This window comes from Leptodactylus fuscus, chromosome 2 (genome assembly GCF_031893055.1).
Source record: "Leptodactylus fuscus isolate aLepFus1 chromosome 2, aLepFus1.hap2, whole genome shotgun sequence".
Taxonomy (NCBI): Eukaryota; Metazoa; Chordata; class Amphibia; order Anura; family Leptodactylidae; genus Leptodactylus; species Leptodactylus fuscus.
Window position 1 is genome coordinate 89,840,925 of NC_134266.1, and position 144,179 is coordinate 89,985,103.

Below are 144,179 nucleotides of genomic sequence, written 5' to 3' on the forward strand. Positions count from 1 at the left end.
GTCTGGGATACTAATACTCACTACACCCCCTGATAAATTCTTTGAGGGGTGCAGTTTTCAAAATGGGGTCACTCCTTTGGGGAATCCACCTTTCTGGTACCTTACAGGCTCTACAAACATGACATGGCGTCCAGATACCAAACATCAAAATCTGTACTCCAAAAGCCGCATCGCGCTCCTTCGCTTCTGCGCCCTGCTGTGCGCCCAAACTGCAGTTTATGACACATGTATGACACTGGTGTACCCGTTATATCGGACGTAATGTCATATGTGGGTATAAACTGATATTAGGGCACAGCTGGACGCAAAAGGGAAGAAGGGTTATTGGGTTTTTGGAGCACAGACGGTTTGGTTTTTGGATGCCATGACACTTTTGTAGATCTGAAACGCCAGTAAAGTGGAATCCCCTGATATGTGACCTTATTTTGGAAACTACACCCCTGAAGGATTTCTCCAGGGGTACAGAGAGCATTTTTAACCCCCAAGTGTTGCTATAACTTATTATCCATAAATGAATACGAAGCTGATTGTGAGAGGTGAAAATGACAATTTTTCCAGGAATACGTCATTTCAGTGCGTAATATGTTGTGCCCGCCTTGTATCAGAGATGAACGCTCTAAAAGCTGTTGTGCCCGGGATACCACCCGCTTACCAGTTTTTGGAGTGTCTCTGCTGATATAAGTTGGGCACAACATATCGGGCACTAAAATGGCGAATCTCTGGAAATTTTTCATTTTTAACTTCTCATTATCAGCTGTGATTTCATTTCTGGAAACTAAATAAATGCAACACTCAAGGGTGAAAAATGCTCGCTACACCACTTGATAAATCCCATGAGTGGGCTAGTGTCCAAAATGGGGTGACATGTCTGCGGATTCCACTTTATTGGCAATTCAGGGGCTTTGCAAAAGTGGCATGACATCCAAAAAAGCAAACTGTGCCCCAAAAACCAAAATAGCACTCCTTCCCTTCTGTGCCCGGCTGTGCCCAAACAGCCATTTATACCCACATATGGCATTAAGTCCGTTATCCGGGGTACACCAGTGTCATACATGTGGGCATACACCGCTATTTGGGTACCCAGCAGGGCGCAGATGTGAAGGAGCGATATGTGCTTTTGGAGTGCAGATTTATATTCTTTGTTTTTGGACACCACGTCACATTTGCAGAGGCCCTAAAATTGTCCCTACAAAATGGGGTCACTTCTTGGTGAATTCCAGTTTACTGTCACCTGTGTAGTTTCTAAAATGGGGTCACAATGGGGGGTTTCCATTGTATTGATACTTTAGGGGCTCAGCTAATGCGACATGACACCTGAGAACTATTCCAGCCACATCTGCTTTCTAAAAGCCAAATAGCGCTCTTTCCATTCTGAGCCCCACCGTATACCCATACAGCAGATTATGGCCACATATGGGGTATTGCCGTGTTAAGAAGAAATTGTGTAACAAACTCTGGGGGGCTTTTAATTCCTCAGCTACTTGCAAAATTAAAAATATGGCGCTAAATGGACGATTATTGGAAAAAAAAAGTAATTTTTCATTTTTATGTCCAATTGTTAATAAAATCTGTGTATCAGCTGTGAGGCCAAAATGCTCACCAAACCCCTAGATAAATTCTATGAGGGGTGTAGTTTCCAAAATGGGGTCACTTTTAGGGGGTTTCCACTTTATTGGTACACTAGGGGCTCTGCAAATGCGACATGGCACCTGAAAAATATTCCAGCAAAATCTGCCCTTCAAAAGCCAAATAGCCCTCTTTCCATTCTGAGCCCCGCCATGTTCCCATACAGTAGATTATGACCACATATGGGGCATTTCTGTGTTCAGGAGAAATTGTGTAACGAACTTTAGGGAGCTTTTTTTCCTTTATCCTCTTGTGAAAATGAAAAATTTGGGGCTAAATTGACAGTTTGTTGGAAAAAAAGTAAATTTTCATTTTCATGTCCCAATGTTAATAAAATCTGTGAAACAGCTGTAGGGTCAAAATGCTCACTCTACCCTTTGATATGTTTTGTGGGGGGTGTAGTTTCCAAAATGGGGTCACTTTTAGGGGGTTTCCACTGTATTGGTCCTCTAGAGGCTCTGCAAATGCGACATGGCACCTAAAATTATTCCAGTAAAATCTGCCATCCAAAAGCAAAATAGCGCTCCTTCCATTCCAAGCCCCGCCATGTTCCCATACAGCATACTATGGCCACATATGGGGTATTGCCGTGTTCAGGATAAATTGTTTAACAAACTTTGGGGGGCTTTTACTCCTTTAACCCCTTGTGAAAATGAAAACTTTGGGGATAAAGTGACATTTTAGTAATTTTTCTTTTACACATTCCAATGTTAGTAAAATCTGTGAAACAACTGTACGGTCTAAATGCTCACTATACCCCTTGATGAATTCCGTGAGGGGTGTAGATTCTAAAATGGGGTCACTTTTGGGGGGTTTCCATTGTTTTGGTACGCTAAGGGCTCTGCAAATGTGACATGGTGCCTGAAAATTATTCCAGCAAAATATGCTGTTCAAACACCCAGTGTCACTCCTTCCCTTTCGTGCACTGCCGTGTGCCCAAAAATCAGTTTACACCCACATGTGGGGTATTTCTGTGCACGGGAGAAATTGCATAACAAAATGTGAGATGCATTTTCTCCTTTAACCCTTTGTGAATGTGTTAATTTTAGGTCTAAATGAATGTATTAGTGAAAAAAAATGAAATGTCTAAATTTGACCTCCATATTATTTTTATTCTTATGAAATGCTTAAAGGGTTAACAAACATCCCAAATGCTGTTTTGAATAATTTGAGGGGTGTAGTTTTGAAAATGGGGTGATTTATGGGGGTTTCTATTATATAGGCCTTTATAATTCCTTTCAGAACTGAAGTGTTCCCTAAAAAATTAGTTTGAGGAATTTTCTTGTAAATCTGGAAAATCGCTGTTACACTTGTAAGCCTTGTAACATCCAAAATGAATTAAAAGACGATCAAAAGATGATGCCGATATAAAGCAGAGATATGGGAGATAATATTTATTCATGTATTTGGATGGTATGACTATCTGCCTGAAAAGCAGAGAATTTCACATTTTGAAAATTGCAATTTTTTCCAAATTTCCATCAAATTTGCTAGTTTTTTTATAAATAAATACAAAAATATTGATTAGTGTTTACCACTAACATGAAGTATAATGTGTTATGAAAAAACAATTTCAAAATCACTTGTGTAAGTTAAAGCGTCTCAAAGTTATTGCCATTTAAAGTGACACATGTCAGTTTTGAAAAAAGAGGCCCGGTCCTTAATGTACTTCTGGGCCTGGTCCTTAACCGGTTAAACAAGAGTGAATGAGCTATCAGTTTAACCCCAGCTGCATTACCAGCTTGCAAATTATCTGTTTGGTTTATATACTGTATACTGTGACAAATCCTAATGTGTGCATCCCTTGTGTTGCCCAGTTCTGCCCAGTCTATGGCAAAATCACGGACGCAAAATAACGCGGCATATACGATCAATGGGAGCGTTTGCGGCACGCAAACTCTCACACGCCGTATACATGCCACATCACGCAGCACGTTACTCCGTGTGAACGCACCCTAAGGCTGCCTTCACACGGAGTAACGCCAGCTGCCATTCACAGCCATACACGCGAGCGCTGCGGAAGGCTCCCAAACACTTCCCATTCACTTCAATGGGAGCGCTCGTACCGCCGGCTTTACGAGCGCTCCCATTGAAGTGAATGGGAAGTGTTCGGGAGCCTTCCGCAGCGCTCACGTGTATGGCTGTGAATGAGGATTTTTACAAGCCCGGCGTTACTCTGTGTGAAGGCAGCCTTAGATAGGGTAAAAAAATTGTGAACCCCACTGAACGCGTACAACATGATGGAATGATGTTGATGTTATGAGACACTTTAATTATCAGTGCATTGAATTAATGAGATGTATGAAATATATTAAATCAGAATATACCAAACCACAACCACCCTTCTACCATGAAAGCTATTCTTGCCTGTAGTTGTTAGAAGAAGATGCTTTCTTGTCAGTGTCGTGACCCTCCCTGCTTTCTTGAACCCACCTGCTGAGTAATAGCCCCACAAGAACAGGAGGGTTTTATGCTCCATCTCCTGTTCCCCTACCAATTCATGTCCCGCCCATGGCCTGTTTCCTGAAGGAAGAGTTGGAGATGTGAACGATGTATTACAAATGCACAAACTGTCCTAGCATACAAAAAACTTCCTCCAATGAGGCTGGTATAAAAATATCAGCCTGACAGTACAAATAGTGTCCAGCTGGCAACCTCTCAGTGTGTATACATTGTGTGCCTAACACTATATAGAGAAATCCCATTTTTACTAACTTTTATGAGATTGTTTTCTGACTAAGCTCATGCTGGGTAACTGGTCACAGAGGATGAGCTGCCTGCCACATCTCCACTAATGACAACACCATTACTTAGTGTATTCTTCCACCCCCATATCCCCTCCTGTCATTCCCTCCTCCTACTCTCCATAGCACCCTGATTTCTCACATAGCAGTTCAGCTCCACGACTGCCATAGAATGACATAATGCATGTTATTGCCATGGGAACCCCTCCTACATCCTTAATGTCCCTTGAAACATTCCAAACTTGTGATGCATCATAGATGGCGCTGCCTCCTTGTACAAATTGGGCTTTACATATTAACTTTTGCAGTCATGTGCATAGTCACAGCAGCAAAGAGTCAGCAGGCAAATATATTTTTACTGAAACATCTATCATATATATTTCCTCATAGCAAAACTAACAAAGCTAGTTAGTTAGCTCAGGAGTTGCTTGAAAAGTAATGGAAAATATAAAGGAAGCTTTTAGACATTTTCCTATTATTTAATCCACTCCTGCAACAAAAAAGTGGGGCCTTAGCCTTAAAGGGGCTCTATCAGCAAAATCTAACTTTTTAAAGGCTATTTACGCATATGTGGGGCTCTATCAGCATGATTTTGCTGATAGAGCCCCTTTAAAGTGTAGCACTGACTGTGAGTGTACATTTTATATTGTTTGTTGAGGTAGGTTATTGCTTTCTGTACTTCACTACCTTATATGAATTGTTTCATAGTGACACTATATGGAAACATAAAAGAGCCATTTATATGTTTGCATATTCGTCATACAGACTTACACACGACCAAATGCTAGTTTACTATTGTATTTCTATTTAACAGTTTCGTCAATTTATTCTTATTACATTAACCCACATAGTTAGGGCCATATCTCTAGCTTTATATGGATTGTCCAGGCAAAAATGGTCACCAAAAATATTTTTTAAATTAGCCAAGGTGGGAATTAAACTTTTTTTTTTTTTTTTAAAAAAAACTATATTCGCCTTGCCCTAATACCTTCCAGTGCAGTTCGGTCATCCCGGTTTGCCGCACGTGACCCCTGAGGCCAATCAGCGGCTTCAGCTAAAGGAATCCGGGACATCACAGCTGGCGAGCAGTTTCACTTTGAGAAGACACCGAGCACTGGAGACAGTGATTTGATTTTTCTATATTTTTTTTAACTTCCCCAGCCTATTTTAAAAATATGTTTTTAGCCCAGGTAACCTCTTTAAAGCTGAGTTCACATGGAGTTTTTTGGTCTGGATTCTGACGCGGAATCCACCTCAGAATCCGGCTCCAAAAAAAGCCTCGCATTGACTTCAATGGCAGCCATTCACTTCTTTTCTCTGTGAGCAGTTATTTCCAACTCGCAGAAAAAAGAAGCAAGCTGCCCTATCTTGCCGTGGATTCCACGGCTGACTCAGCCGTGGGTGTCCGCGGTGCGACACTCCCTCTCGACTAGGCCCATTCATTTGGGCCTAATCCGGAGCGGAATGCCACGACTGGATGCCAGTGCACTGCATCGGCAGCTAGCCGCGCAGGTGTTGTTTGGAGCGGATTCCCACGTCAAAATTCGGACCAAAAAACTCAGTGTGAACTCAGCTTAAGGGTGCATTCACACTACGGAACGCCAGCGTGTATCACAGCCGTACACGCCGGCGTTACAGCAGGGCTGCCGGACACTTCCCATTCATTTCTATGGGAGCCGGCATGCGAGCGCTCCCCATAGAAATGAATGGAAAAAAGCAGTCCATTCATTTCTATGGGGAGCGCTCGCATGCCGGCTCCCATAGAAATGAATGGGAAGTGTCCGGCAGCCCTGCTGTAACGCCGGCGTGTACGGCTGTGATACACGCTGGCGTTCCGTAGTGTGAATGCACCCTCAGGCTAAAGCCCACATTGAGGAAACACAGCATTTATGACTGCTGCAGAAACACAGTGGAAAAAAACACTGTGTTCTAGAGTACTAGAAAAGTGAATGAGATTTCGGCTAATCCCATCCACACATTTCAGAACAAACAACTGCCGAAAAGTGGCTTTTTAAAAAAACAACAAAAAACACAGCATGTCAGTTTTAGAACAGAATAAAATACTTTATTGGTTCACACAAGAAATTCATTGTCCAGCAGCTCACAAGTTAGTACATTCCAAGACATAAGAAATGCATACAGAGATACATGTTGCTACAGCCCTATGAAAAAGTTTGGGCACCCCTATTAATCTTGTGTTTGCAACAGCCATTTCAGTTTGATATATCTAATAACTGATGGACACAGTAATATTTCTGACCATCCCAAAACGAAAAAATATTAAAATATAACTTTTATTGATATATTAAAATTGTCTTAAAATATTGTGTGATTCCCTATAAAAGAGAGCACCAATCCAAGAAGAACTCCACACTAGTGCTAACTGGTCAAGTAGATCAGTATTCATTTACACACTAAACCATATACGGCACTAGAGGGGTTAATACTGCTGCTATCAATACCTAGCAGCTTCTGAACACTTAAAGACAGCACACCTTAGTTCTGGAGAGATTGTTTCCTACTGTCATCTAGAAACACCTATCCCTGTCAGTAATAGCGCTGTCCCTAGGTTCAAAGGGCACCTGACCAATACACTGAATTACTGCCTAGATGATTAGCAGCAATTCACTCCTGTTAAAGCAAGAAGTCTAGTCTCTACGCGTTTCGTTTTCTTATAAAACTCATCAGGAGACTTCACTATCCCTGTCTATTAAGTTCAGGTTCAAATTTTACCACCCAGATATTGGTGTGCGGTCATAACCGCAGTTCACGGGACCCTTGTGGTGGGTGCCGCTACTTTCATAAGGTCTGACACTTCGTTACTAATACCCCGCTCATATATAGTCCCTGAGCGGAGTAAATGCCCGCCCCCCCACTGGAGCATCCAATCGCATGTTGCGAGGCGGCCCCTAACTGTCACGTGACTAGAGGGGAGTGTCCATGGGCGTACTCTCAGCACGGCTCAAAGGAGATCGCGTTCGTTCATCAGAGAAAGGCATCTAAATAGGTAAGTATAGTATACCTATCCAGGCTCACAGAATCATGAATATGCACCGAACCCCTCATCTACATAATGATACAAAAAGTATCGTTCATGTCCATCATCCATATGACATCATCTTCTCTATGTTAAAGCCAAAATGTGGGATCTTTGTAGGAGACTGTAAGCTCTACCTGCAGATGTATATAAACGCATGACGTGAATAGCCCACTATCCAGGCAATAACTACTAATGGGTATAGATAACGCAGGGTGTAAACTCATCTCCATGATACAAAGTAACACCCCCCCTATTTCCATACATCGTAAATACACTCAGGTAAGACATAAATCTAGATGTTCACAAAGATGTAATTCCATGTTTACAGTTACCCTACGATCCCAAGCCAAACCTTATCCTAATTAACGTGAATGATGATCAATGTCTCAATGATACCCGGTTTTAGTTCACATGAATGGTGATCAATGTCTGAACAATCATAACTTCTGTTGCTAATAGGTATACATAATAATGTGTTTTAAACACTAATTGAACCCTTTAAGGTTCACTCTGTGTCTATACCCCCCCCCACAAGATAGCGTACACCACCGTAAACAAAAATGCATGTACCCAAGTGTGGAGGACCTGCATAATAGACACAGAGAGACTAGACGAACGGGTTGTATTTGGCCAGTATGCAGAGACCTGGGCCCAGCATATTATGCTGTGGCTCAGATTTATAGATGACATCCTGATAGTGTGGCGAGGTACACCGACTGAGTTTGGTGAATTTGTGAATCAACTAAATGACAATGAATACAATCTACATTTTACATCCTATGTCCATCGGGACACAGTTGATTTCTTGGACATTCGGATTAGTCTAAATCCTGATGGAACATTCAGGTCGACCCTATTTCGTAAACCAACTGCTACGAATGCTCTCCTTGAGTGGGGTAGTCACCATCCAGCCCCACTCAAGCGAGGCATTCCGAAGGGGCAGTTCCTTCGGTTACGGAGGAACTGCTCTGACCTGAATGACTATGACCTTGAAAGTGAACGATTACTGGAAAGATTTGTGAATAGGGGATATCCACGAGCATTACTTAACTCGGCAAGGGCTTCGGCGAGACAGACTCCGAGAGAGTCTTTATTGACCCCCAGATGCAGGAACGAAGAAAAACAGTTAATCCGTTTGATTGGTCCGTTTGATAACTCTTCTCGGGAAATGGTTAATATCATAAAAGATTATTGGGGAATCCTCAAACAGGATCCAGATATACGGGAAGTTATCCCTGAACGGCCCTCAGTTACCTTTCGTAGAGGTAGAAACTTGGCCGACATGATAACACACAGCCACCTTTCCCCACTTAGAAGGGATAACACCTGGCTGGATAGAACAAATACGACTGGCACTTATAGATGTGGTTCGTGTAGGGCCTGTGCCTATATACAACGAGGCACGGATATTAGGGCCTGTGCCACAGGGAGAATTTATAAAATCAAAGACTTCTGTAATTGTAAGACTGAGGGGGTAGTTTATGTTATGACGTGTCCGTGCCCACTTAACTATGTGGGTAAGACCCGCAGGCAGCTGCGTAGGAGAGTTTTGGATCACGTTGGGGATGTAGTGAGGAGAACAGACACCCCAGTCTCAAGACACATCTGGGAACATCATGGAGGAGACCCATTTGCCCTAAAGTTTCAGGTTATCGAACGCATTCCTAGACATCATAGGGGGGGTGATTGGGATAACCACATTTTACGCCGTGAAGCCTTTTGGATATTCCAGTTTGCATCAGTCAAGCCTCGTGGTCTAAACGATAACATTTCCTTTTTGCCGTTCGTCTAGTCTCTCTGTGTCTATTATGCAGGTCCTCCACACTTGGGTACATGCATTTTTGTTTACGGTGGTGTACGCTATCTTGTGGGGGGGGTATAGACACAGAGTGAACCTTAAAGGGTTCAATTAGTGTTTAAAACACATTATTATGTATACCTATTAGCAACAGAAGTTATGATTGTTCAGACATTGATCACCATTCATGTGAACTAAAACCGGGTATCATTGAGACATTGATCATCATTCACGTTAATTAGGATAAGGTTTGGCTTGGGATCGTAGGGTAACTGTAAACATGGAATTACATCTTTGTGAACATCTAGATTTATGTCTTACCTGAGTGTATTTACGATGTATGGAAATAGGGGGGGTGTTACTTTGTATCATGGAGATCAGTTTACACCCTGCGTTATCTATACCCATTAGTAGTTATTGCCTGGATAGTGGGCTATTCACGTCATGCGTTTATATACATCTGCAGGTAGAGCTTACAGTCTCCTACAAAGATCCCACATTTTGGCTTTAACATAGAGAAGATGATGTCATATGGATGATGGACATGAACGATACTTTTTGTATCATTATGTAGATGAGGGGTTCGGTGCATATTCATGATTCTGTGAGCCTGGATAGGTATACTATACTTACCTATTTAGATGCCTTTCTCTGATGAACGAACGCGATCTCCTTTGAGCCGTGCTGAGAGTACGCCCATGGACACTCCCCTCTAGTCACGTGACAGTTAGGGGCCGCCTCGCAACATGCGATTGGATGCTCCAGTGGGGGGGCGGGCATTTACTCCGCTCAGGGACTATATATGAGCGGGGTATTAGTAACGAAGTGTCAGACCTTATGAAAGTAGCGGCACCCACCACAAGGGTCCCGTGAACTGCGGTTATGACCGCACACCAATATCTGGGTGGTAAAATTTGAACCTGAACTTAATAGACAGGGATAGTGAAGTCTCCTGATGAGTTTTATAAGAAAACGAAACGCGTAGAGACTAGACTTCTTGCTTTAACAGGAGTGAATTGCTGCTAATCATCTAGGCAGTAATTCAGTGTATTGGTCAGGTGCCCTTTGAACCTAGGGACAGCGCTATTACTGACAGGGATAGGTGTTTCTAGATGACAGTAGGAAACAATCTCTCCAGAACTAAGGTGTGCTGTCTTTAAGTGTTCAGAAGCTGCTAGGTATTGATAGCAGCAGTATTAACCCCTCTAGTGCCGTATATGGTTTAGTGTGTAAATGAATACTGATCTACTTGACCAGTTAGCACTAGTGTGGAGTTCTTCTTGGATTGGTGCTCTCTTTTATAGGGAATCACACAATATTTTAAGACAATTTTAATATATCAATAAAAGTTATATTTTAATATTTTTTCGTTTTGGGAGGGACACTATTTGGTTGGATATTTACTTTAGTCACCTCTGATCCTATAGAGTTAACAGTAATATTTCTGGATTGAAATGAGGTTTATTGTACTAACAGAAAATGTGCAATATGCATTAAACCAAAATTTGACCGGTGCAAAAGTATGGGCACCTCAACAGAAAAGTGACATTAGTATTTAGTAGATCCTCCTTTTGCAAAGATAACAGCCTCTAGTCGCTTCCTGTAGCTTTTAATCAGTTCCTGGATCCTGGATGAAGGTATTTTGGACCATTCCTCTTTACAAAACAATTCAAGTTCAGTTAAATTTTATGGTTGCCAAGCATGGACAGCCCGCTCTAAAATGATCTGAAAACAAAGATTGTTCAACATAGTTGTTCAGGGGAAGGATACGAAAAGTTGTCTCAGAGATTTAACCTGTCAGTTTCCACTGTGAGGAACATAGTAAGGAAATGGAAGACCACAGGGACAGTTCTTGTTAAGTCCAGAAGTGGCAGGCCAAGAAAAATATCAGAAAGGCAGAAAAGAAGAATGGTGAGAACAGTCAAGGACAATTACCAAAAACCACTCCAAAAAACGCCTCAAGGTCCAAAAAACGCTTCCTGATTAGGAAGCGTTTTTTTTCCAGACCAATTACGCCACACGTAATTCACGTGTGAACTTAGCCTAAGTCATGCTGTAAGTCAGTAGTGTAGACTAGAGATGAGCGAACAGTGTTCTATCGAACACATGTTCGATCGGATATCAGGGTGTTCGCCATGTTCGAATCGAATCGAACACCACGTGGTAAAGTGCGCCAAAATTCGATTCCCCTCCCACCTTCCCTGGCGCCTTTTTTGCACCAATAACAGCGCAGGGGAGGTGGGACAGGAACTACGACACTGGGGGCATTGAAAAAAATTGGAAAAAGTCATTGGCTGCCGAAATCAGGTGACCTCCATTTTAGACGAATAGTGGATTTCAAATCCGGGTCATATGAGAATGTGAACTTTGTGACTATGAGACAGGGATAGCTGTACAGGCAGGGATAGCTAGGGATAACCTTTATTTAGGGGGGAATGTTATTAAAAATAACTTTTTGGGGCTCTATCGGGTGTGTAATTGTGATTTTTGTGAGATAAACTTTTTCCCATAGGGATGCATTGGCCAGCGCTGATTGGCCGAATTCCGTACTCTGGCCAATCAGTGCTGGCCAATGCATTCTATTAGCTTGATGAAGCAGAGTGTGCACAAGGGTTCAAGCGCACCCTCGGCTCTGATGTAGCAGAGCCGAGGCTGCACAAGGGTTCAAGCGCACCCTCGGCTCTGATGTAGGAGAGCCGAGGGTGCACTTGAACCCTTGTGCACCCTCAGCTCTGCTACATCAGAGCCGAGGGTGCGCTTGAACCCTTGTGCACACTCTGCTTCATCAAGCTAATAGAATGCATTGGCCAGCGCTGATTGGCCAATGTATTCTATTAGCCTGATGAAGTAGAGCTGAATGTGTGTGCTAAGCACACACATTCAGCTCTACTTCATCGGGCTAATAGAATGCATTGGCCAGCGCTGATTGGCCAGAGTACGGAACTCGACCAATCAGCGCTGGCTCTGCTGGAGGAGGCGGAGTCTAAGATCGCTCCACACCAGTCTCCATTCAGGTCCGACCTTAGACTCCGCCTCCTCCGGCAGAGCCAGCGCTGATTGGCCGAAGGCTGGCCAATGCATTCCTATGCGAATGCAGAGACTTAGCAGTGCTGAGTCAGTTTTGCTCAACTACACATCTGATGCACACTCGGCACTGCTACATCAGATGTAGCAATCTGATGTAGCAGAGCCGAGGGTGCACTAGAACCCCTGTGCAAACTCAGTTCACGCTAATAGAATGCATTGGCCAGCGCTGATTGGCCAATGCATTCTATTAGCCCGATGAAGTAGAGCTGAATGTGTGTGCTAAGCACACACATTCAGCACTGCTTCATCACGCCAATACAATGCATTAGCCAGTGCTGATTGGCCAGAGTACGGAATTCGGCCAATCAGCGCTGGCTCTGCTGGAGGAGGCGGAGTCTAAGGTCGGACCTGAATGGAGACTGGTGTGGAGCGATCTTAGACTCCGCCTCCTCCAGCAGAGCCAGCGCTGATTGGTCGAGTTCCGTACTCTGGCCAATCAGCGCTGGCCAATGCATTCTATTAGCCCGATGAAGTAGAGCTGAATGTGTGTGCTTAGCACACACATTCAGCTCTACTTCATCAGGCTAATAGAATACATTGGCCAATCAGCACTGGCCAATGCATTCTATTAGCTTGATGAAGCAGAGTGTGCACAAGGGTTCAAGCGCACCCTCGGCTCTGATGTAGCAGAGCCGAGGCTGCACAAGGGTTCAAGTGCACCCTCGGCTCTCCTACATCAGAGCCGAGGGTGCGCTTGAACCCTTGTGCAGCCTCGGCTATGCTACATCAGAGCCGAGGGTGCGCTTGAACCCTTGTGCACACTCTGCTTCATCAAGCTAATAGAATGCATTGGCCAGCACTGATTGGCCAGAGTACGGAATTCGGCCAATCAGCGCTGGCCAATGCATTCTATTAGCCCGATGAAGTAGAGCTGAATGTGTGTGCTAAGCACACACATTCAGCACTGCTTCATCACGCCAATACAATGCATTAGCCAGTGCTGATTGGCCAGAGTACGGAATTCGGCCAATCAGCGCTGGCTCTGCTGGAGGAGGCGGAGTCTAAGATCGCTCCACACCAGTCTCCATTCAGGTCCGACCTTAGACTCCGCCTCCTCCAGCAGAGCCAGCGCTGATTGGCCGAATTCCGTACTCTGGCCAATCAGCACTGGCTAATGCATTGTATTGGCTTGATGAAGCAGTGCTGAATGTGTGTGCTTAGCACACACATTCAGCTCTACTTCATCGGGCTAATAGAATGCATTGGCCAATCAGCGCTGGCCAATGCATTCTATTAGCGTGAACTGAGTTTGCACAGGGGTTCTAGTGCACCCTCGGCTCTGCTACATCAGATTGCTACATCTGATGTAGCAGTGCCGAGTGTGCATCAGATGTGTAGTTGAGCAAAACTGACTCAGCACTGCTAAGTCTGCATTCGCATAGGAATGCATTGGCCAGCCTTCGGCCAATCAGCGCTGGCTCTGCCGGAGGAGGCGGAGTCTAAGGTCGGACCTGAATGGAGACTGGTGTGGAGCGATCTTAGACTCCGCCTCCTCCAGCAGAGCCAGCGCTGATTGGCCGAATTCCGTACTCTGGCCAATCAGCACTGGCTAATGCATTGTATTGGCTTGATGAAGCAGTGCTGAATGTGTGTGCTTAGCACACACATTCAGCTCTACTTCATCGGGCTAATAGAATGCATTGGCCAGCGCTGATTGGCCGAATTCCGTACTCTGGCCAATCAGCACTGGCTAATGCATTGTATTGGCTTGATGAAGCAGTGCTGAATGTGTGTGCTTAGCACACACATTCAGCTCTACTTCATCGGGCTAATAGAATGCATTGGCCAATCAGCGCTGGCCAATGCATTCTATTAGCGTGAACTGAGTTTGCACAGGGGTTCTAGTGCACCCTCGGCTCTGCTACATCAGATTGCTACATCTGATGTAGCAGTGCCGAGTGTGCATCAGATGTGTAGTTGAGCAAAACTGACTCAGCACTGCTAAGTCTGCATTCGCATAGGAATGCATTGGCCAGCCTTCGGCCAATCAGCGCTGGCTCTGCCGGAGGAGGCGGAGTCTAAGGTCGGACCTGAATGGAGACTGGTGTGGAGCTATCTTAGACTCCGCCTCCTCCAGCAGAGCCAGCGCTGATTGGTCGAGTTCCGTACTCTGGCCAATCAGCACTGGCCAATGCATTTCTATGGGGAAAAGTTAGCTTGCGAAAATCGCAAACTGACAGGGATTTCCATGAAATAAAGTGACTTTTATGCCCCCAGACATGCTTCCCCTGCTGTCCCAGTGTCATTCCAGGGTGTTGGTATCATTTCCTGGGGTGTCATAGTGGACTTGGTGACCCTCCAGACACGAATTTGGGTTTCCCCCTTAACGAGTTTATGTTCCCCATAGACTATAATGGGGTTCGAAACCCATTCGAACACTCGAACAGTGAGCGGCTGTTCGAATCGAATTTCGAACCTCGAACATTTTAGTGTTCGCTCATCTCTAGACCTTACACATTCATCCACTTCAGCTTTTCGCCAAGAAGACTTGTGATGTTATTGAGCGTACTGCTGAAGATGAAGAACATCAGCCTGGTTAATGCTCCCTGACCCATTAGATGAGTATACAGTAAGGGGCATTATTCATAAAGGGGTTGTTGGGGACATTGTGAACATAAGAGGTTATTATAGGGCTTTGTGGATATAACTGGGGTCATTAATATAGGGAGGCATGAGGGGCAGTATTTACCTCAAGGGGCATCATATAAGGGGGCAATTGGGCAGTATTAAATTAAGAAGCACTTGGGCTTTGTTACAGAGGTTTTACAGATCTTTTTTTTTATTGATGATCAGCCCCCAACATAGATCATCAATAAGAGGTCAGAGGGGTTATGATGTTTGGAATCTCCACCAATCAGCTGTTTGAAGGGGCCATGGCGCTCGTACAGGCATGGTGACCCCTTCATGGTTTGCATGGTACGTGGTATGATGGTAATTTTATATAGGTAACTGTTCTGCAGTACATAAACCCATTTATTTGAGTATAAACTTGAAAAGTAAATTGTTATATTAAAAGAGAGACACGAAAGCAATATAACAATGTACTTTTCAGGTTTATACTCACGTAAATGGGTTTCTGTACTTCAGAACAGTTACTCATATAAAATTACCACCATAACACTTAGTTATTGAGACTTGGGAGCATATTTTTGCCAATTGATACACATTGTGATATTGGTTTAAAGAGTATGAGAGATCTTCTCATTCACAAGAGATTTTCCATTATAAGGTAAACCTAATCTGGTGTGGGCTTTTTCTCACTATTGGGTTATTGTGTCAGCCCACACTACCAAATTGGAGTCTCAATTGTGGACCCTTCTTAGTATCTTGGATTCATTGCTAGCAATTTAAATATTTACTCTCTATCTTACCTTTAGTAATTTCTCAATAAATATCAAGTTTTAAAACATTTCATCAATGGGAAACGTTAGGTAGTAATTTTGCTAATGGGCACAAAGGTTTTTCAATTAAATATTTATGGTCTACCATTGATGAGGGTCTTTTAGGCCTCTTGGAACAGAGAGGTGGTTCAAAGGCATCATCATTCATCGGGGAGGCTGTCTTGGAGTCCTTGCCAGGAGTCATAACAAATGTTGTCCCAGGCTTCAGTGTGCACCTCATGTGGTTCAGGAGAGAAGGGAAGGACAGGGCCACAGGTCATCAGGACTCTTCATGGGCACGCTAAGGTAGCCGAGGGCAGGGGGACTGATGGGGTCAGAGAGTTTATAGTAGCCATAACTTGGGAGTAATGCCAGTGTGGGAAATGGAGAAAAAACAGGGGAGACTCGGAGCTGTTGCAGAAAACCTCTTCAAACTTTCCGTGAAAAGTTCTGTGGGAAAAACTATCGTGCGTTTCCACTGCATTTTGTCCCGCAGCACTTTTCCACTGCTTCAGTCTTAGCTTAAAGGTGCATTTTAGGCTGATTGTGATGCTCAACCACATGAACAGAAACAAAACTGTAGCACTCCAGCACAACTAATAAACAGCAAACAGTCAGAGATTATCTCCTTTATATTTTCTGGTGCCAGGGACTGTCTGGAACAGCTGATCAATGTGGGTTCTAGTTGCCGGGCCCTCAAAAATGACTCCCATTCCTGAAAACCTGTTTCTTATTAAAAGGAGTTGTCCAGGCGTTGTTGTTTTTTTTTTTCTTAGTCTGAACGGCACAAACCCTTTTTCCCAAAAGAAGTGAAACTCACTGCACTCCTCCTAGCTACTTCTGTTCTGACATTACAGTGGCCCCATAGCTATTGGGTGTCTGCGAAAACCTGGTGGCAAAGCCCACAATCATCTTTTGGGCATTTAACCCATTTTTATACCTCAGTAAATTGTGACTGAGGCATCAAAGTGTCGTGGTTCTTGGGCACCGTTATGTTGAAAGACAATGCAATCCTATGTAGGATCATCAGGAGTGGCAATCCATTGCTATGACAGCCTATCATTAGTATAGATCTATTACACGCTGCTAGAGGGATTGCACAGCATACTGTATTACATTAGTATTGTAATATATTGTATGGGTAATCAGACACCCTAGAGTTCGAATTCTCCCTGGTGGGTGTATAAATAAAAAACAAAACAAAAAAACGAAGAAAACAAAGTTTTAAAAATGTTAAAAACCTTCCATAGAGTAAATGTAAAATAAATAATTAATAAAAGCATACACTAGGTATCTCCATGACTGATAGTGCCCAACCAAACTATAAAAATATTTAACCTGTATAGTGAGCACAATAGTGGGGAAAACAAAGAAAAAGCTAAATTGCTGGGGGGTTTTTCACTGCTTTGTCTCCTCTCAAACATTTTACAAAATGTGGCATTCTTCAAACTGGTATGAATAAAAATTACATCTACCCATAAAAGGACTTAAAACTCCAGGAAAATAGAATTCTAAAAAGCTACTGGTGTTAGAATATGGTATTACATAACAAAATTATACACAGGTAACATGTCACTTTTATTGCACAGTGAATGCTGTAAAAAAATATAATAATAATAATAATTAATTTCTTTTCTAATTCCACACAATTCAGATTTTTTTTCCTGCCTCCCTGTATATAATACAGAATAAACATCTGTTGCCACTATAATGAAATGAAAAAAATAAAGTTATGGCTTTTGTATGGTAGGGAATTAAAAAGAAAATGCAGAACAGAATACCTAGATTTTCCTATAAAAAAAATAATTATTTTTTTTTAGGAAATTAAGATACTGAATTGTCACATCTCAGGAGTCAGTTAAGAGGAATGACCTATTTCTTTGTATTTTTCAAGTGCTACAATGTTTTTCTTTTATTAGTCAAGTCCTTTTGGGCACCACTATATAGAGTACTGCTTATTTCACTTGTTTATAGGTTTTCTATGGATATTTGAAGATTTCCTTGGTATTGACAGGTAACAACTGAAGTACAGAACTAAGGTAATTTGCAAGACTTCACAGTTTGGGTTCAATATAGAAAAATTAGTTTAACCTTTAGTAATCGATGTGCAGTCTCAGACTGTACCTTTTTCAATTTACCATGGTGGTTTGTGCTACCCCTTGTCCTGAAGGACAGTTAATCTGGGCCCCTCATATAGTATAGTAATTGCTGATGGGGTTAAGATATTTCTTACCTAATCTCTATTCCAAATGGTGCTTCTTCTGGCCCACCACTTCAGGATTCAGTGGCTGCACAGATGCTGGTGACATCACTAGCTTTGTTCCGTAGCTCCATCCACCACTAGACTGTGCTGACTAGTTACAGATATTAGCACACGCTACTGTTTCCCGATATTGCCACTATAAAGACGTAATACTTTAAAGGGAGTCTATCAGCAAGGAAATCTAAAATTCACACTACAGTATCTTGTAAGACTGCTTCTCCACTTTCCAAAGATGCCTTTCATATTCTGAATTGCAGCTCCATTTTCAGTATTTTCTTCTTATGTAAATCAGATTCAGTCAATAAAATATTCTGTACATCAGTGCATTTTTAAGCAAATGGTAGGAATGGTAGTCATGTTAACATGTATATTATTGATGTTCTATATACAGCACAGCTTTATTTGCTCAATAGTATTTTCTCATTATATATTTATGCATAGACCCTTGGGTGCTATCACCAGTGCTTGGCGAGCCGTTTTTTTTTTTTTTTTTTTTTTTTAATAGATATTTCACATTTTGCCAATAAAGAACTTTAACTGCTCGGGATTTTGGAGATGTTTAATAATGAGTTTATTCTTTGTTGTTAATTTTGTAATGTCAAACAGTGTGCCAAGCTTTTTTCCTACATATAAGAGAGCCCACTGCAAAGGTTTAATAAGTGGGCCTCCCTATCACCATCACTTCAACATAACTGTCCCACACATGTTCTAATGCCCCTTCAATGGCCCCCAATTAGTATAATGCACCTTAATTGCCCTCACACAGTATAATTCCCCTGCAGTATTATCACACATTAACCTGAACCCCCAGGCATTAACCTTTCCCCTGCAGTGGCCCCTCAGACATTATATTATAATGTCCTCCTCCGCTTGCCCTCACAGTATAATGTTCTCCTCCAGTTGCTCCCACAGTATAAAGTCCCTCTCTTGTTGTGCCTACAGTATAAAGTCCTCCTACTACACCATTCCCCACTCCAGTTGCCCCACTGTTTCCCCTTTCAGGTTGCACACACAGTTAAATGTTCCCTTCCAGATTGTCCACCACTGTTTTATATCCCCCTCCTGTTTACCTGACTGTTTTATGTCCTCCTCCTGTTTGACCCTATACAGTATTAAATCCCATAGCAGAACTCCACATAGTATAATGTCCCATAGAGGCACACCGTTAAAACGTTGATTGGATCTCATGAGACAAGGTTTGCCCAACAAATACTATTAGTAGCTCTCCACTGTCAGAAGGGTGTTTCTGACAGTCAGTCAGGAACGCCCTTCCTCACAGCAGGGTCTATAGCGCTGTATTGTGTGAGAGGGCGTTGCTTACCCTCCATTGATGACGCTGAGCGGTGAGGAACGCCCCCCCCCCCTCCCAATCCAGTACTCGTCTATGGACGAGTACTATCAGGAGGGGGTTCCTCACTGCTCTCACAGTACAGCACTATAGACGCTGCTGTGAGGAAGGGCGTTCCTGACTGAATGTCAGAAACGCCCTTCTGATGGTGAAGAGCTACGGTACCGGCACCGATAGCTCTTCACCTGGGGCACAGAATGTGAAAGCCGATAGCGCGTTGAATTCATGTAGACCTACAGAAAAGCACCATATATAATAAATGGTCTGTTTCATTCTTCCATTACTCACATCGGTGAACAGATTGCATAGCTCCTGGTTTCTCAAGGATGAAAGGCCAAAAGCAAGCAGGTTGAAGCAGGCATTTTGACTGTCTAAAGCTCACAATATGTCTACCGGGAAATTATTGGAAAATAAACCAACTACTGCTATACACTGTAACGTTAAGTCTGATGAGCAGTTATCTGTTCTAAATGCTTTGCTTCAGTTCACCGATATGAGTTCTAGTCATGAAAGTGAAGAATAATTGACATTGATAATGATAAATGTACGCTAGTATACAATGCAGACTTCAGTATTTACACAGTAATTGGCGTAATTGTAACATACGGCGTACTTACTGTATGTCATATTACAATGCATATTTTCTATTCATGGTATCACCTGCAATTACGGTAAATTAATCCTTTAAGATTACTGTGTATTTTGGGCCTTCAGGTCAGGCTCGTTCACATCTGCGTCTGGGAGTCCGTTCTGCAGGTTTCCGTTTCCTGCTCAAAACTGGGCAGGAGACGGAAATCTGCTGGTATCTTTCAAACCCATTAATTTGAATGGGTTTGAAAGGTGTCCGGCCGTGAGCGCCAGTGAGTGTTTTATGCTCTCTGCGGCGAAACCGTTTTTTTAAAAAACCGCACACAGAGTCGGACATGCAGGACTCTGTGTCCGATTTAAAAAAAAAAGACCTTCACAAACCGCACTCTGCATGACAGGTTTCCCTCTTCTGCAGGGAACGAAGGACACTGGTTAACTTGAACATGAGATCCTGGAAATCCTTTTATAATATATTGCAATACTAATTTATTAGAATATGTTATGCCTGTCAATGTCATACTGTGAAATCATCTAGATTTCCAAAAATTGACATCATCTCTAATTTCAGCCATTAAAGCAAGATTTTTACTATAAGTTATTGCCTGTATGCATGGGTGATAGCAAAGGTCCAGCTTTGATACTTGCAGCATCATCAAGACATAATAGTACAGCGGTTTACAGTAATGACCCGCTTACTACAATGTGTTATTACATCTTAGGGAGGTAGATATAATGCAAGACTAAAGCACTATTCCATGAGTGTAATCCCTTCAGCCACACCCATTACTGTATGTCTATGGGTGCTGATATGATGAAGTCCCAAGGATTCCTCTTAACCTGTATATTCATGGTTCCTGGCTGGGAGGCTCTGATCATCTCAATTTATCCTACAAATTGGCATTCTTACCCTTCAAGATGGCTTGACAGCATGTCTTCCTTGTCTTAGGGCTGTAGCAATGATGTCAGGGTACTGGCTCTTAAAGGGAACCTTTTACCACTAAAAGTTGTTAGCATTTGTTAATAGGTGCCACTCCACTGACTCCAGCACAGTTGGAGTTTTTTGGTCTATCACCCACCATTCCTCAGTGACAAGCTAAGGTTAGGTTCACATCTGCGGAATTTGCAGTTGAGTCAGCCATGGAATCAATCCACAGCAAGATGGGGCAGCTCGCTTCTTGGATTTTGTCGCTGACTAGCTAGTGGAAAAAATAAGCGAGCGGCTCCCATTGAAGTCAATGGGAGCAGTTTTTGGAGGCGGATTCGCCTCCAAAAACTGCTCCCATTGACTTCAATGGGAGCCGCTCGCTTATTTTTTCCACTAGCTAGTAGCGAAAAAAAGAAGCGAGCTGCCCCATCTTGCTGTGGATTGATTCCATGGCTGACTCAACTGCAAATTCCGCCGTGTGAACATACCCTTAGATTATAATGGACCTGATGGGTGTCCGCCACTTTCAGTCCTCCATTCAGGACTTTTCTATTTGCTGATTTCTGGTGCTTTCTGAGGTGGAGTCTCTAACGGAGAATCTGGCGCAAACGGTAACTTAGGTTTAGGTGGTTTTGTTATCTGATGTGCTATTTAAGCTCTGTAACGTCAGAAGAACAGCGTCAGGCAGGTGTTGTGATTCAGATCTCTAATCTGAGGCAGCCAGTGTCAGAGCTCAGAATCACACTCCATTTCTTCTGCCTTACACCGCACTTCTGTCAAGAGAGAGTCTACTTAAATAGCATGTGAGACACCAAAACTAACAGCAATGATTGTTCAGGAATGGTGGAGGCTAGAGAAAAAATTCCACCTGTACCAGAATCAGTGGAGCAGCACCTATTAAATAGTGGAAAGAGCTGGACTTGTTGGATGTGGTGAAATGTCCTGCTAGAAGAGAATGGAAATAATATCAGTTGTGGTGATGTGAATCTGAAAATCACCATGGCATCTGGTCTGTCAGGCAGGTATAGATTTCTCCTGGAAGACGCCTAATCCTGTACCTGGGACTTCTCTGGTTATCACTATTTAAGGTGTGTTATTTGTATTTTGTACTGGACAGTTTTAAGGGGAAAAACATCTAGAAAAATAAGAGGCTCAAATGCAAAAGGTGTGGAGCTGATGCAGTAGCTTACCTAAGGTGGGCAGAAGCAGCTGTATAACAGGGTCACTTTGTCACATAAGAAGATATCAGTACAGGTAGTCTTCGACTTACGACGTTGATCAACGTGATTTAGTTTAGTGTGCAGTGGCTTGGAACTGAGGAAGACTATATCATATACAGTACAGTACAGTTTTCCTCGGTTCCGAGCCGCTGCACACTTAATCCCGTACTGTACAGGGAGAGCTGGCAGCTTGCATTTATGCTGGAGCTTACTTTTTCTCATAGGAATGCATTGGCCAGCGTTGCTTGGCCAGTGTACAGCATTCAGCCAATCAACGCTGGCCAGGGGGCGGAGTCTAATATCGGACCACAATGGAGACTGCTGTGGGCCGATCTTAAACTCGGCCTCCTCACAGACGAGCCTCCAGCAGAACCAGCGTTGATTGGCTGAATGCTGTACACTGGCCAATCAACGCTTGTCAATTCATTCTTATGAGAAAAAGTAAGCTCACTTGTAACAGCAAGCTACCAGCTCTCTTCCAACGAGCAAGGACGAGCCTGCTGCAGAACCAGCATTGATTTGCCACAGGCTTGTCCTTGCTAGTCGGGAATGCTGGCAGTTTTCTGTTACGAGGGAGCTTTACTTATTTAGCTCATCTCTAGTCGTAACCACGAAACATCGTAACCCGAGGACTACCTGTACTATAAATTCTTTTTTTCCACTGCATAGTAATAAATTGTGTATGATATAGTGATTTTACATTGTGGTGCAGGAGCTTCAAATTACATAGTAGTGATGGTTGTCAACAAATGGAGAAGGTAAACTATAAGTTTAGTGCACATTTAATAATCTTCCTATACATCATTTACTTATCTAAAATGTCTTTCTTACAACATTTGTGTCAGGAGCCGGGCTGAAACCTCTGTGGCGGTGCACGGAGGTTGCCGGCCCTCTCACCTTATGATCCCCGGCCTTCTTGTTTGTCAGCTCCACCCTTCGCTTTCCTGATGTCCTGCTGTCTGACTATCCGTTTTGCTCTTCTGACTACAATTCCTGCCTGCCAATTTTGTACCTCTGCTTTTGCCTGCTGCTGTGACCCTGCTTGCCTCCTAGACCACTTCTCCTTGACCTACGTTTCTGTATTGCGTGACCTCCAGTGACCTCCAGTGACCCGGCTTGTCTGACTACACTTAAGTCTCATCTTTCTGTACCACATGACCTCCAGTGATCGACCTGGCTGTCTGACTACGCTTACGCCTCATTCTTTGGTACTGCGTGACCTCCTGGTGCCAACCCGGCTAGTACGACAATTCTACTGTGCTTCTGGAGTACTCTTGCAACTGCACTCTTTTTGGCTGCCTGTTCCTTCTGCTTCCACACCTGTGTAGATGAGTGGTTTTCGGGTTTCTGGGTCCTGCTGTGACTTGTGGTGCACTGCGCATTTGGCGTTTTCTGGGCGTCTACACTTCTAGGTCTCAGAGTCAACCACGTCCATCTCCACCATCAGAAGCTCTAGTGAAGACCTCTGGGGCCTGGTCCCGCTTTGGTTTAGAGGGCGCTGGACGGTTAATGCTGTTTTGCCTCGGTGTGCAGGGGAATTTGGTTTCCCATGACTAACTATCTGTCTTGTACTGTATTTGGTTCATAACAATTAAATTTTTAGGCAGCATTTGTGATATTAATAAATATTATAATATATTTTATTAACAGATTTTGTTTTTGTTTGTCCTTTGTTTCTTTCATTGCTTCTCACTGGAGTACAGGGTTATGGGCTCTTGTGCACTGCCATAAAGCTGAGAACCCCCTGTGGGGGTTATTCATGCCAATCTTGAAATAATAAAGGGAGAGCTAAAAATCTCATCTTTCATGTATGACAAAAAAAAAACACTGTTATGTGTTTGATAATGTGTGAGACATAACTGTCTGACCCTCTCCCCCAGGCTCAGCTTCCCTGCATTACACAAGAGCCCACCCATCCCTATTCCTGATTTCAGTGGACAATATAGAGGAATAGGAGAAAGAATAAAGAATTTAAAATAAATGCAGAATTTCACAGAAAGGAGTAAAAATGCATTAACAAGGTACATTACAAGATTTATTAATGGCACAAATGCTTCCAGAAAACACATTATGATAATAAAGATTTCATTACAACTGGTCTAACCAGATGTGAAATAAAATTATAAGGCACTTGAAATGTTTTCTCATACATCTCTGAGTAGAGTTTATTCTTAGGATATTGTAAAAGAGTTCACTTGATTATCTCTGGTCATGTTAATAATAATGTCAGTTTTAGTATATGTTGCCACCATAGAGTGGTACAGATCTTATTAGGTGCTTATAGTACAGTTAAACCCAGGGAATCTTATTTGACTTCTTCCCCAATTCTAGATGTTCTTTATCTTTATCTTCATGCAACTCAGACAACCATGACTTTTCCTGATGATTGCAGAGTTTTCTACTTAGGGAGCCTTCACATGAAGTTTACGCTCGCTCATTCTGAACGTAAAACTCGTTCAGATTGAGCAGCGTAAAAAACAGATCCCATTAATTTGAATGGATGCCAGCATACGTGCGCTCCGCATTGAAATCAATGGGAGACTTTTTTACCTATTGCTTTCAATGTGATGTCTGCTCTCAGTAAATGCTGTGATATATCATCACTATACTGAGCTGTAGATGTATATCCTATTAATATTATAAATGTGAAAGTTTGTGAGTTTGGATGTTTGTGGGTTTGTTGTAGAAGTGGGTATATACAGGCGTGGGTAAGGTTTTCGTAGTGTGTATAAGGTATGGGATATGAAATGTAAGTTTGTATCTTGTTTTTTCTGTAATTCAGAGAATACGTGAGACTTTTGTGTTGAAGTTAATTTGTATTTGAGCTGCTATACGGTGTTGTGAGAAACTTTACATAGTGTCTTTGGGACAGAGGGATTTGAAGTTAACCCTTTCCTGCCGATGACATTTTTTGATTTTCGTTTTTGACTCCCCTCCTTCTAAACCCCATAACTTTTTTATTTCTCTGCTCCCAGAGCCATATGAGGTCTTAATTTTTGCGGGACAAATTTTTCTTTATGATGCCACCATTAATTATTCTATATAATGTACTGGGAAGCAGGGAAAAATTCAAAATGGGGTGGATTTCAAGAAAAAATGCATTTCTTACGGGCTTTGGTTTTACGGCGTTCACTGTGCAACCAAAATGACATGTCCCCTGTATTCTGTGTTTCGTTACGATTCCGGGGATACCAAATTTATATGGTTTTAGTTACATTTTGACCCCTTAAAAACAAATCCAAAACTGTTAAAAAATTTTTTTTTGAAAAGTCGCCATATTCCGACAGCCGTACCTTTTTTGTACGTGCATGTACGGGGATGTATATGGCGTCTTTTTTTGCGGGACTGGGTGTACTTTGTAGTTCTACCATTTTCAGGAAATGTTATTGCTTTGATCACTTTTTATTCAAATTTTTATCAGAATCAAAACAGTGAAAAAACGGCGGTTTGGCACTTTTGACCATTTTTCCCGCTACGGCGTTTACCGAACAGGAAAAATATTTGTATAGCGTTGTAGAGCGGGCGATTTTGGACGCGGGGATACCTAACATGTATGTGTTTCACAGTTTTTAACTACTTTTATATGTGTTCTAGGGAAAGGGGGTGATTTGAATTTTTAATTCTTTTTTTTTGTTTTTAATATTTTTTTTTTACTTTTTTTAAACTTTTTTTTTTTGCATTTATTAGACCGCCTAGGGGTATTAACATGGGTGGGCGGTGTCGCGGATTGGCAGAGCGGTGGGGGTTGGCAAACATGGCTGCTCCGGAGCGTTAAAGAGAGCCTCCTGGAGTATCGTTAAGGTGAGGGGCAAAGTGGTAAAGTCTATGTATATGAGATTGTGTGGGGTTAGGGGCGAGGTTGCAGAGGGCAATATGAATTTTGTGGCTTGCTATGGTCCAAAGTGTGTGAGATTGCAGAGATGGTGATGTGAGTTTGGGGTTTGTGGGGGTCCTGGGAAAAACGTATGTGTGCTATTGTGACGAAAAGTAGCCTATTGCGCAATGGGGTGTATTAACTATGTTTGTGGAAAATTTCAGCCAAATCGGTCGAGCGGGTTTTACGTGATTGACTAACAAACATCCGAACACACAAACCCACAAACATCCAAACTCACAAACTTTCACAAACTTATAATATTAATAGACCCCATTTTTTTGGCTTCAAATTTTTTTTCCCTATTTTCCTCTAAAACCTAGGTGCGTTTTAAGGTCTGGTGCGTCTTATAGTCTGAAAAATACGGTATATCATTCACTATAGTTTTTCAAAGATTTTTGAACATGCTATCCAGAAAAAGAATTTCAGTTGGCAACCCAGATTCTAGACTGTAACCTTTCTTATTTGTTATTGTTTTCCAATTTGACATAAAAAAATAATTCCTGTAAATGTAAAGTTCAGACATTCCAGCACTTGGGGAATTGTGCCGTTTAATCCAGTAACCATGTATGCTGTATGTCATGTAGTAAATAATAAGGTCTTCTAGCAATCTACTGCAGTTTGTCATAGAGAAATCTTATTAGTAAATAATAAGGTCTTCTAGCAATCTACTGCAGTTTGTCATAGAGAAATCTTAAATGTCTCAGGATCTGCTTAGTATCCATATTGTGGTCACACATGGCTAGTGAATGTCATTTATTGTAATTCTAGGGCTTGGAAACAATTGACTTACAATGAAATTGCCATTTTCACATGACTATCGTTCTCACAGATATCACTCAGACAACAATTGTAACAATAAATGGATAAACGCACGTATCACATTGAGGTCATATAGTGTGTGTGGGGGGGGGGCAAAAAAAGGGTTATATTTTGGGGGCTTTAAGAAAGGGGTCATATACTGTTGGAGTGGCATAAGAGAGGGGTCATATACTGTGGGAGACCACAAAAAGCAAAATCATATATTGTGGGGGGCCAAAAAGCGCACTGGCGCTCCATTCACACCGAGGCTTTTAGGGGATTTTTCGGTCCCCCATTCTCCCTACTGCTGTTCTATAGATAGTGGGTAAGTGTCCTTAACAGAACAACCCTTTTAAGCGTACCAGCCATGACAGGACAGCAAGAGGTCATATAATGCTATATAAAGAAGTTGTTTCTTATCTGCAATTCAGTTAAATAATGTATTTCATGTAACATTGTTTTATGTAAGTTTATATGTAATTTGTATTAATGCCTTATTAAATACTTTTGGTTATAGAAAGTAAGAAGTGTGAACAATGTTTTCTTGCTTTATTTTATTTTATCTAGAAGGGATAAAATAAGGGACAGAGAACCTACTTACATTTGTAGTGTAATATTTTAGCCAGCTGCTGACCTGCTGACCGGGAACCTTCACAAAGACCTGTAGTGTAGTGAAGAAAACAGACACTCCTAAATACCACAACTGAACTGTACTAATGTTGATTGTAGATAGCAAGACAGGTTACTAACACACAGGGGAAAGCACAGTTTTGGCAAGTAAAGTCTGTAATCTGGAGTTTACACACACAAGCCTGTGAGCATCACTAATGTTCCCACACGCGACTCTACTGCAATCATGGGCTAGCATCTGGGTCCACGTGAATAATAATGGCAGTCTGACCAACTGAACAGACTTATCTAATAGGTGTGAAGGCTCTCCCTATTTTTAATAAGCTCATGCTCTGGTGCAACCAAATGTCCCATCACAGCTAGTGCGAGGTCATTCAACAAGACACATCCAAGTAGTTCCTCACAGGGTTAAACAACTAGACACAACCAACAGTCTCCATCTCCCCAATGCATCTGCAAAGGAAATATACAAAGTGCATCACCAACACACAGTGGTGTAACTAAAGTCTTGTGGACCCAAATGTAAATTTGTCCAGGGCTCCCTTCCTACAGCGTATTCATGCAAGGGATACTATAGTCCGCACATCTGCAGTTATCAAGAATACGTTGATTGCGCAGTGCCCACCATATACACAATACTGGTAGCTGTGTGCTGTAGCGCAAACAGCTGATCTGCATGGTCATAACAGTCTAAGAGATCAGTAGGGTGATTATGGCTTATCTTTAGACTGTCTATTCTAAGTTCATACCACCTTTTACTTGGCTTTCTTTGGATTAGAAAATTAAAAAACACTCTCTTGCCGTGTTTTTGGCAGATATAAGCCATGCCCATTCTTTCTGAGCACCCACATGTTTAGCACATCAAAAATTTAGTCCACTCTTGATGTGTCATGTTTACAACAGTGTCTAGTTGCAACCACAATAGTAAATCTGGGCCATTGTTTCTGGCCATTGCCAGTCACCCACCCAAGTTTGCGTAGCTGTAATGTACAGACTTTACCACTAGTTACTAACAGTTCCAATGTATGTTCCCAGTGACTTTAGTATAACTAGATATAGGAATAAGGAAAATGTTGTTTTTGTACCATGTTAGCCAGTGGGTAAAAAAAACCCAAAAACTTGATAGTTTTCAGTAGCTGATACCTTTTTTAATGGCTAACTCATAATGATGACAGATTATAACGTTTCGAAGCTCCCGGCTTCTTCTTCAGATATAACTAAAAACAATTTCTGAAGGCTGAGGAAGATATATGAATAGCTGTAGCAGTAATGGTGAACAGTTTAGTAATATAATGCATAAGATATAAATGCATAATTTGGTGTAGTAACTATATGGAAGGTGAGTAGGTCCACAGATACCTCTACATTCCTCCCAAACAAATCGGTACAAACAGGTACTCTCTGATTTCTTTCAGTCTCAACGGTCTCCAATTTGTTTTTGGTCAAGCATGTTCGAACCAGACCTGCCTGAAATTATTACTCTGGGGCCTCTTCACTGAGGGTATGGTGAGTACAATTTTTTTTTTTTTTCCACCTCCCTTGGGCCTCCACCTATCACACTCTTTGGTCTGAAGAGATCCCAGATTATAATAATTTACCACAATGCATATTGCAGCGGCCATTTTACTTAATCCAAGACAAATCCCCAATTGTTTGGTTTTATTAAAAACAGAACAATTCTGGATATTTGGGTCAAACCTGGTTCATGACGAAGCGATTCACCCACCTCTATCGACACTAGATTTCTCCAACCTTCTGGTTTATCAGTGGAACTAGATTTGCTTTAGACCTAAGGATTAAAAATCTGTTCATCAGATCACCATGACCACTGGTAAAAGGGGATCAGGATTCGTAACGTCTAAGTTGTATATTTTGACTCCACCAGTGAACCTTGACTATGCAACTAACCCCTAGACTAGTCTACACTCTCACAGTAATGAGCAGCGGATGAAGTCTAGGGAGTAGGTGACTGTAATTCATCCCAACAGGGCCGGGTATATTATTTCAGCATTATATGATATTTTTGAACACTGTATGGCTCTATCATTTGAGTAATTTTGGAAAAGATCTGTATACTAATATTATTGTGGCACTTTATGGTATTGTTATTTAAGTATCGCAGGATTAATAATCCCTATTTGACACTAATATTTGAGATCTGTAAAACTTTACAATTTGGCCAAATCCTGATGGCCTCTTGATTTTGGGATCGATGTTTCTTTTTTGAGGGGAAAACATGATGACTTTATAACATGTAGCTCCACCAAGTGGTGTCTTATAGTGTATCGTACTACAGCCATCCCTTGGGGGGGCTACTCACGAACAAGGAGTTATTCTGCTCAGTGTAAACAATGTGAGGGGCTCAGCTCTGACTTTGCTATGGGGCCCTACTAAATGCAGTCACGCCCTGAATCCCATTGATAACCCCTCGCACTCTGCATTGAATCCTCCTCTCTAAAGCCTCTACAGCACCACCTTCTTGTGACAGCTCCCGCAACTCAACCCACCTTGAAATGGGCTCAGTTCCCGCCCCCATTCATAATTGGATAAACCACGTCAAGCGCTGCCTCGCTATTGGGCAGAAGCGGTGTCTGTCACTAGTGGAGGTTAGGTTGAGCACTGGTCACCCCAGGCTCTGCAGGGAGAAGTGCGGACGTAGGAGCCGGGGCCCCCGGGACCGGGAGCCGTAAGGGCCTGGGGGAAGATGAAGTAGACTTCCGGGCCTCTCCCGCCTTATACCCTATCCCGGCCTAGCCCGCAGTGTGCTGTGTCTGAGGACGGTGTGTGGCTGCAGCTTTGTGAACCGTCTGTGTGATGTGTGGATGCAGCAGAGCACATTGCATTGCACATTCTGGGAGCCGGGGTACTGTGCTGTAGACACGGGCCCTGTGGGTGACTGTAGCCTGAGCGTGTGAAGTTGTATGCTGTATTCCTGTGGATGACACCATTTCAGTCCCCAATGCTTGCTGTGACCTTCTCCCCTTCCTTTGTTGTAATTCTACCTGAACATTGCTGCCCTCCCTTATTTCATGGTGCCCTGCTCCACTGCTCCCCCCACCTACCCCTCTACCCTGTACCCTCTTTGGATACATGAAGCGCTGCCAGTCAGACGAGCTGCACCCTGAGGAGGTGGCTGCACAAGATGCTCTTTTGCCACCTACTGTCATGGAAGTGCGAGGTTCAGACAGCCCAGTACCTGGGGATTTGGGCTCTGCAGGAGCATCTGTTAGCCAGGCACCCCCTACCATCACAAGAAATAAACCTCCAGACCTCAAGGTAATATGATCCTGTGCATTCTTCATTTTCTAGAATCAGTTGTATCTCTGAGTCCACAGGATCTAATAAGGTACAGATAATACAGATGTACTGTAGCATGTGTATATACTGTAGCTTGTGTGCGTTCATGTGGCCTATGTGCATGTCTATAGAAGGGTACAGATACTGGAGAGAGAAACCTGCTGCGATCTTAAAATCTAAAGTATTAATAGTGACAAATCCAAATATAATAAATAGATGGAGGTGTCCTGGGATATAATACTCCACAATGTGTGCTGAGCATTGTGTATCTCCATAGTATAATATTTCAATAATCTCCATAGTATATTGGTGTCATACAAAGATATTCTCCATACCAACAGCGTTATTTGACAACTGAATTTGTATTATGATTGACAGAATGCCTATTTTGATATACTGTGGGTACTTTTGTCCAAAACATTAAGACCCCATTACATGCAGATGTATCGCCCTTCTTTTCACCTTAATGTACTCTCTGTACATTGTAGGCAGATGAGTTTATTCTCCACATACAGCATCAATATATAATGACCAGAGACCTGCTGTTCATAGATCTATTATTTCAAACATATCATAGACAGTTGTCAGCAAATGCATTCCTCTGCAGAGCATCGCAAGGTGGAGTGTGTTGAACTTATTTGGCTCTGTTGCTGTTTCCATAGAGACGCTGGAAAGAGAATAAAGTTTTGCTGGCTGTCTTTAGTATGAGAGCTGTGGAGTGGGCTGTTAGCAAGATGCATGTTATGGAAATGAAGTTATTGAATATCAGGCATTTTTCCTTGTAAGGTTGGGTTCAAGCCAACATTATTTAATGGCCGTCACAGGATGAGAGCAATGAATGTTAAATGACTGATACAGATGGAGCCACCTCTGTTGGGCGTCCATCTGCATTCACCTCAATGTGTATAACATTTTTCCTTTTCCGATGGAAGCAAATGGTGTGCATGCAGGACTTTTTATTGTTACAAAAGTAAACAAACATGATGGAAGACAATATTCATCATGTTTTTTACATTGAAGGGAAAGCAGATGGCTCTCATCCTACTGTTAATGTCTAGGTGACAGCACTGGACATTAATAAGCGTAGTGTGAAAATAGACTTATATACTGTCAGTATTTTACCAGGCAAATTTTTTTCTATGTAACTTTAGAATAATATTCCCCTTAAAATTTGCTCTTCATGAAAGCTGGCCATACATGTGAAGATACATCCATCTCTAACACTGTGTACTCTGGTTCTCAGGGCTTCCTTTGTGGTGTGGTAGTGCCTCTGGCACAGGTGCGGTCTGGTTTTTCTATTTTGGTGGTTGATGATAAGTCCTCATACACATTGCACTTGGTTTCAATAAACTAAAGTTAAGTTAGCTGATTATAATCATGCATTAAAAATAACCTGATGTAGCAGGGTGAAAAAACATCATTTTGGCCTGCATGCCAACTTTCATCAATTGATATCCAAAAAAAATTTCCAGGTATAGACATCTAAGAAAAATGACTTCTTAAATCATAGTGTACTGTTTATCAGGTTTGGAACCTTTTCAATGCCCCACTCTCCAATAACTTTAATTGGATGCAAAATCAAAGTATATGCTGGTTTTATATGCCTTACCACAAATACACATTTTAAATACTTAGAATTGTATACAGTATTGTGCAAAGTGTGTACAAGTGTGGAAAACTCTTCCATGGTAAGAATGCTTTCAAAAATAAAGTGTGAATATATTTTTTATTATGTCATTTAACAAAATGAATTGAATGAACAAAAAAAAAAAATCGAAATCGCCTCAATATTTGAAGTGACCACCCTTTGTATGAGGAGTCCTGAAAATGATTATATGTCCCCCACAGAACTCTGAGTGATGCATTGAAAACCCTGGAGAAGTGAAAATAATGCTTGTTCGTGGCAGCAATGCAGTACCAAAACCTGCCATTACAAATAGTACGCTTTGTAAACATTACCGGGAGTCGCGCTGTCTACAGGAGTCTTAGCTGTTAGACCCTCACATATCTAATATTGATGTCTGCTCTTAGTAAATGCTGGTGATATATCATCACTATACTGAGCTGTAAATGTATATTATTTATATATGTATTTCACATTGTACCTGCAGCTGCAGGAGTGGGGGTGACACAAACAGGGTGTCCCCGCAGCACAAACCCATTCCAGCTTCCACCATGCTATTACGGGGATGACAGGTCTGTAAAGTTGATGGCGGCTGTTCTGCTACAGAGTAATTACCATAGCTACCGGGTCTCTGCTGTAATATATATATCAGAGACCTGATCGTGGGCAGATCTGCAAACCCCACCAAACTGCCCCCGGGCCAGTGGGTACCTCTCAAGTTGCAGGCTAACTCCTGCGTGGCACGATCGCAGTAGCCAATCTGTTTCTGTGACAGTCGGAAGCCTTATGACCAGCTTCAATAGTAATGTATAAAATCTCCCATAGACAGCAATACAGTGTAAAATTATTGCAGCTTCAAGCCCCCTAGGGGGGAACTAATAAAATAGAAGTTTAAAAAAAAAATAAAAAAAAATATATAAACAAAAGTTCTAAATCACTCCCTTTCCCTAGAATACATAAAAAAGCTGAAAATTACTGTGAAACACACATACACATTACGTACCCCTGTGTCCGAAAATGCCCGGTCCACAAAACTTATAAAAATATTTTTCCCGTAGGGTGAACATCATAGTGGGAAAAAGAATCAAAAGTGCCGAACTGCCGTTTTCTTTCACTGTTTCGTCTCTGATTTGAAGAAAAAGTGATCAGAGCAATAGACATTCCCCAAAATGGTAGAACTAAAAAGTATACTTGGCCCCACGAAAAAGGATGCCATATGTATCCCCGTACAGCTGCAGGGTCACCTGTCAATGTGTAAAACTACAACTCCCATATATTAAATATTTTACCCCATTTTTTTGGCTTCAAATTTTTTTCCCTATCTTCCTCCTCTAAATACGGTATATCATTCACTATAGTTTTTCAAAGATGTTGGCCATCTGTGATTTTTGAACATGCTATCCAGAAAAAGAATTTCGGTTGGCAACCCTGATTCTAGACTGTAAAACATATTACTTGTAACCTTTCTTATTCATTATTGTTTTCCAATTTGACATAAAAAAAAAAAAAATTCCTGTAAATGTAAAGTTCAGACAGCCCAGCACTTGGGGAGTTGTGCCGTTTAATCCAGTAACCATATATGCTGTATGTCTGTAGTCATGTAGTAAATGATAAGGTCTCCTAGCAATCTACTGCAGTTTGTCATAGAGAAATCTTAAATGTCTCAGGATCTGCTTAGTATCCATATTGTGGTCACACATGGCTAGTGAATGTCATTTATTGTAATTCTAGGGCTTGGAAACAATTGACTTACAATGAAATTGCCATTTTCACAAGACTATCCTTCTCACGGATATCACTCAAACAACAATTGTAACAATAAATGGATAAACATTCCAGAAAACTGCTCTATGTAAACCTGGTTGTAGTTGTTCCTTTTTACACTATATTATGTAAATGTACAGTGGCCTAATAATAACGTTTGTCTCCTCATCTGTATTTGTTTGATTTCTTTTGACTTTCTCTTATTTGGTTTTCCAAAAGAAACAAGTAGTCATATCAAATAAGATAGATCTGTGTCTCCCTAAAGTAGCAGTAAAACATGGTAACTTATTTGGGGTGAGTAAAGCAGAAAAACAAATAGTAGGAAAGAGACTATTTAGGAAGGGACAGTGACCAGAACAGAATGAGGAAAAAGTTTTTTTTTTAATTTTTTTAAATAAGTTCTTTATTTATAACAAACAATATATAAACAAGAAGACCCACAAGACAAAAAGGGGTCCAAGACAGAAACAAAAATAGAACCAAATGTAGCAACCAGCAACATTACAGGGCAGAACAGTATACACATTCCAAGGAAAAACCACATCCAACCAGACAAAAAAGAGAATAGAAAAAAAGGGAGGGGGGAAGGGTATACTGAGGTCAATAAGCAGTCACGGCTCCAGACGTGGGAGCAAGGACACCTGTACGGCCTCAGCCCACCAGATCGAGGTAGGAACGAGTACCCTGGAAGTGGATCCAAGGAGTCCAAGTCTCCATAAAGGTGTCATGTGCTTCCTTCAAGGACGCCGTCAGGTCCTCCATGCACTGAATGTCGTCCGCCTTATGGACTCCGTGACAGAGGGAAGGCAGGCGAGAGGACAAGGGTTTCTTGTGTTATCTGTGTATGGGCAGAAGCGATCCAGGGGTACCAGAATTTTAGCAGCTCTCCTTTGTTCAGATTCGTCAGGGGACCCTAATGACAGAGATCAGGACTGCTAAAACAGCAGTCACACACATAGCCCAGCAGACTCCATTGACTGTAATGGGGTCTATCGGATTTCTACAATTTTGAAACTGAAAGCAATGCAGAAAAAAAAAGACCTCTATGCACGACTTTTTTTCTCTGCCGAACACAGATGTGAATCAAGCCTGAGTCTGTCTTTATTTAGACTGTCAAATTGGGATTTCACTTTGCAGAATGGGACAGAGAATTTCTTCCAAAAGTATGTGATAGTCTAAGGCCCCACGTAGCAAGCCACAGCCAAAAAGCGCTGTGGAGAAGACTGCGGTGGAAATGCATCATGTGTTTTTTTTTTTTTTTTTTTCTACAGCGCTTTTCACAGGAAGTTTGCAGAGGTTTCCTGTTTCTATTATATCTATACAGAAACCACCAGTGTTTTCATAGGTATAACTGGCATGTAACCATTCACAACAATGTAAACGTTTTTGAAATCACAGCATTTCCACTCTGGATTTTTTTCTGCATGTGTGGATAGGATTAGCCAAATTCCCATCCACTTTGTAGGTATTGTAATGGGCAGCATTTTTTGCTGCAACGTTTCTTCCGCAGCCAAAATGCAGCGTGTTTGCAATACCATAATCTGTTTTTTTTTGGCTAGGAACACCAGGGACAGGAGTCTGTATTAAATTGGCTCTGGCATAAATTGCTGTGTTTTACCTTACCTGCAATGTGGATGAAATTCTGGCTAATCTTATCCACACCTTGGAAAAACTCATCCACAGCGAAAATGCTGCAATTTCAATAACGCTTGCATTTTTGTAAATTGCAGCATTATGCCTTAGGAAACACTGGCATTCCATATAGGGATGATAGAGACAGAAAGTGCAGACTTCCACCATGGTCTTTCTGCAGCGTTTCTTTGACTGCAGCTCGCTGCATTATCCTAAGGACATTTGGATGGTCGTATGAAAAAAAACAAAAAAACCTCTGCCATTACTTTTTGTATTTTGTTTTTATGGCATTGACTTGGAAATAAAAATGACATCTATCTACCTATATACCATACATATTTATGTCTGTTTTATTCTGATGTCCATACCTTTTTTTTTACTTTTTCTGTGTGAGGGCTCTCTTTCCGTCGCGGTTACCTGGTTTTTGGATCGGAACCTGAGGCTACCTCCACCTCAGATTCTGATCCAAAAAACCCCATATGAACTTACCCAAAGGCAGTTAACTAGCCTCCTGACTGCCATAGCAGCCGCTGGAACTTCGCGACCTCCCCAATACTGTCCAGGTGCTGTGATTGATATTAATCATGGCATCTAACAGGTTAATCAACCAGTATTCTGACTCTGGCAGCTAGTCCTGGGTCCTGACTGTATAATACAGCCAGAAGTCATGTGGCTGCTAGAGTGTTAACTTATATGCTCAGTACACCATAATAGTATGGTGATGAGAGGGTTAGCACTGCAATCTTGTAGCACTGGAGTAATGGGTTCAAATCCTGCTAAGGGCAACATCTGCAAGGAGTTTGTATGTTCTCTCCATGTTTGCTTGGGTTTCCTCTGGATACTCCAGTTTCCTCCCATACTCCAAAGATATTCTGCATTCTGATAGGGAGTGTAGATTGTGAAGCCTATACGGGACAGTGACTGAGTATGTCTGTAAAGTGCTGCAGAATATGATGGCGCTATACAAGTAAGCATAATAAATATAATTAACAATTTTGTAGCGTTTTAAATATTTCCTCTAACCATCTTATGGAGGACAGTTTATTGTCTTGATAGATTGCCAGTGGATATGACCATGAATGCAGAAATTTTCTCTAATCTGACAATGGATACGTTAGATTCATAACTGCGCCTGGTTTTTCATTCTTGGGGTCCACTTGGGGACCCATAGAATGAAAACCTAATCCACTTAAAAAGCCGTTACCCGTGGAAACCCACAGACCCCATAGAGTATAATAGGGTCTCCTGGGTTTCCGCCTGAAAAATGTGGAAAGAAGAGTCCTGCTTGCAGGATTTTACCCACTGCCTTTTTTTAAGCAGATTTGGGGACTGAAACCTTGAATGTAGGTTGAACCTAGCCTTAGAAAACCAGCCATATTTGCCTAACCCCTCGTTCATATCTGCGTTGATATTCCGTCCAGGGGAGTCCGCATGGGGACCCCCCGAATGGAATACCAAACACAATTGCAGGCGCTGTGCAGTAAAAGCACACAGAACCCATAGACTATAATGGGGTCCGTTTGCTGGCCGCACGCTGCCCGCACAAATCATGTGGGCAGGAAAGTAGATCGTGAACTACTTTCCTGTCCGCATGATCCCTGTGGGGATCTTGCGGCAAGCACATGGACCCCATTATAATCTTTGGGGTCCATGTGCTTTCACTGGCACTCTGCTTGCAGTTCAGTTCCTCATGCGGATTCCCCTGGACGGAATACAAACGCAGATGTGAACCAACACCTAGGCTGAGTTCACACGTAGTTTTTTGGTCAGGATTTTGAGGCGGAATCTGAATCAATGGGAGCCGGACAGTTCTTTTTTTCTGGGAGCCGTTTGTTTCGGCTCCTGGAAAAAAGAACTGACATGCTCATTCTTCAGGCAGACTCGCCTCGCGAATCAACCTGAAGACACTCACTCCACCCGACTAGGCCCATTCATTTAGGCCTAATCCGGATCGGAGTGCTGTGACTGGATGCCGGTGCACTGCATTGGCATCCAGTCGTGGCTACCAGTATTTTGGATCGGGACCTGAGGTGGCCTCCGTGTCAAATTCCTGTCCAAAATACCCCGTCTGAACCGGGCCTTATTGTGGCCAGGTTATCTTCACATGCATGTAATTTCCCTGCCTGCATCTGGGTAAGGAAATAATGGTTGCGTTTCGGACAACTGTCAAACTATAGAAAGTCCATTCATAGACTGTCGCCACTTAGATGGTTAGAGAAAAATCTTTAAAACTTTCTGCCATTTTTTTTTATTTTTTTTTTTTTATTTTCATGGAACACACCCAGTTTACAGCAAAGAAGCATGGGCAGATAGAAGGGAATGATTGTGGAATATTAATGTATGCGCATATATATTTTATTATTTTTTAGGAATTATAGACATTGATGGTGACCTTTAAAACCTGAATGCTGGCGAGCATGGATCCTGCTTTCTTGACCAAGCCATCATGATGTGTTAATTATTTATGTGTGCTTGTCTGTGTTTTTTTTTTTTTTCTAGCTGTCACACAAGCCTATGTTCTTTTGTCATAGACTTAATCTCTTCTCTCACTTTCTCATCTTTTCTCACACACTCCTTCACACCTACTTTCTCAGCCTCAAGTGCTATATCTTCCCATCTTTCTTGCTTATATTCAGCTTTTTACACTAACGCTCTATTTCCCAGACTGTCACGCCTTGCCTTACATCCCTTTGCTGTCCTCTTATGTTGGCATCGCAGGTTAGCCTAGAGCTTAGACACCAGTCTGGGAACCTGATAGCTGATGTGGAGACTGTAAATTTTTCATGGATGTAATGTGACATTCTCCTGCTGACTCCGGCCAGCTGTAAACTCTCAGACTGCAGGATTTCAGGTCTGACAAGCTCCAGTGCGCATGGAGATTAAACGGTTAGCACACTGGTGGGATACTGTATTGCAAGAAATAGGCCTAGTCATCAGGGGAAGGGTATATACCTAAGCTTAACCCAAATTGAAAAGCACATTTTCTAGGAGTGATAGTTTATCAGGTGAGATGGTAAAGCATGTACGGATTATATGCAGGTCTAGCTTAATAGATTGAACAAGTGAGCAGCTAAACATCTCTTGGTAAAGGTCCTTTGTACTTGATGTAATGGCTGTTTAATATAAATATAACTGTGTTATTGCACGGATAGTTGGTATTGATTATTGTGTTATATAAATAGAATATTGGTTTTGGTTTGCTGTTTTAACAATGTATCTTTGATAAAACTGTCTAACCAAACATTTTTACCTACAGAAAATCCAGCAGCTTTCTGAAGGATCCATGTTTGGACACGGACTGAAGCACCTCTTCCATAGCCGTCGACGTTCTAGAGAGCGGGACCATCAGGCATCATCAGAACCCACTGCTTCTTGCTCAACCCCTGGACCCCAAACTCCACAAGCATCCATAACTGCTCCCCTGTCCTCTTCAGACCACGACTCTGCGGATGAAAAGGAGCGATCTCCAGAAATGCATCGAGTATCTTATGCTGTTTCTTTGCATGATTTACCAGCACGTCCAACTGCCTTTAACCGTGTACTGCAACAAATCCGTTCCCGGCCTTCTGTCAAAAGAGGCTCTGGTCAGCATGGGGGTGGTCGTCGGAGCAAGAGTGGACCCGGAGATACTGCTCACCATCATCACCATCATCAACAATTGTGTGGAGGAAGCCCTCATCTTCCTCGACGTCCCCCACCAATGGATGGTGGGTTGGCTGCAGTTTTACATCATCACCAAGGTCGACCTAGATCATCTTCTACCACTGATGCCGCAATGTTAGCTGGTGGGGATGCTGCTGGAGCTACAGGATTTTCACATGAAGATCAAGATAGAGCAACAGAAAAGGTATGGGGGTATCATTCTATAAAAAAGAATCCTGTCTTGTACCTATGTGTATAAAGCGTGTTTGGTGTATGTGCCTGGAAAGCACCCAGTATGCCTCTAAACTAGCAATGTTCTCTGTTCCTAATCTGACCCAAACCTATCTATCTTCGGGTTGATAATACTGGGTTACGCCTTTTGATAACTTGCATAGTAGGAATAGCAGAGGCTGGAAAGAGCCTCTGCATGTTCAGTAACTGCAGCCGCATTCAGTAGCTTGGATTTCTCAACTCCAGCATTCTGTATGCTGGTCTTGATAATATCTGCATGGTTGCAGAACTCGCCAGATTTATTACAAGGCATATACCTTTTCACAAATCAGATGCATCTTTCCATTGGCCGTGTTTCTGTGCAGAAATCTACTCTAGTAGAGATGAGCGAACAGTGTTCTATCGAACTCATGTTCGATCGGATATTAGGCTGTTCGGCATGTTCGAATCGAATCGAACACCGCGTGGTAAAGTGCGCCATTACTCGATTCCCCTCCCACCTTCCCTGGCGCCTTTTTTGCTCCAATAACAGCGCTGGGTAGGTGGGACAGGAACTACGACACCGGTGACGTTGAAAAAAGTAGGCAAAACCCATTGGCTGCCGAAAACATGTGACCTCTAATTTAAAAGAACAGCGACGCCCAGCTTCGCGTCATTCTGAGCTTGCAATTCACCGAGGACGGAGGTTTCCGTCCAGCTAGCTAGGGCTTAGATTCTGGGTAGGCAGGGACAGGCTAGGATAGGAAGGAGAAGACAACCAACAGCTCTTGTAAGAGCTAAATTCCAGGGAGAAGCTTGTCAGTGTAACGTGGCACTGACGGGCTCAATCGCCGCAACCCAGCTTTCCCAGGATCCTGAATGGAATACACTGTCAGTGTATTCCCGTATACCCGATATATACCCCGATACCCGTTCCAACGGTGTGCCCCCCCACCTTCACCCCAGAAATACCCTGCAAGTCCCCTAGCAATAGAATTGGGGCTATATACACCCACAATTTTTACTACTGGTATACAGTGCCATTGTCTGACTGGGAATTCAAAGAATATATTGGGAATACAAATACCCTCATTTCTTGCTACTGCCATATAGTGCCAGTTTCTGACTGGTAATTCAAAGAATATATTGGGGTTACGTGCACCCACAATTTTTACTACTGGTATACAGTGCCATTGTCTGACTGGGAATTCAAAGAGTATATTGGGAATACAAATACCCTCATTTCTTGCTACTGCCATATAGTGCCAGTGTCTGACTGGGAATTCAAAGAATATATTGGGGTTACGTGCACCCACAATTTTTACTACTGGTATACAGTGCCATTGTCTGACTGGGAATTCAAAGAGTATATTGGGAATACAAATACCCTCATTTCTTGCTACTGCCATATAGTGCCAGTGTCTGACTGGGAATTCAAAGAATATATTGGGGTTACGTGCACCCACAATTTTTACTACTGGTATACAGTGCCATTGTCTGACTGGGAATTCAAAGAGTATATTGGGAATACAAATACCCTCATTTCTTGCTACTGCCATATAGTGCCAGTTTCTGACTGGGAATTCAAAGAATATATTGGGGTTACGTGCACCCACAATTTTTACTACTGGTATACAGTGCCATTGTCTGACTGGGAATTCAAAGAGTATATTGGGAATACAAATACCCTCATTTCTTGCTACTGCCATATAGTGCCAGTGTCTGACTGGTAATTCAAAGAATATATTGGGGTTACGTGCACCCACAATTTTTACTACTGATATACAGTGCCATTGTCTGACTGGGAATTCAAAGAGTATATTGGGAATACAAATACCCTCATTTCTTGCTACTGCCATATAGTGCCAGTTTCTGACTGGGAATTCAAAGAATATATTGGGGTTACGTGCACCCACAATTTTTACTACTGGTATACAGTGCCATTGTCTGACTGGGAATTCAAAGAATATATTGGGGTTATAAATACCCTCATTTCTTGCTACTGCCATATAGTGCCAGTTTCTGACTGGTAATTCAAAGAATATATTGGGGTTACGTGCACCCACAATTTTTACTACTGGTATACAGTGCCATTGTCTGACTGGGAATTCAAAGAGTATATTGGGAATACAAATACCCTCATTTCTTGCTACTGCCATATAGTGCCAGTGTCTGACTGGGAATTCAAAGAATATATTGGGGTTACGTGCACCCACAATTTTTACTACTGGTATACAGTGCCATTGTCTGACTGGGAATTCAAAGAGTATATTGGGAATACAAATACCCTCATTTCTTGCTACTGCCATATAGTGCCAGTTTCTGACTGGGAATTCAAAGAATATATTGGGGTTACGTGCACCCACAATTTTTACTACTGGTATACAGTGCCATTGTCTGACTGGGAATTCAAAGAGTATATTGGGAATACAAATACCCTCATTTCTTGCTACTGCCATATAGTGCCAGTTTCTGACTGGGAATTCAAAGAATATATTGGGGTTACGTGCACCCACAATTTTTACTACTGGTATACAGTGCCATTGTCTGACTGGGAATTCAAAGAATATATTGGGGTTATAAATACCCTCATTTCTTGCTACTGCCATATAGTGCCAGTTTCTGACTGGTAATTCAAAGAATATATTGGGGTTACGTGCACCCACAATTTTTACTACTGGTATACAGTGCCATTGTCTGACTGGGAATTCAAAGAGTATATTGGGAATACAAATACCCTCATTTCTTGCTACTGCCATATAGTGCCAGTGTCTGACTGGGAATTCAAAGAATATATTGGGGTTACGTGCACCCACAATTTTTACTACTGGTATACAGTGCCATTGTCTGACTGGGAATTCAAAGAGTATATTGGGAATACAAATACCCTCATTTCTTGCTACTGCCATATAGTGCCAGTGTCTGACTGGGAATTCAAAGAATATATTGGGGTTACGTGCACCCACAATTTTTACTACTGGTATACAGTGCCATTGTCTGACTGGGAATTCAAAGAGTATATTGGGAATACAAATACCCTCATTTCTTGCTACTGCCATATAGTGCCAGTTTCTGACTGGGAATTCAAAGAATATATTGGGGTTACGTGCACCCACAATTTTTACTACTGGTATACAGTGCCATTGTCTGACTGGGAATTCAAAGAGTATATTGGGAATACAAATACCCTCATTTCTTGCTACTGCCATATAGTGCCAGTGTCTGACTGGGAATTCAAAGAATATATTGGGGTTACGTGCACCCACAATTTTTACTACTGGTATACAGTGCCATTGTCTGACTGGGAATTCAAAGAGTATATTGGGAATACAAATACCCTCATTTCTTGCTACTGCCATATAGTGCCAGTTTCTGACTGGGAATTCAAAGAATATATTGGGGTTACGTGCACCCACAATTTTTACTACTGGTATACAGTGCCATTGTCTGACTGGGAATTCAAAGAATATATTGGGGTTATAAATACCCTCATTTCTTGCTACTGCCATATAGTGCCAGTTTCTGACTGGGAATTCAAAGAATATATTGGGGTTACGTGCACCCACAATTTTTACTACTGGTATACAGTGCCATTGTCTGACTGGGAATTCAAAGAATATATTGGGGTTATAAATACCCTCATTTCTTGCTACTGCCATATAGTGCCAGTTTCTGACTGGTAATTCAAAGAATATATTGGGGTTACGTGCACCCACAATTTTTACTACTGGTATACAGTGCCATTGTCTGACTGGGAATTCAAAGAATATATTGGGAATACAAATACCCTCATTTCTTGCTACTGCCATATAGTGCCAGTGTCTGACTGGGAATTCAAAGAATATATTGGGGTTACGTGCACCCACAATTTTTACTACTGGTATACAGTGCCATTGTCTGACTGGGAATTCAAAGAGTATATTGGGAATACAAATACCCTCATTTCTTGCTACTGCCATATAGTGCCAGTTTCTGACTGGGAATTCAAAGAATATATTGGGGTTACGTGCACCCACAATTTTTACTACTGGTATACAGTGCCAATTTCTAACTAGGAATTCAAAATGCGCAAGGCTCCCGGAAAGGGACGTGGACGAGGCCGTGGGCGAGGTCGGGGGAATGGTTCTGGGGAGCAAGGTAGCAGTGAAGCCACAGGGCGTCCCGTGCCTACTCCTGTGGGGCAGCAAGCATTGCGCCACTCCACAGTGCCAGGGTTGCTTGCCACATTAACTAAACTGCAGGGTACAAACCTTAGTAGGCCCGAGAACCAGGAACAGGTCTTGCAATGGTTGTCAGAGAACGCTTACAGCACATTGTCCAGCAGCCAGTCAGACTCTGCCTCCTCTCCTCCTATTACCCAACAGTCTTGTCTTCCTTCCTCCCAAAATTCCGAAGCTTTACAGAACAATAACCCAAACTGTCCCTGCTCCCCAGAGCTGTTCTCCGCTCCTTTCATTGTCCCTCAACCTGCCTCTCCACGTCACGATTCCACGAACCTAACAGAGGAGCATCTGTATCCAGATGCTCAAACACTAGAGTCTCCTCCATCTCCGTTCGATTTGGTGGTGGATGACCAGCAACCCACCCTCATCGACGATGATGTGACGCAGTTGCCGTCAGGGCATCCAGTTGACCGGCGCATTGTGCGGGAGGAGGAGATGAGACAGGAGTTGGAAGAGGAAGTGGTGGATGATGAGGACACTGACCCGACCTGGACAGGGGGGATGTCAAGCGGGGAAAGTAGTGTGGATGTTGAGGCAGGTGCAGCACCAAAAAGGGTAGCTAGAGGCAGAGGCAGAGGTCAGCAGCTTAGGCGAAGCCAGGCCACACCCGGAATCTCCCAAGATGTTCCAGTTCGTACCCAGCCCCGAAAAACTCCCACCTCGAGGGCACGTTTCTCGAAGGTGTGGAGTTTTTTCAAGGAATGCGCCGAGGACAGATATAGTGTTGTCTGCACAATTTGCCTCTCGAAATTGATTAGGGGCTCTGAGAAGAGCAACCTGTCCACCACTTCAATGCGCCGTCATTTGGAATCCAAGCACTGGAATCAGTGGCAGGCAGCAACGGCAGGACAAAGGCCGACTGCCGTTCACGCCACTGCCACTGCCTCTGCCTCTGCCTCTGCCACTGCCACTGCTGACTGTGCTGGCGATGCACTCCAGAGGACGAGCCAGGACACCACTTCATCTGCCTCCGCCACTTTGTTGACTTCTACCTCATCCTCCCCTGGTCCTGTCTTATCTCCTTCTCCTGCACCATCAAAGGCACCATCAGGCGTTTCTTTACAACAACCCACCATCTCTCAGACATTGGAGCGGCGGCAGAAATACACTGCTAACCACCCACACGCGCAAGCCTTGAACGCCAACATCGCTAAACTGCTGGCCCAGGAGATGTTGGCGTTCCGGCTTGTTGAAACTCCCGCCTTCCTGGACCTGATGGCAACTGCGGCACCTCGCTATGCCGTCCCTAGCCGTCACTACTTCTCCCGGTGTGCCGTCCCCGCCTTGCACCAGCACGTGTCACTCAACATCAGGCGGGCCCTTAGTTCCGCGCTTTGCACAAAGGTCCACTTGACCACCGACGCGTGGACAAGTGCATGCGGACAGGGACGCTACATTTCACTGACGGCACACTGGGTGAATGTAGTTGAGGCTGGGACTGCTTCCCAAACTGGCCCGGTGTACCTCGTCTCCCCGCCTAACATTCCTGGCAGGGACACGAGAAGAACACCCCCCTCCTCCTCCTCCTCCTCTACCGCCTCCTCCTCCGCCACCGCCTCCTCCTCCGCCACCGCCTCCTCCTCCGCTGTTAGATTGACCCCAGCTACGAGTTGGAAACGTTGCAGCACTGGCGTTGGTAGACGTCAGCAGGCTGTGCTGAAGCTGATCAGCTTGGGGGACAGACAGCACACTGCCTCCGAGGTGAGGGATGCCCTCCTCGATGAGACGGCAATATGGTTTGAGCCGCTGCACCTGGGCCCAGGCATGGTCGTTTGTGATAACGGCCGGAACCTGGTAGCAGCTCTGGAGCTTGCCGGACTCCAACATGTTCCATGCCTGGCCCACGTCTTCAACCTAGTGGTGCAACGTTTCCTAAAGAGCTACCCCAATGTTCCAGAGCTACTGGTGAAAGTGCGGCGCATGTGCGCCCACTTTCGCAAGTCGACAGTAGCCGCTGCTAGCTTAAAATCTCTCCAGCAACGCCTGCATGTGCCACAACACCGGCTTTTGTGCGACGTCCCCACACGCTGGAACTCAACGTTTCAGATGTTGAATAGAGTGGTTGAGCAGCAGAGACCTTTGATGGAATACCAGCTACAAAACCCTAGGGTGCCACAAAGTCAGCTGCCTCAGTTTCACATCCATGAGTGGCCATGGATGAGAGACCTTTGTGACATCCTACGGGTCTTTGAGGAGTCCACAAGGAGGGTGAGCTCTGAGGATGCGATGGTGAGCCTTACAATCCCGCTCTTGTGTGTTCTGAGAGAATCCCTGATTGACATCAGGGATAACTCAGATCACACAGAGGAGTTAGGGATAGCATCCGATCCGTCACAGCTGGAGAGTAGGTCCACACATCTGTCCGCTTCACTGCGTTTAATGGAGGAGGAGGAGGAGGAGGAGGAGGAAGAAGAGTTGTCCGATGATGTGATGGTGATACAGGAGGCTTCCGGGCAACTTCGAATCGTCCCATTGTTGCAGCGCGGATGGGTAGACATGGAGGATGAGGAGGAAATGGAGATTGAACTTTCCGGTGGGGCCAGAGGAGTCATGCCAACTAACACTGTGGCAGACATGGCTGAGTTCATGTTGGGGTGCTTTACAACCGACAAGCGTATTGTCAAAATCATGGAGGACAACCAGTACTGGATCTTTGCTATCCTTGACCCCCGGTATAAAAACAACATCTCGTCTTTTATTCCGGTAGAGGGGAGGGCCAATCGCATCAATGCTTGCCACAGGCAATTGGTGCAGAATATGATGGAGATGTTTCCAGCATGTGACGTTGGCGGCAGGGAGGGCAGTTCCTCCAGTAGGCAACCAAGTTCTCACCGGTCCACACAAACGAGGGGCACACTGTCTAAGGTCTGGGACACCTTGATGGCACCCCCTCGCCAAAGTGCCGCCACGGAGGGTCCTAGTGTCACCAGGCGTGAGAAGTATAGGCGCATGTTGCGGGAATACCTTTCCGACCACAGCCCTGTCCTCTCCGACCCCTCTGCGCCCTACACGTATTGGGTGTCGAAGTTGGACCTGTGGCTTGAACTTGCCCTATATGCCTTGGAGGTGCTGTCCTGTCCTGCCGCCAGCGTCCTATCTGAGAGGGTGTTCAGTGCAGCCGGTGGCATCATCACTGACAAGCGCACCCGTCTGTCAGCTGAGAGTGCCGACCGGCTCACTTTGATAAAAATGAACCACCACTGGGTAGAGCCGTCATTTTTGTGCCCACCTGTGTAAAGCACCCCAACATGAAACTCCATGTCTGTACTCAACCTCTCCAATTCCTCCGCATCCTCATACTCATCCACCATAAGCGTTGCACAATTCTGCTAATACTAGGCTCCCTCCACCCTGATTTCCCCCAACTCTGCTGGTTAGAGGCTCCCTCCACCATGAATTTGCCCAAACTGGGCTGTTTAGAGGCTCCCTCCACCATGAATTGGTCCAAACTGGGGTGGTTAGAGGCTCCCTCCACCATGAATTGGTCCAAACTGGGGTGGTTAGAGGCTCCCTCCACCATTAATTGGTCCAAACTGGGCTGGTTAGAGGCTCCCTCCACAATTAATTGGTCCAAACTGGGCTAATTAGAGGCTCCCTCCACCATGAATTGGTCCAAACTGGGTTTTTTAGAGGCTCCCTCCACCATTAATTGGTCCAAACTGGGCTGGTTAGAGGCTCCCTCCACCATGAATTTCCCAAAACTTGGCTGTTTAGAGGCTCCCTCCACCATTAATTGGTCCAAACTGGGCTGGTTAGAGGCTCCCTCCACCATGAATTTGCCCAAACTGGGGTGGTTAGAGGCTCCCTCCACCATTAATTGGTCCAAACTGGGCTGGTTAGAGGCTCCCTCCACAATTAATTGGTCCAAACTGGGCTAATTAGAGGCTCCCTCCACCATGAATTGGTCCAAACTGGGTTTTTTAGAGGCTCCCTCCACCATGAATTTGCCCAAACTGGGCTGTTTAGAGGCTCCCTCCACCATGAATTGGTCCAAACTGGGCTGGTTAGAGGCTCCCTCCACCATGAATTTCCCAAAACTTGGCTGTTTAGAGGCTCCCTCCACCATTAATTGGTCCAAACTGGGCTGGTTAGAGGCTCCCTCCACCATTAATTGGTCCAAACTGGGCTGGTTAGAGGCTCCCTCCACCATTAATTGGTCCAAACTGGGCTGGTTAGAGGCTCCCTCCACCATTAATTGGTCCAAACTGGGCTGTTTAGAGGCTCCCTCCACCATTAATTGGTCCAAACTGGGCTGGTTAGAGGCTCCCTCCACCATGAATTTGCCCAAACTGGGCTGTTTAGAGGCTCCCTCCACCATGAATTGGTCCAAACTGGGCTGGTTAGAGGCTCCCTCCACCATGAATTTCCCAAAACTTGGCTGTTTAGAGGCTCCCTCCACCATTAATTGGTCCAAACTGGGCTGGTTAGAGGCTCCCTCCACCATGAATTGGTCCAAACTGGGGTTTTTAGAGGCTCCCTCCACCATGAATTGGTCCAAACTGGGGTTTTTAGAGTCTCCCTCCACCATGAATTGGTCCAAACTGGGGTTTTTAGAGTCTCCCTCCACCATGAATTGGTCCAAACTGGGGTTTTTAGAGGCTCCCTCCACCATGAATTTGCCCAAACTCTGCTGGTTAGAGGCTCAATCCACCCTGATTTTCAAAACAAATGTTGGTGCCAACCTCAACTTACTACAAGGGCCAAATTCACTGCTGGTGACAAGCTCTCCTCACTGCAAGTGCCAAATACACATGTTTCAAGGTGTTTTCCTACTGTCAGAGAGGTGGTATTGAGTGTGTAAAGTGTGTAGTTGTTAGGCTGTGATGTTGGGGTAATAGAGGGTCTTTGGTGTGTTAGATGCCCCCAGACATGCTTCCCCTGCTGTCCCAGTGTCATTCCAGAGGTGTTGGCATCATTTCCTGGGGTGTCATAGTGGACTTGGTGACCCTCCAGACACGGATTTGGGTTTCCCCCTTAACGAGTATCTGTTCCCCATAGACTATAATGGGGTTCGAAACCCGTTCGAACACACGAACATTGAGCGGCTGTTCGAATCGAATTTCGAACCTCGAACATTTTAGTGTTCGCTCATCTCTATACTCTAGCTTGTAGTTGGTGTAGATTTCAGGCATTATTTACTCCAAATGAGGATAACTTTGTTGGGGATGATGATCCCGTCCACAGTATTCTCTTGCATTAGTTTTTATCACAGGTGACGTTTAAAAAGTCACACACTCCTGGTTTTTAACCTATTTATGCCTTATATTGGCTTGGGGAATAATAAATCTCCCCCAATGTGTGTATAGGCCCTCCGTAGCAATGCTTAGTTACAACAATGCAAACTTCACAGGCAGTTTTCTCATTGAAATAGCCCACCCCTCTAAATAAAATTATATCAGAAAAATTTTGAATAACCTTTCTCCTAAAAAATTTAAACAGTTTTGCATGCTTTGCAAAGTGCATAATCCCTTTAGGCGTAAACGTCGTGGTTTGGATGCAGCAAAAAAACACAGCATTTTACAGTGACAGCAAAGTGCATAGGATTGTAGCAAATCCCATCCACACCTTGCAGAAAAATACGCAGACATGCTGTGATTATCAAAGCCGTTGTGGTTTTGGAAATCAAAGCATGTGAATTAGACCTATGGAAACGTTGGTGGTTTCCCTATAGGTATAATGGAAGCAGAAAGTACTTTCTGTGAAAAATGCTGCAGGAAAAACCGGGATGCCTTTCCGCCGTGGTTTTTCACATATCGTTTTTTTGCTGCTGCCTGCTGCATGGCGCCTTAGCTTTTAGTTGTTTACTCTGTTCCATCGATCTAAAAGATGCTGGCTGCCATTTCTGTCTCCACTGGGTAGTCACCCCCTTTTTCTCAGGCCCTAAATAACGTATAAATCTGCACTGTGACATAGAGTTTGCATTCAGATTTATATAGCAGTCAGGGTCTGTAGAAAAGTGTTAGTCTAAGACTCTGTTCATACCACAATTTTGTCCAAAATTTCCTTTAAATAAATGAAAAAAACAGGTGCAATTGCAGAGTGCAGACTTTTTAAACATATTTGTCAAGAAACGGGTACACAGGTAATACAGAATAAATAAACCTGGTACATATGTTGGTAATAGAAGCCACTGAATATGTTGTTGTATAAGTTTCAATATTTTCCTGTTTTCTATACAAATATAGGGCATAAATCAATGTGAACCCGAAAGACAAAAAATTAGCAATTAACAGCGTATTAGTTCTGTAGTTCTCATGTCAGCCAGGAGACTGATGGAAGAGGCGGAAACTTGTAATGTACTGTATGGCGTCTGCCGGTGTTCTGTATAGCTTATAAGATTACAGACGCAGGTGAAACAGTGTATTAATGCTGCTACCAGACTAATTCACAATGAATAATTCACTTGTGTATACTTGTCAAGCTGCTGCTGAAACGTTACATGTTTACAAGTGTGGAGGTGTTTCAGCTTTCCCTGTGTTAGCATTCATGGTTCAGTAAAAGTATTGGGTTCAAAGTAAGACCAATTTGGTTGGACTTACTAATACTAAGGCTGGGGCTCCACGTGGCGTAAACAAATTTCATCCGCACATTGCGTAAAAATACGTGCAACGGACACACTGATTTCCTAATGTGTTATGGTTTTGTATTTTGGAAATTGCAGCATATCAATTATACCTGTAATGGAAACAGAAAGTCAGTAGAGGAAGCCTCTGAGGCGTTGCCACCGTGGTTTTTCCTGCAGTTTTTTTTTTGCGGGCCTTAGGGGACATTCACATGGAGTAACGCCGGGCGTGTATCACAGCCGTACACGCCGGAGTTACGGCAGACTGCCGAACACATCCCATTCACTTCAATGGGAGCGCTCGGAAACGCCGCTGTTACGAGCGCTCCCATTGAAGTGAATGGGAAGTGTTCGGCAGTCTGCCATAACGCCGGCGTGTACGGCTGTGATACACGCCCGGCGTTACTCCGTGTGAATGCCCCCTTACCCTAAAAAGTAAGACCGTGCAAAGTTAAACTAGACAGTCTTAAACTTCCTCAGATTTATCCTAGTGTATTTTTAGACTGTCTAGTCTACATTTAGAACACCTTTTATTTGGCTTAGTTTTTGGTGAAAAATGTGGGACCTTAGCCTTATGTATAAAATATGCCTTATGTAGGTTTCTAAAACTCATTAAAGGGCAGAAAATGAAGAGGAATTTGAGGTGGAGCCCCCAGCTCCCCACTTCATCTTTCTGACACAGACCTATTCAGCGAGGAGACTTGATCCGTGGACTCTGTGACTGAAGCAGCAACAGAATCTGCCACAAGATCTAGCTGATCTACCATGAAAACAATGGGAGGCGGAATCTTCTGCTGATTATGGAATCCGCCTCAAAATCAGCCTTAAATTCTGCAATGTGTACACCTTAGAATATCAGAAAAAAACTTTTCTTGCAACCAATTTCCATCATAGTAAAAATATTTCACATCCCTACTTGGTTGGGCATAACTATCAGAGTGCTGGGGGATCGGATCAAACCTTCCTGTGGAATTAAACTTTACCTATTAGTCTTCATGTGAAGTACTAGAATGAAGGGGTTCTTGGTGTTCTTCTGAGATCCCCTGTCTAGTGTTGATGGATTGTCCTTTTATGTTTATAAAACAAGAATCTAAAGGAGTTTTCTGGGCAATTTTTTTTTTTTTAAAAAAAGGACTGTTAGTGCTATCAATGGGTTTAAGTGCATCCAAATACCTTTAGCAGTTTTTTGAGTGATTTCTGGCTTTCTCTGGGAGCTCCTGGTCTCCTCTGCATTTCTTTACTTGGATAGCTTCCTGCTGTCTGAGGCCAGGTTCACATCTGCGTTCAGTATTCCGTTCAGGGAGTCTGCTCGGGGACCCCCCGAAAGGAATACTGAATGCATTAAAAAGCGGTGAGCAATGAAAACATATGGACCCCATAGACTATAATGGGATTCGTGTGTTTTCCATGCGGTGTCCACATGGAACATGTAGAAAGAAAAGTACTTCAAGCAGTACTTTTGTCTCCACATGATATGTGCAGAAAACACACAGATACCATTATAGTCTATGGGGTCCGTGTGTTTTCATTGCTCACTGTTTTTTAATGCATTCGGTATTCAGTTCATGGGGTTCCCAAGTGAATTCCCTGAACAGAATACCGAACGCAAATGTGAACCAGGCCTTAGCCTGCAACTACCATAATGTATTTCAGTTCACTCAGCTCCCCTCCCTCTCATTTCCTCCCTCCCTAACCCCCCTAGCTAGCCCGTGGACTATTAACCCTATCTACCTACCTAGCTAACTATTTCAGTCCCCCAGCCCCCTCCCCATGCCATGATAGTTACCTATCTTCTCATCCTGGAGATGACTTTGAGATGCCGCTGTCCCCTCTTCTGCTCGCACTTTGGATCCAGAACAGGCGCCTGCGCAGTAGAACACTTTCCGAAGCCACGCATGCGCAATAGAGTGCTGCTTCTTTTTTCTTCTGCCAGCGTTCTCTTGCGCAGGCACAGGCCTTGGCTCCCTTGTAAAGGAATCAACGGCTAGAAGAAGAAGGGAGCGTTCATGAGTATGAGGGAGGGGGAGAGAGGAGTACTGGTGGCCTCCCATCTCCGGGAACACCAAAACGAAACGTCACCAGGAAATCAGAAAATGTGCCTGGGGTGGTCACATGACCATAAATACACATTTTTTTTAAAGGCAGTAAATTTGAACTTAGGTGGGGAAAGGGGTTTAGCTTAGGGGTAAAGTTTTAATTTTTCCCGGACAATCTCTTTAAGTCAATTAAAATAAGAAAAGTCATACAGTTCTTATCACAAGGAGACAGAAGCTGTGACTGCTCCTTTTCTAGATATCTTAGACTCTGTAAACTTTGGAATAAATGTACTGTAATTTCTGCAGTGAGTCCTGACAAATAAATAAAGAATAGAATTTGGGAAGGAGCTGAACATGAAGGCGTGTAGGAGTATAAAAGCCATTTGTTCCTTATTCGGCTGCCAAAAAGCAATCCTTGACTTTTGGAGGTATTATAGGAAGCCTGAGTACAGCATGCTCTGTTCACTGCAGCTTGTTATCCATTCCATAGACAATTGCTCCACCAGCTGGTTAGATGTAGTTACTACACCCATAATATTGTAAGAACCTGCAGCGAGGATACTGTTCTCTCTGCACTAATCCAGCCTTGGTGACCTGCCAGTCAATTCCCATGAGTCTACAGCGGGGATTAAAGGTTTCCAAGCTGGGTGTCTGTCTACGATGAGGAGACAGGATTGCGATGTGACTCTACATAGGGGGGTGACAGAGACAGAACCCGGTCCGGTCATTGTGGACAAGCAGACGATACTTTAGCTTAAAGTGGACCCAGAAGGAGTCTGAGCATGGTGCACATTCTGGTGAGTTTTTCACAAACATCCTATAAACATAAAATAATATTATATCTGGAGATTAGTACTGGAGGTAAACAATAGTTTCGGCTTCTTGTAGCCCAGGTATGTGTGGGGGCTTGTCTTGTATGTGGCTGGGTCTGTAGTCTGTTGTAGCACAGCTGTATTCTTGTGGACTACAAGGACTCTATGTAACAACTACATAACCTCATGTATAACGCTGTCCTCTGCTCCATCCTGCCATTTATGGATCGCCGGATGGATTAGTAGATCCATTACTCGTTTTATTAATAAAATTTCATTTAATACTGTTAATGACTGTCCATTTATATCCATCCACAACCTTCAGACAAACTTTAATATCCGTTGTTCTGATCCTCTAAAGAACCAGAATAATGGACAGGGTGAAGATAGCCTGAATAATATTATTAATATTTAAAATGGTAAAATGATATATTTTTATCTTGAATCTGTAGTTAGAATCGACTCCATTACTACGACTCTACAGCCGTGCTGCTGACATAGGCTAAGGGACAGAGATACTAGAACTGTCTTAGTTTCTCACAGTAACCAATCACATCGCAACATTTATTTTGTCTTCTGCTCCTGAAAATGAATGCTTAAAGGGGTTGTCCCATGAAAAACATCCTATCTATACTGCTAGTTTATGTGGATTTAAGACTTTTCCTAAATACATTGCTTTATCAAAACTGCTTTGTTTGGCCGCTATCTTAATTTATTCACTTCTTTATTTACATGCGTTTCTATGGCCATGGGCCCCGATCCACGGGCTTATCTGCTCAGTCCCCCAGACGTAGCTGCCTGCTCTCAGGGGGGAAAGGAAGGGGCTGAGTGCTGGGAGCAGCTCTGAGCTGTGTATGTCTCTTCCACAGACAGGTAACAGAGCTCCTCAGATAGGGGAGGGGGAAGGTGAGAGCTCCGGGATTTCTGAACTCTTTATCTTCGGCTCTTCCACTTATCAGCCGGTTTAATTGAATTTAGCTGATAAGGGCTGAGATAGGGAGTCCGGTACCTCTATATGTAATGCAAGCTGACTCAAATCCAGCTCAGTTACATCAGCTTCTACATCAGCTTCATACTGTGGTAAGTCATTTACAACCAATCCCTCATTACTAACTGCAAACATAGCAGATAGCAGAGAAAGTGAAACCCCGCCCACCAATGTGCCGAGAAAACCAGGAAGTGAAGAGAGCACACAGCATGCAAGTTGGTGAACAAGCGTTATGGGAGTACCCCTTTAAGGGTCCATTCACATGGAGGAAAATGGTGAGAAATTTGGTGTGGAATTTCAGCACTGAAAAAAAGCCTCCCTTTGACTTCAATGGGTTCCTTTTTCTGCTGGCAGAAAAAAAACAAAACAAAAAACTCGTACTGTGGAACGGAGTAAGTGCAGTTTTATATATACCATTTACAAGTGTGCTAGACACTCCCATTATCATAGCCCAGCAGTAAGTAGCAGCCTTGACCAATTCCACTTGGCTACCAAGCACAAATTCTACAGTATGTTAAACTTGGCATTTTCGTCTGCCCACACTATTTAACCGTCAAGTGTGAATGAGTACCATTGGCGACGTCTGGATTGCATGCATATCTGATACCATAGGGTATGTCACAACATATCTATGATTGACAGTGGAAAGTTTTTGGATAGCAAGATAGAGGGCTAAAAATAAAATGGCAATTAAATGTATTGGGTTTATGACAGGCCTCTGATGCCATGTCACTTTATAAGGGATCCAAACAGTGGCAATGTGTGGTTTTTATGACCTGATGTAAACCCCGGGCACAGCTTTTGTCATTTTAAAGTTACGGTATTTGAAGATTAGTTATTGTATTATTATTGTAAACCTGCGTCAGTCTGAACGTTTCCAGTAATCTCCCTTAGCTTGGTTATGGCTTGGAATGAGAGAGAATATTATTTGTAGAGATGGGATCCTACAGGGACCTATGCACGATGGCTCCAAAATGTTTCATTTTCCATATTGTAAATACAACACAGGAAACCCCAAAATAAACATATATACAAGAAACATAATGTGGACTTAGTACCATTCACCACACACCTGTACCAACATGAACGTTGTGGGGGCATCGGGGGCTATCTACGCTGTCATGAACTGCCCAGGAGACTGACTCTTGTGGCACATGATGTTACATCTTGGTTAGTTATGAATGGTGCAGATTTCAGCTAAGGCCTACTGAAGGATGGCAAGCATCAAAGTTAGAGTTGAGTTTATGCTTTCTGAGTTCACTGTCAGAATGACTCTCAATAAATCCAGAAAACACATGTTCCTCTTATTCACTCCCTCCTAACCACATTCTTATTATGAGTAGACACAGTATATTAATACCTTATGCGCTGCTTTGGATTTAATGACAACTGCAGGTGCTTACGAGGGGCCATAAGGAGTTATTGAACCTTTCACCTTGTTTTTTTTTTTTATTTTCTTAATTTAGAACTGTGATATGTATTTTGTACATTGGGGTCGATTTACTAATGAAAAGGAACCAGAATGCTAGCACAGTTTGAACCACATTTGTTAACTGTTTTCAAGGCTTTCTAGTCCTCGTTCCTCAAAGGAGTGGGGAAAGGGAATGAGAGCTACAATAAAGTGGAGCAAACACTGTAATGTTGGTCATTAGATAGAAGTTATCCAAACCCTCTGGCTATGGCAAGATTAGCAACAGTTAAATGTGCCTTAAAGGGGCTCTATCTTGGGAAAAGTCATTTTTAACAAAACATATACTTGCACACCTACCTTTTGTATGTAAATCACCTCAGTAGTTTTTGAATGAGCCAGTTTTTATTCATATGCTAATTATCCTCCAGTGAGCACAGGAAGTTCTCAGTAGCACTCCTCTCTCTACTGTGTGCTGTGTATGAGAGCAGGGAGATGAGTCATCAGCACCAGCCACCTGTGTACACATATAGCAGAGAAGAGTGCTCGATCAGACTTCATGTGCTCGCTGGAGGCTAATTAGCATATGAATAAAAACTTTCTCAATCAAAAACTACTGAGGCGATTAACATGCAAAAGGTAGGTGTGAAATAGCCTTTCTAAAGGTTATGTAAGTATGTGTTTAGTTAAAAATGACTTTTCCCAATGATAGAGCCCTTTATAAAGCAATAGAGTAATGTACCTCTTCTGACTGTACATTGATGGCAGAAGATGGGGGAAACAAGGAATGTGCATAATGGATTTGTACATGCCAAGTTATTTTTTATCGAGAAGTCGAGCTCTGTGAATGCTCTTTCCATTGAACTAGACATGCACGTTTGCTTGCTTTATTCTTCATCATTATTAAATGTTTGGAGGCTCACTATGTATCATTTGCTTAGTATTATTGTTATTGTTATTATTATTTTTACCCGTATGGTATGGTACACAGAGTTAGTCTCAAAAATATTTTTGAGAACTGAATATGACCCAGTCAGTCTTCTTACACTGCAGGCTGTCTCTTTTGTATAAAACTAAAAATAAGCTATTAGGAAATTTCTTTATTTCCTTTGTTGTTTTAAAGGGGTTGTCTCATCTCAAAGATCCTATTTATACTGGTAGCTTAAGTAAATTGAAGACTTTTCTTAAATATATTACTTTAGAAATGCTGCTTTGTTTGCCTGTTCTGAGAACTTATCCCTCCTTTTGTTTACACAGTGTTTCCATAACACTGAACCTGTGTGATAGGACTAGTGACAAAAACAAAAGGGGACACCGAGCCAACCGTAGTGTGATAACTTCTAGATAAGTAAATGTTCAAATGAGGAAAAAGGCTCACCTTGGAGGGTTGTGGATTATAACCACAACACTTTTTGTACATGCATATGTAAAATTCCTTCTCCTAGGTCGAGGCAGCAAAGTTCCTGACACCTCGCAGGTGTAATATTGTGTGGTATAAGGACCAATGGCTCAGATTTGTTCTGAATCCGAAACTGAGGAACTGCGCTCTCTTATTTAGTGGTTAAAAGTACACGATTTTATTGACTTCAGACAAACTTTCACACAACGCGTTTCGGGCGTTATACTACGCCCTTCCTCAGGTGTATTAGTTTCTACAATTAAAACACAACAACATACGTCTAAGCAATATGCGGTTGCAGCTCTCCAATAAATAGTTAAAACCAGCATCTCACTTTACATCAAATAAAACAAATGTAAATCATGTACACAATGTAAGCAATGGACCTCTTTAAAACTTAATTACAGAACATCTCATTGTTAGCACCCTAAATTGTGGGCAATGTTTCACACAGTGTTATCTACCTGCCCAGTATTATCTACATAGTGGGAAGTAAAATGGTAAACGACCACTGGAGGACCCAGTTTAAGAGTCATCTATCTATATTCTTCTCCTCAGAGTCCAAGTTTACCATGTTGCACCACATTGTCATTATCATTAGAGCTGCAAGAAAGAAAAAAAGCATGATCACTTACCCGTGACCGCTGGGCTGGTTGCTTGTCAGTCCAGCGGACGGCATAGTTATTTATACCATTGGTGGAAGTGGCATATTCGGAAGCTTCTGCTTCCCGCGCTGGCGCACGCGCACTCAAGTGCACGTGCATTGGTACAATTCACTTGCCGGCGTCCGGAAGATACTAACGGCGCGTGCGTCCACTACAACGCACTACTATTATGCGTGCGCAGAATATTGTAGTGGACGCACGCGCCGTTAGTATCTTCCGGACGCCGGCAAGTGAATTGTACCAATGCACGTGCACTTGAGTGCGCGTGCGCCAGCGCGGGAAGCAGAAGCTTCCGAATATGCCACTTCCACCAATGGTATAAATAACTATGCCGTCCGCTGGACTGACAAGCAACCAGCCCAGCGGTCACGGGTAAGTGATCATGCTTTTTTTCTTTCTTGCAGCTCTAATGATAATGACAATGTGGTGCAACATGGTAAACTTGGACTCTGAGGAGAAGAATATAGATAGATGACTCTTAAACTGGGTCCTCCAGTGGTCGTTTACCATTTTACTTCCCACTATGTAGATAATACTGGGCAGGTAGATAACACTGTGTGAAACATTGCCCACAATTTAGGGTGCTAACAATGAGATGTTCTGTAATTAAGTTTTAAAGAGGTCCATTGCTTACATTGTGTACATGATTTACATTTGTTTTATTTGATGTAAAGTGAGATGCTGGTTTTAACTATATTTATTGGAGAGCTGCAACCGCATATTGCTTAGACGTATGTTGTTGTGTTTTAATTGTAGAAACTAATACACCTGAGGAAGGGCGTAGTATAACGCCCGAAACGCGTTGTGTGAAAGTTTGTCTGAAGTCAATAAAATCGTGTACTTTTAACCACTAAATAAGAGAGCGCAGTTCCTCAGTTTCGGATTCAGAACAAATCTGAGCCATTGGTCCTTATACCACATAGGACTAGTGACGTCACACACAGCTCTGTTAGTAGGACAATCAACTCGGCTAATTGCAGTTTGCTGATAAAGCAAACTCTCTCCATGTAAACACACAGATAACACTGAGTCCTTCGTACTTGATACTTTAGTGTCCGTTTCAGCAAGAGGGGAGGGGGGGAATACAGGAAATGAGAAAAGGAGACTGCAGGCAAGCTGCTGAGACAGGGAGATGGGAAAACCCTTTTAAGCTACTATTTACTTTTTTTTTTCATTATTTTTTGAAAAATATTTTTCAAGTTTACAACCAACACAAGTAGATTACCAAACATCCCCAATCCCCCACCCCCAACAAATACATAGAACTGCATAACTGTACCATACAGTAATGAAAAGAACCCTACCTCGCCCAAAGTATACAATATAAGTCCATTAATCTCTCCAGTATATGGAGTAACATGTAGTCAAAGCCTCTCACCTCTCTGTTTTCCATATCAATTGGCGATCGCCTGTGGGTGGCATGGTCTGTGGGATCAGATTGGGGTCTCCACAGGGCCCAGACCTTTCCTCTCACTGTCCCCAAATCAAATAACATTTATATTCTACTTTCCTTTTGTAGTATATCCCTTTATAAAACCTTATAGTATTTTTCTGTTTGGTAACTTATTCAATGACTGTTGGCGGGGTAGCTAACAGTCAATGTTAGGCTTTCAATTTCCTAGAATCTCAGAATAGCCAAAACTCCCCTTTCCATTTTGTTCACATACTTTTGCCGCTCTTCTATAATTGGTGAAGTCTAATTTTTATACGCATTTGTTTGATTTTGTTTTCTGTATTTACTTTTAGGACTTTTGTGAAAATCTGATGTAGTTTTAGGTCACATTTATGTAGCATTAAAGAAAATTCTGAAGGGTTCACAAATGTTCAAGCAACACTGTATGTTGTGAATAAGAAATAAAAAGGGAAGATGAAAATGAAATATGGTATTGTATGCTTGGTATTGAGGGCCCCCTGCCAGCCACGGTGTACTAGAAAACATGGGCTCCACAAATGCATGCCCAGGAACAGTGTTCTTGTCTTCTTCGTTGGCAGTCATTTTGAAACTTTCGTGTGCAGAGAAGGGGGTGGCAGAACAGTATGAGCTGATGAGATATTAATATTTAATTAATAGTTATTGAAAAGTGAAAAAATAAAAGGATAATATCTAAGTTTCTTAGGTATTTTGATAACGTTGACAGCCTCTACCACCAGACATCAACCACTGTTAAAGAGAGTCTGTCACTACCTGGATAGACCCCTTTAAGAGCATTGGTCTTCTTTCTACATTGCTTTTTTCTGGCAAAGTTCTCTACACCTCCAAAGGTTACATGACTTCTTATTGCTGTTATGTTCTGCATTTGTGAAGGGAGGGGAAGCAATATGATGCCACTCTGTGTCTCTGAATCAGCAGTGCCACATCACTCAGATTGAAGTAAGCAGTATTTATTTAGCACATAGGTATGATGAGAGCGCTCATGGTTGTTGATAAAAAAAAAAAAAATCCCAGTACAAATGACATCAGTATGATTGGCTGAATGAATAGGAAATTTGTTTCTAGCCATTGCCCAGTGTAAAAATGCCAGCGACCACCTGACCAGCAGGCAAGCACTGATAGACAAAAAAATGGTTTTTGGCAGAACATCGCCCCATGTATTTGGGAATATGCTACTGACAAACAGAATGCCTAAGGGGATGAATGATTTCATCCAGTGGTCTCTCCAGTCACAAGCTCAGACTTTTTGCCAACATTGGACTAAATTGGGTCTTCATAACTTGAAACGACAAGCAACTTTTAGTGCCACAACATGTGGTAGTCTGAGACCAATGTATGTCAGGGCTCGTTCACATCTGCGCCCGGTCTCTGTTCTGCAGGTTTCTGTTTCCTGCACAAAACAGGCAGGAGACGGAAACCTGCAGAACTCTTTCAAACCCATTCATTTGAATGGGTTTGAAAGATGTCCGGCCGTGAGCGGTGGTGAGCTTCTTATGCTCTCCGCCGCGAAACCGTTTTTTAAAAATCTGACACAGAGTTGGACATGCAGTACTCTGTGAACGATTTAAAAAAAAAAAAAAAAAAACGGTTTTGTGGCAGAAAGCATAAAACGCTTACCGCTGGACCTGGCCTGACAGGTTTCTGTCTTCTGCATGCAGAAGACGGAAACCACAGAACGGACTGCCGAACGCTAGTGTGAACCTAGCGTCACTTGAAGATCCAGCCAGTCAGCGTGGATACATAACACCTGGAAACAGTTTTTGTTGCACGGACACACAGTCCTACATGCAGGATGTTGTGTCCGTGCAAAAAAAAAATCGATTTTCAGGCGGATCGGCCACATACAGACACTGACGGTCAGCTTTAAAAACCCATTCAAATGAAGGGGGTTTTAAAGCTGACCGCCAACAAGCTGTCCCCTGTCCAGTTTCCCTGGAGTTTACGACGGAAACCCAGGGGTGGACAGCAGTGGTTGTGTGAACCCAGCCTTAGTGCATAATATTTGGCTGTATCTATCCCTATCAGCTAGCGCTATAATACTTAAAGGGAGTCTATCACCAGGAAACACAATATTAAACATCTACAGCGCATCGTAGGGGACATTATGCTGAGAAATGAAGTAGAAAAAAGAATCCATGTTTATTTGAACCCATTAAAAACATAAAACCAACAAGTGCAAAAGTTCCAAGCCATACTATTGCTGGTCATACTAGCCATAAGCATGGATGCTTTATTGCTGATGTCGTGCTGGGCAACTCCTTCATTTGTCTGCCGGATATTACCTGCTATTGACAATGTGAAGTTTCCTGCGAATGTAAGAAGAATCTGGTAAAGCCCCGTTTACACTTTGTAAAGTTCCACTGACTTTGTGGCAGATTCAGTTCCAACATCAGCGGCAGATTCTGACCTTATTCAGCCTCCCATCGTTTTCAAGGGAATATGTTAAATAATGTCCCAGCACTCCCTAATACTTTTATTTGGGTTCCTGTAAAAAAAAACTTGTTGCAGTCAGTCAATAGCAGAGTAAAATTATCATGGCACTCTGTTCTTATGGTGCAAAAAGTAAAGCAGTTTTATTAACCAATGGCACCACAGAAATTCCAGTGTAAACATGAAGCACTTTCATCAGCTAATAACCTAGGGATAAAGCCCAGCAGAATGTTCTGATCCCGGCGTCCTCAGATCCCTGCTGTCCTTTGTCCTTATGATATTCACAGATGAAGGCGGATTACCCCAAACCATCCATTTTTGAATATCTTGTTCATTTGTATACTTATCAGGATTTCTGTACTGGATTTCTGTGATGTTAATAAAACTGCATCACTTTTTGTATCACAAGAACAGCATCCCGTGATAATGTTACTCCACTATCATTTTCAAGGGAGGCTGAGACCACAGCAGGGTGCCGAAAAAATAAACGTCCAGCTCAATTTTGCTGCAGATTTCACGACTGATTCAGTCGCAGAGTCCACAGCTCAAGACACCCCGCTGATAAGGCCATTCATCTGGGCCTAGAAAGCATCAGGAAGCCGCAACGCATTGCATGTGGGCAGCAGGAGGGTGGAAAATGAAGAGAAATCCGAGACGATGTTCAAACCTCTTTATTTTCAGATGTCTGAATGGGGCCTAATCAGAACATATTTCTTTTTCCTGACATTATGCGGAATCCTATAATATTTTTAGATATTCCTATAGATGTACCATTTCCTTGAAATAGCCATTCTTTTTAGAAAAAGGCAAATGAGGCTGAAGTGCAGTAGGGGCGTGCCAGAAACTTGGGTTTACAAATCGAAGGCCTTTGATATGGATTTTCTAGACGGCAACATTGGCACAAAATAATGTTGACTATGACACTAACGGGCCCGACAGCACCATAGAAGTGCTTTAGAAATGGTTTTGATCCCAATATTAGACCCTTATGATTAGTGGAGGCAAATAGATTTGTTTACTACTTCGCAAAAATCATCTTTTTTAGATTGTTTTTTTTCATCCATTAGATCAGATTTTTCAGAAAACTACTCTCTGCCTTTAATAGGATATGTTCACACAGAGTCTTTTGCAGGCGGATTATGATGCAGAATTCGCCTGCAAAAACGTCTCCCATTCATTTCAATGGGAGTCACTAGCTTTTTTTTTTTTTTTTTTTTTCCACTAGCAATATTTTTTTTTCCAGCTAGTAGGAAAAAGAAGCAACATGTCCTATCATTCATCCAGGCCTAGTCCGGAGTGGGATGCCACAACGGGATGCCAATTTACTAGCCGCGCGGAAAAGTCACACGGCAGAAAAGGTTTCCGCCATGTGAACTTACCCTTACATCTTCCATTCTTTTCTTTCCTTTTTTCTTTGCTGACACATTCATTCTTAGGTCTTATTCATGTGCTAATGGAACTATGATGTAAAGAATCCAGAAATGGCCTGTACACCAGTGTACTGAACTGCCATAAAGCTGTGAGACCATCGGTTAGGGTGCTCACTACATCATAACTCACTATGATCCAGAAAGGGGGCGTTCACACTACCGTCAGTGTCCGACAGGTAGTGTCCGCTGCTAATGTCCGTTCAAAATCTTGCAAGGACATTAGCAGTGGACACTAGCTGTGTCAGTGACATTTTTCATTCATTTAAATGGAGATCGGGTGCGTTGTTTTACACTCCGTGCCTGTCCTTAAGTGTCCGTTTGTAAAGATGTCCGACTTTTCAAGCGGACAGAAAAATCCGACATGTAGGTTTTTTCTGTCCGCTTGAAAAGCCGGACATCTTTAGGAACGGACAGTTAAGGACAGGCACGGAGTGCAAAACAACGCACCCGATCTCCATTTAAATGAATGAAAAATGTCATGGACACAGCTAGTGTCCACTGCTAATGTCCTTGCAAGATTTTGAACGGACATTAGCAGCGGACACTACCTGTCGGACACCGATGGTAGTGTGAACGCTCCCTAAGTTCCATTTACACATCTGTGGCCAGTATAGGAAACACAGCCCAATATGGACAAAATGTAGTTTTCTCCAATATAAAGTCATAGGATTTGGATTTATTCTTCTCAAGAGTCCAAGTATCCAATGATACTGAGATTTGCTGTAGACATACAGAATTGAGGGTAAGGCCCCACGTAGCAGGCCTCAGCAAAAAAGTGCTGTGGGGAAAAAAAAAGTAGTAGAAATGCAATGTGGTTTTCGCAGAAAGTCTAAAGGTTTTTCAGCTTTTTTTTTTGTTGCAGATTTTGCTGTGTTTTTTTTTCTTGAGCCAGAGCCAGAAGTGGATTTAACAGAAATATAAAAACTTACTATATATTTTCTTTTTTTTTGTAGCCATTTTTGGCTTTTGCTCAAAAAACTGCAGCAAATCTTAAAAAAAAAAAGTTGCATTTCCGCAGTGTGGGGCCTCAGCCTTTACTATAGATACTCGGTATCTCGGTACTACTTATTACAGTCCTGTTGACGGAGAGGTCGGAAAGCTGTATGGAATTTGATTTTCCTTATGTGATCCTGGCAGGTTTGGCCTGGCTTATGGTTGATCAGAAGTTCTGGATCATAGACTTTGCAAATATTAAATGAATATGTCTGGGAATTGCTATTTAATAAATGTATAAGTATTTTCATGATAGGTGCCGAGTATGAATAAAACATAGAATAGTCTTCACACCATTAAGCCCATCAGTTATACAAATTTAATAAAGAATTAAGGCCTACATATCTTAAGAAGAATCTGAAGCAATGAGGTGAAAGGTGGCTTGTGTCTGGATTCTACCTTTTCATGACACTGAGACGGGTGTTGAATGCGTTATATGAGGCAGTCAGGCATTGGCATGTGAGATATGGGATTGTATTACAAGCACTTGTCACCATTATACCAGCTGTTGCCTTCCCTCCTCTGGGCGAGGCTAAATGTGTTAGATGACCACTGATAGTGAGTTGATCTTTGCAAAACTGATCCGCAGCCTCCTAGCAGCCGGCTTTACCTGTGTGGATGATGTGAAGTTGTGGCGTTTTTCAACCAGTATCCTTCCATTCTTTAGGTGTTGGGCACATGCACTATTCTGGAAGTTGGGAGCATGGATTTGGTGGTGTCCTCCCTTACCTGTTGCATTTTTCTGATCTGTAATGTCTTTGTGTGCTCCTCTGGCCGTGGAGTGGGAGCCTTGTATGCCAAGATGCTGTTAGTAAGTTACCAGACTAATTGGTGGCATTTTATTAGATTTCCTTAGTCTACGTTTATTAATGCTGCTGAAATGAATACAATATTTCTGATCGGTTGGCTGAAGTGGTTTATGGAATGGTGTTTGTTGTTGTCTGAGTCTTGCCACATATTGAGTGGAATGTAATATCCTGTTTCATTGTTTCCATTACTCTGCAAAATTCTTGCTGTAAATTACTTCTGGACTGGTCACATTAGTGTGTTTACATAGCTTGTTTGTTCCTATCACTTTTCTTAATTAAATAATTTGGTATAGCTATTTAATATGTATAGAATATGACAGATTAAAAATACTATTTCTGTTATAACAGCAACAATAAGTATAAAAGGACAATCCACTTTGCAAATTCCCTTTTTGTTATAACCATAGCCATATGATGATCAAATCACAAAATGTCTCATGCTGAGGACCCCAGTGATCAAGTGTAATCTGTGGAGGAATCCACCAGTAAGTATGTAGTTCATTGGACTGCCTGTGTAATGTGCAGACTGTCCAAGTCCTCTCCATTCAGATCACAGGATGTCTTGCTGTTGAGATCCCCAGTGATCAGCTGTTGTCTGTAGAAGACTCCACAACAAGTGCGCAATTCATTAGGCTGTCCATGTAATGTACAGTGAGACCTGGTCCTCCACAACACGCTACTCTAGAAAATACACTCAACAGCATTGAAATATCAAGAAGCAACAGTCTGGGAATTATGGAAATCACAGGATTGATAGGCATGAACATGCCTTGGCAGGGTATTAATGGATATCTGATGAATGTTATGCCACGCTGAATGCATTTGGACATGCAAATCATCAAGAATGGCTGCCGGCAGCTCCCTTTGAAATTGTATATTAATGATGTCCTAGATGTGCTAAAAGGCAGACCAGTCCATAGTAGAGAAATAACAATACCACTGGTTCCACAACCAAAGCAATGTAATACTGAGCTGTTAGGTTTAAGTTCACAATGGGTTTTTTGGACCGGAACCTGAGGCAGAGGCCACCTCAGGTTCCAGGTCCAAAAAATGGGTAGCTGCAGTGCACGGGCATCCAGTCATGCACTCCGCTCCGGATTAGGTCCAAATGAATGGGTCTAGTTGGAGGGAGTGTTTTCTGGCGGATGTCGCAAGGCGAATCCGCCTGAAAGAATGAGCATGTCGCTTCTTTTTCTGGGAGCTGGAACAAACTGCTCCTGGAAAAAAGAACTGACCGGCTCCCTTTGATTTCAATGGGAGATGTCTTTTTGGTCATGATTTTGAGGCGGATACAGCTAGCAGAAAAAGGAACGCATTGAAGTCAATGGGAGGCTTTTTTTTCAGTGCTGAAATTCCTCACCATTTTCCTCTGTGTGAATGGACCCTTCAGGTCACATAAAATTTTTTCTAGGCAGACTTTGAGGCCAGGGGGGAGCCTTTTTATTGGGCAGGAGGGGAAGCACTTTTATGCCCTCTTTAGCACGACCGTATCCAGTCAGACCGCACCTTTAATGGGTTACTTATCTGCCTGAGACATAACTGCAAGTTGAGTTTTACATCAAGCTGAAAAATGGGTGTGTTATGTTCTTTTTTTGTCAGTGAGTGTATTTTGTCTCTAGAAAACTAATGTGAACAAATGGTTAAAGGACATAGCAATTTGTGGAAAAACATTGGTGAATTATTGTGACCTCGGCAGTTATTTTTTTTTTTACATTTTTTATGACATTCTTTGAAATGAAAGTAGATCTTGTAAGAGTTGTACACATACAATACAAACATACAATGTATACTTCAAAGAACTCCTTTACACTAACATCTTTTTCTATTCTGTTTTTCCAACCGTTTTTCCAATAGTTCTTTATTTGCAGGCAGCTTTTGTAAGTAAAGCTACGATGAGGATTTTTTTGGCTGACACAACATGGTATTTTTTTCTTTAAGGCAAATAAAGCAATAAAGCCTGACATTGAATTCTCTTAATAAATCATATCTGAGGATTGCATAAAGACGGGCTGCAGGGCTAATTTCAAGCTTCCGATGCATTGCTATTTACGCTTTTCACTGGCATATTAGTTAAGTGGCCTCGGAGCTTCCCTTTAAGTTGCCAGTAGTCTTCTCATGTTATATCTCTCCATGCTTGGCTGCAGTACCCTACACATGTATAAATGTACTTTCCCAGCAGCTAAATGGCAGGGCAGTGTTTTGAAATGTTGGCACCACTTGGCTTTTGTTTGTCCTGAAAACTCTGGCAGCGGATGTCCATGGTTCAGATCAATATGAGAGAACAGTTTTGTCCTTGTGTCCAAGTGTCCCCCGAAGGCTGACAAATCACTCATGCGATGACCATTGATTGGCAGTGAATGCTGGGAAATAACCATTTTGTGTTTACTGAGCTGTCCTGTCGGGCTAGGGACAAAATGCTAGAATGTGTTTCCTCTTGTGCGGTAATCTTCTCAGCTGGGTCCTCAGACAGAGGCCAGGATCTTATTAACATTTTACAATTAGTTTATTTCATTTTTGTCTGCAATCTTTGACATTATCATTAGCTCCAAACTCTGACTTATTTTTAGTTTATTTTTCTTTATCCATCTTTTACCTTCGGTTGTTCCTTAACTTGGGTGTCATCATGAGGGAGGGAGAAGAAGACTTACCATTTGTGGGAGTACTTGGACAGGCTCTGTGCACAAATCCTTTGGGTCTTCTGTTGCCAGAAATATTCCCAGCTGAGCCTGGACCTGCGAAGATGCAACTTGTGAATCCGCTCATTACAGCTGGTGTAAGTACGGTTGTATGGTGTATACTAAGCAAGTTCCTGTAAGTACGGTTGTATGGTTTATACCATACAAGGTCCTTATTTATGTAGAGAAGGAAATACAGTGTGTCAGTTAGTTTTGGTATCAGCTAACTATATATATTATATATATAATATATATATGGGTGAACCAAAATTTACATAAGCTGATAGGTTTCGGTGGCTCTTCTCAGTTGACTTATGCTTTTAGATCTAGTAAGTAGATTTAACATTATTACCATATTGAACTTGAGACGGTCTTTGTGATAGAAGTCAAAATCTTACAAGCCATGTAACTATGTTACCATATTTCTTGTGTTCTTGTTTATTCTCTAGAACAGGTTGCTTGAAAATTATACAAACTAGCCTTTTTATTAATTTTTACTAGATTACTAATTATTACTGCCTTTTTTTAGAATGAATTTTGTATGCTATGGTGTTCTAATCACTATTATCGAAGGAAACCTGATATAAAGACTAATGAAATAGAACAGAACCAGACCATATTTATTATCTTAGAGATCAACGATGTTATATTTTGTATACAGTATTTCATATTGTTGTAGATTTTATAACTTGGCTCTATACAGTGTAAGGTGTGTATACTAGGTACGGTATATTGATATGTTTACATACTGCCATTTACTCTAGGTTCACACTAGCACTGAGGTTTCCATTATTTGGGTCCGCTCGGGCACCGTCTATTACTATTGAGGTGGTGGTCTTTCAGACAATATAATAAAAAAAAATAACAATAATGTTGATTTTGTGGGCCAGTAGAAGTATGCAATGTTGCTCCAAGGTTCAGCTTTGTTCAGACAGATCTGTGTGGTGATAATTCTAATATGTTAGCGTGCCGGTATGCATGTTAGTACGTACATTATGGTTATTAATAATGACGATTAATATATATTTTAATGCACCATTATGCACAGTACGTAGAAAAATTTTCAAGTGCGTATTATGAGGACATATGAAGTCTAAAACATGTTCTTAAAGGCTTATTAGTTGATGATTTACCCTTTGGATAGGTTATCAATTGAATATCAGTGTGTGTATGTGTGGGGGGGCTAGGCCTTTGCAGAAACTGTAGTGTTCGGTGAGATCGGTGGCCTCTTCACAGAAATACAGTTATAGCCCCATGCTTTGTAGCAGCTCAGCCCATTGACTTCACAGGCCATGTGACCCATGAACAATACATCACATGGCCTGTGAATTAGAAGCGGTTCTCAGGGATGCTACTTCAAACAGGAGCATTGCGGGGGGCCCGGGTATTGGACCCTCACTGATCTTCAATTGATGATCTCTCCTAACTCGTAAGTTGACAAATACAGGAAAACCCCTTTATTAAATGATACAGGTATAGAATGGGAAACGACCATGCCCATGAGAGCTTACTCTCTACAACAGGTTGAAGACAACCCCTGTCCATATAGCCTATCAGGACTTGTGGATGTAAATGAGAGGACCTTCTGATTAAAACCACCCTCTATGTGCCTGTATGTGAGACTGCCGCTATGGTAGATTTGAGCTGCCCATACATCACATAGATGGCTATGTTATATAGTATATCATTTTGCCTGCCTGCAGTAGCTATTACTGGGATGACCTTGGATTCCTTGCAAAATCTGCTTCTTAAAGGGGAGGGTAGGATTGGGTTTTTAAGACGTTGGATGTTCTGTGATCCAGTAGATTTCCTATAGGCTGATATATTTTCCTCTGCGTTGTTTCTTATACGTAAATAAAAAGGGGATGTATACAGTCATGTACCCAGTTCATTTCCTGCCATCCAGATGACTGCAATAGTTCTCTCTCAGCTGATTCTTACTCAGCCTCTAACACCATCACAACTTTTCTGTATACATATGTCATAATCTGTGTATAGGACATGGGAAAGCAGCTCAATCAGGTACTGTCCTGTATGTGGTATTGTCCTGTACTCCTATTAGTATGAAATCCATTAACCCATTGTTCATAACTCGCATGTCTACTTACCTTTTAGAGATATTTTTTTCACTCTGATCTCTATATTCAGTGTTTCAGTCCCCGTTGACCAGGATATTCTCAGCTTTAAACTACAGTAAGATGAGGGAGCTGTGCTTTATTGTTGCCTGAATGAAATGAGGACAAGGCTGCGGGTGACAAGGTCAGAGTAGAATATGATGGGAGGGGGGAACAGGCAGAGGCAAGAGATTTACCAGACTGCTCAGGCAATTGCTATGATATTCCTGTTATTTTGTTTATTGCATTGTATTTAAACATTGTAGGCATTCTAATCTTATTATTGTTATTTTGTTCTAAAGGCAAACTACTACATGTACTAGAATGGTCTGAAATTATTGTTTGTCCATTGTAGACATATTATTACATCTGATTTCTTCTTATGCACCTCAGCAGCCTGACAAGGGTGATTTGAGTAGCCTGAGTCTCCCCCCAAGTGCACTTCATGGCGGTTCAGAGGGAAACATCAGCCTGGAAGTCCCTGAAGGGGCACCGGATCCACAGCGCACTAAAGCTGCAATGGACCATTTACATCAAAAGATCCTCAAGATTACGGAACAGATTAAGATTGAACAGGAGGCACGAGATGACAATGTTGCTGAATATCTAAAGTTGGCGAATAACGCAGACCGACAACAAGCTTCCCGCATCAAACAGGTTATTTAACTTCTTTATTAATGATATAGAAGAACAGATTAATAAAACACGTTCAATCTTTACAGGTGATCCTGTGATCACTATGTAGTACAGTGTAAAATGATCATAGATTTGAAGCCAACTTACACAGACTGAATGTTTGGGCATCCATTTGGCAAATAAACTTCAGTGTGGATAAATGTAAAGTCTAGGTAAAATCATTTGCATGCTATAGATGTCCTAGACCTAGGGGGAGTAAAGCTGGGGGAGTCACTGCTGGAGAATGACCTGGGTGTACTTGTAAATCATACCATCATTGCAATGTCAATCATCTGCTTCTAAAGCCAGCAGAATATTGTCATCATGTCGTCTTTACAAAGCATTGGTGTGGTCCTCTCTGGAATATGTAGTTCAGTGTTGGGTGTTAGTTCTTAGAAAGATGGCCTAGAATTGGAAAAGACAAAAAAGGGTCACAAAATTGATAAGGCAGCATGGAGGACTTCAGTTATGAAGACAGAATAAAAGAATTAGATTTTTGTTATTAGCGAGACATCTAAGGGTAAGTTCACATGGAGTAATGTGCCGCGTGATGTGGCACGTATACGCCGTGTGAGCTTTTGCGGGCCGTATACGCGTGGATCGTATACATGTGGATCGTAAACGCTGCGTTGTTATTTTGCGGCCGTGATTTTGCAGCCGCAGGATCACGGCCGCAAAATAGTGCCGCGTATACTATCCACGCTCCCATTGAAATCAATGAGCGCTCACACGGCGTATACATGCCACATCATGCGCACGTTACTCCGTGTGAACTTACCCTAAGGGGGTGTAATTAACCTGTATCAATATATAAATGGCCCATATGGAAATATTGAGGGAAGTTGTTCCATGTAAAATCTCCTCAAATGACAAAGGGACACTCCCTTAGGCCCCTTGCAGATGACTGTGGTGTGGGTTGTGTACTATCTATGTGTTTCACGGATAGCACACTGACTCATTTTTTCTATGGGCCTGCACACACGACCATGATTTTCACAGTGCGGGCTGACAATCCGGGCAGCATGGACAGTTCTTATTCCTGTCCTATTTTGTGGTCTGTTCTTCTGTGGTTCCTTTTCATTTAATGACTATAATGACTATAATGTGGCCCATGTGGTTAACGCATGAAAAATGCGGAGGGAAAAGTGCTGCATGCTGCGCTTTTCTCTGCGCATTTTTCATGCGGAGAGGGGAATGGAATCCCCGAACGCAGATGTGAACTGAGCCTTAGATGCATTGATGCTTATGGAAATATATAGAATGCATGTTTCCTTCACACTTTTAGTTCAGCCATGTTCTTTCTCACCACATGGTTGAACTTTATGGACTTGTGTTTTATTTATTTTTTTACTAACTGTGAATTGATTGTTCTAAAATCATCTCTGTAAAATAGAAGTGCTAAGAACTTTGTTTGTGTTCTCTATATTCCTATGTGTTATGGAAAGATGTAAGGTAAATGGTAATGGGACCATTCTGTACATATATCACTGTTCACATATGCAACTTTTCATAATTTCTTGTTCAAGCATCAGTTTTATATAATTTTTTTTAACAGAATTGCTCCTATTCAAGTGCTTCTTCTGTTTTTAAAGGGATATTCCCATTTTAATTAGCTATTCCCTATCAGTAAGATAGAGATGACTTCCGGATGTGTGGGGTCCATCTACTCAGATCAGGAGAAGGGGGAGTTTTGTCAGTGGGAGTGTCGGAGATAGCCAAAGTACTATTTCGACTATTTCTAGCACTCCGATTAAAATGAATGGAGTGGTGCACACGCTGGCCCGATCGCTACTCCATTCAGAAAGGAGGGAAAAAACGCCCGTTCTTCTGGTCGGTGTAGGTCTGAGCAGACGGACCCCCACCTATCTGCAAGTTCTTGCAAAACCTCTTGTGCCCTCAGATCAGAGAGTGAATTTAGTTATCTGTGACAGACTAGTTGCTAGGCACAAGCTGCCTAACAACTGGATGCAAAGGATTGTTACCAGGGATCCCTAGAACTGACAGTGCAAAATTGTGCTGACATTAGAGAAGGAAACCTATCTTCACTGCAGTCTGACATTATTTCTTATGTCCTTCATGTTTTTCTTTTAGAAATACAGTGCATTTGAAGCCCCTCTATTATACTGGGGCTGTATAGTGATATTGCACAATAATCAGTAAAACCCTGGGATGAACATTGCTTGCATGTCAACTTCAATTCTGATAGAAAGTTGCAGCCCCTTTTGTGACTATGGCAAATATTTAACCTTGTATCTAATAAAAGTATAGGGGTTAAACATTATGGACCTAATTTATAAAAATTTTCAGGCCTTTCTGCACCTAAACAGAAATTGACTTGCTACTCGCTAGTTGGGAATAGTAGAAGATTTACAACCGCCATTGCATAAGCTAATTAAGTAATTAATTAATTATTTAATTAATTAAAAATCTTGTTACATAATCCTGTTTTTATTGCACTTAAAAAGGTTTCTGTTTTCTGTTAAATGCAGAATTCGTCGTCTTTAATCCTTTGTCTTAATTCTCCAAAGGTTTTTGAGAAAAAGAATCAGAAATCTGCACAGACCATTGCTCAGTTGCACAAGAAGTTAGAACATTATCACAAGAAACTGAAGGAGATTGAACAAAATGGCATATCACGACAGCCAAAGGATGTCTTGAGGGACATGCAGCAAGGGCTAAAAGATGTGGGAGCAAATGTGCGAGCAGGTATCAGTGGCTTCGGGGGAGGAGTGGTAGAAGGTGTCAAGGGAGGCCTTTCTGGACTTTCTCAGGTGACCCATACTGCTGTGGTCTCAAAGCCTAGAGAGTTTGCCAGTCTTATCCGAAACAAATTTGGGAGTGCTGACAATATTCCTCACCTAAAAGATGGTATGGAAGAAGATGGGGAGGGTCAAGGAGGATCAAGAGTACTAAGTGGCAGTGCAACCTTGGCACCAAGCCCCAAATATGGGAGTGATGATGAGTGCTCCAGTGCTACCTCTGGGTCTGCTGGTGGAGGAAGTAACTCTGGAGCTGGACCTGCAGGACCTGGCAGCCCAAGGTCAAACACTCTAGATGGACATCATCATGGTCACCATGGAGGATTTGATGCTATTCTAGAGGAATTATGTGAAATCAAAGAAGGACAAAGCCACCTTGAAGATACAATGGAAGACTTGAAATCACAGCTACAGAGAGATTACAGCTATATGACACAATGTCTTCAAGAGGAACGTTACAGGTTAGTGCTAAAGTGAATATCTGTGCTTTTATTGATAAACATATTCATGTTTTATGGTGGACTTTTGCAAAATAAAGTTCCTAACATTGCATAATATTATATGATTAGAGTTGGTTGTCTCAGAATCCCATTTTATTACCTATCCACAGAATAGGTGATACGTGTCTGCTCACCACCAATCGCAAGAACAGGGATCCTGTAGCCAAATTTAAATGGGCTAACAGATGTTCACACATTCGCTTCTGATACATGCAATGTCTATGGAGCTGATGACGATAACTGTACTGTACTTTTGTTATCTCTAGAGCCTAAAACTTTGAAACCGTAGAAAACATATGACCATATAACCATATAACTGTGACTTCAAGTGAAAACTGCATTTCCCAGGGGTGTCTTGCTCTATGTGCTTCCTGTTGGGAAGGCACATGCATGGATATGTAGAACTGATATAACAGCTAAGAAAAAGAGAAACTAAGTCCATGTTTGTGTTTGTAGATGGACTACAGGATGTGCCCATGGGCAACAGTGCTCAAATCATAGTAGGAAAAGGAGGATTTCATTGAGCTTTTTCTAGTGACAAATTTAGAAAATAATAAAATCAGAGGCTCACAGCCCGCTGTAGCACATTTTATCTTGTGACGTGGCGTAAACGCTACAGAAAAAACCTCAGCATTTTACAGTCACTGCACGGTTACTAAAAAATACACACCGTGATTTCCATAACCGTCACAGTTTTGGAAATCGCATCATGTCAGTTATAATTATGGAAACTCAGCAGTATAATGGAAGTAGAAGGACTGCGGAGGAAACGTCTGCGGATTTCTGTGAAAAGCGCTGTGAGAAAAACCATGGTGCATGGGGGCTTAGCTTAAAGGGCGTTCTCCCACAAAATCCAACTCTCTATAGATAGAGAACATTCTTTTTTTATTAAAGTGATGCACCTTTGAAGAATTATGAATGCAAATAATTTGAATTATCATTCTGCTTATATGTCCCTTTATCACAGCGGTTCTCAACCTTTGAGTCGTGACCCCTTTGGGCGTCGAACGACTCTTTCACAGGGGTCGCCTAAGACCATCGGAAAACACATATTTCTGATGATGTTAGGAACTGAGACAACGCTCCTTTATCCGTCTCCAGGCGGGTCTGCCCACATGCAGATATGCTCACATACGAGTACCTGGCGTGATAAAATCATCTTCTCGCCAACCCCATTACATATACCTTGTACAAATACAGGTGTATGTGACAGGGTTGACGCCGTATTCTACTTACGTGGATCAGTCACACCTGTAGAGAGCGGCTATTGTCTTTAAAGCAGCAGTATTGGAGGTAAAACAACACTTCAGGAATTATAATTACCGGTAATGGGTAATTATGTTCAATTTATAATGACAATGAAAATACATTCATTCATAACAGTAACAAAATTACAAGTTATGAAGTAGCACCAAAAATAATTTTATGGTTTGGAGATTACCACAACATGAGGACCTGTATTAAAAGATTGCAGCATTAGTAAAGTTGGGAACCACTACTTTAGCAGGACCAGAATGCAGTTTGGATTTCTGCTGCGAATCCCCAAGATGTTCTTTTCTTATTTTGCATGCTCAACTATGTTCATCACTGTACAGGAGACGAGAACAGATTGTGCTGTGTCCCATGTACATAGATTCTGCTGCTAACTCCAGATTGCAGGCCTGTCTGTCCTTATATTTCGCTGGCAATGAGTATCTAGCTCAGCATTGGAAAGACGAGCGGCAGGAACAGATCGACAGGATAATAAACAGTCAGAGTATAGCTCCACACACATACAAATTGATATACCATAGTTTTGTATAGGTGTATATGTGGGAGTTGCAGGGGAGCGTGCACAGGAGCGCTCAGTAAATCATGTGACAGATGTAGCATTGGGTTGAGAAATTGTGAGACGGGAGCTCCATATCAGGCAAAACACCCGCAGATCTCCCACATTTTCAGCTTTGTTCTTTAGTAGAGATGAGCGAACACTGTTCGGATCAGCCGTTCCGAACAGCACGCTCCCATAGAAATGAATGTAAGCACCTGGCACGGCAACCGGCCACCGGCAAAGTGTACGTGCCAGGTGCTTCCATTCATTTCTATGGGAGCGTGCTGTTTGGAACGGCTGATCCGAACAGTGTTCGCTCATCTCTATTCTTTAGTATAGCTGCACTCTGGAGTGTGGTGAAATCAAAGGTTTTTTGTTTTTTTTTTAAATCCTACATTTGGTCCCATTTATAGCTATGTTATTTTGATTTGCACTTTTTAATAAATTGTACTCCAATGTACTTCAGTTCAAGACTGGCATGTAAAATGCTAGAATTAATAAATCTTCCTCAATGAACTCTGTGATAAAACATAATGCCTTATGCTCCTAAATATACCCCAGTGGCATCTATAGGCATTTATTTTTTAATCTTATAAAGAGGTTGATAGGCTATAGATATTTTTGGGGTCCAAAACCCAGCACCTCCCCGATCGGCTGTTCTCAGCAGCCACAGGTGATGAAACAAACACAGAGAACAATGCCGTAAGCACGACTCCATTCTCCGCATCTGTGCGGCGTTACTGTAGCGCAGCCACAATAGCACAGCCAATACAGAGAATATATTCTGTGTATTAGCTGATGAGAACAGATCATCTGTGGGGGTAACAGTGTCAGACTCCTACTGATCTGATCCTTTAGATTGGTCAACAATACGTGTAACCTGGAAAACCCCTTTAACTATTTATTATTCAGTAGATTTGGAGCTTTGTATCAGGGAAAATGGTATCTTGCTGCTATTAAAGGGGCTGGCCTCTTTCAGACCAATATTGACAAACAAATGTACAATAAAAAGATATACAATTTTCCAATATACTTTCTGTATCAATTCCTCACAGTTTTCTAGATCTCTGCTTGTTGTCATTCATTCTGTTACTTCTAGTGGATATAAGTGTGACTATGGTCATGTGATTTACTGTCCATGGTCATGTGATGAGTACACAGGTGCCGCTCGTTACAGTCACAGCCCAGTAATCAGACATCTGCCTGGTAATCAGCTGTGCACCTGTGTGCTCATCACATGACCATGGACCGTAAATCACATGACCATGGTCAGAGTTTTATCCTCTAGAAGTAACAGAATGAATGACAACAAGCAGAGATCTCGAAAACTGTGAGGAAATGATACAGAAAGTATATTGGAAAATTGTATAGCTTTTTATTGTACATTTCTTTGCCAATATTGGTCTGAAAGTGGCCAACCCCTCTAAGCTATATTAAGACATGAGCACAGAATATTAGAAATAAAAGCACCTTGCATTTATAGCATTTGCTATAAACTTTTTCTAGTAGCAACCAGCACAACCTTCAGTTCAGCTCCTGGCAATAACGCCTTCTGTAGTTTAGAATCATTATAGATACATTTATATGTTTTCCTTTTTTATTGGTTAGATCTATACAAGCATTACAATATCGTAGCTGGGGACTTGTAGGAAGGAAATGTTGGAGTGCAGGTGGAGTCACAGAAGCTCCACATATGGATATTATTAGATGATCTGAGATTTTCATACACTTTTGACATGAAACATTATAATTAGAGATGAGCAAGTAGTATTCGATCAAGTAGGTATTCGATGGAATACTACGGTATTTGAAATACTCGCTATCGAATACTACTCCTAATTGCAGTAAAGATTCGATTCAGAACCAGCGTTGATTGACCAAATGCTATACAGTGTACAGCATTCGGCCAATCAGTTCTGCCAGAGGCTCGTCTGTGACAAGGCTGAGTCTAAGATCAGACCACAATGGAGACTGCTGTGATCCGATCTTAGACTCCACCTCCTCACAGACAAGCCTCCAGCAGAACCAGCGTTGATTGCCTGAATGCTGTACACTGTATAGCATTCAGCCAATCAACGCTGGTCAATGCATTCCTATGAGAAAAAGTCAGCTCCTGCATGAACGCTGAAGAACCAGCGTTGATTTGCCAAATGCTATACACTGTATAGCATTCGGCCAATCAATGTTGATTCTGCAGGACGAGTAAGTTTACAATAGTGTTTGCCTCCCGTCCGGAAGGAGTCCGCAGGTGGACATCCCCGAATGGAATATCAGCGCAACTGCAAGCGCTGTGCAGTTAAAGCGCACGGACCTGTTATAGTCTATGGGGTCCATGTGCTTTAACTGCACAGCGCTCCTCCTAAACACTCTCCTTCTGCTCTTCGTGGACTTGGTGACTCTGCTTTAGTCGAATAGTGGTTTCCCCTGAAACGAGCATTTTTTCCCATAGACTATAATGGGATTCGATATTCGATCGAGTAGTCGAATATTGAGGCTCTACTCGAAACGAATCTCGAATCTCGAATATTTCACTACTCGCTCATCTCTAATTATAATCAAAGGATTTGAAAAACTGTCATTAAAGGTTTTACATGAATATAAACATCATATTTTTATTGGTGTGATCTACAACTGGGATCCCTGGCAAGTATACAGCTCTCCCATGTATGCTGCTGTGCTTGCTATTGCAGTTTGTTCCATTCATTTCTATTCAAGCTGATGGGACAATATGAAGCAGTGAAGTGTTTTCATATAAGATATTTATGTATATATACTGGTAATACTGGAAAGCTTTTAATACAATTTTATTTCCTGTAAAAGACAACATTGCCTGTTCCCTTCACTGTGGTTAAAGTGGAAACTGTAAATCATCTTTTGAAAACCAGAAATATCTCTTGTTTTATCATTTATTATTTTTTATTATCTATAGATATGAACGCTTGGAAGAACAGCTGAATGACCTGACCGAGCTGCATCAAAATGAAATGACTTTGCTTAAGCAGGAGCTGGCCAGCATGGAGGAGAAAGTAGCGTATCAGTCATATGAGCGAGCTAGGGACATTCAGGTACGAATATGTGACCCTGTATAACTTGGTGAGAAATTAATAACGTAGGGAAGCCTACCCAAAGGATAAACTCTACGAGAAGACCACCCTTTTATCTAGTTGCATCAGTATTTTTGTCCCTTAAATCATCAAAACTGATGCAAAAATGCATTAGTTGTCATCAAGCTTTATTTCTACTTCAAAACCATAAGTTGTCAAAAAATGGTCCATGAAAAGGTAGTACTGACCCCCTCCAGCACTCCTGTTTTCTATTCATTTTATTTTATTTAAAAAAAAAAAAAAAAGGTCATTGACAGAGTCCGATGAACCTGATGAAATGATCCTGGGAATTCGCAAAACAAATATCCTGCAGTAAGCCCTTTTATGGCAAAAAATATCTAAATCATCTGCTTTATGCTGTGGGTTTCCTGTGTGGCTAGCAATGGTTTCAACCTTTGCACAGGAAAGGTTGATATCTGCAGCAGAATATTCAGAAATAATGGATGTGTTGCATGTTCAAAACCTGCAGCGCTTGCTACTTGAGCTGTAAGCTGGACAAATACACCGTGGGAGTACAACACCCATTCTCAGGATCGATGGGGGTCTTAATGGTCAGACCACCACCGATCAGAAATGTATTCTCTATCCTGTAGGGAGTAGTAAAGCCATCAGTACTGTACCAGGTAAGTGTTACTGTATTGGTCTTGAAGCCTCTAGCCTTCTGTATGTGCAGCAGCCCGAACCCCACACTCTGTGCGTGTGCAGTTTGGACTGCAGCAACTACTGTAGCGACTGCTCGGGGCCGTTGAGGCCAATATAGCAGTCCCTGGCCATGTACAGTAGAGAAGACTGCTGTACATAGATGGACTGTGGAGGAGGGAGTTCAGGGCGTGGGATATAGAAAATGCCGGGACTTTATGCATACATCCGGTGCTGCATACATGTGCGTGTTACCATCTGACTTCCGCATGCTTATAAAAGATGATCTAAAAGACGTACATATGTGAACACACCCAAAAAGGTTTCCTTCTACTTTATTATCTTTTATCATGATGAAACAGTCACATGCGATGTGGAGTCAACTATTTTGTGAGGAAATGTGATAATGCTAGAAAATGGTTTCCACCGCACCATTCTCCACCATTCAGTAGGGTTGTGGTTAATTTTATGGAGTTGCACAGAGTAGATTTTACCTTATTTGATCTCCCGGCTCAAATAGTCTCTTTTTTTATTTCAGGAAGCCGTGGAATCTTGTCTTACTCGGATCACAAAGCTAGAATTACAGCAACAGCAGCAGCAGGTTGTCCAGCTGGAAGGTGTGGAAAATGCGAATGCTCGGGCTTTGCTGGGCAAGTTCATCAATGTGCTGCTAGCCCTCATGGCTGTTCTGCTAGTCTTTGTTTCTACAGCTGCCAGTTTTATAACTCCACTGGTTAAAACACGTCTACGCCTTTTGTCCTCCCTGCTCTTTCTACTCTCCTTACTCACGCTATGGAGACACTGGGATTGTGTTACTTACTGTCTGGAACATGTTCTGCTGCCCAGTTGATTTTTTTCGCCCTTTCTATATCTAACCTGCATCCCTGTCCCCTTTCTACACATCTGAGAGGGAGACTGACCTTGGCAGAAGATGATGCCCAGTTCCTTCTATACACATATTTATCTGGATGGATCTGTTTATGCATATATTGATATACCTATATAGAGCTTTTCTTTATACAGTGGGCAGCTATTTGCCACTTACACCACCCCCCCACACAAGGATGGAAGGATCACTGGAAAATGAGCTTAGTTATAGGCTGCAGCTTTGCTGGACTTGGAATACCACTGGTGAAAATAAGCAACAGCTTACTGATAGGCTGTCGCTGCCCAGAACATGGGGTACCTGTGGTGAATGTATGCGATAGGACGTGCATCTGTACAAGGTGTGGAGATAACGTGCTGCGTCACTACGACTTAGAAGATACGATAGCTAATGGATGACCACATATGATACAAGGCTCTGTATCATTTTACATAAGGATCTACTGTATGTGGTGTGAGGGAAAGTAATGGATGGCAATACAAATAAGGACAAATCATTTGTGTTATGGAAGCTGGGTACGCCTAGTAGAAGAGCCCTCTGTTGTGAGTGTGAGATATACTCCTCCATATTCCTTGAATTTGGATATGGAAGGTTTATATAGGTTCATTTCTATAACTATGTACCATACCAGTTGGACATAGACCGATAGGACGTGTGAGGAGCAGGGTGATTTATGATTTACCCTTCTATCTTTTTCTCCCCCAGGGTTCCCTCATTTTAAAGGAACCTTCTAGGGGGTGGGTGCTGTATGACCAGCATACAAACATCTATAGTAAACTGTTTACATAAAGACAGGAAGGAGGAGACTTGTTTTATTTCAAGAAGTATTCTAACTGTAACGCAATAACTTGACATGCCGGGCAGGTCACACATTGGGCAGTTCTATACTGGCTGACCTAGCCGGTTAGTGATTTAGTAGCCTGGCCATAACTCTTAGAATACAGTATTTCTGGAGAGGCCTATGGATTAGATTGCATTTCATATATTTATTTATCCCGGACTCAAATTTGCATTTATAAAGAATATTGTATATTTATTTATTTATTTATTACAGGTCAAAGTGTACTTACATCCTGTACGCAGTGGAGAGAGGCAGACTATAGACAGTGTTTATCCCTATACAATCGGGAGGAGTCTATAGGGGGTATACTGGTTCGGCATACAGTGGGCGCTTCCACTGTGACTAGATGCGTGGACATTTTTGAACAGCCTTTTATGACTATTTTTGAGATTTATTTGTGGGGTTTTTGTTGTTTATTATTTTCTTTTCTAGTTTTGCTGTAATGCATTAACAAATGCACAAGAGAAAAAACGTTTCAAACTTTTGAGATAGCCAAATAATTGCAAAACAACATAGACACTCCATGTCACATGTATGAAATTGTTTTATTTCACGTGTTTTAGATTGTTTTTTTTTTACCAGAAGTATTACATGTACATATTTAGAGGTCTTCCCCTTTAAGTTATGTGTACATATCATGAATCTCACGGTCTCTGGCAAGATGGAGACATTTTATTTGTGCGTTTTGGTAACATTTGGGACGAAAATTTTCATTTTTCCTTAGTCCCTTCTACTGTTTCATGTAACAGCGCTATCACAAGGCAAGGTTTGTGTGTTACATTATCTTGCTTCTGTGTGAAAATAAAATTTACACATTTATGAATGGTGTCTGAGTCTTAATAAAACATATAAATTATAAATTATGTAGAAATATGGCAATGACTTATTTCATGGGAGGCTATCAGAAATGTGAACTTAAATATATGAATTTATTGTATTGTATTCCAAGGGGCACCATGGATATGCAGATATAGCACGTCACAATCTCACAGTTTGTCGCTGATGTATACAATACTGTACTGACAATACTGTATTTTCTGACTGATACACAGATTGCTCTTTTTTAAGTAATCTTGAAACTTACCTGTCCTCAGATGGGTCAGAAGGGGTCAAGTGAAATATTTGAAACAATCTCAAGTTTTGAGGTTAGAGCTGCCTTTGTTCTATTAAAGGGGTATTCCCACGTCGCATACTCACCAGTCTTCGTTGCTGTAAATTCTTCTTTCTTCCGGCTTTGTTGCGTCATTGGTGGGCGGGGTTACATATGCAAAGCCAGCAGCGAGATGCCGCTGGCCCTGCGTGCACGCTCATAGCTAGTGAGACCAGTCTAGCCTTCACAGTGCGACTACAGACCTGGCATCCGCTGTAATAGAGAGGCAGATGCCGGGGAGTGTAGACGCCGGCACAGATGCCTCCTACATCGCTATGTGCCTGCCCTGCATGAAGCCAGCAGCGGCAGGAGCGATGCTGCTATTCCGCTCCTCCGGCCCCCCCCTCCCATCTGGAATAGCAGCATCGCTCCTGCCGCTGCTGGCTTCATGCAGGGCAGGCACATAGCGATGTTGCAGGCATCTGTGCCGGCGTCTACACTCCCCGGCATCCGCCTCTCTATTACAGCGGATGCCGGGGAGTGTAGACGCCGGCACAGTCTGTATTGGCGGTCCCTTCCCCCCAAAGGGTAAACTACCCCCCCCCCCCTCCAGGCTCGCTCCCGTGTACTTAGCTCCCCCCCCCCCCCCCCTCAGAGCAGCAGAGACATCACTTGACTTATGACCAGATAAGTCAAGGGATGTGTCAAAAAAAAATGAATAAAGTAAGATAGTGGACAAACAAAGCAGTTTTGCTGAAGCAGTGTATTTAGGAAAAGTCTTACATTCACATTATCAAGCAGTATAGATAGGATCCTTGTGATGGGACAACCCCTTTAAATCCCCACCATGTCGGTCCGTCAGGTAAGTTCCTATGTCACATACTCTATACTGTCTGTTTTTAGGGAGTTCTTGCTGTGCTCACTACTTTAACCTTCTGCCCTAATCTTGGGTTCATATAGAGTGTGTGGCAGATAAAACTGTAGCATGTTTTCTATCTTGCCTCTTTTATTAATATCCTCAGAGGTTTTTGAGGGAGTGAGAGTGATTTACGGAGAAGAATCCATTATTTCCAATTACTGGAGATATCATAACAACTAATCTAAACCGACTACCTCAGTGATGGAGCTGAAGGTGGTAGTAGTACAGAAGGGATGAAACTGGTGAAAAACTTCAGGATGAAAGTCATATAATGGCCATTAATAGAGTTATTCCCCTGCTCCCCTACCGTCCACCCTGTTGCCCTGCTAATTCACCTCTCCTCTTGTTTCTCCTCTGCCTTTCCCCCCGACAGTCCCTCCATTGACTACTCATTGCCCATTGAATTCAGTTTAAATATTAACTTTCACATACAAGACAGTCCACAACATGTCTTCTCCATATATCTCTGATCTAATCTCCCGAGTACCTTCTCACATGTAATCGCCTATCCTCAGAAGATCACTGCTCAATCCAACCGTCTCCAGGATTTATCACATGCATCCCTCATTCACTTGTTACCCCAGAACGTCAGTCTGTGCCCTACTATCACAATAAGAAAACCTACCCCTTTAGGAAAGCCTATACGTACGCCAAACCTGATCCAACTCCACTTCCACCTGAACAGCTCTTTTCTTTAAAGAATACTCAGTCCTCTCTCCCTATATATTACTTGATCTCTAAGTTCATGTGTGTTATACATTTTTTTAATATTCCTTTTCATATAGAGTATACAGTACTGTGGAGTTAATGGAACTTACACTCATGGCTGTAAGTGTTGGACCATTGAAATTTTTCCAGAAAATTATGTATTTCTCTTACAAAATTATGGCGGTTACACGTTTTCTATACATGTTTTTATTTCCTTTATTTGTATAGCAACAACACAAAAAAACATGAGAAAACCCCCCCAAAAATGATGTAATTTCACACAAAACTACAAAAATGGATTGGACTATATTACTGGCACCCTCATCTTAATATTTGGTTGCACACCCTTTGGAAAAAAAATCAATCTCTTCCTATAACCATCAACAAGCTTTTTGAACCTATCAACTGGAATTTTGGACCACTCTTCTTTTGTAAACTGCTCTAGGCCTCTCACATCTGAAGGGGGCCTTCTCCCAACAGAAATTTTAAAATATCTCCACAGGTGTTCAATGGGATTTAGATACAGACTAATAAGGGTCCATTCACATGGAGTTTTTTGGTGCTGATTTTGCCTCTTACTCTGCGTCAGAATCCACACAGAAAAAAACGCCTCCCGATAGAGTTATATTGGTTCCGCTCGCTTTATTTTTCCACTCACGGAATTTTTTCGGTAGCGGGAAAAAAAGCTTCCTTCAGGCGAATTCCGCCTGCAAAAACCAATGCAGTGAATGGGAGGCGGGAAATCCACTTTGCGGATTTGGGCGTGGAATTAGTAAAAAAAAAAAAAGTGCGGAAAAAACGCTAGCGGTTTTTTCAAGGTCCATACACTGTGCTGGAGGAAAAAAACAAAAACTAAAAAGCCTCAAAAAAGGCTCCAAAAATTGCTTCAAAAAACCATTTCCTAATTCCTGAAGTGGATTTTTTCCTCGCCAAAATCCTCGCCAAAATAATGTAAATGGACCCTTACTGGCCACTTTACAACTCTTCAGCGCTTTGTCTCCATTCATTGCTGGGTGCTTTTTGAATTAGGTTTGGGGTCATTGTCCTGCTGGAAGTTCCATGACTTAGGACGTAAATCCAGCATTCTGACACTGGGGTCTACATTGAGACCCCAAATCCTTTGGTAATCTTCAGATTTCATGATGTTTTGCACACAGTTAAGACACCCAGAGACAGGAGAACAGCCCCAAAACATTGTTGACCCTCCACCATATTTGACTTTTGGTACTGTTTTCTTTTTAGGCCTCATTCTGTTTTCGGTAAACAGTAGAATGATGTGCTTTACCAAAAAGCTCTATCTTGGTCTCAACTGTTCACAAATCATTTTCCCTGAAGGATTTTGGCTTATTCACGTACATTTTAGCAAGCTGTAGTCTAGTGTTTTTATGTCTCTGTGACAGCAGTGGGGTCCTCCTGGGTCTCCTGCCATAGCGTTTCATTCAGTTCAAAAGTCAACAGACACTTCATGGTGACCCTGATGCTCCCTGAGCCTGCAGGAGAGCTGGAAATTCTTTGGAACTTGATTGCGGATGTTTGTCCAGCATCCAGACTATCCTGCAACCTTCTATCAATTTTTCCCTTCCATCCACATCCAGGGACATTAGCTACAGTGCAATGGGTTGTAAACGTCTATGATTATGTCACCTAGCATGGACAATGGAAACCCAAGATCTCTGTAGATGGACTTTTAACCTCGAGATTGATATTTTTCCGCAATTTTTTTTTTCTGAAGTAACCCTCTTTGTGTTCTCTTAGTCTGACTCACACACAGACAAACAATGCAAACATTGAGACAACTTCTCTCCTTTTTCTGGTTTCAGGTGTGATTTTTCTATTGCCCACACCTGTTACTTGCCACAGGTGAGTTGGAAATGAGCATCACATGCTTGAAACACACGTGATGCATGTTATTTACCCACAATTTTGAAAAGGTGCCAACAATTTTATGTGGTCCGTTTTTTGAGTTTTGTGTGAAATTGTGTCCAATTTGCCTTTTTATTTTTTTTTTTATTTTTTCTAATGTTGTTTCAACACACACAAAGAAACTAAACATATATACAACAATAATTTTCAGGGAGAAATACAAGTACGGTACTTCATTTTCTGGAAAAAAATTCAGGGTTGCCAACACTGTATTTTAAGTTCACACTAGTATCGCCTCTTTGTTGTTTGGGTCCTGCAGGGGACCAAAACAACAGAGAGGTGACTGTTAAGCAGCGGTAACACACGGAGTCTGACCGACCTCATTGAGTATAATGGGATCCATTGTTTTTTAGAAAGAAACCGGCAGAGTTAGACTTTGTCCTCTGCCAACGTAGCATAAGCAACATTTTCTGATACAAACACCTACAAAATACATGTCAAATAACAAATGTATTGTATTGTATTGTACATATTTTCTAGCCCCAACAGGAGAATTACCCTTACACGTGTTTGTTATTTATTTCACAAGTTTTTTTGTTTTGTTTTTTAAATTAAGGCTAATTTTTATGGGTAAATAATTTCCTCTTTGATGCTGGAATTTTATCAATTTTGTCTTGAATCCTTAGGTTTTTCCGTGCATCAATTGGATTCTGAGTTACCAACATTGAAATATCGGGGTGAGCTGAGAAAAATATTTTGTTTGCAGGTGTACTTGAGTGTATTTAGGTGTGTACAATGGCCACTATATGGTCCAAAATATGCTATATTTTTCTGGTATTCAATAGGACAGGTGAAGATAAAGGAATAGAAGTCTACTGAAACTTCCCAAGGTAAAATAAATTTAAAAGAATAATATTCCAGATGAAAGACCTCCAGAAGAAGAAAACACATGGATGCCCCACATTTCAGTGAAATGGCACTGTAGTTCAAGATGTGGGGTTTTTTGTTTTGTTTTTTTTTGGAGGAGAGAATTTCTTTCATTTGGGATTGTCACTGGATCTGATGACCATTAAGATGTCTAATATATTATTATTGTATGAGCATTAAAGAGGCCAAACTCCTAATGTCTGACTGGTTTCTAAGCTTTATAGTACAAAAGCATTTTAATAAATTCAAGGCAGTCCATTTGTTGGTGTTACATATTGTATCATTTAGTTTTGGTTGGAACTATGATCTATGTGTTTTTACGCCAGTCTTTCTCAAAGTGGGCGATAACGCCCCCTTGTGGGCGCTGGAGGCCTATAGGGGGGCAGTAAAGGGCACAGAGAAGATTGGGGGGCGTTGAAGCGGTTTAGGGGGGCGATGGCTAATTTAAAGGGGTGGTATCATAACAATGATCCTATCTATACTGCTTGTTAATGTGGATGTAAGACTTTTCCTAAATACACTGCTTCAGCAAAACTGCTTTGTTTGTCCACTATCTTACTTTATTCACTTCATTATGGACACTAGCACCTGGCCCCCTGCTCATTGCTGAGGGAGCCACATGACGTAGCTCCCTGCTGTGTGGGGGCTGAGTGTACGGAGCCAGCCTGTGTCTGCACCACACATACACATCACCTAGCTCCCTGCTGTGCGATAGAGGGGGTGGGGGTGGAATAAGTGCTGCTTTCTTATATAAAGCAGTCTAAATCCTACTGGGCTAAAGGACCTGGTCTCTCTGTTCACTAGGATAAAGCTTTATTATATAGAGCAGGCTGCTAGTGGGCAGAGGAGCCAGGTCCTTTATGAAACTCCGTACAAGGTAAATCCAAGTCTACAGGACCTTTTGTTGACATCACAGGCCTTTCAGTCATCCCATAGGATCACGCTATGTGGTGGGCGGAGCTACACACTAATTTGGGGGGCGGGGCTAATTGACGCGAGCAAACAGGAAGAAATATTTTTAGGCAGCTTAGAAGGCAGATCAAGCTTCATGAGGCTACCCCTTTAAAATTGTTTTTTTGCTTTTAACACAAACTTTACCGCTCCTTTACGCTTAACGCGCGTTTCCTCATGTAACGCCATCTAGGGAACTAGACAGTAACTATTTCCTGTCCAAAAGTTGTCAAACTGTACCATAGATGGCGGTAAGCTCCAATATTAACATAATGACTGCGATTGTGATTCTTTTTTTTTTTTTAATTCAGAGGTTTTTATTGGTTTTTCAAAAAATTTTATGGGGGTACAGAAAAGAAAAAGGGAAGGGGAAGAGAACATTACAACAGAAATTCAAATCAGCACACATAGAGCCATCTCTAATATAGACGGTACATGGCTACAACTAAATGGGCCAAGAATGTCGGATGTCAAAATGTACCTAGGGACCAGAAACTAAATAAGGTTCATACCTAGTTAGTTTTACTGTACCAGTGTACAAGCAAATCGGCAGACACAAAAGAAAGAAGTGGTGAGGGGAGGTGGGGGGGGGGGGGGGTAGGTGTCTGTTCAAAGAAAGGCCAAAATAGCTGGGCGGACCTGTCAGAGAGGTCCATTCTGTCATTGCGTACAACTACTGGTAGCGCGTGTTGTATTCCAGTATTCAAGCCATGGCTTCCAGATCTTGACATATTTGTCATGATTCCTTCGAGACCAGCTGAGTAGTTCCTCCAACCTCGAGATCTCGTTAACAGTGTTCTCCCACAGTGATAAGGGGGGCGTGGCGGTTTGCAACCAGTACCTTGGAATCAGAAGTTTAGCTGCAGCAAGCAGTAGCATAACCAGCTTGTCTTTTTCAGGCTTATAAGTGGGGTTTGGATGAGCCAAGAACAGCGTCGCAGGTGTGAGGTCAAAGGGTGCTGCTGTGATGGTTCTAATACGCTCCGTCACCTCAGCCCAGAAATCTGCAATAGAAGGGCATGTCCACCACAAGTGTAAGTACGTGCCTACTTGCTGCGAGCATCTCCAGCAATGCGGGTTATCACTCAAACCACGTCTAGCCATCCATTCAGGTGTCTTATACCACCTCGAGAGAATTTTGAAGTGGTTTTCTTGCATGCGCACACATGAGGACGCGCCGTGTGAAAACTTCAGGATGTTAGCTATTTCTTCAGAGGAGAACTTGAGTTCTAGGTCCATCTCCCAGGAGGTAATGTAGGCCGGTTTGTAATCTGCAGGGGGTGCAACAAATCTGTGGAGCAAGGACGAAACTTTTCGCAACATCCTAGTGCGGGAGGTTAAGACTTTCTCAAAAGCGGACAGACGAAGTCTCAAGTCAGGAGTGTCTTTCAGTTGCGTAAGGAAGAATCTAATGTGCTCCTTGTGAAGGAAAGACAATTGTGACAGTTGTGGGAAGCGAGACGGGTCAGTGATCAATTCCTTTGCATCTTCATCCCATAGGTCTCTCAGTCGGAGATCCCCAAGGGCCGTCCACGCTGAGGCATACTGCCTGACCGGATCACCGTATAGGGCTGGAAGGAGGGCGACAGGGAGTAGTGGCGAAGGACCTGGGGCTAGTTCTGGTCCAATAGAACGCCAAGTTTCGATCGCACCTCTGAAGAGTGGATTGAGGGAGTTCGTGTGTGGTTTTTTCTTGTGAGGTAGCCAAAGATCTCTCAACAAGGAGGGGGGTAGGCAAACTGTGCTAGTGGAGATCGGGAACAGCAGATGCGACCACCAACCCAGTTGGATTGCCCGGTAATATAGTTGGACGTCCGGGAGACCAATCCCACCTTGCGCTTTCGGTTTCACCATCAGTGACCATGCTATTCTAGGTGCTTTGCAACGCCATATGAACTTCGTGAACATGGAGCGTATAGCAGTGAAAAAGTCTCTCGGGACATAGATAGGAAGCATAGACAGCTTGTAGACGATTTTCGGCAGTAGGTAAGTCTGTATAAGCGCTTTTCTGCCAAACCATGAAAGTGGTAGTTGCTGATAAGAATCGAGGTCAGCTTTGAGAGACTTAAGGAGGGCGATTGTGATTCTTAAGATGTAGTAAAGTAAAAAAATTTGGGGGGGGCGCTAGAAAATAATTAATTCTCGAAGTGGGCGGTAGACAAAATAAGTTTGAGAACCTCTGTTTTACGCCATCCACTCATCCTTCCATCTATCCTAAAAAATAAAAAAGAATTAAAAATTTTCTTTTTTTTTTTTTAATCATGTCCTACAACATTCCCTGTCTGGTCCAACAAATGTTTTTTTTGTTTTTTTTTTTCTTGAAGCATCTTACATTTTCTAGATAAAAGTCTAGATATTTTCTATTTATTTTCTAGATAACTCCTAAAGGCTTCTCTTATCACAGTGTAACTCTGGGACAGTAACCTCAGCATGGAGATGCCGCACTTATTACTTGTAGAGGATAAGTTATAAATCACAGGTGTTTGACTGCAGCATCGGGCATCAGATAAAGTGATGCAAATAGGCAGATTGGCAATGTCTAAGGGTTAAAGAGTAACATTGTAACAAATTGTTAACTGTCAAATCAGTATTTTATGTCTAGCTTTATCAATTAAAGGATAAACATTAAGAAAGACATGAATGGAATAAGATAAGCCTAGTATTTTATGTGTTGGCCAGTGCGTGTCTTTCCTAAATGACATTCTTCTATATTAAGAATTAGCATTGCATTCTGATTTACTCCAGTTTATTGTCAAAGGCATGTTGAATGCAGGAAAATTTAGCAAGCATAAGGTACGGAGCATCTTTAGCAATGAGTGAAAGTGTAAGGATTTGAGCAGCTTTTGCAAGTGCTATATTGTGATGACTAGACAGCTAGGTCAGTGGAATTTTAAGCGACAGGTACGTTTTTTTTTTAAATGTAATATTTTTTCCATTATAAAGTAAACAAGATAGATGAGAAAGCAAAACGGGCGCCATCGCAAAACCAGTACAGAAGTTTGCCAGTGTATGAATAATCGCATAGAAAACATGGGGGAAAACATAGAAAAAGGGAGACAAGGGGAGGGATAGACATTAGAGACTTCTCAGTATACAGTAGGTATCCCAGTGAGACCAGATAGCTTGAGGCCTCCACTGTATTGTTAGGGGTGGCTGTCAAGACTTCTAAGCGGAGGACATCCTTCATGTGAGCTACCAGCGCAGGATCCATAAGGGAAAGTGAACTCTTCCAGTGAAGGTCAATGAGTGTTTTAGCAGAAAGCATAAGTACAAAAACAGCTTGGAAGTCTTTTTACTCAGGTGTCTATGGGGCAGGTTAAGCAAATAGATAAGGGGATCTAATCGGACACCCGGAATGAAAAGGTCATCAGTGAGTTTAACTTCCATCCAGAAAGGGCAGATTAAAGGGCATTCCCAAAAAATGTTGAACAGCGTATCTGGCATAGTTAGACATCTCCAGCACATAGGGGGAATACTAGGGTTGGAGGTGCGAAGCAGGGCTGGGGTATAATACCAGTGCTTAAGGATTTGTAATGGGATTAGTTCAGGGATAATCGTCTCCTCAGATAGACGAGCACTTTTAGCACAAAAACGAAAGTCCAGTCCAGCAGAATATGGTGCAACAGGCCGCAACCAGTTTTATTTGAAGTTGTGCAGACAAAACAGATTACAAAATAAAATCCTAGCCGTCCGGCTTCTACCTTCAAAACAGGTATCCTAACTATGAGAGCTTGGCCTTCTACACAGCTCCCTAAACACCAAACTACAGCAGTGTACTCACAAGTAGTTTCCCAGGAACAGAGAGAGCCATCTACCTGTGGGCTATCTGCCCTTTTATACACACCCTTCAGGAAAACAGGAATTAACCCCATACATCTCAAAACCTGGAATGGCTGAATGGAGCAGAGACGCACCCAATACTCCTATTCCAGCAGCCAGACCCTTACTAGGGTTTTGGTAAAACCCTCCAGTAAAGAACACAGCTTTTCTCAGCTGCATCTAGAACGTGTATGACAGGAACCTGGGAGAAATATACACTCCTACCACTTTGCCCCTGGTCCTGTCGCAGATTTTATACTGGGTCTCATGGAATGTCATGCATGTAGAAGACTTGGCTGCATGGGACCAGTTAATCTGCCCCTGACCAGGTGAGATTTGTTTGCCCAAAGCCTCAGTCCACTTAACCATATACTTTTGGGTCAGGGAAGACCATCCTTCTGGAGATGATAGGAGCCTATATATGTCTGAGATCAGGCCTTCAGTAGAGGTGCCAGCTCAACACAGCCTTTCAAAAGTGGTAGGGATGGAAACCTGCGGAACCCCAAATAGGGTGGGCATGAAGTGGACTATATGTTTGTAGTGAGCCACTCAGAGGTGGGTAAGCACAAAGTAGAAATAAAATAGTAAAAGGGTCAAAGTTCCAAAGTCAATGGGTCAGTCAAATCAGCAATGTGGAATAGGCCCAACCTACTCCATGGATGGACTATGGCAGCTGACAGCATCCCGGGAGGAGTGTGTTACAGAGAAAAGAAACTGTGGAGTGTTGAGAGGCTAATGGAAAGATTTTAGAACACTCAATCCATCCAACTCTAGTAAAGCAGATAGGTCCTAGAAGGGGGACAACAGGCAAGGGGAAAGGCGAGACTATAGAAAGGAATTAGGGTGGACCGGTGGCAACCAGAACTTCTCAATCTCAACCCATTTTGTATAATCTTGGGGCACAGCCCAGAACAGTATACAACATAAATAGGCCACCAAAAAATAATGAAGGATATGTGGTACTGCCAGTCGCCCCCCCTGCTTTACCAGCCAACATAACTGAACATGGGATACGATGACGTTTTGATTCAAGATAAACTGGAACGACAGGTAGATTAAGGGGTTCCCAGCTTGCAGTAATTGCCAAAAGTGGTCTACAGCTGGCAAACCTATATAGGTAGAGACAGCTAGCCTCTACAGTCTCGTCCCACAGCTATTTGAAATTCAGTCTATGTATATAGTGTTATTTTACTGAATTATGCAATGACAGCTTAATTGTGAAAGACAGAAAGACGACAGTGTGACCACAAAGTGCAGCAGGCCAAAAATAGTCATGTATGGTTTAGAGGTCAAGGACAGGCAGAGGTCATACTGCAAAATAAGGCAGAGCAGAATGAAGAAGCAGGAACAGAGTCGAGGAACAAGCCAGAGGTCAGAAATGAACAAAATACAGAACACAGAACCAGCTAGTTGAAATCCTATCTGAAATTCCATATTGTTCAGGAATCGTACTGAAGGATAGGTGGATATAAAAGAAAGACTCACAGATGTGCTCATAGGCCTTCAAGTTACAAAGAAAGATACCACACTCGCCCTATGGATGGACCCCGCTGCTTCATCAGTAAGAGGACGTGCATTGCTACATCGAAAGGCAGGAACAGCATATTGTATGGCAGAGGTAACCTGGTGGCTGCATATACAGTACAGAGAGAGTATACAGGTGAGCACAGAGCCCCGGAATTACATTCATAGAGGAAACACTATGTACACTGTGAGTAGAAAGGAGGCCAGTACTCTGGAGAGGACGCCATATTCTCACAGTATAACTGTCATTAACATTACACAATCTGCAGACTCATTTTATAGTAAAGGGCACAAAAACTACTCGAGGTATCCTTTAACTGCATATTGTTGACTGTAATAGAATGTTACATCTGTAATATAGTAGACCTTCTTCACACTATAAAGCTCAAATATCCAATCAGAGACAATAAATTAACCAAATTCTGTAATGCCTACAAACCCGCACACACACACTTCTTAGTACTTTGACTGCGGGTAATAGTAGGGCAAAGAAGCAGTATAAACACAAGAACACAAGAATACTCAGAAAGCATAATATACCAGAATGATGCAAGATATAAATGTCAGCAAGAATCATCACATGCAGAGACAAAGTAACCAGATTGTCCCAGCAGGATGGATATAGAAAGGTGCTGGGGTAAGTATCAAAGGCGGCTATTTAAGGCCCTTAACACAGTGACACTGAGCGTTCAACATCACAAACGAAAGGTGCACAATGTCACAGGAATATGTCTATGACACGTGCACCCTGCCATGTGTAAGGGAATTACAATGGAAGCGATTAGACCAATGGAGTAATTTCTTTTCTTGATCTAGACCAGTCCTTGCTCCTTCTATAATGTTCATGCATTATATCTGCTGATGTAATCCATATCAGAAGGTGGTTTACTATATTACAGATCGAAACTTTATGACATGGTGGAATCCTACTTGAGCACCACATACATGGAGTGATGGAGTGATGTGCATCATTACACAGCTTGTAATAGTGTGTTGTCAGAGCAACAAGACATCACAACTAGCCTTGTATGGAGCTGCGATGCATATGTCCAATTCTGTCCACCACCAAAAGTGCCTACATTGGGCACGCAACCTCAGAACTGGACCATGGAGCAAGGTGATTTGGTATGATGAATCATGTTTACTATTATATCATATGGGTGTCAGGGTGCATGTTCAGCAATTACCTTGGGAATTGATGACAACACTATACACTAAATGAAGAAGGCAGACTGGTGGAGGCGATGTGCTGGCCAGGGTTCTGCTGGCAAACCTTGGATCTAGGCATTCATGTTCATGTTATTTTGACACCCATGGGTTACAGTTACTACTACCACTATAAGTTGGTAGCAATATTATTGGTGCTCAGGAGATTTCAAATTCCAATAAGATAATCCATATAATTTATCAAAAATTAAGACTTAACTTTTAACGGTACCGATAAAAAATCCCAGAATAAACAAACACGAATGAATTCAATCTAAAATATCCCAACTGTTGTCCATATAAATGTATAAGAGTAGTGAACATGTCATAGCAAAGGTCCAAACATGGCGGCCTAGCGCAAAAAATATAACAACCAGGACTTACCGTGATTCAGATAACCTTAGCAGAAAACTGTGACCGTTGACGGACAGGAGATTGGACCAAGTATAGGTAATGACACCAGATTGGAAGGGTACACAGGGCACACAAAATAATATAATGTCCTTAAGCAACACCCTAGTGAAGGTAATAATCCTAAAAAACCCTATAAGCCTAACTTGGGGCCATCGCCCTAAATGGCGTATGCCCCCGACCAGAACCTGATCCTAATATAAACAGTCCCTAAATTCTCCCTATCCAAAAAATGGTGCTCAGGATATGGAACAGTTCGGCCATTAACTACCACTGGGAAAAACTAATACCGCACTATATGCTTTTACTTTTTTATTAATTACTGTATCCCTCCATATGGAAAAACACAGCAATAATTGCTTTCATATCTAGCAAAATACAAAGGTATTATAACAATATGTTCTTCATGTATTATTTGCTGTAAATTTTAACCTAAAGATATGTAAAGAGAAATACGCTTTAGTGCCATGGACAGTGACTGACTTGCTACAAAACCGCAGTTTCTACAGTAATGGAGTGCAAGCTGTTTGGAGCTGTTTGGAGTTCAGGACCAGCGGAGTCATCCACATTGCTTCCTTGTCTTATCCACCATCCATAGCACCTAATACCGTACCACCCTCTGCATGCTTTTGTGTACCCATCCAAATTCTATTGCAAATTACTTGGTCCTAATGGAGGTCATTGACATAAACCACTGTAATGCACAGTTGCAAGAAATATTTTTTTCTGTACCGGTTATAATCTGATAAGAAGTTCCAGTTGTGATTACAGCGGGAATATTACGGCTGTGGATAAGTGAAGACATATACTGTATATTTTCCATATTGGATGAGACCCAATTCAGCTTTTCACATGCTATAATTTCTTTTGTCATTCTTACTGTTGCCACTAGATGGCAATACAACATAATACAAAGAAGCCTGTCATCAAGGACATCCAGTTGTCAGTGGCAGTAGAGTAGGGTTTGTCTATTTCATCTTCTCTTTGTAGGGTTATAATAACTATAAGGCATATAGAGGTAGCCATCGCACCTGGGTGACCTGCTATTATATAAGTAAGCACTAATATTATAAACAGCATCATATTTTATGTGCAATCATATTTTATTGAAGTTTTAAAACAGTTCACATGTGGAATAAGCAAAATGGACAGAAGGGTAAAATTAAGGCATTGGATATGAAATGGTCTGCAAGTCCCAGAGGATAGATAGTCAGGTCAGTACATAACATAGCTGGAATACCTCTTAGGAACCTGGAAAATAAAAGGCAAGTGTCACCCCTCCCAGATACATAGGCTATCCCCCTAAACACATAGAAAGTGAGAAAGGTATATTGCGAAAATGAAGCGTCCCAACTAGACCATGAAAGAGGAAAAGACAAGGAGAAGGAAGTACATGGGGGAAGAAATGTTGTCCAAAATGCCTTTACAATCCTCCACGAACTCATCCATGCGGAAGCTCAGCTCACATTTCTGCCACCACTCCAACACTAGGAGCATGTGCCAGGGCAACAGGATAGCTGCCCGCACAACAATCAAACAGATCCTGGTACAATTGAGGGAAGAGCTACTTTGGAGTACCAGTATGGCAGCCAAATGATAGAGGTTTAAATCTTTAAGTCCCTCCCCCGAGGTTTTATTACATTGCAACACATTTTAGCCCATTCATATCTGCCCTGTCCCCAAATGAATTCCAACCTCATGGTATTCAGACGTTGAAGAAAAAGTCGGAGGAGATACGATGGGTATCACCTAAAAAAAAAAAAGAAAGAAAGGTTACAAAGTAGGATGTCCATCTTTATAGTGTTTATTCTACCAAACCAAGATCTCTTAGTTGAATAGGAGCGAGATCCTTCAATATGTGATCTAAAAGGGCTCCCTTTTAGACCGCAGACAGGTCAGTAGTCAGCGGAACACCCAAGTATTAGAGCGATCAATGTTGCCAATGGAAGGGGAATTGTAAATCTAGATGTCTTACCTAGCAAAGGGGGAGGGTAACAATCAAGGCTTCACTCTTTGTATAGTTGACGTTAAAGGGATCCTATCATTAGAATCCCTTTTTTTTCTAACACGTAGGAATAGCCTTAAGAAAGGCTATTCTTCTCCTACCTTTAGATGTCTTCTCTGTGCCACCATTCGGTAGATATTCCGTTTTCCGTCTTTATGCAAATGAGTTCTCTCGCAGCACTGGGGTGTCCCCAGTTATCTTATTAACCTGGAAAGGAAACATTATAAAATACTGTGGGGGGCAACCTAAAAAGGGGACATTATGCTGTGGGGGCTACCTCGAGGGGGACATTATAATATAATGTCTGAGGAGCTACTAGAGTAGTAAAGTTTGATTATGAGGGGCCACTGGGCAGGACCAGTTAATGTTAATATGATGGGCCACTATGGGGCGTTATGTTGTATGGGATGACTAAGGAGGTATTATACTTTATGAGGGCCACAAAGGGGCATTATACCATGTGGGAGCCACTGACAGGGCATTATAATTTGTGCAGGTCAGGTATTTCCAGGGGGTGGTGATGGAGGGGCCTATTTATGAAATCTTAGCACTGGGCCCACCAGTGTGTTATAACAGCCCCGAATGCAGCAAATCTGTCCTTGTGTAAGTCAGCACAAGGGAGAAAAGAGGGGCATACTTGGCCTTACAAAATATGTTAGTTTTCTTCAAATGATAGGAAGGGTTTTTTTTTTCCACGACCTCCGCAGAACTTCATCTTGTCCTGGCTGGCTGTATTTCTGTGTTTGTTTTTCTGCCCCACCTCTACCTATACAGACTACATGGAATGCTCTGATGTCATTTACATTGACTGGTAGCAACAACCTGTTTGCATGCCAGTCGTAGACTTATATGCTATTATGTAACCACAACGGAGGTGTAATGGAGCAGCAGGTTAGACAATAGGAGTCAAGCACTGGAGAGCAGGCAGTTCTGTGCTATAACAACCCTAATTTCACGTCCTAGCTTTGCCAAATACAACAAATCAGCCCACTACAAAAACAAGACGCTAACCTAAGACATATTTTATTTATTTACTTCCTGGGCTTATACAGAACTAATAGGTTTCATTAGAGTGATATGGTAAGATATCAGTGCTATGACACAATATTTTTTAATTGCAAATAGTTTTTTGTTGCGTTTTAATTTGCTATTGTTTCCTCTTGCTAAACGTTTCATACTTTTGTTTTTTGTATTATGGTATATACCATAAGTAAGCTAGACGAAATGGACTATCATATTTATGGCAACGTTCTCCATCTAGAAAAACTACTGTATTTTCTATATATAGTGTATACTATATTCTAGAGTCCCATCCACACACTGCGGGAATATATACGCAGCGGACACACCGCGATTTCCGAAACCATTGCGGTTTTGGAAATCGCAGCATGTCAGTTATACCTATGCTGGAGATTTCCTTATATGAATAATGGAAGCAGAAAGTCCGCAGAGGAAACTTCTGTGGTCTTTCTGTGAAAAGCGCTGTGGGCAAAACCGCGTTGCATTCCCGCAGCGTTTTTTTCTCCCCACAATGGTTTTTTGCTGCAATCCTCCACATTGGGCTTTAGCCTAAGCTAACTCTGCCACATTTTAGGACTTAACAAAACCACGTCCTCTTATCTAGAAAGACGTAAGCATCAGTTCTTTTTGGCTTGTTTGAGTCAATTAATTTGCTCCAAAATGTAGTTGCAGTAACAACCTTAGTAAAGATGGGCCAATGTGCACCTGCAGGGCTGCCCATTTTTTGGACCTAGAGAAGTCTATGTCTATTTAGTTAAGGGCCCATGTTGTGTTTCCGCAATAAGGACCCTTAGCTAAATTGACATGTTGCGATTTTAATTTCCTCAATGTGTGGATGGAATTAGCCAGCCTCCCATTCACTTTGCAGGTACTGTAAAATGCAGCAGTTTCGTAACGTGTGGCTTCAGCCTAAAAGAAGACTTGAGGGGGCTTGAGCTGTTTAAAAGCATATGGTGTGATGTGTTTACCTATTAAAACAACTTGCTCCCATTTTGATACAAATTTATGGAGCCTCATTTATGACATTTACATTGATATAGAACCCTAATGTCCTAATTCTGTCTCATAATAGGCAAAAATCACGGTAAGTCTGTAATCCCACATGCTTGTTTCTGGCAGCATTTTCAACAGTGTTATTTAACCAGACACAAAGGTGGATACCAAAGGCGTAGCTAGGGGTTCAGCACAGGGGGTACGAATATATCCAAGTGAGCCCCCAACTTAGGTATACCGATATTATCACTACACAGTGACCAACACAGCATCTTCAGCCTTCAGCAAGTGTTTGAAGAGAGGAAGAGGAGAGGAGCCATTCCCGAACTGGAAGGCTGGAAAGCATTGATGGGATTGGGTGGGGAGGAGAGAACTGGTGACGTTCCACTTCGGAAGTGGTGAACCAGAACGTCACCATATTATCAGAAAGTGTCTCTGGGTAGTCACATGACTGCCCCAGGTATATGAGTTATTATACTTTTTTTTTTTTAATGCAAGTAAATTAGAAGCTAGGCGGGCAGTGGGAGTATAGTATAGGGATTAATTTGTATTTTATCCCAGACAACCCCTTTAATATGATGTAATGTTTTATCCTGTATGTTCTATGAAGTATATTACAAAATAAGCCAAAGCAATTTTGACACTGGGTGTATAAAAAATAATAAACTACATAAGGCGAAACTACATTAAGAGCAGCACAGAGTGGACAAAGCTCGATAAGTTCCATGAATACTTTTACCTGCCTGAACTAATTCATAAAGGTGTGGTTGGTTTATCTTAAAAAGGAAATAGTAACAAAATACAAAACAATTGCAAAATAAAATTGAACACTATTTCATTTAGTGGTGGAATGTTTCAGACTAATAAATATCAGAAATTCATATCGCACTTCTCAACATTGAAATTGCAACACATAGCGAGCCGTAAGTCAAAAAGCACTACTGAAAAACCACAGCAGAAACGAGTTTTCCTCTGTGGACTTTCTGCCACTATTATACCTATAATAAAAATGCCTTTCCTTATGTATAATTGACATGCTACGATTTACAAAAACACAACAGTTTTTGAAATCACAGCATGTAGTTGCGAATATTCTTCTGCAATGTATGTATGGGATTAGCCAGAATCCATCCATTTTGCAGGTACTGTACAAGTTGCGCTGCAGTAAGAAAGATGCAGTTGAAAAATGTGGAGTACAGAAAGCTAGATCACGCCTACTTTTACACCCACTTTTCAAAAGTGGAGTGATTGATGTAAAAATGTGGCAAAATCGTTGCGTTTGCGCTATGTGGAACCCCAGCCTAAGAAGGAAAAGTCTTGGAATTATGGAAATCACAGGATGGATAGACATGTTAATAGATGCACTTACTTGCCTTGGTATGCTATCAAGTTATTAATGCTTATCTGACTGTTAGGCCACCTAGAGCACAAATACAAATCCCCAAGATCGGTTGTTCACAGCTCCTATTGCAATTACCAACCAACGATGTCCCAGATGGACTCGAAAAGAAATAAGTCCACAAATGCTGCAGACCCTGGTAGCACATCCAACCATGCCAAGCTGCTCACAGTACCACGAGGAACATGTCGTCTGGTATTGTCCTGTTGAAAACGACTATTGGTACACTTTGGAACTATAGGGAAAAATAATCCAATATTTAATACTTTTGTGTCAAAAAACGTAAAAGTATTGTAGGTATGACACCTTTATTGGCTAACCAGAAAAATTACATTTGCAATCTTTCAAAGCCCAGAGGCTCCTTCTTCACCTTCTTCAGGCTTTTACAAATGAATGACTGAGAACATAGCCCAACACTGCAAGAGTGGCCTGAAGAAAGGAACATGACGTCACTCACATACATAACCCGAGTCCTTTTCTTAGGTCACTGAGGCCGTTGACTGGCCTCAGCGTTCATGTGCAGCAACAACTTTCACCTGAACAAGCTCCAGGCGCTGCAGGAACGGACACTGGAGCACTGGGGACAAGAGAGTATGTTTTTTGGGTTTTTTTGTTTAGTTTTTTTAAATTCTCCGGCCTCTAGGAAAAACAAACAAACTGTGTTTCCTGGATGAACCCTTTAAAGCCCTGTATACTTCTATAGGTGATGTATTATGGCTCCATATAGAACCATAGTTATGGCGGTGTACAAGAAGTTTATGGAATTTCTATTTGACTGCACTAAGACATGATCCTCAACTTCATCTGCTTTTAACCCATATTTATTCTGAACAATAGAGTATAATTTTAGATTGTTGCCAGCTTTTGTATGTTATGAACCATTGTAACCCTGAAAGTAATACTGCAAGGTACAGGACATGAGGGACATGTGAATAATGAGAATATATTATTACATGGAATCCAGTTCATACGAGTTCTATTTCTTTGTTCACAAACCCTCTACGTATCAGAGAGCTGGTTTAAACTGCATAATAAAAGCTGCAATTTTCCTTGTGAAATAGTAATGTGATTTTCAGCTGCTCCACCATGGCCTGGGCCCCCTGCCACCTATGGGTTACATTGTGATATACTGCCCTGTATGAGCCCACCATGACAATCCTGTGTTTCCCCTGGTCCTGAAGTTATTGTTCTACTTTGTGACTCATTGTCCCTGCACTCAGGTGTGAGTGATGTGCTGGCTCATAGTCTGTGCCTGAAGGGGGGAAGAATCCTTGTCTTTGCACATTCCTTACATTCTCACTGGGCTTTCAAGTGGGACAGTTTAGCTGCACCTCATGGTCATGTGATCCAACAGCCAAATACCCCCCAGCTCATAAATGTGTCACCACAGTGTTTATTATCAACAGGGACATTAACCCTTTCAGCGACACAATAGGCTTAATAAAACTTGTCATAGTCAGGACAAGTTTCTTATTCTGACCAGACTGTTGCTATACTTTACTGTGGACTGCAGCACACTAAAAGGAATGACATGCCATGTTGGAGATCTTTCTCACTATGGCAGACATTGTGGTGCATTGCTGGATATGTATTTTCTCATTAACCAAAATATTTAATCAGTAATGATAGAAACTATTAAAATAACACAAACAGGACACTTGACCATTGTTCACAACTGCTAAACACCAGCTCTAAGTTTCATGTAAATGGCAAAGGCAGGAAAACCACTTAAGGAAAATTCTGATTTCCTCCACTCCCGAATTCTGGTGTAAAAAATTACAAAGAAGAGATTTGTGAGTTTTTGACCAATGACCTAAGGAAAGGACCTTAGACGTCAGATGATGTATGTGAGTGACGTCCTGATTCCTTTCCCCAATGTTCCTCAGTGTTGCGCTGAGTTCTCAGTCATTTATTTGTAAAAGCCTGAAGAAGGTGAAGAAGGAGCCTCTGCGCTGTGAAAGTTTGCAGATGTCATTTTTCTGGTTAGTCAATAAAGGTGTCATACCTACAATATTTTTGCCTTTTTAACATAAAAGTATAAATTATTGCATGATTTTTTCTCTGGCTCACACGGTAATACACTATTTTTCTCTAACCTTCGAAAATGTCCTAGTAGTCATTTTTCAACCGGTCAATACCAGACCACGTTGCTCGAGGTACTGTGAGCGGCTTAGCATGACTTGAGTGTTCTGCCTTGGCCTGCAGTATTTGTGGACTTTTTTTTCCCTTTGAGCACATCTGGGTCGTCAATGGTTGGCAATTGCAATAGGAGCTGTCAACCACCGATCTTATTGATTTGTACAGTCCTATGAAAAAGTTTGGGCACCCCTATTAATCTTAATCATTTTTAGTTCTAAATATTTTGGTGTTTGCAGCAGCCATTTCAGTTTGATATATCTAATAACTGATGGACACAGTAATATTTCAGGATTGAAATGAGGTTTATTGTACTAACAGAAAATGTGCAATATGCATTAAACCAAAATTTGACCGGTGCAAAAGTATGGGCACCTCAACAGAAAAGTGACATTAATATTTAGTAGATCCTCCTTTTGCAAAGATAACAGCCTCTAGTCGCTTCCTGTAGCTTTTAATCAGTTCCTGGATCCTGGATAAAGGTATTTTGGACAAACAATTCAAGTTCAGTTAAGTTAGATGGTCGCCGAGCATGGACAGCCCGCTTCAAATCATCCCACAGATGTTCAATGATATTCAGGTCTGGGGACTGGGATGGCCATTCCAGAACATTGTAATTGTTCCTCTGCATGAATGCCTGAGGATTTGGAGCGGTGTTTTGGATCATTGTCTTGCTGAAATATCCATCCCCGGCGTAACATCAACTTCGTCACTGATTCTTGAACATTATTCGCAAGAATCTGCTGATACTGAGTGGAATCCATGCGACCCTCAACTTTAACAAGATTCCCGATGCCGGCATTGGCCACACAGCCCCAAAGCATGATGGAACCTCCACCAAATTTTACAGTGGGTAGCAAGTGTTTTTCTTGGAATGCTGTTTCTTTTTGGACGCCATGCATAACGCCTTTTTTTTATAACCAAACAACTCAATCTTTGTTTCCAAAATGAAGTTGGCTTCTCCAAATGTGCTTTTTCATACCTCAGGCAACTCTATTTGTGGCGTACGTGCAGAAACGGCTTCTTTCTCATCACTCTCCCATACAGCTTCTCCTTGTGCAAAGTGCGCTGTATTGCTGACTGATGCACAGTGACACCATCTGCAGCAAGATGATGCTGCAGCTCTTTGGAGGTGGTCTGTGGATTGTCCTTGACTGTTCTCACCATTCTTCTTCTCTGCCTTTCTGATATTTTTCTTGGCCTGCCACTTCTGGGCTTAACAAGAACTGTCCCTGTGGTCTTCCATTTCCTTACTATGTTCCTCACAGTGGAAACTGACAGGTTAAATCTCTGAGACAACGTTTTGTATCCTTCCCCTGAACAACTATGTTGAACAATCTTTGTTTTTAGATCATTTGAGAGCGGGCTGTCCATGTTCGGCGACCATCTAACTTAACTGAACTTGAATTGTTTTGTAGAAAGAAATGGTCCAAAATACCTTCATCCAGGATCCAGGAACTGATTAAAAGCTACAGGAAGCGACTAGAGGCTGTTATCTTTGCAAAAGGAGGATCTACTAAATATTAATGTCACTTTTCTGTTGAGGTGCCCATACTTTTGCACCGGTCAAATTTTGGTTTAATGCATATTGCGCATTTTCTGTTACAATAAACCTCATTTCAATCCTGAAATATTACTGTGTCCATCAGTTATTAGATATATCAAACTGAAATGGCTGTTGCAAACACCAAAATATTTAGAACTAAAAATGATTAAGATTAATAGGGGTGCCCAAACTTTTTCATAGGACTGTATGCCAAAGTGCTTAAAGGGGTATTCCCACGTCACATACTCACCACTCTTTGCTGCTGTAAAATCTTCTTTCTTCCTGCTTTGTTGCGTCATTGGTGGGCGGGGTTACATATGCAAAGCCAGCGGCGAGATGACGTCGCTTCTATGTTGCTGGCCCTGCATGCGCACTCCCGATGCAGCTAGGCATCGGACGTACAGTGAATAGTGAGACCAGTCAGTTCCTCAGCCTTCACAATGCCAATACAGACCCGGCATCCGCTGTAATAGAAAGGTGGATGCCGGGGAGGGTTAGACGCCGACACAGGTGCCTGCGACATCACTACGCTCCTGCCCTGCATGAAGCCAGCAGCGGCAGGAGCGATGCTGCTATTCCGCTCCTCCGCTCCCCCCCCCCCCCCTCCGGAATAGCAGCATCACTCCTGCCGCTGCTGGCTTCATGCAGGGCAGGAGCGTAGTGATGTCGCAGGCCCTGGCACCTGTGCTGGCATCTAACCCTACCTGGCATCCGCCTCTCTATTACAGTGGATGCCGGGTCTGTATTGGCGGCCCCTTCCCCCCATAGTGCAAACTACCCCCCCTCCAGGCTCGCACCCATGCACTTAGCCACTCCTCCCTCCCCCCTGAGAGCAGCAGATACATCACTTGACTTTTGACCAGATAAGTCAAGGGCTGTGTCAAAATGAATTGAATAAAGTAAGATAGTGGACAAACAAAGCAGTTTTGCTGAAGCAGTGTATTTAGGAAAAGCTTTACATTCACATTAACAAGCAGTATAGATAGGATCCTTGTGATGGGACCACCCCTTTAAGGTATGGCATAACATTCAGAAAAGCAATAATAACTTGATAACATACCAAGACGAGTAAGTGCGTTTATTAACATGTCTATTCGTCCAGTCATTTTCATTTCTATTTCAAGGCTTCTCCTTCTTAGGTTGGGTACTATGTAGTGCAAGCATCGCAATTTAAGACATTTTTACAATAATCATTTCAGTTTTCAAAAGTGGGTTAAAAAGGCTAAGGCCCCACAGGCTGTAATCGCAGTGCTAAAGAACTGCGGCGTGAACAAACTGCAGTTCTTTCCGCAGCGCTTTCAACAGAAAATTTGCGGAGTTTTGTTTTTGCGGAGTTTTGCGGAGTTCTGTTACAATTATATCTATGGGAAAGCCACTGGCATTTCCGTGGATATAATTGACATGCTGCGATTTGCAAAGCCGCGCTGTGATCTTTTCCGCAAAGTGGGGATGGGATTCACATGAATCCCTTCCACTTTGCCTGCACTGTACAATGCCGTGAATTTTCCTGCAGTGTCTCTGCTGCGGGCAAATCGCGGCGTTTACGTCCCATGGGGCCCTGGCCTTAAAGTAAATATGGTTAGCCCATGTACCTTTCTGTACTCCACATTTATCAACTGTGACTTGGTTGCAGCAAAAAATGCTATGTTTTAATATACTTGCAAAATGGCTAATTCAGGCTAATCCCATCCACACATTTGAGAAAAAAAATCTGCAGCGGAAAAGTTTTAAAATCGTAGCACTTCCATATCCCTAGAGAAACTCTGCCGTCTTCCCTATAAGTATAATAGGGGTAGAAAGTCTGCAGAGGAAAACTCTGGCAACTTTCTGTGAAAAACAATGCAGAAATAAAACCTGAGGTGTTTCCACCATGATCTTTTCTGCAGCATTGTTTTCCTGCATTGTCCTAAATGATGCAAAATTGCCAAAATCTCAGTCCAGTGAGTGGGTGGTGTAGTGTTGTAGTGAGGATGCAGGTCTTCTGGAATAAGTCCACTATGAGATGGTTACTCTTGTAGATCAGAACACTTTATTCCATGCTCCATCATGGCTCCCTGTCTAACAACTCCTCCCCCTAAGCTCAGCTCCTCCTCCATTACTACCTCACTGTTGCTAGGCAGACAAAGCAGAATAAGTAAGCAGAACAGAACATACAGAACATACTTATAACAACATCACAGGTGGCATTGAAAATGGAGTAACATCTCGGGATAGAAGAGAGACCCACAGATCCACCATATTTAACACGCATTTAACAACATGAAGTTGACACACATTACGGCTACGCAGACTCCTACAGAACCAACTTTAAACTATTCCCCTTATGAGAAATCTACCCCATGGTCTGCACCAAAAAGAAGAAGAGTTATTGAAACCTCCAGGCCCCATAATTTGGAAGCTTCTGTAATTCCCATTCATATACTAGTCACATCGTTAAAGAGGTTGTCCAGGCTAAAATTTTATTTTTCAATTAGGTTGGGGAGGTGAAAATTTCTTTTAAAAACCCCCAACATATTCACCTGGCCCCAGTTCCTCCAGCATGGTCTGGTCCTGCAGCTCCGTTGTTGTCTTCCGGTGCAAGTCCTCACCACACGTGACCAATCGGCGGCCTCAGTGGAAGGGATGGGAGAATATTTTTTTTTAATTGATTTTTTTTTACCTCCCCCGGCCTAATTAAAAAATAATATTTTAGCCTGGACAACTTCTTTAAAGGTATTCTATCATTAAAATGACATTTTTTGTCCTTAACACATAGGAATAGCCTTAAGAAAGGCTATTCTTCTGCCTTTAGATGTCTTCTCTGCTCCACCGTTCGGTAGAAATCCCAGTTTTCTTCGCTATGCAAATGAGTTTACTCGCAGCATTGGGGGTGCCCCAGTGTTGTTTGAGCGCTGGGGACCGCCCCACCTAGTGTCTGGAGGTTTAGGAGGAGAGGACAGGTTTAGGCTGGACACTTTTTGTTCATACAGTGAATGTGGCCATTATGTTGAAAGAAAAACCCCAAGTACCAAGTACTTAATAGTATGAAATAGATATGAACAGTAGTAGATAGTTTAGGAACTGATATCTCCCCGCAGTTTGAAGGGCGTTCCTTATAGCTCATCGTCATCGCACAGCAGTAAGGAACGCCAATTACCCCACACACGCACACACGCACACAACAGTACTCGCCCATAGACTTATACTGGGGCAGCGTTCCTCACAGCTTAGTGATGATGCTGAGTTATAAGGAACACCCTTATGACACTGGGGAGATATTGGTGCCAAAATTAATGGCACTGATATCTCCAGCACTGGGGCACATACAGGGAAAGCTGACAGTGCACTGAATTCAGCACGGTGTCCGCTTTCTAGCAGTATATAACTGAATAAAGGTCCTCTTTAAACACAACACAACTTTCCCTCTTCCTTTCTCTCTGCTAAAAGAAATTTAAAAAAACAGCACCGCGTGGCACCTAGTGTAATGCCACCAGATAGATGGTTTTGGTACCCATTGCATATATTGGAGTTCTGTTTATTAACTCTACGGGGAACATTTCATGGGTAGAGAGAAGGATGAAATTGAAAAGAGGATGGTTCCTAAAATGGATAATGATCCTAAACACACGTCAAAATCCATCACAGACTACCTAAAAAGGTGCAAGCTGAAGGTTTTACCAAGGCCCTCACAGTCCCCTGATCTAAACATCATTGAAAATCTGTGGCTATACCTCAAAAGAGAAGAGCATGCAAGACGAGCCAGGAATCTCATAGAAGACTTTTCCAAGGAAGAATGGATGAAAATCCCTCAAACAAAAACTGAAAGACTCTTGGCTGACTACAAAAGGCATTTTCAAGCTGTTATACTTGCCAAAATGGGTACTAAAGGTATTAACCATGCAGGGTGTCCAAACTTTTGCTTCTGGACATTTTCATTTTTTATTATTTTGAAACTGTAAAATATGATTTTTTTTTTCTTCAAAAAAATACATTGGGAATGTATCATCTCTAATGTTATGCCTTTTGAAGATCATTTTATCTTCAACTTGCTTAACTCTTCACAATAACAGTCATTTTGACCAAGGGTGTCCACACTTTTGCATGCCACTGTATTTGATATAGAAGGAAGAGCAGTCCAGTCGAGATTTGATTGGGAGGATCTTAACCATAGATCTACTGGTTATCTCTGTGATGTTATGTCCAATGCACCAGCAGCATTTACATCGATTGTGATCACATTTGTAGCTGCCTCTGTTCTTATTTGCTAGAGTTGATATACGTCTATGGCTTTTCACTGCTATTAATTTGCTGGGAGCTAAAAGTTTTTGCCCTCCTAAAATATCTGGGTATCCAGATTACTTCAGATCCCACTATCCACTAGCCTTTTCAAATATAAATATCTTCCTCTCCTCCAGAGGACAAAGGTAGACTTTCAGAAATGTGGCGCACTTGGCCTTTCCTGGTTTAGTCATATTAATGCGTTGACGATGGGCCTCGTGTTTATTTTTCTCTAGGTTTCAGGCGGCCTTCAGGCATTTTGTCTGGGGCTCTGCTCGCAGTCGAGTACACTTCCTCATGCTGACATGCTGCAAATGCAATGGCCCCTACCTATACTATAAATCGGTGGTTCTGTTACACCTCTTTGACTGTCGTTACTGAGGTTCCAACAAACAGTGGGTGGTCATTAAGAAAGAACTACTCTCAGTTCCCCTCCCTTCCTTGCCTGTTCACTATAGCCCCTGTCATATCAGACATTTGTTCCCCTGTGCGCATTTCTTCTCGGTATGGGACTCAGTATGTCACGGAGCCAATGTAGTGAAGGTCCCTTGAGTCCACTGTTCCAACAATCCAATTTTTCCCCATGGCTGCTCCTCTATTTGACTCTTGTGCTGGTCTGAGCGGGACGATGTGAGGCTGCGCAGTGTACTAGGGTGGGTTCTCTTCTATCTTTTGATCAACTGAGAGAATCGAATCTGGGCCATCATCTGCCTTTGCTGGAATATCACCGGCTCCTTTCCTTTATTCACAAGGTTTCCTTGCTGCCTGATCTTTCCTTTGATCCTAGCTGCACTGGGTGAGTTCACTTCAGGAACTCCTCCATCCTCCAGGACTTGTAGATACTGATTTCTCCAGCTGACTGGTCCAGATCTTTCTTGTTTACTCACAAGCTCTGCTTGCCATGCGGTGTGCATGAAAATTTCAAAATCTTAACCCTGAGGTATCACTGTCCAGATCTCCTCCATAGTATATGCCCTGGTGTGTCTGATCAGTGTTGGCACTGTGGCACGGAAATAGGATTCCTTCTCCACGTTTGGTAGGACTGTGTGGGGATATGATCATTTTGGAAGTCTGTGTTTAATCTGTATATTAAGGCCTACGGTTGTGCCCTCGCATCCTCCCCCCAGATGGCTCTTCTTTCCTTAATACCTGGAAAATTCTCTAAGGGTTGGTTCACATCTGCTTTTGTATTCTGTCCAGGGAGAGTCTGCATGGAGACCCCCTGAACGGAATACAAATGCAATTGCAAGCGCTGTGCTGTAAAAGCACACGGACCCCATAGACTATAATGGGGTCCATGTGCTTGCTGCGCACTGCCCGCATGAATCATGTCCGCATTATAGTCTATGGGGTCCGTGTGCTTTTACAGCACAGCGCTTGCAATTGTGTTTGTATTCTGTTTGGGGGGTCTCCATGTGGACTCTCCCCGGACAGAATACAAAAGCAGATGTGAACAGTGCATTAGGTAAAGGGTGACTTTCTGGAACAATTCCTTGCGGTGGCCAGAGCAGTCATCCCCAGACACTTGCGCAGTCCTGCCTCTCCATCTTTGCAGGAATGGCTCCAGGAGTTTATCCACATAAGGGGGATGGAGACGCTGGTTGTTGCAGACTCTGCCAACAACTCTAACTTCAATGCTCTCTGGTGGCCGTGGATGGCGTTCCAGAAATCAGCCTACTTTATTAACTCATTCTCTTAACCTTCCACTTTCTGCTTTAGGTGTAACTTTGACATCTTTCCCCCTCTCTCCCTTTGTTTCTTCTTTCTGTTGTCTCCCCCTTGGTGTACTTTTGTTTTTCTGTTTTTGCTTACAATTCCTCTGATGGGGATGGGCACCTCTGTATGGCTTTATATGTTTGTTTTTGGACCTTTCCCCCACTAGCTTACTTAGTTGCTATTTTATATTACTGGGACCATTGTTCCAAGTTTATTGGTGGATGCACCTCTATGGACTGTTATGCTCTTTGGACCTTAGTTTTTCTATATGTTATTTTATACATTTTTTTTTGTTATACTTTTGAAAATCTTAATAGAACTTGATTATACATAAAAACGACAACTTTTCCACAACCTGAGCCTTAGGCTGGTATCAAACATGCTGTTTCATTGGCAGTTTTTTGAGTATAACAAAAGAATGGATACAAAAAGACTAGAGATGAGCGAGAAGTATTCGATCAAGTAGGTATTCGATCGAATACTACGGTATCACTCACTATTCGAATGGAAAAGTTTGATGCAGAACCAGCATTGATTGGCCAAATGCTATACAGTCGGCCAATCAATGCTGGTTCTTCTCCTACCTTTAGAAGTCTTCTCCGTGCAGCTTCCCCGTGGCATCTTCCGGCTCTGAATTCACTGTACCAGGCATTGGGCCTGGGCAGAGCCGACTGCGCATGCCCGCGCTACAAGAAAATGGCCGCTTTAACTATAAGCGGCCATTTTCTTGTAGTGCGGGCATGCGCAGTCGGCTCTGCCCAGGCCCGATGCCTGGCAGAGTGAATTCAGAGCTGGAAGATGCCGCGGGGAAGCTGCACGAAGAAGACTTCTCGGAGGATCCAGCCCGACCCTCACTCGTGGACTTGGTAAGTGTAATTTGATCGAATGTTGCCTACCCCTGAAACGAGCATTTCCCCCCCATAGACTATAATAGGGTTCGATATTCGATTCGAGTAGTCGAATATTGAGGGGCTGCTCGAAACGAATATCGAATATCGAACATTTTACTGTTTGCTCATCTCTAAAAAAGACAATGATAATGGAAAGTCAGATACTTCTCTTTTTTACAGACTATTTAGCTCAAAAAGTGCTTCAAAAGATATCACAAAAACTGCATCAATATTTTTTAATATGCCTAAAATTGGAAAATAAATCAGATTGCAATATACTTACCTTCATGATTCAGTACCATTCCCATACTGTTCTCTGGTCCTTCTCATTTATCATCTGTAAGTGACAGTGACACATCATGTCACACGATCATGACAGATACCACTAGATGACATTATGTCAGTATGGACAGAACATAATTGCGGTTATCCTCGATTAGAAGTGACCGTGTTGCAGATGAGAAACAAGAATGTCTGACAGCATTATGTGGTATGTGCCCAGTACAGAACAGGTAAGTACTTGGCAATTTGTTTTGTTTTTCAGGTTAAGGCGCATTAAAACTTCTTTAGAAAGCCTGGAAAATCCCTTTAATGTCTGGAATTCACAATTGGAAAGGAAAAGCTGAGACTTGCAGAGTTTGGTCGTACATTGTGTCCTATTCCACTCTCACAGGAAGTAAACAGGATACCATATAACACCAACACCCAGCTACTGAAAGAATCAGATGGAAAATGTGCAGTTTGAAAATCCTGTTGTTACATTTAATGTCACTGTGCCATGTATGTTGTTTCTTTAGTATAGGATATGAAGGCAGACTATGACCAGATATCCCAAATCTAGCAAACCCTATTAACAAAAAAAAACTAGTGAAACACCGGGGCCATACATGACATACTCACAGCGGATTAGCCGCACATACCAGTATTGTAAATGGGATTTACATAAATCCTATCCAGATAGTGCTGAAAAAAAATAGATTTTGAAGCCTCAACAGTTCAGTTTCTTGTGGTATGTTTACAATATAAAGATTGAAAACCTGCCCAGTATCGGCAAAAGCCACAACCATCCAATGGAAAATGGAAAAGAGCAATTTATCGTACACTAGTCATTCTGGATCTATAGTTGTCCATGAGGACCTCTTAAAACTATTATTAATTCTCAACCTTCTAAAAAAGGATTAAAGAGGGTTGTTTCATAAAGTCTACTCCTTCCAAGAGGGAGGCTCTGGCTGGCTATACAATTCCTGTGTTTTGTCATATCAGTCTACCACAAATTGTGGAGCAGCCCTTTAACCTAAATACATTTCTTAGGTATATGATATTTTCTCCTTAGCACATTATTGAGAGGGACATGGTATATTGAGCAACAGCATTCATATGGATTATGCAAGACAAGACTGTACTCAGCCCACGTGTATTGTGATTGCTTGAATGTACAGCATGTACATTTCTTCCCACTATGTAATTTACTGTGATCTAAGGTCAGAGCATATGATCACTGTACAAGGAGGAACCAGTTTCTAGTCTAGGCTAGATGCTTCATATTTATTGGTGGAGATGAAGTGTCGCACTAAGACTAAGTTCATGATAGTGTTTGAGAGTTCACTGTTATGCTCATGTGTCCTTCTTTTATTAGACTTTATGTTGACAGTCAACCAAGAGACTTAGCAAGGAGATTACATTATAAAGTGTTAGGCTATCCCAGCAAAAGACCACAAGATCCTCTAGTGTATTGAATTGCTGCTTACGGGTCAACTATATATACAGTACCTTTTGGCCAGGATGGCTTCAGGTTCTGGTAGACCTCTTGTCGGTCCAGGTAAGAGGCACAATCCGTTACATCCAATGCTGTCAGTCATACAGAACATCATATCTGCTCTTTATGCATGGACTTTATCTTCTGCTTAGAACAATAACAAACTAAATGGAAGAAAGATTCTATCTCATTTTTCATATTGCAGTGAATGATGTTGAATGAAAATGGACACCCGATACGCGTGGTGTTTTCTGGTCATTAATTAAAAACCTGTTTACCTTCAAGCGCTGCCATTTTTCTACTTTTTTACTTCATCTTCTGGATCCCTGTGGCATAGTGACTTTGATTGGTTAGCGTTGAAAAGGCCAACACACCCATCCAAATGCTGCAATGTATTCAAATAGCTGATCAATAGAGGTCAGACTCCCCATTGATCTTATATTGATGAACTAACTATACTATATATATATTACGTATAAACCTAAGTTTGTACGTAAGTTAGCTTTGTATGACCTTTCTCCTCACATATTTTTTTTTTACATGTTGAGAGTAAAAATAATTATTGAGGAGCGGTTCTGACTCACCCTCATGACAATACATAGTATGCTCATCCTCCGACCTTACATTAGGTAAAAAGATGAGTATTTGCATAGCACAATACATTGAAAGATGATAGTTCCCTATAGCATTGCTTTAAACTGAGCAGTAAAGGAAATACTGAAGTCATTTTACGATTTGTTTTGGGATTTTTCCACATGTATGAGGAAACAAGCTACAAACTAAACAATACAAATATGCTTCACGTCTACAGAAAACCATTTCCTTGTACAGTTCCAGAAAATCTCCCTCAAGTATGTACAAAAATAAATTCATATTAGAAATATGTATCGTGTGACAATATAGGCACAATCTGCAATTCAGACATGTTTGGAAATTGGAAAAAAAGAAAAACAGGTTAAGTCTGAAAAAAATCTGTGAAAACTTCTCAACAATAATGGAAGACTGATATGAGATTAAAGAAAGTGTCTGATTACTATTACTGCATCTATGAATGGAGCAACTGAATCATAGTTCATCTGTTCCCCAACGACATAATGACGCTGTTACTAATTAATAGTAATGTCATTAAGAGGGTAAGTAGCAGTCAGATGTTTCTAATCGAAACAAGTGTGACCATCTCTATAAAAGCAGAAGTTTGGGCAATTTGCTGCTCTGGAGCATTGAGGAGAAGATTAACACAATGCCAAGGAGAAAACACATCACCGGTGAACAAGAAAATGCAATTGTTGATGACTATCAATTTAGGAAGGGTTATAAGGCAGATTCCAAACAAAAAGGTAGCATGATAAATGTTACAGTTCATGGCAGTAAAATTAGATTGAACAAGTAAGGCTTGTTTGGAAGGGGTGTCAGGAGAAAGTCTCTTTTTTTCTATAGAGAACAAGGCAGCACAGCTTATATCTGCAAAGCTTCATCTGAACAAACGTACAGGAGACCATAGTAGTGATATTTGGCCATAATGCACAATTCCATGTTTTATGAAACACAGACAGAAAATATCAGCACAAGAATCTCATACCAAATCTCATACCAACAGAGGTTGACAGGGACTTGCTTTGCAGTCACAGCTTCTGGGTACTTTGTATAAATTGACTATGAACTTGTTTATATCATATATCGTATATATATATATATATATATATATATATATATATATATACATATATATGAGTTTCTGTATGTCTGTCTGTTTGTTCTTTATGCGTGACCATACAACTGGAACAATCTTCCCCAAATTTAGCACACAGATACATCAGGTGTCCGGGAAGGTTTAAGACTGGGCCTCAACTTTCTGAGATGTACCGTTGCAGAGATACAGTATTCCCCAAACAATGACCGGCATTAGCCAATACAAACTTGCAAGTCTTTCGCTCATATCCCAACTACTATACACATGGTCACACAACATGCACAATCCAACACTGATATCCAAACTGAGATACACACATCAGAGAATTAGATATGCAGCTCAGCACACAGTAACACATGTTGGAGGATTAGATATGCGCCACAACACACAGTACCACACACTGGAGGATTAGATACATGGCTCAGCACACAGTACCACACAGCAGAGGATTAGATATGCGCCTTAGCACACAGTACCACATGTCAGAGGATTAGATACGCATCTCAGCACACAGTACCACATACTGGAGAATTAGATACACGCCTCAGCACACAGTACCACATGCTGGAGGATTAGATACGTGCCTCAGCACACAGTACTACACGCCGGAGGATTAGATTAGGATTAGATAGATAAAATGTAAACAGAAATAAATCACATTTTCAGATTCACTATAAATACTTAACCTACAGTATATAACACACAGCATCACACAATGAAAATATATCGTCAAATCAAATCTTCTATCAAACCAAAGCATAACCACTGCCCCCCTCCCAAAACTGTCCCTGGGTACCTTGATTGTTGCAGGCCGGCTCCTGTACTGCAAGTTTGCAGGAGCTGACCTGTTTCTGTGACAGCAGGGAGCCTTATGAAGGGGTCCCAGGCCTATCACAGTAATATTACTATTGTGGCTCGTCTATGACCAGCCTCAATATTAATGTATAGAATCTCCCATACACTGCAATACACTTGAATTTCAGTCTATAGAAATTGCAATCAAATTATTGCAGATTCAAGCCACCTAGAAAGGCTAATACAATATTTAAAAAAAAAGTTTTCAAAAAATACAAAAAAATAAACAAAAAGTTCTAAATCACCCCTCTTTCCATGGAATACATATAAAAGTAGAAATTACTGTGACACACATACATAATAGGTATTCCTGAGTCTGAAATGCCTGGTCTACAAACTTATAAGAGTATTTTTCCCATAGGGTGAACATCGTAGTGGGAAAAGGAATCAAAACTCTTGAACTGTTTTTTACTGTTTTGGCCCCTGATAATCAGGGGCAAAACAGTAAAAAACAGTTCAAGAGTTTTGATTCCTTTTCCCACTACGATGTTCACCCTATGGGAAAAATACTCTTATAAGTTTGTAGACCAGGCATTTCCAGACTCAGGAATACCTATTATGTATGTGTGTCACAGTAATTTTCTACTTTTATATGTATTCCATGGAAAGAGGGTGATTTAGAACTTTTTGTTTATTTTTTTGTATTTTTTGAAAAACTTTTTTTTTAAATATTGTATTAGCCTTTCTAGGTGGCTTGAATCTGCAATAATTTGATTGCAATTTCTATAGACTGAAATTCAAGTGTATTGCAGTGTATGGGAGATTCTATACATTAATATTGAGGCTGGTCATAGACGAGCCACAATAGTAATATTACTGTGATAGGCCTGGGACCCTTCATAAGGCTCCCTGCTGTCACAGAAACAGGTCAGCTCCTGCAAACTTGCAGTACAGGAGCCGGCCTGCAACAATCAAGGTACCCAGGGACAGTTTTGGGAGGGGGGCTTACAGGTAGCAATAACTGCGATCAGAATGGACGTTGATGGTTAGAGCGGCCACCATCATCTTTACAGACCTGGAATCTGCTGCAATATCATGGCTAATGCTGAGAAGGGTCCCCGTCGACGTGACAAACCTAGGAGTGCCATCAACATTAAGTTGGAGATAAAGAGAGATACAATATATTACCTAAATGGACCTTATGATATTACAGGTTCATAGATCTGCGCCACTACAAACTTTTCACGTCGGTGGATATTTTCTAAAACTAAGGACAAACATTGAAAATAAGAAACCAGTAAGTGTGTAACAAATGTCTAAATATGTGTATAAGAGTTAAGCACGTCAATGAAGCTGGCTGGACAATGGACTTTACAACTACCATTTATTCACCAGGTTTAGTGTCACATTACATGATGCTGTGAAAGTAAGAACTTTCCCAGGGACAAAACTATTCAATTTGATAATATTGTTTAGTTATTTTTTGCCCTTCATTGTTATTGAGAGTGATACACATCTCATAGTTGTCTTCACTTTTCTTCAAAAGTCAAACACAAGAGATATTAACCAGAATGAAAGCTGACATATACCATTATATAGTATCTCCCCTCTCTATTGAATTCAACACATTTGGAAGCCTAAGTCTAGCTTAATGCAGTATACAGTTGGATTCCTTAAAGAAATATTTTGTGAAAAATTTCTACACTGTGTTATACTGAACACAGGACCTAAAGGAGCAGTGCATAATACAAGTGTTATGAGAACCCCAAGAAAATATTTTGTTACTAACCACCTCCTTGGTCCCTGTGCTAATGTTCATTCAAGGCACACAACTTCTGTTTTTATGATAGGCCTTAGAAAGAATTTTTTTTCTTAAGTAAAAAAATAAAGTGAGTGTATCACCTTAAATGGCCAATTTTTATAACAACTTTTTATGAAAGACAATTTTTTAAACGATTTTGATACTTTTATTTTTAATTTCCACGTCACTATATATATATATATATATATATATATATATATATATATATATATATATTATTTATTTATTTTTTCAAGTGTAATATTTTACAATTTTAACTTTGTCACTGAGCCTGATAGTAGCTTCACATTTGCTAATTTTATTTTATTTTGCAATTGCAGCAGTCACCTCAATTACATCACAAACAAGACAGACAGGATCACAATAGAGGTTCACACCTCTGCAGATAACACCCATAGTGGCAAATCACTACATCCACTTGTGATAATGAAAGATGTCACAGCTTATATGCTCCCTCTCTCTGCACAGAGCATGTTTAGAAAGCTACTAGACCTCAATGAATCAGCTCCACTCTGTTGCTGCCTATGGTCATGTATATGCTGTCAATAAATGGTGTTAGCACTGCAGTGAAGCTCAGACAAGATGCCCACCCCCATAACTAGGCGCAAAAAAATAAAATTAAAAAAAATCTAAAATTATGCAAAAAAAAACATATTAGAAATGGATAAATTTCATGATCTGCTTTTAATAAATACACTTTAAATATTCCTTATAGAGCTTGTTCATACTATGGAAAATGAAGAGTAATTTGAAGCAGACATGTGCCCCAGATTCCTTCATTTCTTATCCCTTGCCACAGCTTTGTGCCACTTATCAGGCCCAGGTGAATGGGTCTAACCAGCAGGGGGGTCTGGTACTGTAGACTCTATGGCTAAATCAGAAAACACCCAAATCTGCGACAGGATATTTTTTCGGCATCTTGCTCCAATCTCTGCCTCTCATTGAAAACAATGGGAGGCATAATCAAGGCACAAACTTCACTGATTTTGGGGTGAAAAAAGCCTCACATTCAGCAGCAGATTCTGTGGTGTGAACAGGCTCTTAAGAACAAAGATGGTTGAAAGTACTTGAGTTTCCACAATGAGGAAACTGAATCAAATCAGGAGGGAATAAAAGAGCAAAAATAACCAGGACTATATTATGTTGTCAGACACCCACCAGTTGGACACATTTTCATTCCAACCCCTTTCAATGGTTTGCACATTGGTTGTAGTGCCTTTACAACAATTATATGTCTTATCTGTGACTAACAGGTGTGATCACATTGCGTGTTGTTATGACCAGGATTTAGGTAGCCATGAACTAACCATCTTGCTATTTTGTTTCTATTTTGTCCTTCTTCTTACTGTTAATGTTCTACTTGTGTACTCCACCCTGATCAAAAATGTTGCATCTAGTCTGTGCACCAAGCCTGTCCCACAGCACTACACCTACAGAAGGCACCTCAAGAACTTTACTCCACACCTCTAATATTTCTACATTACAGTGTCACATTACATGCGTGAGGGTGTCCAATAAAGGGCACTTAGTAAATAAGAATACATTTAGGCTCACTAATGACATATACATGGATGTAAACAGCAATCCAATCTATTCCAGGTTAACGCAAACCAGGAGAACCCCATTGCAAACCATCATCCAGGCAGGACTTTTATTTTACTCTTCCCATATCAGACATTATAGTTAGCAATGTATTATGCTTATAAATCCAGTAAAATTGACACAATTGACCACTCCCTCTTGCTAGAAACGCTCTCATCCCTTGGTATCTCAGACCTGGCACTTTCCTGGATCTCCTCATACCTCACCAACCGCACATTCAGTGTCTCCCATTCACATACCACCTCCTCACCACGACCTCTCTCTGTCGGTGTCCCCCAAGGCTCCATCCTAGGACCCCTTCTGTTCTCCATCTACATCCTCGGTCTAGGCCAACTCATAGAATCTCATGGTTTTCAATACCATTGCTATGCCGATGACACCCAAATATATCTCTCTGGACTAGACATTACCTCTCTGTTGTCCAGAGTTCTAGATTGTTTAGCGGCTGTAGCCTCCTTTCTCTCCTCCCGCTTTCTCAAACTGAACATGGAGAAAATGGAGTTCATCATCTTCGCCCCACCCTGTACAGCCCCTCTACCTGACCTATCTATCAAAGTTAACGGATCCATGCTTAACCCTGTCCCACAGGTCCGATGCCTTGGGGAAACCATGGACTCCGACCTATCTTTCAAGTCGCACACTCAAACCCTTAACACTTCCTGCTGCCTCCAACTCAAAAACACTCATCAAATTTGCTCCTTCTTCGTCAGTGAGCTGCAAGATCTGTCTTCGGAGGAGCCATATACCTCCTTATTTCCAGATCGTGTTCAGCTCAGGTTCCGTCCGGACTTTAGGCCCAAAGTTCCTTCCACCACAAACATAAACCAGCTGATTTCCTTACCGGTATTCTTTCCATCTCCTTCCTCGGTGGACGAAGAAAAATTTTATACTCTGGATCTCATCAGATGCCTAAAAATCTATCTCCAACGTACACTTCCCTTCAGGAAGTCTGAAAACCTCCTTATAAACTATGTGGGGAAACAAAAAGGTCTTAAGGCTTCTAAAGCCTCAATCTCTCGCTGGGTCAGGGAGGCAATAAAGGTCTGCTTTCAGCTCAAGGGTTATCTCCTCCGGCCCTCCAAGGGCACATTCCACGAGGTCGGTTTCCACCTCCTGGGTGGATAATAAAACCTTATCTTTGGATCAGATCTGCGCTGCTGCCTCTTGGTCCTCAGAGTCAACTTTTGTATCCCACTATCGCTTAAACACTCGTACCTCATACGCTACCGCGTTTGGTCGCACGGTACTGAGTTCTGTTTGCAGTTAGGTCCCACCCTAGGGGATTACTCGCTAATTCCCCATATTGTGCCACTGGTAGGACAACAGGGAACGAAGGACTATGAAGATAATCTTGTTTCCCTTAGTCCTAACAGTGGCACAAGACTTCCCACCCTAAGAAATATTGTTATTGTTGTTATTAATATATTGTATTACCTACAGTCCTATGAAAAAGTTTGGGCACCCCAATTAATCTTAATCATTTTTCGTTCTAAATATTTTGGTGTTTGCAACAGCCATTTCAGTTTGATATATCTAATAACTGATGGACACAGTAATATTTCAGGATTGAAATGAAGTTTATTGTACTAACAGAAAATGTGCAATCTGCATTAAACCAAAATTTGACTGGTGCAAAAGTATGGGCACCTCAACAGAAAAGTGACATTAATATTTAGTAGATCCTCCTTTTGCAAAGATAACAGCCTCTAGTCGCTTCCTGATCTGAAAACAAAGATTGTTCAACATAGTTGTTCAGGGGAAGGATAGAAAGGTTGTCTCAGAGATTTAACCTGTCATTTTCCACAGTGAGGAACATAGTAAGGAAATGGAAGACCACAGGGACAGTTCTTGTTAAGCCCAGAAGTGGCAGGCCAAGAAAAATATCAGAAAGGCAGAGAAGAAGAATGGTGAGAACAGTCAAGGACAATCCACAGACCACCTCCAAAGAGCTGCAGCATCATCTTGCTGCAGATGGTGTCACTGTGCATCGGTCAACAATACAGCGCACTTTACACAAGGAGAAGCTGTAAGGGAGAGTGATGAGAAAGAAGCCGTTTCTGCAAGCACGCCACAAACAGAGTCGCCTGAGGTATGCAAAAGCACATTTGGACAAGCCAGCTTCATTTTGGAAGAAGGTCCTGTGGACTGATGAAACAAAGATTGAGTTGTTTGGTCATACAAAAAGGCGTTATGCATGGCGTCCAAAAAAAAACAGCATTCCAAGAAAAGCACTTGCTACCCACTGTAAAATTTGGTGGAGGTTCCATCATGCTTTGGGGCTGTGTGGCCAATGCCGGCACCGGGAAACTTGTTAAAGTTGAGGGTCGCATGGATTCCACTCAGTATCAGCAGATTCTTGAGAATAATGTTCAAGACTCAGTGACGAAGTTGAAGTTACACCGAGGATGGATATTTCAGCAAGACAGTGATCCAAAACACCGCTCCAAATTGACTCAGGCATTCATGCAGAGGAACAATTACAATGTTCTGGAATGGCCATCCCAGTCCCCAGACCTGAATATAATTGAACATCTGTGGGATGATTTGAAGCGGGCTGTCCATGCTCGGCGACCATCAAACTTAACTGAACTTGAATTGTTTTGTAAAGAGGAATGGTCCAAAATCCCTTCATCCAGGATCTGATTAAAAGCTACAGGAAGCGACTAGAGGCAAAAGGAGGATCTACTAAATATTAATGTCACTTTTCTGTTGAGGTGCCCATACTTTTGCACCGGTCAAATTTTGGTTTATTGCATATTGCACATTTTCTGTTAGTACAATAAACCTCATTTCAATCCTGAAATATTACTGTGTCCATCAGTTATTAGATATATCAAACTGAAATGGCTGTTGCAAATACCAAAATATTTAGAACGAAAAATGATTAAGATTAATAGGGGTGCCCAAACTTTTTCATAGGACTGTATGTATAATTGTATAACTCTTGTATATACACGCAGGGGGAGGTCCTTGTTCCCTCTTATAGGGCAAGCCATGTTAATTAATTGGCTAATTAAAATTCCGCCTGTCCTACCAGCACACAGCGGCAGAAATACCCCATATTGTGCCGCTGTTGGGACTAAGGGAAACAAGATTATCTTCATAATCCTTTGTTTATACAATGTGATTTTCTGGATTTTATTTTTGATATTCTATCTCTCACTGTTAAAATTATCCTACACTTAAAATTATAGACTGTTCATTTCTTTGTCAGTGGGCAAACTTACAAAATCAGCAAGGGATCAAATACTTATTTCCTTCACTGTATATATCTTCTCTTAGTCAAGTGACCTAGACTTTTCAGAGTGAAAGACAGTTTAGTAGATGGAGGTGGGGATAGGGAAACAATCTCAAATCTCACAACAGCAAAAAGAGGCATGTCTCTCTGATAAGATATATTACTAAGTTTATTATAATTGCCTGTATTATTCATTATACTCTGGGGTCTGAAAAGAGACAAGAGAATAACAATAGTTCTTGGGGGCATAATACTATGTGCAGGGGCCATTATGGGGCATAATACTATGTGCAGGGGCCACTGTGGGACATAATACTGTGTGCAGGGGCTACTGTGGGACATAATACTGTGTGCAGGGGCTACTGTGGGACATAATACTGTGTGCAGGGGCCGCTAGAGGGCAGAATACTGTATGTACCCTGTTTCCCCGAAAATAAGACCCCCCCCCCTTCACCTTCTGGATCACATACAACCAGCAGTCATGCCGGCGCTCCGCTAAGGAAGCATCAGCATGACTGCCGATTGTTCCCCGCTCCAGCCGCTGCATAAGACATCCCCCGAAAATAAGAAAGGTCATATATTTTGTTTGATATAATTAATTATAAGAGACTGTCTTATTTTCGGGGAAACAGGGTATGGGCCACTGTCGGACATTATACTATGTGCAGAGGCCACTGTGGGACATAATACTGTGTGCAGAGGCTACTGTGGGACATAATACTGTGTGCAGAGGCTACTGTGGGACATAATACTGTGTGCAGGGGCCATTATGGGACATAATACTGTGTGCAGAGGCCACTGTGGGACATAATACTGTGTGCAGGGGCCATTATGGGACATAATACTGTGTGCAGAGGCCACTGTAGGACATAATACTGTGTGCAGAGGCCACTGTAGGACATAATACTGTGTGCAGAGGCCACTGTAGGACATAATACTGTGTGGAGGGGCTGCTATGGGACATTATACTGTGTGGCAGGGCCACAATGTGACATCATACTAAGTGGAGGGACCACTATGGAACATTGTACTGTTTGTAGGCCACTTTGGGACATTATAGAGTGTTTAAATAGGGTGTAAGACTGTGTGGAGGCCAGGAAAGGGGGTGCTATGCTGTGTGTTTGGGGGGCAGATCAAAAGTTTGATGAGGACCAATCTTTGCTAGTTACGCCCCTGGCTACAACCCCTAGTCATCAAACACTTGTCCCCTATCCTGTGAAATACAAAGGATAAGTCTTGTTTGATGAACAAAAATTTTATCTAAATTTTAAGAAAAAAATGACCTCCATTACTATAACACCAAAATGGACCTTCTTAATGATAATCATATGATTTAGATGTGGTAAAATGAAATTGTTTAAGACCTCTATTATTATGCCAGGGATATAATAGTATGTAATGTGACATTTCTATGGATGCATGAACACTGCAGGCTTAAGAGATGGTTCACATCTGCGTTGGTATTCCGTCCGGGGGAGTCCGTATGAGGACGGAATACCAAATGCAATTGCAAGCGCTGTGCAGTAAAAGCACATGGATCTCATATACTATAATGGGGTCCGTGTGGTTGCTGCAGATCTCGGAACAGAACACGCAGACAGGAAAGTAGTTCACAATCTACTTTCCTGTCTGCATGATTTGTGCGGGCAGCACGCGGCAAGCACACGGACCCCATTATAGTCTTTGGGGTCCGTGTGCTTTTACTGCACAGCGCTTGCAATTGCGTTTGGTATTCCTTTTGGGGGGTCCCCATGCGGACTCTCCCGGACGGAATACCAACGCAGATGTGAACGAAGGGTTAGGTTTCACTAGGACATGGATCAGACTAAGTCTGCAACTGATATGAATAATACAAATAATAGTAAGAGTAATATTCTCTATATATAGTGTTCCAACATGTTTTGCGGAACTTTATAATTCAGAATGTACATTCAGAGAGGCCCTACAATCTTATGATATGTGTAAGAAAGAGTGACGTAGAAGAAGAAAAAAAGATTACCTGCCCATGCTAGAAAGTCTTTCATATGCAGCGGCTTGGTGCTCAGAGAAGGCAACACACTAAGAAACTCCAGCATGTAAGGCTAAAACTGACACTCTGATACTAAACCTGGCACCGTCGTAGGATGCCACCTATGCCACAAGTTAGTTTATGCAATTTCTAATGTGCTTTACTTGCCCTTGTTCACTATAGGGATATTGTTGTGAAGTGGAGATGTCTAGGAGTAACAACAGCTCACCCACAACTGCTAGAACATGTAAACCCACGTTCTGATATTCTTTAAAGATATTTACTAGGATGACTATTGGATCTTTCTGTGTCTTGTATGTCTATTTTCTCATTCTGTCACCAATGACTTTCTTATGAAAACAGATATCAGTTAAACTTGGTGACTCCTAGAGATGATCCTGTGTAAAGCAATTGTCCAATATTGCTGCTATTTATTACCAGATGACTAAAGCTAAATATTGCTAGGCAGTGCATACAACTTATCAACTACTAGATAAGGCTCATCTACGTGACATACATTATTAATAAAGTCACTCAATATAGAGTAGCCTAGACAAAGGGTAAAGGTGCTTGAAAGATTTACATACCACACAGAGAATGTTCAATGCTATATAGATTGTGTGTCCTGAAACTGTAGACAAGTCTGAATGTGAATGATCCAACTTTGGTCCTGTTATTGATGTTAGTGACAATAGAGAGCAGTGGCCTAACTACCAGGGTAGCAGGGGTAGCGACTGCCACAGGGCCTGGGACATTAAGGGCCCAGCGACAGCCACTACCGCTGTGTTTTGTTTTCCCCAGTTACCGGCTGGAGTTACTCTTGCTGGTAATGGGCCCTATTTACTTACCGATCCTGGCAGTGGCATGGGCCCCATAAACATCATTATTATACTCGTATAATAATTGGAGGTCCAGGGGAGGTAAGAGAACATAAAAAACCGTGTTACTTACGTTTCCATGCTCCGGGCAGGTTTGGGCTTACTTCTGGACGCTCCCTGACGTCACATGACCGGGACGCAGAAAAAGAAAAGACCCCAGAGTATAATAATTGTTCATGGGTGTCCACAGTGGGGCATAATAGTGTGTGTAGGGGTCATTATGGGGCATAATACTGTGTGCAGGGGTCACTATGGGGCATAATACTGTGTGCAGGGGCCACTATGGGTCATAATACTGTGTGCAGGGGCCGCTATGGGACAATATTGTGTGCAGGGGCCACTATGGGTCATAATACTGTGTGCAGGGGCCACTATGGGATATAATACTGTGTGCAGGGACCACTATGGGACATAATACTGTGTATAGGGGCCGCTATGGGTCATAATACTGTGTGCAGAGGCCACTATGGGGCATAATAGAGCGTGCAGGAATGCGGGGGAGGGGGGGTCGGTCGGGGTCTTCAGGGGGCGTCGGTCGGGGGGCCATGTCAAAAGTTCGCCACGGGGCCTCGCCGTTCCTAGTTACGCCACTGATAGAGAGCATATGAATATTATGGATTTTGCCATAATTGCATTTATCATTCCATGACAAAATCTGCATGTGTTAAGTGTATATCTTGTTGTGCATTTGCTGTGGAAATCATCCTCAGCATGTTCATTTCTGATTTTTTTTTTCTGCCATGTGTGGATGGTGTTTTATAAATCATATCTATATGTTTTATACATTAAGTTGCCACAGATACAGTATCTGTATAGTTCAGTAGGTAAATATACACTAATTCGCCATGTCCAATAATGCATACCTTCCAACTTTCGAAGAAGAGAAAGAGGGATAAAATGTGGCAAATTTAACAGTGCCCACTTTTCCATTGACACCACCCATTCTCATTCATTTTCCATGTGCCCCCACACAGTATAATCCTCCTACAGTCACCCGTACATTATATGTCCCCACACTATAATGTTCCTTTCCAACTGCCCCACAGTATTAAGTCCCTCTCCTAGTGCCCCTAGGGGGAAAACTAGAGGGGGACATGAAACTGGCAGCTGGAGGTTGACATTAAACAGTGGGGGTAATTGGAGGGGGACAATAAATTAATGGCAGCTGAAGTGGGACATTAAACTAGGGCAGCTAGAAGGGGGCATTAAACCGTAGGGGTAGCCTGGAGGGTGACATTAAACTGAGGGCAACTAGAGGCAGACAGGCCCCCCTCCAGCTACTCCCACGGTTTAATGTCCCCCTCCAGTTGTTCCCAGTTTAATGTCTCCCTTAATATCCCACCAGTTTAAGTGCCCACTTTCATCTACCCCCTGTTTCATGTCTTCCCTCCATCTCTGCCCCCAGTTTCATCTCCTCCCTCTATCTCTCTCACAGTTTCATGATCCCCCTTTTTCGGCCCCCTGTCTCCACCTCTCCCCCAGTTTCATGCCCCCCCTCCATCTGCCCCCAGTTTCATGTCCCCCCTCAACTCTGCCCCCAGTTTTATGTCCCCCCTCCATCTCTGCTCCCAGTTTCATGTCCCCCCTCCATCTCTGCTCCCAGTTTCATGTCCCCCCTCCATCTCGGTCCCCCCCTTCATCTGCTCCTAGTTTCATTCCCCCCCTTCATTTGCCCCTAGTTTCATGTGTCCCCCTCAATTTGCCCTCAAGGTTTAACGTACAAACACTTACACTCACCGGCCACTTTATTAGGTACACCATGCTAGTAACGGGTTGGACCCCCTTTTGCCTTCAGAACTGCCTCAATTCTTCGTGGCATAGATTCAACAAGGTGCTGGAAGCATTCCTCAGAGATTTTGGTCCATATTGACATGATGGCATCACACAGTTGCCGCAGATTTGTCGGCTGCACATCCATGATGCGAATCTCCCGTTCCACCACATCCCAAAGATGCTCTATTGGATTGAGATCTGGTGACTGTGGAGGCCATTGGAGTACAGTGAACTCATTGTCATGTTCAAGAAACCAGTCTGAGATGATTTCAGCTTTATGACATGGCGCATTATCCTGCTGAAAGTAGCCATCAGATGTTGGGTACATTGTGGTCATAAAGGGATGGACATGGTCAGCAACAATACTCAGGTAGGCTTTGGCGTTGCAACAATGCTCAATTGGTACCAAGGGGCCCAAAGAGTGCCAAGAAAATATTCCCCACACCATGACACCACCACCACCAGCCTGAACCGTTGATACAAGGCAGGATGGATCCATGCTTTCATGTTGTTGACGCCAAATTCTGACCCTACCATCCGAATGTCGCAGCAGAAATCGAGACTCATCAGACCAGGCAACGTTTTTCCAATCTTCAATTGCCCAATTTCGATGAGCTTGTGCAAATTGTAGCCTCAGTTTCCTGTTCTTAGCTGAAAGGAGTGGCACCCGGTGTGGTCTTCTGCTGCTGTAGCCCATCTGCCTCAAAGTTCGACGTACTGTGCGTTCAGAGATGCTCTTCTGGCTACCTTGGTTGTAACGGGTGGCTATTTGAGTCACTGTTGCCTTTCTATCAGCTCGAACCAGTCTGGCCATTCTCCTCTGACCTCTGGCATCAACAACGCATTTCCGCCCACAGAACTGCCGGTCACTGGATGTTTTTTCTTTTTCGGACCATTCTCTGTAAACCCTAGAGATGGTTGTGCGTGAAAATCCCAGTAGATCAGCAGTTTCTGAAATACTCAGACCAGCCCTTCTGGCACCAACAACCATGCCACGTTCAAAGGCACTCAAATCACCTTTCTTCCCCATACTGATGCTCGGTTTGAACTGCAGAAGATTGTCTTGACCATGTCTACATGCCTAAATGCACTGAGTTGCCGCCATGTGATTGGCTGATTAGAAATTAAGTGTTAACAAGCAGTTGGACAGGTGTACCTAATAAAGTGGCCGGTGAGTGTATACTCAACTGTCCTCCTTCTTCTGCTGCTCTGTCTGCAGTCTCAGTCATGAAGCTGCAGGTGTGATGTGAGTGATGTCATCACATTGCACCTACAGCGGAGGTCTGCAGTGAAGCAGGAGCTGAGCTGTGACAGCTCCTACTTAACTTGCCACTGTAGTCAACTCATCTGCATCCGGAGGATGTAGATGAATTGAAACCGGGACATACCTCCCGCTGACCGGGACGACGGGACACAACCCGGAATCTGGGAATGTCCTGCACAATCTAGAACAGTCGGGAGGTAAATGGCCTAAAACAACTTGCGGCTACTGAACAGCTCCAGGAATCCTAATATTATTCCATTACTGCTCTGTATTTGGATCCCTCATGAAAATAATTGTTATAGTGTTTTATAAGGAAACTGTAAACTCATTCCTCTAAGATCAGTGAATTCCTAGGATTTAGATAAATACTTTCATCTGCACCCACATCTCTCTGCTACACGATTACATGAAAACTCATCGCCTCACATTTACATTATTGGTAACTAAGCAGATGTGTCATCTTACTGCGAAACACGGCAGCAGACATCTTACCAGACTACTGACAGCTCGCCTCCTATTTCATCATATCATTACTTCCATTCATTTATTTCTAATTACCTTAGTCTGGATTAATGACAGTCAGGTCATAGGGTCAGCGCTTCTTCTTCTTCACTGGGCTGAGGCCACGACACAAGAGATTCATATGAAAGAAATGTAAAACACAATGTCTATATCTGCCTAGAAAACAATGGATGGAATTATGAAAATTGTCTAATAAGAAAACTAATATAGCAGCCAGTCAGACAGATTGTACCAGAGCAGTTTGAGCAATGAAAGTTGAGCTCTAAACGGATGCTATAGAAAAAAAGGTTTTCCTATTAGGTGCATTGGGCCTCATTAATCAGATCTGTCTGTCTGTATTATACCATAGGGGGCTCATCCAGATGAAGCTGAAGCAAGTTTCATGATATGGTTCATCACACGCTGCCATTACAAAGCAGCATAAAAAAGATATCCAAAACAATATACTCCATTATTACAGTCGTAATAGTATTAATAATGATAATGCAAAAAAAGACTTCTGTTTTACCACATATAGGCTGTACACAATGTAATGTGGTCATCATAGGCAGCAACATCGATGGCATAATAGTGTAATAGCCCAGCTGCTCTGTAGCACTGATGCCATAGGGTTAGGGGTAATCTATTTTTATTTAAACTAATTTTATTGAAAATTGTACATTGCAAAAGTATGCTCATGAACAGCACAAAAGAAAATACACGAAATACAAACAGAGAATATAAACAAATGATATGCCACAACCAGGGGTGCACCTTCCCCTTTCGCCGCCCGAGGCGAACTACAGAAAGTCGCCTTCCCCCCCGGGAGGAGGGGCGTGGCCGAGCAGAGAGGGCGTGGCCGAGCGGAGGGGGCGGGGCTTAGTGCCATTCGCAGGCAGAGAGCAGAAATGGAGATGACCTGCGCTCTGCCTGAGCGTGAGGGGAGGCTGCTGGAGCAGCGCTGCTCCAGTGGCCTCCCCAAACCACCGCTCGGTGCTAAGCCAGTCCAGGACAGCTTGTCCTGGACTGGCTTAGAGAAGCAAAAATGCCGCCCTCCCTGAGGCCCTGGCATAGCGCCGCCTGAAGCGCTCGCTTCAGGTCGCCTCATGAGAGGTGCGGCGCTGGCCACAACGCCACCCCACTCGGGGCTCAACACACTCACCACATCAACATCACAAAGAAGAGGGACCCTTCAACCTGAGCATATCAAAGGGAATCCCCAACAGGAAGCATAAACAGGCCGATGCCCCCAACATATCTCAATCAACCCGCAGATCACAACGATATCAGCCATGATACAGCATATACGTACCAGGGGCTGTGGACACTCCCTGTAGCCGCCGCTCCTCATGGCGCAAAATGATTCAAAGCTGAGCACAATGAGGGAGCAGAGTAGAGGGTCACAGAGGAATCACACCACGCTCTCCACACCTTGTAGAATTTCAGGGACAACCCCTTCCCTTGTATATAATTTGGATAAAAGACAGGGGTCTCGGGGCCATCCATCGTAGGGCAATGGCTTTCCTGGCACAAAATAGACGCTCCCTGAGGAAAATCCAAGTTTGGTGTTGCCACATTTCCTCCTCCAGCACTCTGAAGAGGCAAGCCTCAGGAGAAAACGGGACAGGCTGAGCTAAGACATGTGTGAAGAGGTCCAAAACCCCTCTCCAAAAGTCCTGCATTGTCGGACAATCCCACGCCATGTGCCAAAAGTCCACATGAGGACAAGGACATCTGAAACAATTCGGACCTGGCAATCGCACTAATATTCGTGTGCAAACCAGGTAGCCATTCAAAAGAGATGGGGAGGAGGAAAAAAGGTTCCCAAAGTCTAATAAGATTACCCAAATCATCATAGCTCTCCACCAATAACTATAACCCATACAACCAGTCTCGGAAGTTGTGTCTAGTAACAACTGCCCATGGTGTGGCAATAAAATGTTGCAATAGACATTTTTCAGTGCACAAGAAATAGCCTTTTAAAACTGAAAGCAGTACATTCTTCGGCGTCCAGATATCTAGAGCCACACACCTTCTCACCTATCAAGAAGAATATGCTCCAGTACGGCTTTCATTTATGGACATATCCGCACACCACAGCATAGTGCCCTGCTATGAACGACATGATTCCTTGAGGACTAGGAGGAATAACTTGTTAAGAGATGTATGACGCCAAAACCATTGGGATACATAGTTAAATAGCTACATAGTTGATAAAAAGACGTCTATCAATGTCTATATGACTGAAGGGAAATAAGTATTCTATATTTCCATAAGCAACAATGGTCTTTTGCTGAATCTGTGTAAGCTTTTGGGGTAGGCTATTCCAAAGATTTACAGTCCTTACAGTGAAGAAGCCTTGCAGTCTCTGGAGATTAAACTTTTTTTTTCTCCAGATGGAGGGAGTGCCCCCTTGTATTTAAGGCTAAGGTCCTACATTGCGTGCTGAAGCAAAAAAAATGCTGCAGTAAAGACCACAGCATTTTTCAAAGAAAATTTTTCTGTTTCTATTATACCTATGCGGAAAATGCCAGCGTTTCCATAGGTGTAGCTGACATGCTGCGGTTTACAAAAACACTGCACTTCTGCTGTGGATTTTTTAATGCACCGTGTGGAATGGATTAGCCAGAGTCCCATCCACTTTGCAGGTAATGTAAAAAACAGCAGGTTTTTTCCCCAATGTAGAGTCAGGGCTTTAAAGGGATTCTACTATTAAAATACATTTTTTTCTAGTTAACAAATCGGAATAGCCTTAAGAAAGGCTATTCGTCTCCTACTTTTATCAGTCACCTCCGGCCCACCGTTCGGTAGAAATACCGTCTTTTACCGGTATGCAAATGAGTTCTCTTGCAGCACTGGAGGCGTCCCCAATGCTGCCAGAGAACTCTCTCCAGCGACGCCTCCATCTTCTTCTGCAACTGCCTCTTCTGGCGTCTTCTTCCTGCTGGGGTCAGACTCCGGCACCTGCGCAGTCGGCTCTGCCATCAGGACGCAGACAAGAGCCGAGTGCACAGGCCGTCCGGAGGCCGCTTAAGCACGCATGCGCAGTATGCTCCTGTTCTCCATAGACCTTATATCTCCCCCTAAGCTCTTCTTCTCAAGACTAAACAAATGTAACATTTAATGTCTTCTCATAACTGACATCCTCCATGTCCCTTATCAGTTTTGTGGTCCTCTATTGTATCTTTTCCAACCTAGCACATCCTTTATATCTACGGGTGCCCAAAACTAAACTACTGTACATATTCTATAGTAGATGAGGCTGCACCAATGCTTTGCAACGTAGTAATATTACATCCCTGTCCCATGAGTCCATACCCTTTTTAATACATGACAATATCCTGCTAGCCTTAGAAGCAGCCAATTGACATTGATCATGATGTTCAATGGACCCCTATTATCTATAATGAGATCTCTATACTGTTTGTTATTTTCAAATGAAACTGCTGACCAAAAAGTTGGACTTGCAGGACTTTTTTTTTTTACAGCAATTTTTGACACACATTGCGACAAAGTCGCAACTCAGACCTCAACACAGATGTGACTGTAACTAGATGGTAAAATCTTCACAATTATTTCTGCAGAAGTAAAACATGTATTTTACTAGCCATGTATCATTAAGTGAATGTTTATTGTATACTTGTAAACCTAAGACTTCTTGTACGTAATTACATTGTAAACACTAAACTTTTCCCTCTTAGTCATCTTTAAGAAAAGGCCAAAAACTCCTTTAACACAAGCACAAGTAATGACTCAATCCATGAAGTGATGATTAGTATGTTAAAAATAGCACATTGTGAGCACCGCCTAATATTTGGCAAATCTACTGTCTATGAACAAATAGCTAATACAACAGTGCAGCTGATAAATATCGTGCAAATATAGAACAAGACTGGTAGCCATGATAGGAGTGAGGGAGAAGGAAAGACTACTTCTAATTCTAAAACAGCTTGAATGAATAGTACAAGGAAATATAAGAAACTTTGGAACATATTAAAGAAAAATGCTCCTTTCTCTATTTATCAGAGGGCTTTTTTCCCTTCCATTCACCTAATCACTAATATGCCCTGTATCCAGACGGTGAAGACGGCCACGTTTCTTTATAGAAATCTACTACGTAAAATTCTATAAGGAGGGAAAAGTGGTTGAAGGGGCAAAGAAAGACACAGTGAAGGAAGGAGGGAAGGAAAGCAGCCTTAGGGTGCATTCACACTATGTATACTGAAGCTTATTCTGAACGTAAAACACGTTCAGAATAAGCGGCGTATAAAGCAGCTCCATTCATTCCTATGGGAGCCGGCATACGAGCGCTCCCCATAGAAATGAATGGGCTGCTTTTTTCACTACGAGCAGTCCCATTGAAGTGAATGGGAAGTGTCGGCGTGTACGGCAAGCTCTGCTCATGCCGAGCCGTACACGCCACCACATCCCATTCACTTCAATGGGACTGCTCGTACTGAAAGAAGCAGCCCATTCATTTCTATGGGGAGCGCTCGTATGCCGGCTCCCATAGAAATGAATGGAGCTGCTTTATACGCCGCTTATTCTGAACGTGTTTTACGTTCAGAATAAGCTTCAGTATACGTAGTGTGAATGAGCCCTTATATATGGAGATTGAAACAATTTCTTTAATATGCTATGTATTTATGAAAAGTCCTTTTAATCTTCTAAGGGTGACGTGCGCCCGGTCTTTACTTCTTAGGTTTCCGTCTTCTACCCAAAAAATTGGACAGGAGACGGAAACCGACAGTCACTTTTCAAACCCATTCTTTTGAATGGGTTTCCAAAGTGACCGCCTGTGAGCGTCTTCTGGTCTCCGTTGCGAAACCGTTTTTTTTTTTTTAAGCAGACACATAGTCGGACATGCAGGACTTTGTGTCCAGTTAAAAAAAAAAAATGGTTTCGCCGCAGAGACCAGAAGACGCTCACGGGTGGACACTGACTGCCGGATTTCCGTCTCCTGTCAGGGTTTCTCAGGCAGAAGATGTAAACCCACAAAGCGGAGACCGGGCGCAGGTGTGAACCTGCCCTAAGCTGTTCTGGAGACTCTCCTTGTCCCGCCTTGTTTTTTACTTGTTTTACCCTTTGGTGTCTGCTTGCTCCCCGATGCCTTTTTGTCTCCTCCTCCCCTCTCTTCTCTTTCTTTTGCCTCTGTTCTATTCTTCCTTTGCCTGTTTTGGATTTATGAAAGCTCTTATGAAAACTCAAGAAAATAAATAAATTACAGCATGTGCAAAATAGGACGATGACATCAATGTATATGAAGACTTTAGCATACATTAGGCAGTTGTGCATTGATCCAGTCACACTGACATTTGCTATTTTAGTGCAACTATTATTACTCATGAGCTGTGCTGATGAATGTTATTCTTTGCTTGGGGAAAAAGTTATAAAATGTTCTTGATTAGAGATGAGCGAACACTAAAATGTTCGAGGTTCGAAATTCGATTCGAACAGCCGCTCAATGTTCGTGTGTTCGAACGGGTTTCGAACCCCATTATAGTCTATGGGGAACAGATACTCGTTAAGGGGGAAACCCAAATCCGTGTCTGGAGGGTCACCAAGTCCACTATGACACCCCAGGAAATGATGCCAACACCTCTGGAATGACACTGGGACAGCAGGGGAAGCATGTCTGGGGGCATCTAACACACCAAAGACCCTCTATTACCCCAACATCACAGCCTAACAACTACACACTTTACACACTCAATACCACCTCTCTGACAGTAGGAAAACACCTTGAAACATGTGTATTTGGCACTTGCAGTGAGGAGAGCTTGTCACCAGCAGTGAATTTGGCCCTTGTAGTAAGTTGAGGTTGGCACCAACATTTGTTTTGAAAATCAGGGTGGATTGAGCCTCTAACCAGCAGAGTTTGGGCAAATTCATGGTGGAGGGAGCCTCTAAACACCCCAGTTTGGGCAAATTCATGGTGGAGGGAGCCTCTAAAACCCCCAGTTTGGACCAATTCATGGTGGAGGGAGCCTCTAACCAGCCCAGTTTGGGCAAATTCATGGTGGAGGGAGCCTCTAACCAGCCCAGTTTGGACCAATTAATGGTGGAGGGAGCCTCTAACCAGCCCAGTTTGGACCAATTAATGGTGGAGGGAGCCTCTAACCAGCCCAGTTTGGACCAATTAATGGTGGAGGGAGCCTCTAACCAGCCCAGTTTGGACCAATTAATGGTGGAGGGAGCCTCTAACCACCCCAGTTTGGACCAATTCATGGTGGAGGGAGCCTCTAACCAGCCCAGTTTGGACCAATTCATGGTGGAGGGAGCCTCTAAACAGCCAAGTTTGGACCAATTCATGGTGGAGGGAGCCTCTAAAAACCCCAGTTTGGACCAATTCATGGTGGAGGGAGCCTCTAACCAGCCCAGTTTGGGCAAATTCATGGTGGAGGGAGCCTCTAAACAGCCCGGTTTGGGCAAATTCATGGTGGAGGGAGCCTCTAACCAGCCCAGTTTGGACCAATTAATGGTGGAGGGAGCCGCTAAACAGCCCAGTTTGGGCAAATTCATGGTGGAGGGAGCCTCTAAACAGCCCAGTTTGGACCAATTCATGGTGGAGGGAGCCTCTAAAAAACCCAGTTTGGACCAATTCATGGTGGAGGGAGCCTCTAAACAGCCCAGTTTGGGCAAATTCATGGTGGAGGGAGCCTCTAAACAGCCCAGTTTGGGCAAATTCATGGTGGAGGGAGCCTCTAACCAGCCCAGTTTGGACCAATTAATGGTGGAGGGAGCCTCTAAACAGCCAAGTTTTGGGAAATTCATGGTGGAGGGAGCCTCTAACCAGCCCAGTTTGGACCAATTCATGGTGGAGGGAGCCTCTAAACAGCCCAGTTTGGGCAAATTCATGGTGGAGGGAGCCTCTAAAAAACCCAGTTTGGACCAATTCATGGTGGAGGGAGCCTCTAACCAGCCCAGTTTGGACCAATTAATGGTGGAGGGAGCCTCTAAACAGCCAAGTTTGGACCAATTCATGGTGGAGGGAGCCTCTAAAAACCCCAGTTTGGACCAATTCATGGTGGAGGGAGCCTCTAACCAGCCCAGTTTGGGCAAATTCATGGTGGAGGGAGCCTCTAAACAGCCCAGTTTGGGCAAATTCATGGTGGAGGGAGCCTCTAACCAGCCCAGTTTGGACCAATTAATGGTGGAGGGAGCCGCTAAACAGCCCAGTTTGGACCAATTCATGGTGGAGGGAGCCTCTAAAAACACCAGTTTGGACCAATTCATGGTGGAGGGAGCCTCTAAAAAACCCAGTTTGGACCAATTCATGGTGGAGGGAGCCTCTAACCAGCCCAGTTTGGACCAATTAATGGTGGAGGGAGCCTCTAAACAGCCAAGTTTGGACCAATTCATGGTGGAGGGAGCCTCTAAAAACCCCAGTTTGGACCAATTCATGGTGGAGGGAGCCTCTAACCAGCCCAGTTTGGACCAATTAATGGTGGAGGGAGCCTCTAACCAGCCCAGTTTGGACCAATTAATGGTGGAGGGAGCCTCTAACCACCCCAGTTTGGACCAATTCATGGTGGAGGGAGCCTCTAAACAGCCAAGTTTGGACCAATTCATGGTGGAGGGAGCCTCTAAAAACCCCAGTTTGGACCAATTCATGGTGGAGGGAGCCTCTAACCAGCCCAGTTTGGGCAAATTCATGGTGGAGGGAGCCTCTAAACAGCCCAGTTTGGGCAAATTCATGGTGGAGGGAGCCTCTAACCAGCCCAGTTTGGACCAATTAATGGTGGAGGGAGCCGCTAAACAGCCCAGTTTGGGCAAATTCATGGTGGAGGGAGCCTCTAAACAGCCCAGTTTGGACCAATTCATGGTGGAGGGAGCCTCTAAAAAACCCAGTTTGGACCAATTCATGGTGGAGGGAGCCTCTAAACAGCCCAGTTTGGGCAAATTCATGGTGGAGGGAGCCTCTAACCAGCCCAGTTTGGACCAATTAATGGTGGAGGGAGCCTCTAAACAGCCAAGTTTTGGGAAATTCATGGTGGAGGGAGCCTCTAACCAGCCCAGTTTGGACCAATTAATGGTGGAGGGAGCCTCTAAACAGCCCAGTTTGGACCAATTCATGGTGGAGGGAGCCTCTAAACAGCCCAGTTTGGGCAAATTCATGGTGGAGGGAGCCTCTAAAAAACCCAGTTTGGACCAATTCATGGTGGAGGGAGCCTCTAACCAGCCCAGTTTGGGCAAATTCATGGTGGAGGGAGCCTCTAAACAGCCCAGTTTGGGCAAATTCATGGTGGAGGGAGCCTCTAACCAGCCCAGTTTGGACCAATTAATGGTGGAGGGAGCCGCTAAACAGCCCAGTTTGGGCAAATTCATGGTGGAGGGAGCCTCTAAACAGCCCAGTTTGGACCAATTCATGGTGGAGGGAGCCTCTAAAAAACCCAGTTTGGACCAATTCATGGTGGAGGGAGCCTCTAAACAGCCCAGTTTGGGCAAATTCATGGTGGAGGGAGCCTCTAACCAGCAGAGTTGTGGGAAAGCAGGGTGGAGGGAGCCTCTAACCAGCAGAGTTGGGGGAAATCATGTTGGAGGGAGCCTAGTATTAGCAGAATTGTGCAACGCTTATGGTGGATGAGTATGAGGATGCGGAGGAATTGGAGAGGTTGAGTACAGACATGGAGTTTCATGTTGGGGTGCTTTACACAGGTGGGCACAAAAATGAAGGCTCTATCCAGTGGTGGTTCATTTTTATCAAAGTGAGCCGGTCGGCACTCTCAGCTGACAGACGGGTGCGCTTGTCAGTGATGATGCCACCGGCTGCACTGAACACCCTCTCAGATAGGACGCTGGCGGCAGGACAGGACAGCACCTCCAAGGCATATAGGGCAAGTTCAAGCCACAGGTCCAACTTCGACACCCAATACGTGTAGGGCGCAGAGGGGTCGGAGAGGACAGGGCTGTGGTCGGAAAGGTATTCCCGCAACATGCGCCTATACTTCTCACGCCTGGTGACACTAGGACCCTCCATGGCGGCACTTTGGCGAGGGGGTGCCATCAAGGTGTCCCAGACCTTAGACAGTGTGCCCCTCGTTTGTGTGGACCGGTGAGAACTTGGTTGCCTACTGGAGGAACTGCCCTCCCTGCCGCCAACGTCACATGCTGGAAACATCTCCATCATATTCTGCACCAATTGCCTGTGGCAAGCATTGATGCGATTGGCCCTCCCCTCTACCGGAATAAAAGATGAGATGTTGTTTTTATACCGGGGGTCAAGGATAGCAAAGATCCAGTACTGGTTGTCCTCCATGATTTTGACAATACGCTTGTCGGTTGTAAAGCACCCCAACATGAACTCAGCCATGTCTGCCACAGTGTTAGTTGGCATGACTCCTCTGGCCCCACCGGAAAGTTCAATCTCCATTTCCTCCTCATCCTCCATGTCTACCCATCCGCGCTGCAACAATGGGACGATTCGAAGTTGCCCGGAAGCCTCCTGTATCACCATCACATCATCGGACAACTCTTCTTCCTCCTCCTCCTCCTCCTCCTCCTCCTCCATTAAACGCAGTGAAGCGGACAGATGTGTGGACCTACTCTCCAGCTGTGACGGATCGGATGCTATCCCTAACTCCTCTGTGTGATCTGAGTTATCCCTGATGTCAATCAGGGATTCTCTCAGAACACACAAGAGCGGGATTGTAAGGCTCACCATCGCATCCTCAGAGCTCACCCTCCTTGTGGACTCCTCAAAGACCCGTAGGATGTCACAAAGGTCTCTCATCCATGGCCACTCATGGATGTGAAACTGAGGCAGCTGACTTTGTGGCACCCTAGGGTTTTGTAGCTGGTATTCCATCAAAGGTCTCTGCTGCTCAACCACTCTATTCAACATCTGAAACGTTGAGTTCCAGCGTGTGGGGACGTCGCACAAAAGCCGGTGTTGTGGCACATGCAGGCGTTGCTGGAGAGATTTTAAGCTAGCAGCGGCTACTGTCGACTTGCGAAAGTGGGCGCACATGCGCCGCACTTTCACCAGTAGCTCTGGAACATTGGGGTAGCTCTTTAGGAAACGTTGCACCACTAGGTTGAAGACGTGGGCCAGGCATGGAACATGTTGGAGTCCGGCAAGCTCCAGAGCTGCTACCAGGTTCCGGCCGTTATCACAAACGACCATGCCTGGGCCCAGGTGCAGCGGCTCAAACCATATTGCCGTCTCATCGAGGAGGGCATCCCTCACCTCGGAGGCAGTGTGCTGTCTGTCCCCCAAGCTGATCAGCTTCAGCACAGCCTGCTGACGTCTACCAACGCCAGTGCTGCAACGTTTCCAACTCGTAGCTGGGGTCAATCTAACAGCGGAGGAGGAGGCGGTGGCGGAGGAGGAGGCGGTGGCGGAGGAGGAGGCGGTAGAGGAGGAGGAGGAGGGGGGTGTTCTTCTCGTGTCCCTGCCAGGAATGTTAGGCGGGGAGACGAGGTACACCGGGCCAGTTTGGGAAGCAGTCCCAGCCTCAACTACATTCACCCAGTGTGCCGTCAGTGAAATGTAGCGTCCCTGTCCGCATGCACTTGTCCACGCGTCGGTGGTCAAGTGGACCTTTGTGCAAAGCGCGGAACTAAGGGCCCGCCTGATGTTGAGTGACACGTGCTGGTGCAAGGCGGGGACGGCACACCGGGAGAAGTAGTGACGGCTAGGGACGGCATAGCGAGGTGCCGCAGTTGCCATCAGGTCCAGGAAGGCGGGAGTTTCAACAAGCCGGAACGCCAACATCTCCTGGGCCAGCAGTTTAGCGATGTTGGCGTTCAAGGCTTGCGCGTGTGGGTGGTTAGCAGTGTATTTCTGCCGCCGCTCCAATGTCTGAGAGATGGTGGGTTGTTGTAAAGAAACGCCTGATGGTGCCTTTGATGGTGCAGGAGAAGGAGATAAGACAGGACCAGGGGAGGATGAGGTAGAAGTCAACAAAGTGGCGGAGGCAGATGAAGTGGTGTCCTGGCTCGTCCTCTGGAGTGCATCGCCAGCACAGTCAGCAGTGGCAGTGGCAGAGGCAGAGGCAGTGGCAGAGGCAGTGGCAGTGGCGTGAACGGCAGGCGGCCTTTGTCCTGCCGTTGCTGCCTGCCACTGATTCCAGTGCTTGGATTCCAAATGACGGCGCATTGAAGTGGTGGACAGGTTGCTCTTCTCAGAGCCCCTAATCAATTTCGAGAGGCAAATTGTGCAGACAACACTATATCTGTCCTCGGCGCATTCCTTGAAAAAACTCCACACCTTCGAGAAACGTGCCCTCGAGGTGGGAGTTTTTCGGGGCTGGGTACGAACTGGAACATCTTGGGAGATTCCGGGTGTGGCCTGGCTTCGCCTAAGCTGCTGACCTCTGCCTCTGCCTCTAGCTACCCTTTTTGGTGCTGCACCTGCCTCAACATCCACACTACTTTCCCCGCTTGACATCCCCCCTGTCCAGGTCGGGTCAGTGTCCTCATCATCCACCACTTCCTCTTCCAACTCCTGTCTCATCTCCTCCTCCCGCACAATGTGCCGGTCAACTGGATGCCCTGACGGCAACTGCGTCACATCATCGTCGATGAGGGTGGGTTGCTGGTCATCCACCACCAAATCGAACGGAGATGGAGGAGACTCTAGTGTTTGAGCATCTGGACACAGATGCTCCTCTGTTAGGTTCGTGGAATCGTGACGTGGAGAGGCAGGTTGAGGGACAATGAAAGGAGCGGAGAACAGCTCTGGGGAGCAGGGACAGTTTGGGTTATTGTTCTGTAAAGCTTCGGAATTTTGGGAGGAAGGAAGACAAGACTGTTGGGTAATAGGAGGAGAGAAGGCAGAGTCTGACTGGCTGCTGGACAATGTGCTGTAAGCGTTCTCTGACAGCCATTGCAAGACCTGTTCCTGGTTCTCGGGCCTACTAAGGTTTGTACCCTGCAGTTTAGTTAATGTGGCAAGCAACCCTGGCACTGTGGAGTGGCGCAATGCTTGCTGCCCCACAGGAGTAGGCACGGGACGCCCTGTGGCTTCACTGCTACCTTGCTCCCCAGAACCATTCTCCCGACCTCGCCCACGGCCTCGTCCACGTCCCTTTCCGGGAGCCTTGCGCATTTTGAATTCCTAGTTAGAAATTGGCACTGTATACCAGTAGTAAAAATTGTGGGTGCACGTAACCCCAATATATTCTTTGAATTCCCAGTCAGACACTGGCACTATATGGCAGTAGCAAGAAATGAGGGTATTTGTATTCCCAATATATTCTTTGAATTCCCAGTCAGACAATGGCACTGTATACCAGTAGTAAAAATTGTGGGTGCACGTAACCCCAATATATTCTTTGAATTACCAGTCAGAAACTGGCACTATATGGCAGTAGCAAGAAATGAGGGTATTTATAACCCCAATATATTCTTTGAATTCCCAGTCAGACAATGGCACTGTATACCAGTAGTAAAAATTGTGGGTGCACGTAACCCCAATATATTCTTTGAATTCCCAGTCAGACACTGGCACTATATGGCAGTAGCAAGAAATGAGGGTATTTGTATTCCCAATATATTCTTTGAATTCCCAGTCAGACAATGGCACTGTATACCAGTAGTAAAAATTGTGGGTGCACGTAACCCCAATATATTCTTTGAATTCCCAGTCAGACACTGGCACTATATGGCAGTAGCAAGAAATGAGGGTATTTGTATTCCCAATATATTCTTTGAATTCCCAGTCAGACAATGGCACTGTATACCAGTAGTAAAAATTGTGGGTGCACGTAACCCCAATATATTCTTTGAATTCCCAGTCAGACACTGGCACTATATGGCAGTAGCAAGAAATGAGGGTATTTGTATTCCCAATATACTCTTTGAATTCCCAGTCAGACAATGGCACTGTATACCAGTAGTAAAAATTGTGGGTGCACGTAACCCCAATATATTCTTTGAATTACCAGTCAGAAACTGACACTATATGGCAGTAGCAAGAAATGAGGGTATTTATAACCCCAATATATTCTTTGAATTCCCAGTCAGACAATGGCACTGTATACCAGTAGTAAAAATTGTGGGTGCACGTAACCCCAATATATTCTTTGAATTACCAGTCAGAAACTGGCACTATATGGCAGTAGCAAGAAATGAGGGTATTTGTATTCCCAATATACTCTTTGAATTCCCAGTCAGACAATGGCACTGTATACCAGTAGTAAAAATTGTGGGTGCACGTAACCCCAATATATTCTTTGAATTACCAGTCAGAAACTGGCACTATATGGCAGTAGCAAGAAATGAGGGTATTTATAACCCCAATATATTCTTTGAATTCCCAGTCAGACAATGGCACTGTATACCAGTAGTAAAAATTGTGGGTGCACGTAACCCCAATATATTCTTTGAATTACCAGTCAGAAACTGGCACTATATGGCAGTAGCAAGAAATGAGGGTATTTGTATTCCCAATATATTCTTTGAATTCCCAGTCAGACACTGGCACTATATGGCAGTAGCAAGAAATGAGGGTATTTGTATTCCCAATATATTCTTTGAATTCCCAGTCAGACAATGGCACTGTATACCAGTAGTAAAAATTGTGGGTGCACGTAACCCCAATATATTCTTTGAATTCCCAGTCAGACACTGGCACTATATGGCAGTAGCAAGAAATGAGGGTATTTGTATTCCCAATATACTCTTTGAATTCCCAGTCAGACAATGGCACTGTATACCAGTAGTAAAAATTGTGGGTGCACGTAACCCCAATATATTCTTTGAATTACCAGTCAGAAACTGGCACTATATGGCAGTAGCAAGAAATGAGGGTATTTATAACCCCAATATATTCTTTGAATTCCCAGTCAGACAATGGCACTGTATACCAGTAGTAAAAATTGTGGGTGCACGTAACCACAATATATTCTTTGAATTACCAGTCAGAAACTGGCACTATATGGCAGTAGCAAGAAATGAGGGTATTTATAACCCCAATATATTCTTTGAATTCCCAGTCAGACAATGGCACTGTATACCAGTAGTAAAAATTGTGGGTGCACGTAACCCCAATATATTCTTTGAATTACCAGTCAGAAACTGGCACTATATGGCAGTAGCAAGAAATGAGGGTATTTGTATTCCCAATATACTCTTTGAATTCCCAGTCAGACAATGGCACTGTATACCAGTAGTAAAAATTGTGGGTGCACGTAACCCCAATATATTCTTTGAATTACCAGTCAGAAACTGGCACTATATGGCAGTAGCAAGAAATGAGGGTATTTATAACCCCAATATATTCTTTGAATTCCCAGTCAGACAATGGCACTGTATACCAGTAGTAAAAATTGTGGGTGCACGTAACCACAATATATTCTTTGAATTACCAGTCAGAAACTGGCACTATATGGCAGTAGCAAGAAATGAGGGTATTTATAACCCCAATATATTCTTTGAATTCCCAGTCAGACAATGGCACTGTATACCAGTAGTAAAAATTGTGGGTGCACGTAACCCCAATACATTCTTTGAATTACCAGTCAGAAACTGGCACTATATGGCAGTAGCAAGAAATGAGGGTATTTGTATTCCCAATATATTCTTTGAATTCCCAGTCAGACACTGGCACTATATGGCAGTAGCAAGAAATGAGGGTATTTGTATTCCCAATATATTCTTTGAATTCCCAGTCAGACAATGGCACTGTATACCAGTAGTAAAAATTGTGGGTGCACGTAACCCCAATATATTCTTTGAATTACCAGTCAGAAACTGGCACTATATGGCAGTAGCAAGAAATGAGGGTATTTATAACCCCAATATATTCTTTGAATTCCCAGTCAGACAATGGCACTGTATACCAGTAGTAAAAATTGTGGGTGCACGTAACCCCAATATATTCTTTGAATTCCCAGTCAGACACTGGCACTATATGGCAGTAGCAAGAAATGAGGGTATTTGTATTCCCAATATATTCTTTGAATTCCCAGTCAGACAATGGCACTGTATACCAGTAGTAAAAATTGTGGGTGCACGTAACCCCAATATATTCTTTGAATTCCCAGTCAGACACTGGCACTATATGGCAGTAGCAAGAAATGAGGGTATTTGTATTCCCAATATATTCTTTGAATTCCCAGTCAGACAATGGCACTGTATACCAGTAGTAAAAATTGTGGGTGCACGTAACCCCAATATATTCTTTGAATTCCCAGTCAGACACTGGCACTATATGGCAGTAGCAAGAAATGAGGGTATTTGTATTCCCAATATATTCTTTGAATTCCCAGTCAGACAATGGCACTGTATACCAGTAGTAAAAATTGTGGGTGCACGTAACCCCAATATATTCTTTGAATTCCCAGTCAGACACTGGCACTATATGGCAGTAGCAAGAAATGAGGGTATTTGTATTCCCAATATATTCTTTGAATTCCCAGTCAGACAATGGCACTGTATACCAGTAGTAAAAATTGTGGGTGCACGTAACCCCAATATATTCTTTGAATTCCCAGTCAGACACTGGCACTATATGGCAGTAGCAAGAAATGAGGGTATTTGTATTCCCAATATATTCTTTGAATTCCCAGTCAGACAATGGCACTGTATACCAGTAGTAAAAATTGTGGGTGCACGTAACCCCAATATATTCTTTGAATTACCAGTCAGACACTGGCACTATATGGCAGTAGCAAGAAATGAGGGTATTTGTATTCCCAATATATTCTTTGAATTCCCAGTCAGACAATGGCACTGTATACCAGTAGTAAAAATAGTGGGTGTATATAGCCCCAATTCTATTGCTAGGGGACTTGCAGGGTATTTCTGGGGTGAAGGTGGGGGGGCACACCGTTGGAACGGGTATCGGGGTATATATCGGGTATACGGGAATACACTGACAGTGTATTCCATTCAGGATCCTGGGAAAGCTGGGTTGCGGCGATTGAGCCCGTCAGTGCCACGTTACACTGACAAGCTTCTCCCTGGAATTTAGCTCTTACAAAAGCTGTTGGTTGTCTTCTCCTTCCTATCCTAGCCTGTCCCTGCCTACCCAGAATCTAAGCCCTAGCTAGCTGGACGGAAACCTCCGTCCTCGGTGAATTGCAAGCTCAGAATGACGCGAACCTGGGCGGCGCTGTTCTTTTAAATTAGAGGTCACATGTTTTCGGCAGCCAATGGGTTTTGCCTACTTTTCTCAACGTCACCGGTGTCGTAGTTCCTGTCCCACCTACCCTGCGCTGTTATTGGAGCAAAAAAGGCGCCAGGGAAGGTGGGAGGGGAATCGAGTAATGGCGCACTTTACCACGCGGTGTTCGATTCGATTCGAACATGCCGAACAGCCTAATATCCGATCGAACATGAGTTCGATAGAACACTGTTCGCTCATCTCTATTCTTGATACTTTGTCTGATTATCATCATTTTAAAAGATCTCTGCTTGCTGTCATACAGTAGAAAACGTCACGGTATACTTCCTTGTGACACAACTGGTCGTGTGAAGGGCCAAGCGACTCCATGCAAGCCTTAGGTCTCCACATGTAACTATCACTGGACTGATGAAGGTGTCTGGGTTTGGGGAATGCCAGGACTACATTGTACCAACTGTAAAATAAGGTGGAAGAGGGATAATGCTTTGGGGATACTTGTCAGGAGTTGGACTAGGTCCCTTAGAACCAGTGAAGCAAAATCTTAATGCTTTAGCTTACCAAGTCATTTTAGATAAATGAATGTCTAACTTTGTGGGAATTGTTTGGGGAAGCCTTTTCTGTTCTATCATGACTGTGCCCTACAAAACAAGGCCCATAAAGGCATGGTTGGGTAAGTTTGCATTTAGTTTTGGTGCCTCATAGGTTACATAGTCTCTC

At 42.7% G+C, this 144,179-nt stretch overlaps 1 protein-coding gene across 9 annotated transcripts; it reads left to right on the forward strand.

Annotated features, from left to right (window-relative positions):
* Positions 1-24,867: 24,867 nt before the first annotated feature.
* Positions 24,868-81,502, forward strand: TMCC2 (transmembrane and coiled-coil domain family 2). Of its 9 annotated transcripts, none has more exons than XM_075264150.1 (6): positions 24,868-24,878; positions 53,010-53,111; positions 69,863-70,126; positions 72,673-73,364; positions 78,143-78,278; positions 79,495-81,502. In XM_075264150.1, the coding sequence occupies exons 2-6, from the start codon at positions 53,097-53,099 to the stop codon at positions 79,804-79,806; spliced, it is 1,419 nt and encodes a 472-aa protein (XP_075120251.1). In that variant the 5' UTR covers positions 24,868-24,878; positions 53,010-53,096; the 3' UTR covers positions 79,807-81,502. The 9 variants fall into 9 exon arrangements, with proteins under 9 accessions (XP_075120251.1, XP_075120244.1, XP_075120245.1 ...); XM_075264143.1 differs by lacking the exons at positions 24,868-24,878; positions 53,010-53,111 and adding exons at positions 29,937-30,600; positions 38,898-39,488; XM_075264144.1 differs by lacking the exons at positions 24,868-24,878; positions 53,010-53,111 and adding exons at positions 29,937-30,600; positions 38,898-39,488 and having other exon boundaries at positions 69,866-70,126.
* Positions 81,503-144,179: the final 62,677 nt, after the last annotated feature.

Coding starts and splice junctions, on each gene's coding strand:
- TMCC2 (XM_075264143.1), top strand. CDS start 30,415: ATGAAGCGCTGCCAGTCAGACGAGCTGCACCCTGAGGAGGTGGCTGCA. Junction 70,127..72,672: donor AAGCTTCCCGCATCAAACAG/GTTATTTAACTT, acceptor AATTCTCCAAAG/GTTTTTGAGAAAAAGAATCA. Junction 73,365..78,142: donor CTTCAAGAGGAACGTTACAG/GTTAGTGCTAAA, acceptor TATTATCTATAG/ATATGAACGCTTGGAAGAAC.